Source organism: Crotalus tigris, unplaced genomic scaffold (assembly GCF_016545835.1).
Source record: "Crotalus tigris isolate CLP2741 ecotype Arizona unplaced genomic scaffold, ASM1654583v1 scf7180000017600.4437325, whole genome shotgun sequence".
Lineage (NCBI taxonomy): Eukaryota > Metazoa > Chordata > Lepidosauria > Squamata > Viperidae > Crotalus > Crotalus tigris.
Window position 1 is genome coordinate 3,790,843 of NW_024096504.1, and position 144,179 is coordinate 3,935,021.

General features: G+C 40.5%; 2 protein-coding genes and 1 long non-coding RNA gene across 16 annotated transcripts; 1 reads left to right on the forward strand and 2 right to left on the reverse strand.

The window, feature by feature from the left end:
• Nucleotides 1-9,670: 9,670 nt before the first annotated feature.
• On the reverse strand, nucleotides 9,671-67,655 carry NUDT13 (nudix hydrolase 13). 10 transcript variants are annotated; one of them, XM_039367613.1, is made up of 10 exons: nucleotides 33,581-33,678; nucleotides 33,090-33,217; nucleotides 32,463-32,565; nucleotides 30,881-31,020; nucleotides 29,432-29,539; nucleotides 27,721-27,827; nucleotides 24,607-24,732; nucleotides 13,559-13,670; nucleotides 11,852-12,006; nucleotides 10,201-11,280 (listed from the first exon to the last, which is right to left on the reverse strand). In XM_039367613.1, the coding sequence occupies exons 3-10, from the start codon at nucleotides 32,549-32,551 to the stop codon at nucleotides 11,092-11,094; spliced, it is 1,026 nt and encodes a 341-aa protein (XP_039223547.1). In that variant the 5' UTR covers nucleotides 32,552-32,565; nucleotides 33,090-33,217; nucleotides 33,581-33,678; the 3' UTR covers nucleotides 10,201-11,091. The 10 variants fall into 10 exon arrangements, with proteins under 10 accessions (XP_039223536.1, XP_039223607.1, XP_039223547.1 ...); XM_039367624.1 differs by having other exon boundaries at nucleotides 33,599-33,616; XM_039367602.1 differs by lacking the exon at nucleotides 33,090-33,217 and having other exon boundaries at nucleotides 9,671-11,280; nucleotides 11,951-12,006; nucleotides 33,581-34,249.
• Nucleotides 67,554-121,427, forward strand: P4HA1 (prolyl 4-hydroxylase subunit alpha 1). Of its 4 annotated transcripts, none has more exons than XM_039367544.1 (15): nucleotides 67,554-67,685; nucleotides 75,039-75,156; nucleotides 89,115-89,211; nucleotides 90,407-90,558; nucleotides 92,674-92,811; nucleotides 94,630-94,872; nucleotides 95,265-95,473; nucleotides 98,617-98,793; nucleotides 100,311-100,381; nucleotides 110,023-110,122; nucleotides 111,901-111,954; nucleotides 114,930-114,995; nucleotides 116,794-116,862; nucleotides 118,974-119,070; nucleotides 120,331-121,427. In XM_039367544.1, exons 2-15 carry the CDS (start codon nucleotides 75,066-75,068, stop codon nucleotides 120,399-120,401), a joined length of 1,635 nt encoding a protein of 544 aa, XP_039223478.1. In that variant the 5' UTR covers nucleotides 67,554-67,685; nucleotides 75,039-75,065; the 3' UTR covers nucleotides 120,402-121,427. The 4 variants fall into 4 exon arrangements, with proteins under 4 accessions (XP_039223478.1, XP_039223493.1, XP_039223487.1 ...); XM_039367559.1 differs by lacking the exon at nucleotides 111,901-111,954 and adding an exon at nucleotides 112,009-112,062; XM_039367553.1 differs by lacking the exon at nucleotides 100,311-100,381 and adding an exon at nucleotides 103,239-103,309.
• Nucleotides 89,220-111,894, reverse strand: LOC120319169. Of its 2 annotated transcripts, none has more exons than XR_005559694.1 (3): nucleotides 111,303-111,894; nucleotides 105,499-105,546; nucleotides 89,220-89,425 (listed from the first exon to the last, which is right to left on the reverse strand). It is a non-coding gene; the product is annotated as an uncharacterized LOC120319169 (long non-coding RNA). The 2 variants fall into 2 exon arrangements; XR_005559695.1 differs by lacking the exon at nucleotides 89,220-89,425 and adding an exon at nucleotides 92,199-92,232.
• Nucleotides 121,428-144,179: the final 22,752 nt, after the last annotated feature.

Consider the following 144,179-nt stretch of genomic DNA (forward strand, 5'->3'; position numbering starts at 1 on the left):
GAAGAGGAGAATCAGCACAGCTCACCGTTTCGGAAGTGAGAGTGAGCCGCAAATCCTCCGGCGGCTGCTCTGAACTCAGGAGCAGCAAAGGGATGCCTATGGACATCATTAGATGGCGTGCATGTGCAGAGATGCTGCTGCGCATGCGCAGAAGGCCGAGCCGCCAAACAGCTGACAAGCGGCAAGCCGGTGCACAGCTGAGGGGCGGTAGCCGGCAATTAGGCATAATAGTAAAGAGCGTCCCTGAGAAGCCTCCGAGGTGGATGAGGTTTCCCTGATTGCTGCCGAGTGCTGGTTGGGAGACGTGAGAGTGGGGTTGTAGGTTGTTAGGCAGAGCGGTAAGGGGTGTGTGGCTTAGGATTAATTGGTGAAGGGTGGAGTAGTAATTGGTGAAGGGTGGGGTAGTAATTACAAGAGTGTATTTAAACAGAACTGGGAGGCAGTTGCTCCCAGCACAAACTTGGTAAAGCATAGAACCTAATTGCTAAGGTCTGTGAGAACATCATCACTTTACCTCAAATGGACTGGAGTTTGTTGGATGAAGGTGTTCCTGTGTCTTCCTTTTCCTGCAAGGGTCCAGTAGGAAAGCTGACAGAAAGTTTGCGCTCTCCCATTTAAATTTTTTTTAGGTTCCCCTCATTTTCCTTTTTGTGTCTCACGTTCCATTGTGTTTTTGTGCCTAGCCTGATTTCTGTGTCCACCTTTGTGGGTTGTTGAACTGAAGGTGGGTGGCATAGGTTGCTTTTTGAAATATGGCAGAAGGCGTACAGGATATTGCTCCCGGTGAGGCTGACTATGATGATGTCCAAGAGGAGGAGGTAGGAACAGAACCTCAGGTTGCAGAACAACCATCAGTACGCCCTAAGGTGGTGGAGCCCAGCCCAGTAGACCCTCCAACTGATGTCCCAGGGTCCCAAGGAACGACAGTAGGTAGGAACGCCCTTGGCGGAGAATGGTGGTGTAGCCCTATAGTGATTGGGATGCCAGAAGGATATGGAATTGGACCAGGGGAAGATGGTCGAATGACTTCCCAGTGGCGGGAACGATGCCTGACAGATGAAGATGAGGAGGACTGGAGCTATGCCACGGCTCCTGGGCAAACCACCATGGACCTCTTGCATGAGCAGTTCGGAGAAGGAGGGTACCAAGATGCGCCCTCCTGGCAGCGGTGGATCCCAGGGCCAGAAACAATGTCATGGTCACAAGTCGGTTCCTCCTCCACCCAATCAGTCACAGGACGGTTTCGATTAGCAAGTCCAAAGTTGAAGCTTGATTCTAACCATGGAGGTGACTTATACCAGGGAAGGGTTGGTACTCAAAGTCCCAATTGACCATAGATAGATCACGGGGAGGAGGTCCCAGGAGACCTTCAGCAGTTCCATCTCAGGGAGTTAGGTTACATCCCGGAGTCCCACTCTCGAGGGGATCGGAGACTATTGTGTTTGGAGGAGGGGTTTTGGTAGGTCCTTCAACCGCACCTGGATGGGGTTCCGGACCATGGTCAAAGGACTCTGTCTGGGGTCCTCCACCTCTTAATGTGACATTTGATGGGAACCCAGATAGGCTGGCCCTTTTCTTAAGTCAACCATAGGCCACATGGATAGATACGGCCACCTTTATCCCTCTCAGTGGGCTATGGTAGGAGCAGTAACAGCAGACCTACAGGGGGAAGCTATGGAATGGGTGGCCGACCTACATAGTGATCATGCTCGGGAGCTAGCTAATGTTGGATCGTTCCTGGGGGCTCTCTGAACTCATTTTGAAGATGTTTCTATAATCCGGAGGGCAGAAGGGGAGGTGTTAGGTATAAAGCCACGGAGTATGTCAGGAAGTTCCGGTGAGTATGTCAGGAAGCTGCAGAGTATGTCAGGAAGTTCCGGTGAGTAGCCAGCAAATTACGGACCTGGCCTGAGCGCCTGTTGGTACACCAGTTCTGGGCGGGACTGGATAGAGATCTGCGACAGGCATGTGTATACCGGGGGATCCCAGGTAAATTACAGGAATGGTTCCAGGTAGTCACGGACTTGGACACGGGGTTGGAGGAGTTTCGTCCAAGAAGTGATAGGCCAGCTGGGACCACACAGGAATCCGGAACGACTCCGGCCTCTGGGTCCAGTGTCTACTCCACCTGGTGGATTACCTCGTCCAACTTTTCGCTGCTTTCAGTGCAACCTGCCAGGGCATCGAGCTGCAGAATGCCTCGAGCCACTTCCTAAGGGAAGGGTAGAAGGGCCGGAAAAAAGTACACCGAGGAAAATCCCGGAAAAAACGATGGCAGCACAACAACATATTGAGAGTCCAATGCCGCAAGGGGAGAAGTTGAATGCCGATGAAGGGACCAGCAGAGCGGGACCCCAACTGATCATATATAATGAGGATATAAGGACATCAGAAGATCCCATGGTAAGCGAACCCATTCATCCATTCACCCTCCCTGTCAAAATCACTAGCACATATTCAGGGCATCGAACACAGTGTAACGCCCTCCTTGATACTGGATGTACTAGATGTCTCATGTGAACATGTAGTATGGCAAACAAGCATTAGAATGAGGCCCTTACATACACCAGTATGATTTGAGCAAGTAGATGGGTCCTTACTGGGGGGAGGGGTGCCTGCCACCTACATCACTGAGCCTGTGAAATTAGAGTTAGGGGAACACTGGGAGATAATAGGGTTTGTAGTAGTTCCGTCCATGACGGAAAATGTGATCTTAGGTTTAGCCTGGTTGGACAAATGGGGCCCAACCATCTGGTGGGAAGGAGGGTATTGCAGAGTGCGTATTGGTGTGGGTCCTCAGCCATCTCCTCATGAGCAATTGAAAAGAGGAGAGGAGATTATAACTGACCAAGTAACTAGGGAGAAGGGAGAGGGTGATTTTCCATCAGAATATACCGACCTCGCAGATGTGTTTAATGAACGGGAATGCGATGTGCTCCTACCACATCGATCAACCAATTGTGCCATCAATATAATGGCAAGGACAACCCTCCCGAAGCCTCGTATGTATGCTATGACTCCTAATGAGATGGTGGAGTTAAGGAGGTATATTGACAAAAATCTAGCACGAGGTTTTATCCAACCTACCCGATCGTGGGTCACGGCTCCTGTTTTGTTTAAGGAGAAAAAAGATGGGGGTTACGTTTGTGTGTGGACTTTCGGGGTCTAAATGAAGTCTGTGTGGAAAAATTATATCCCCTTCTATTCATGAAAGACCTTTTGGCCCATTTAGCAAAAGGAAAAATCTTTACTAAATTGGATTTACAGGAGGCGTATTACCGGGTGTGTATAAAGGAAGGGGACAAGTGGAAGACTGCATTCAACAATCCATTGGGAAGCTATCAATATAGAGTAATGCCATTCGGGTTACAGGGGCTCCTGCTGTGTTTATGCAGCTTATAAATGAAGTGCTGCATGAACATTTGTATCAAGGGGTTCTTGTATACCTTGATGACATTCTCATATATTCAGCCAATAAGGAAGATCATGTGCAGTTAGTCCGCCAAGTGCTACGCAAACTCGTCGATGCACAATTATACATTAAGCTATCAAAGTGTGCATTTCATCAAAGTAAATTAGACTACCTAAGATACAGAATATCGGGAGAAGGGGTAGAGATGGATCCAACAAAAGTGCAGGCTGTCCTAGACTGGCAACCACCACGGACGCATCTTCAATTGCAAAATTTCCTCGGTTTTGCAAATTTTTACAGACAGTTTATTCCATCTTTTGCTAAAGTGGCATTGCCATTAACAGAATTACTGCGTACAAAAGCCACAGATAACAAGCCCCGTCCAAACCAACCATTACCCTGGTCACTCAAGTGCCAACAAGCATTTGAGGCTTTAAAAGTCTTGTTTTCAAGAGAACCAGTCTTACGACATCCCAATCCAGATGAACCTTTTGTGGTACAAACAGACGTGAGTGACCTGGCGGTAGGGGCAGTGCTCTTAGAAAAGAATGAACAAGGAAGATTACAACCTTGTGCGTTCACCTCTCGTAAATTAACCAACACTGAGTGAGGGTGGGCGATTTGGGAGAAGGAGGCATACGCAGTAAGGTGGGCATTAGCCACATGGCGTCATATTTTAGAAGGAGCAAAAGAAACTTTCGAGGTGTGGACTGACCACAAAAATTTGGAAGCACTACAAATGCCCAGACAACTCACTCCAAAACTCGTGAGATGGGTGCTATATTTTCAACGTTTCAAATTCCGACTAAAGTATGTTCCTGGAGGGAGGAATTTTCTTGTGGATGCGCTATCTAGAAAACCCTAGTACCATAGTAAGCGGGAGGAGGTAGTTCAAGCCCTCATACCTTCACCTGTGCAGTCCAGGGATAAAATTCTGGTGGTACGATCTGTGGAAGACATGGTACAAACTCTGCAAGGCGCCCTTACAGTTGATCCATGGTTAACGAGCCATCCCCATACTCTTACTATAAGAGACAGGTTAGCATGGAAGGGTGAGAAATTATATGTCCCACAATCCCTATGGGTGGAGATTCTCAGGCGAGGCCATGATGTAAAATCAGCTGGTCATTTTGGGTTTTTAAAAACCCTACACCTGTTCAAACGACAGTTTTGGTGGCCAGGTATGAAATCGGATGTAGAGAAATACGTTCGGGAACGTTCCATGTGTGCAACTACAAAACTCCGGGTGGGAAAACCATCAGGCCTGCTACAACAAGTGTCCGATCCTAACCATCCTTGGGAAGAGATTGGTATGGACTTTATAGTCGATTTACCAGCCAGCCACGGGAATACAGTAATATGGACGGTGATAGACCTGTTTCAAAACAGGCACATTTTATCCCCTGTAAAGGGTTACCATCAGCGAGACGTTTAGCAAAACTATTTGTAACACATGTCTATCGCCTACATGGAGTACCTCATCGCATCATATCAGATCGAGGAGTGCAATTCACCGCCCGATTCTGGAGGAATTTCATCACATCTATTGGTTCATCTCAGGGACTGAGTTCCGCATTCCACCCCAGCACGAACGGAGCAGCTGAACGGGCCAACGCGATGGTCGAACGATATCTTAGATGTTATATCAATTATCAGCAGACAAATTGGGCTGATCTTCTACCATTCGCTGAAGTGGCGTATAATAACACCCTCCATTGCAGCACAGGGTTTACTCCGTTTCAGTAGGTACACGGAATAGAGTTTGTCCCTATTCCCGAATTACCTCAGGGAGGTATTGGGTCACAACAACCGAACGATTGGATACTCCAGATTAAAAGCGTATGGAAATCAGTTAAAAAGGCACTACAGAAAGCGGAACAATCAGCAAAAAGACAAGCCGACAAGAAGAGAAGTCCACAAAAACCCTTTCAAGTCAGCGAAGAAACGTAACTGTCCACTAAATACTTAAAGTTACGCAGGCCGTGTAAGAAGCTAGGGCCAAAGTATATCGGGCCCTTTAAAATAGAACGGGTTATTAATCCAGTGATGGTGAAATTAAAATTACGCCGCAGCCTTGGTAAAGTGTACCTAGTCTTCCTCAGTGGGTTACTAAAACAGTAATGAAATCTTCATTTAAGCAGGTACAACAACCCCCTGGTCAAGTCGGGGGAGGTCATTACAAGATTGAGAAATTACTCGATTCATGGTATCAAAGGGGTCGGTTACAATACCTAGTACTGTGGAAGGGATACCCAATGTCTGAGGCATCATGGGTGAGGGAGGCAGACATTGATGCCCCTCGACTAGTACACAGATACCACCGTAAATATCCCCAAAAACCAGGGGGGGAGGAGAAATGTACCCACAACCCCGACCTAACTATATGTTTTGACTACTTCCAGGAGGACACCTGGTAGGAGGGCCGCCTGTCAAGCCTTCCCGGGCCCGACACACAAAAAGGGGGACAGCCTGATGACGGAAGAGGAGAACCAGCACAGCTCACCATTTTGGAAGTGAGAGTGAGCTGCAAATCCTCTGGCGGCTGCTCTGAACTCTGAAGCAGCAAAGGGACACCTCCGGACATCATTAGATGGCGCGCATGCGCAGAGATGCTGCCATGCACGCGCAGGCTGAGCCGCCAAAAAGCTGATGAGCGGCGAGCCACACCTGGGTAGAAGGCCAAGCTGCCAAACAGCTGATGAGCGGTGAGCCGGTGCACAGCTGAGGGGCGGTAGCCGGCAATTAGGCATAAGTCAAGGGCGTCCCTGAGAAGCCTCCGAGGTGGATGAGGTTTCCGATTGCTGCCGAGTGCTGGTTGGGAGATGCGGGGGTGGGGTTGTAGGTTGTTAGGCAGAGTAGTAAGGGGTGTGTGGCTTAGGATTAATTGGTGAAGGGTGGGGTAGTAATTGGCGAAGGGTGGGGTAGTAATTGGTGAAAGGTGTGGTAGTAATTACAAGAGTGTATTTAAACAGCTGGGAAGCAGTTGCTCCCAGCGCAAACTTTGTAAAGCATACAACCTGATTGCTAAGGTCTATGTGAATGTCATCGCTTTACCTCAAGTAGACTGGAGTTTGTTGGATGAAGGTGTTCCTGTGTCTTCCTTTTCCTGCAAGGGTCCGGTAGGAAAGCTGACGGGTTTATGTGGAGAACATGTACCCCCTGCCGCTCATGAAAGACCTGTTAGCCCATCTGGCAATGGGAAAGGTGTTCACCAAGCTGGATGTACGAGAGGCGTTATTACAGGGTCCGCATCAAACGGGGGGATGAGTGGAAGACAGCCTTCAACTGTCCACTTGGTAGCTACCATTCAAGGTGATGCCATTTGGGTTGCAGGGGGCCCCTGCGGTATTTATGCAGTTCACCGAGGTGCTGCGCGAACACCTGTACAGTGGTGTGCTAATATACCTGAACATCCTAATATACATTGTCTCCATGGAAGAACACATCTGATTGGTAAGACAGGTGCTGGAGAAACTGTTGAAAGCACACCTGTTTGTAAAAGTCTCTTAAGTGTGACTTCCACCAAACCCGGCTGGACTATCTGGGCTACAGGATATTGGGGGCAGGGGTGGAAATGGACCCTAACAAAGTCAGGGCTGTGGTGGAGTGGAAAGCGCCACGGACCTGCCGTCAACTGCAGTTTCCTGGGATTTACCAACTTTTATAGGCAGTTCATCCGTTCATTTGCAGTGGTAGCTCTACCCGACAGACCTGCTCCACATACAACAAACTGCGACAAAGCCACGGCTGGGTCAGCCACTAGCATGGACCCTGGCATGTCACAAGGCCTTTGAAGACCTAAAGGTCCTGTTTGCGAGGGAGCCGGTCTTGCTCCACCCAAATCCCGACATGCCATTCGTGGTACAGGACGATGCCAGCGACGTCGCAGTGGGAGCAGTGTTACTGCAAAAGAACAGCCAGGGGGGCATTATAGCCTTGTGCCTATACATCATGGAAACTGACAGAAACAGGGCACAGGCCATTTGGGAGGAGGCATTTGCTGTACGGTGGGCATTGTCCACATGGCGACACCTACTAGAGGGGGCGAAGGAACCGTTTGAGGTCTGGACAGACCATAAGAATCTCAAGGTGTTGCAGTTGCCGAGGCGCTTGTCCCCCAAACATATCTGCTGGGCACAATACTTCCAACGCTTCCATTTCCGGTTGAGGTATGTACTGAGGGGGAAGAACCTTCTCACCGATGCTCTATTGCGGATATCTCAATACGATAGTAAGCAGGAGGAGATGGTACAGGCAATCATGCCTCCCTACCAGCAAGCAGCAGCACGGGTGATACCACACAACCTGGCTGTTGACCTGGACCAGGAGCTGCACTCCACGATGACCCCTGGTTACAGGAACATCCAGGCCTACTGACCCGGAGGGATGATTTAGAGTGGAAAGGTAATCTGTATGTCCCTATACGACAGGGAGTGTTACAATGGTGCCACGATGTAAAGCTAGCAGGACATTTCAGGTTCCTTAAAACCCTACATCTGGTACGGTGTCAGTTCTGGTGGCCGCACGTGAAAGCAGATGTAGAAACTTACGTTCGGAGGTGCCATGTTTGTGCCACCACCAAGCCCCATACAGGGAAGCCTATAGGATTGTTACAATCAGTAGCGGACCCAACACGACCATGGGAGGACATCGCAATGGACTTTATTGTGGAGTTACCAAAGAGTCGTGGTTATACCGTGATCTGGACCATCATATACCTCTTCTCCAAGCAGGCCCACTTTGTCCCATGTAAGGGGTTGCCGTCCGCCTGCAGGCTGGCCAAACTCTTTATCACACAAGTGTATTGCTTGCACGGCGTGCCCTGATGCATCATCTCAGATTGGGGGGGTGTAATTCACGGCTCGATTCTGGAGGGAATTTATTCAGTGCATCGGATCATCTCAAGGTCTCAGTTCGGCGTATCACCTAGCACCAACGGAGCAGCAGAATACGCAAACACGATGGTGGAGCGCTACCTATGGAGCTACGTATCGTACCAGTAGACGGGCTGGATTGACCTACTGCCATTCGCAGAAGTGGCATACAACAATGCGGTGCACAGCAGCACCGTGTTTGCCCCCTTTCAGGTGGTGCACGGCCTGGATTTCATCCCAATCCCCAAGTACAACCAAGGGGACCTCTCCCCTGCCAGCCCCAGGATTGGATAACACACATCGGGGTGTGTGGGGCGTAATGTAAAATGGGCTTTGGTGAAAGCAAAGGAGAGCACTAAAGCACAGGCCAACAAGAAGCGAAGGCCCCAAAAGCCTCTTCGGGTGGGCGAACGGGTGTATCTGTTGATGAAATATCTATGACTGAGGGTACCCTGTAAAAAGCTAGGTCCCAAGTACCTAGGGCCATTCCAGGTCACACAGGTCATCAACCCAGTGACCATACAGTTACAGCTACCCCGGTTCTTGGGGAAGATACACCCGGTCTTTCACTGTAGCTTGTTGAAGCTGGTGGAGAGTTCCTCCTGTGAGCCCATGGGAGAGGCACCAGGGCCTGTCGAGGGGGACCAGTACAAGGTACAGGAGATTCTGGACTCCTGGATCCAACAGGGACAATTACAGTACCTAGTATTATGGATGAGGTATCCTATCACAGAGGCGTCCTGGGTAGGGGAATCAGACATCCATGCCGACTAATGTGGAGGTTCCATCGACAGTGCCCTAGTAAGCCAGGTGGGAGGTCAGCTGAACAGTCTGCAATAGTAAGTGCTTACATGTTTGTCCTTGTCTTCCAGGTGGAGCTCTGGTAGAGGGAGCCGCCTGTTGAGCCCCTGGACTTGACATTCAAGGGAGGGGGGGAAGCAGCAGCGCACAGACCACAACAGCTGCACCACTGGCGGAAGCATGTAACTGACACTTTTAGTAAATATTTTGTTTTGCTAAATTAGAAGCATCGCAATTTTACAAAACCATTACAAGAGCTGTGGTTGCGTAGTGGTTAGAATACAGTATTGTAGGCAAACACTGCCCAAAGCCTGGAGTTCGATCCTGATCTGCTCAAGGTTGACTCAGCCTTCCATCCTTCCAAGGTTGGTAAAATCAGGACCCAGATTTGTTGGGGGCAATATACTGACTTTGTAAACTGCCCAGAGAAAGCAGAATGGAGCGATATATAAATCTAAGCACTATTGCTATTTGAACCCCAAATATAAACATTCCAACTGAGATTTCTGCTTCTACAGTTCATATATTTCACAGAAAACAAAATAGTGAGACCAAAAAACAATAAAGCCTTCAGCCCTTAGAATACAGAAGGTCCTCAATTTATTATAATTGAAACCCAAATTACAAATTACTGTGCTGGTGATACCTGGGTCCTCATATGACCTGGCCCAATTTTACTTTTTTTTGTAGGAGTTGTTGAGTAAATCATCACAGCCATTAAATGAACACCGCTGCCATTGAGCAAATCCATTGTCTGCCATGGAAGTTTTTTGCAGGAAACTGGAAGTAAAATGCCAGTTTCTGGCAAAACGTATCACAAATCATGGTCATGTTACTTCAGAAAGCTGCAAATTGCCATAAATGCTAGTTGCCAAAAGCCCAAAATGTGATGTGACTGCAGGGATGGGGGCAGTGGTTGGAACTTTGAATCTGAGTCGTAAGTAACCCTGTGGCGGTCCATTGGAACTTCAGACAATTACTAAGCAACCAGTAGTAAGTAGTGAACTACTTGTATAAGAGAGTGTTAGGATCTATACTCCAAAACACATAAGCTCCAGTAAACTCCATATAATACACCAAATCAATATTCTGCCTGAATTCACACAACTTTAACCTGGTTACTGAACTAAATCATTTATTATTTTTATATAAAATAACCTACCCGAATGAGCTGCTTTTAGCCCCTGCCCACAAGTCAAACCAAAAACAAATTAAAGGTTAAAACTAAGCAGAATTAGCAGGTTAGCTGAAAGCAGTCTTTACATCTTTAGCTCACCCAGTCAAGTATGTTGGGTAAATTTAACACCCACCCCAATCCTCGGCTTGCTTTTTCCCTTTTTGCTTTTGTGTGTATAATTAGGAACTTTTCAAATATAAATGATAAGAATCCTTTAAGTTCACACAAATTCTCACAGGAAGAATGAGAGAACAGAACTTTGGTTGGGGAACATGTATATTTAGCAAACAATTGCATTATTTTTAGAGACAGGAGGCAATCTGTTTAAAAAGAGGGAAGAGAAGTCAAACGGATAGAGGAGAGTCAACCATGTAAGAGTACTAACTATAATGGCTATGTGGACCTGATGAATCCCAATAAGGACAAAATTGGTCACAGTCTCCTGGTGGTCAAGAATTTTAACTCTACTCCCAACTCCAACTGGTGGCATGGTCAGGATGCTTCCAACGACAAGCAAGTAATTCAAGGCCCAGATTTGCCCACAAATGGCTTTACTAAGAAATCCCAAGAATACTCCCAAATTTTATTAGTTTCCAACAGGAATAGAAGTTTAGATTGGTTTTGCTAATATTATTACTATATGGGAATATCAACTTCTTGTTCCAAACCAATTCAATGATTTCTACAGCAGTGAATTTTCAAGACAACATGTCAAAAGATCTAATATGGTTTACCAATACTTACTCCACAAAATATGGAGGACCACTGCAAAAAAGACATCAGTTATAAAGTTACCATCATCCTCCCCCCCTGCACATTTTTTAAAACTAAGGAGACGTTTTCTGCTTCACCCATTCTTGGATTAACCGTCGAGCTATAGCTTGTTTAGGTGGCACCCAAAAAGAGGTTCTTTCATCCGTTTCTTTAGAAGGCCATGATTCCTGTTCAAGTGCCTTCACCACTTCCTCGTGGCTGAACCATCTGGCAGATTCAAGCTCCTGAGTATTGATTGTACACTGCAAATGAAATAATTGAAAATCAAAGCATTTTTTTTAAATTGTCATCTTATAGTGAAGGTGTATTAGTGCATTAGCCATAGCTACAACTAAAACTGAGTAGCAACACAATGCTGCTTCAGTTCAAATCACTTCTTCATCATAGGTTCAGCAAGACTTTATTGCACCAAGCTACTTTCCCCACATGCAGTGAAAGAACAGCCTATAACTTGCTTTAGAAAAATACTGCAGAGGCTACAGAGTAAGATATGTACATTAAGTATCTTGTCAAGGAAATATTTGGCTCATGATATAATTTAATAGCTATCCATGACTATTACAATCATATGCTCACCAGGCAGCATGGCTAGAAAAGAATCAGTGATTATGTCAGTTAGTGTGGAACTCAGTGCCCTCAAAATGCATAGAATTATAACATTCAGAAATTCCAGAAAGTTATTGGAATAGTTGTCCAACATATTGTATCTGAAAGGCATCAAATTGGGGAAAGCTGAGTTCAAGAAAAGTTAGGTTCTCATTCATAAACTAAGTATCAAATAAAATCAGAGTAGGATTCTAGCAGCCTTCTTACATTGCTCTGTAGGGGATGCACTAATGCATGACAAGCTATCATGAGGATGCTATTTGGGAATGGCCAGTGCTGAGATGCAGAATACCAGAGAGATTTCACCTCTAAGCCTATTTCTTCAGCAACCTCACGTTGGACTGTCTCTTCTAGACTCTCACCTGAAGGCAGAAAACAAAATGAAGGATATCCTCATACCCAATATCTTTGTATCTTTCTTTAACATTGATAGCGTATATACAAAATCTCTTTCTAACATATGAAAATAGAGTATCAGGGTTTTTTTAAAAACTGGATTATGATATACTGATAGTAGAGTTGACATTTTTACCAAGTATTATCCATATGCCAACAGTCATCAAAATTTCATGAAAGCATGATCATGATGATACTTAAAGAGTTTATCTGCCACCAACTACCTTAAAAATACCAAAGTGCCATTACTTTGCTTTATTTCAGAAAATGTATTTCATTTTTTTTCTTTTTTTAATGCCATTTAGGCTAGCTTTTGCACGTCAGCAGAAAAGCCAACTAGAAAAATACTTAATGAACTGTTTACATGTAAGCCACACAGGGTTGTTTTAAAATAACTAGCTATACTGTATAAATGTTTTAAATTAAATTTCTAGAAATTTATCTAATAACACTGCCAGTTTTATGGCAGTTAAAAGCCAGTATTTTTTTTACAAAAATATTGCCTTTTATTTTTATAATTAATGTAAACTTGTCAATTATTGTCCTTTTCTGTTGTTCTAACAGAAGATGCTTGGTTTGAGTCATAAAAGAGGATTTCCTCAATTTACCAAACACATAATTCGAATTTTATATTCACAAACTTAAACAGATTAGGTAAAGATCTGGCAGATACTATGACACAGCATACTAAACTGATCAGGATTAAGTAATGGTTAGATTTTTACTTTAGCAAAATTCACTGTATTTGGTAAATTTATGAATCAATATTTTAAAGCAAAGTCAAAAAACAAATTAATTCAGCAACCAAGTTATACATGTTGCATAAATGCAGGCTGTATCAAAGAGTTGACAATTTAGATTACAGTATCTTTAAATTCATACAGACCTCACTCCATTGGCTAGTTATTTTTGGAGAATAATTCTGGTGTCTTGAAACATCAAAAAAGCTGGGTTCATACAATATACTATACCAGAAATCATGGTTTGCAAACCATAAATACTGGGCAGAGAAAACATACTAGGCCAAGACCAAACAAACCACATCATGCCTACTTCCTAGGCTAAATAATTATTAAAAATCAGTGGCTAAAATAAAACGTATCTCCCCAATCAAATGACCTGAAGATATATTGAGACAGACACAATCCATATAATGGGATTGAAATCCCATAATTCCTAGCCAATTTGATCTCAACCTGTGTTACAACTGCAAGCGGCAGGCCTATCAAATCTGAAGGGCATCAGATTGAAGTAGGCTAATCTAACACAAAAGTTCTAAATTTATTAAGATACTTGATGTGCTGACTTAATTTCCTCCTTTTCTTAGATTCATTTCAGAACAAACACAATACATCCATTAACTTGTTTGACCAAGTTTGAACAATATGACAATTACATGCAACATAATGAGCTAGTTAGTTAAGGCTCATATATCATCTCTGCTTTGAGTGGGTTACCGCTCTGAAGTTACATTTCAGAGGCTATCATTAAAACACGTACTGTGGACATGCTTCTTACCCACGTCACAGAAGCCAGCCAAAGCACTGTACATCCCTTTAGGAAATGATGCCTGCCGTACAAGAAGGCATCGACTCCCATCGGACACCAATGCGATAACCACTGGAGACATCTAAAAAGGCACAAACACATCAGGACAATGATTATATTAGCCAGCTACCACATGAAGTTGCAATTCAGACAAAAAATAACACAAGTGTGGAATATGGGATCAGCAAGAGACATTTCTAGAACAATATTCACTTATCTTGGAGCAAACTAACAACAGCCAGAACACGTAATCCTGCTATCAGGATCAACCTTAAAGCTGTTGCTAGCTAAAGCAAAAAAAAAGAGAAAAGACTGACGGCCAGAGTAGATGAGATAACTGTGTTAAGGTGCTGGCCTAGAAACCAGGAAAAGTCAAGAACGTTTCTCTAATAAGAAAAGAATTTAGTTCTACCTAGCCAAAATCCTCATATTTTTAATACATACTGAGAACAATACCTTGAGTTTGCTGCTTCAAATTTCACAGCATGAGCCTAACTGCCTAAAGAGCATTACTAAATTATTTCTGAATTTATCTTCAGGATGGACTTCTTTTCCTTCTGCAGGTTTTCTTTCATGGAGGTGCAAGCAAAAGCTGGGGAAATCAAACTATTTTGTTTTAAAATGGGGGACCTCCACACAAGGGCTTTGCGAATTTGAAACCAATTTGAATCTAATCTGGATCTAAAAGATAGCGCATTGCTAGCTAGCTTTGAAAGCTAAATGTTGAGGGGGGAGGGGATTACTGTAATTTACTTAAAATAAAAATACCTCTAATGTTCTACTTGTAAACCTGCTGCTCTATAGAACATGTAGACAGAAAATTTTCCTACTATTGGGAATCTTTACTTCAGGACACTATCAGCAACCTTCTCGCTGATACATTTTTTAACATCCTAGTCATCTAAATCCCCCCTTTATGGATTACTGCCTTGTCGTGGCGAAGGGGCTTGCGTAACTCAATGAAGCTATAAGCTATGCCATGCAGGGCCACCCAAGATGGACAGGGTATAGCAGAGAGTTCTGACAAAATGTGATCCACTGGAGAAGGAAATGGCAAACCACTCCAGTATCTTTGCCATGAAAACCCCATGGACAGTACTAAAAGGCTGTAAGGACCCACCCCACTTTGCATCTTAAGAAGACAGAACTCTTGGAATAATTCTTCCAACAGGAATCCTTTATGTTCTGTTTCCGTGAGTTTCTTGGATGTATATGCACAGGGTTGCAATACTGCATCATCATTTTCTTGTAATAGCACAGCCCCCACTGCCACATCACTTGCATCTGCCTGTATTACGAAGGGCTTGTCCATGTCTGGGTGCCTTAGTATTGGTTCGGCAGAAAAAAGTCTCTTTAGTCTCTCAAACGCTGCTTGGCACTCCATTGTCCATGTTAGTGGCTGGCTAGGTTTTACTGAGGATGCTCCCTTCGTTTTTAGTAAGTTAGTGAGGGGCAAGGCTATCTGGGCAAATGAGGGGATGAATTGGCGGTAAAAGTTTGCAAAGCCCAGGAAACTTTGTAGTTGCTTTCTTGTGCGGGGTGGCGCCCAATCTAATACTGCTTTGACCTTCTCTGGGTCCATTTCAATGCCCTGTGGGGATATGCGATAGCCTAGGTAGTCTATCCTTTCCTGGTGGAATTCGCATTTTGAGAGTTTGGCATATAGGTGGGCGGCTCGCAGCTTCTTTAAAACCGCTCTGACAAGGTTAACGTGTTCCTCTTTTGTTTCAGTAAAGATAAGAATGTCGTCCAAGTAAACAAGGACCCCCTTAAACAGGTGCTTCCTTAGAACGTCATTGATTATTGCATAAAGACTGCAGGGCCCCCTTGTAATCCAAATGGCAAGACTTTGAATTGATAGCACCCCATGGGGCAGTTAAATGCAGTCTTCCATTCGTCCCCTTCCTTGATTCTCACGCGATAGTAAGCTTCCCTTAGGTCTAGTTTAGAAAAAATTTTCCCTTTCGATAGGTGTGACAGCATGTCTTTCATGAGGGGCAGAGGGTATAGGTTGCTTTCACTGATTGTATTCAAGGCCCTATAATCCACGCATAAACGTAAGAGCCATCCTTCTTCTCTCTAAAAAGGACCGGGGCAGCCACTTTAGGCTTGGCTGGCTCAATGAAACCTCTCTCTAGGTTTTTTTTTATAAATCTTTCCATTTCCTCCTTCTCCTTTGGGCTCATGGAGTATAATCTGGGCTTCGGGAGTTTTGCCCCAGGCTTGAATTCAATGGTACAGTCTGTGGGTCGGTGGGGGGGAAGCTCATTCGCCCTCTCCTCACTGAAGACTTCAGCAAGGTCCCTATATTCCTCTGGTATTTCTGTTAATCTTTTTTCCTCTCCTATGGATGCTTTTTCTATTCTTGATTCTGGTAGCCTCCCTTGGTTTTAAGTCCATAGGGGTTCCATTTTTTCAACCATTCCATCCCTAGAATCATTGGGCATTCCATACCTGGGGTCACCACAAACGTTATGTCCCCTTCATGTTTGCCCAGGGAGAGGTGTATTGGTAGAGTGGCTAGGGTAGCTGCCCCCCCCCCCGCTATGGATCCATCTAACTGGCCAAATGAGATTGGTTGTTCCAGTCTCCTGGATGGGATGCCCAGATTCCCCACTAGTGTTGGGCTAATGAGGCAGCGGGTGCAGCCAGAGTCTATTAAGGCTTTCACCTTCACAGCTTCGGGCATGGGGGGGATTAATATAGTCACTGTTTTGAAGATGGGTGTGATGCATCCACTTACCAGGGGTTCGCCCTCCGAGCTGTCATCTGAGGCATCCACCGGCCCTGTGGTGTAGGCTGGAGTTCTTTCCCCTTGGTGAGCAGAGGTGGGGGTTTCTGCAATTTCCATCATTCTCATGGCCGTTTCTTTTGGCTTAGCTGAAGACTTTCCGGATTTGTTGATTGGGGATCTGTCTGGGTTGTGCTGGGGGGCCTTTGAGCGGCATTCTACAGCTCGATGCCCTTCTCTTCCGCACTTGAAACACCCCATTTGCTTCTTGGCTGTAGCCGATGATTTCACCGGTTCGTGTGTCAGCTCAGGCGGGGGGCGGCTCCATTGTTTTTCTCGGCGGTGCCTCTTCAATATGTCGATCTCTGCTTCCTCTGCCAAGACGTACCATTCCTCAAGTCGATGTGGGTCCCCTCGGGGCAGGCAAGCATCATATAGATCATAGTTTAGTCCGTCTTTGAAATGGCCAAGGAGGATGTCTTCTGGCCAATTCAGTTTGCTGGCAATGGCCCGGAATTCTTGTGTATACTCAGGCCACTGGGCGTTTGCCTTGCCTCATCGTTTTTATCCTTTCACGGGCTTTGCGATCAGCCAGGGGGTCTTCAAATCGTCTTCTCAAAGAGGACATGAACGGTTGAAGTTACTGAGTTCTTGGGCATTGGAGTCATGCAAGTTCCCACCCAATCTGCAGCCAGTCCATCCAGGGCAGATTGCACGATCCGGATGCGGGCTTTGTCGCTGGGAATGTCCTGCCCATATTCCTCCATGTAGCTGAGGACTTGGGTTAGGAAAAACCCCAAGCGTGTTGGCTCCCCTTTGAATTTCACCTCCAACGGTGGACGTCTTGGACTGGATCGGTGCCTCCGTTGTTGGTGGTAGTGTCTTCCGTCCAGATTGCCATCTGTGGTCCGGTAGGGGGTGGGGGCTACTGGATCAGTAGATGTCCCCGGGGTTGCAGGTTCCACGTCCCCCTCGGTGTCTCTCCCTTTGCGGCTCCAGGAGCTGGGGCGGCCGTAGGGCTCAGGATTCTCCTCTCCTAGGGAGCTGAGAGTTCTCTTCATCAGGTCAATAGCTTTCTCTAGGATCCAGTCTGAGTACGGTGCCCAGCTTCCTCCCTCTTCACTTGCGTGCAGGGATTTCTCCATCTCCTGCTTCCATTCTGATTGCTTGGTCCCCCATCTCAGGGTCACCTTTCTTGATTCCTTTCCCCACTTACTTTTCTTTCCAACGCCCATTGACCAGCGAGGCTTGTGGTCCCGTGTCTCCACCACTTCTTCTCCTGAGGAATCTGACCTCTCGGATCCCAACATCTGGCAAGGTTCCAACTGGGTCAGCGGCTCTCTTTCCAGGGAGTTTTCCCCCTCTCTTGCTCCATTGTCTGACATGGTAATTTTTTGCAAAATCCCCCGGCAAGGGTCTCCCTTCCAGGTGGATTAATTTTGCAAGTCCTGTCTAATGTAAGGACCCACCCCACTTTGCATCTTGAGAAGACAGAACTCTTGGAATAATTCTTCCAACAGGAATCCTTTATTAAGAAGAAGTGGTTGCAGGCGTGCTAGACAGGACTTGGGGTCCAAGCCCTCCCATTCAAGGTTTTAAGGGGTTCCCCAGTAGTCCCACCCAATCAACCCCCCTTCCAGTGATAGTTTCAGGCATCACAATTCCACCCCCTTTTTTCTTTCTTGCGTCTGGATGGAGACTTCAGATAAACTACATGAAAGGCAAATAACCTTCTTTGTTATGGTAAGGTTCTTTGGTGCTAACGCTTTGAGGTTACAATAACCACACATTCAGCATTCAGCTCCTTAGAAGTATACTGAAGGAAGTGAGGGCCATAAAGCCCCTTTGTTCTCCCTTCGCTCTCTGTATGGCAGAATCTAAGAAGGCAGAATTGGGAGTTTCTATATTTGATAATTAAGAATGAAATATAATTGGATTCTGACATCGGCAAAAGAATATGATGACGCTGGAAGCTGAGCCCCTCAGGTCGGAAGGTGTCCAATATGCTACTGGGGAAGAGCAGGGGGCTAGTACTAGTAATGCCAGAAAGAATGAAGCGACTGGGCCAAAGCCGAAAGGACGCTCAGCTGTGGATATATCTGGTGGTGAAAGGAAAGTCCAATGCTGTAAAGATTTTTTCTCCATAGTAACCTGGAATGTAAGATCCATGAATCAAGGCAAGCTAGACGTAGTCAAAAAAGAGATGACAAGACTGAACATCGATATCTTAGGAATCAGCGAACTAAAATGACAGGAATGGGTGAATTTAACTCAGATGACCATCAGGTATACTACTGTGGGCAAGAATCCCTCAGAAGAAATGGAGTAGCCTTCATAGTCAATAAAAGAATAGGAAAAGCAATACTGGGATACAATCCCCAAAATGACAGAATGATCTCAATTCGAATCCAAGGCAAACAATTCAATATCACAATAGTCCAAATCTATGCCCCAACCACTGGTGCTGAAGAGGATGAAATTGACCAGTTTTATGAAGCCCTACAGCACCTTATAGAATTAACACCAAAAAATTATGTCCTTATCATCATGGGGGATTGGAATGCTAAGGTAGGAAGCCAAAAGATAACCGGAATAACAGGCAAGTTTGGCCTTGGAGTACAAAATGAAGCAGGGCACAGGCTGATAGAATTTTGTCAAGAGAATACGATTGTCATAACAAACACTCTTTTCCAACAACCCAAGAGACGGCTCTACACATTGACATCACCAGACGGTCAACATAGAAATCAGATTGACTATGTGCTCTGCAGCCAAAGATGGAGAAGCTGTATACAGTCAGTAAAAACAAGACCAGGAGCTGACTGTGGCTCAGATCATGAGCTTCTCGTTGCAAAATTTAGGCTTAAATTGAAAAAAGTAGGGAAAAGCACTAGGCCCCTCAGGTATGAACTAAATCATATTCCTGATGAATATACAGTAGAGGTGACAAATAGATTTAAGGAACTGGATCTGATAGACAGAATGCCTGAAGAACTATGGATGGAAGTTCACAACATTGTACAAGAGGTAGCAACTAAAACCATCCCAAAGAAAAAGAAATGCAAGAAAGCAAAATGGCTGTCTGAGGAAGCTTTGCAAATAGCTGAGGAAAGAAGGGAAGCGAAAGGCAAAGGAGAAAGAGAAAGATACACCCAATTGAATGCAGAATTCCAGAGAGTAGCTAGAAGAGATAAGAATGCCTTCTTACATGAACAGTGCAAAGAAATAGAAGAAAACAACAGAATAGGGAGGACCAGAGATCTCTTCAAGAAAATTGGAGATATGAAGGGAACGTTTCATGCAAAGATGGGCATGATAAAGGACCAAAATGGCAGGGACCTAACAGAGGCAGAAGCGATATAAGAAGAGATGGCAAAACTACACAAAGACTATACAAGAATGACTTAACACCATATACCACAATGAGAGGGTCACTGACCTCGAACCAGACATCCTAGAATGTGAAGTGAAATGGGCCTTAGAAAATCTGAGCAACAACAAAGCTAGTGGAGGTGACAGTATTCCAGCTGAGCTATTCAAAATCTTAAAAGACGATGCAGTAAAGTGCTACACTCAATTTGCCAGCAAATTTGGAAAACTCAACAGTGGCCACAGGATTGGAAAAGGTCAGTTTACATTCCAATTCCAAAGAAAGGCAATGCTAAAGAATGTTCAAACTATCGCACCATTGCACTCATTGTAACTGCTAGTAAAGTTATGCTTAAATCCTACAAGCTAGACTCCAGCAGTATGTGGATCGAGAACTACCAGAAGTACAGGCAGGATTTCGAAGAGGCAGAGGAACTAGAGATCAAATTGCCAACATACGCTGGATCATGGAGAAAGCTAGGGAGTTCCAGAAAAACATCTACTTCTGCTTCATTGACTCTGCAAAAGCCTTTGATTGTGTGGATCACAACAAACTGTGGCAAGTTCTTAAAGAGATGGGAGTACCAGACCATCTCATTTGTCTCTTGAGAAACCTATATGCAGGTCAAGAAACAACAGTGAGAACTGGACACGGAACCACTGATTGGTTCAAAATTGGAAAAGGAGTCCGGCAAGGCTGTATACTGTTGCCCTGCCTATTTAACTTATATGCAGAGCACATCATGAGAAAGGCAGGGCTAGATGAAACAAAAGTTGGAATTAAGATTTCCGGGAGAAATATCAACAACCTAAGATATGCAGATGATACCACTCTAATGGCAGAAAGTGAAGAGGAACTAAAGAGCCTCTTGATGCGGGTGAAGAAGGAGAGTGCAAAAGTTGGCTTGAAACTCAACATTAAGAAAACCAAAATCATGGCATCCGGCCCTCTCAATTCCTGGCAAATAGATGGGGAAGAAATGGAGGTAGTGACAGATTTTATTTTTCTGGTCTCCAAGATCACCTCAGATGGGGACTGCAGCCAAGAAATTAAAAGACGCTTGCTCCTGGGGAGGAAAGCTATGGCAAATCTAGACAGCATACTAAAAAGCAGAGACATCACCCTGCCAACAAAAGTGCGTATAGTCCAGGCCATGGTTTTCCCAGTTGCCATGTATGGCTGTGAAAGTTGGACCATAAGAAAGGCTGAGCGCAAAAGAATTGAGGCCTTTGAACTATGGTGCTGGAGAAGACTCCTGCGAGTCCCTTGGACTGCAAGGCGTTCAAACCGGTCAGTCCTAGAAGAGATCAACCCCGACTGCTCTTTAGAAGGCCACATCCTGAAGTTGAAACTCAAGTACTTTGGCCACCTAATGAGAAGGAAGGACTCACTGGAGAAGGGCCTAATGCTGGGAAAGATTGAGGGCAATAGAAGAAGGGGACGACAGAGAATGAGATGGCTGGATGGAGTCACTGAAACAGTAGGTGTGAACTTAAATGGACTCCAGAAGATGGTAGAGGACAGGAAGACCTGGAGGAACATTGTCCATGGGGTCACGATGGGTCGGACACGACTTCGCAATTAACAACACAAGTCATCTAAAACATATATTCACTTCCTTTTAAAACCACAATATGGAATAAACTGGTTTTCAGCTATTGGGAAAGACACAAGGTTGCAGAAATACAACATGCTGTTCTTCCATCATAACAGTTGACAGGGATAATTAAACACACTGGCAGAAAGATAGTTTGGCAACCTGGCTGCTCCCTCTCTTATCAACTACTTGTGTGCATGGATTTTTTGTTTATTTTTCTCCTTATAAACAAGCCAAGGCACAGAATATGAACTAAGCGACTTCCGGTGGCGACGGCTGCGCCGATGGCGGCTTTTCTTAGCCGTCCGCCCTGGGATGCGTCAAAGCCTGCTGAGACAGCGAACAACAGCTGTCTCGCGGCTCGGAACCTTGCTCCCCGGGAGAAGGGGAGGAGGTGAGCTTTCCTCAGATAGTGGTAGAGCTCCCCGAGACCCCAAAGTTTTTTTTTTTTGGTGGTCGGAGGGTGAGAGCTCCCATGGAGTCTGAGGTATCCTCCACATTCCAGGATGCCTTTGCCCTGATTTGTTTTTCAGGGCAAAGCTAGATGCTGCTTTCACATCTGTGCTTAAAATGAATTCGTGAGTAAAATTTAAAGCAGACAGAGCTGACCAGGAGAGATTAAAATGGTGATTATTTTGAGACTTTAACTCTGGAAAAGAATTTATCTTCTCCTTTTTTCAAATTAAGAGTGGTGAAAAATGGTGCTGAGATGTTGATTCTTTGAGTGAAAGGACCGGAACTTCTATTTGGAACAATGTAACAGACTTTGTATTTACATAAAATGCAAGAATCTTCTTCTTTTTTTCTTTTTCTTTAGGGGGCTTTTGTCTTTTTTCCTCCCCTCTTTTTTTTTCTTCTCTTGATAATTGTTGATTTTATAAGATTTAGCAGACTTTCTAACAAGTGGTCTTAAAAATAAAATGGCTTCAAAGTGTCTCGGATCTTCTGTTGTTTCTAAAGCCTCGATCTCCTCTTCGGTAATGCAGACAGCTCAGCAAGTTAAGTTTAAGTAACCACCACCTTCTCCATCGTCATCAGCATGTACACTTAAAGATCTACAGGATGCCTTGGGAAATATGGCATGACAGATTAAAGAAGAGATGGAGGAATTTTTTGAAAAAAGAAACAGGGAAATGAGAGAGGACATAGTGTTTGCGTTTCAAAAGTTTGTAGGTCATATAGAGCGTTTGGATGATCGTATTGATGTTGTGGAAAATTTTGAAAAACTGGAAGATCGAATTGACAAAGTGGAAAATAACGTGGAAATAATACAGGATGAAATTACTATGTTACAATATAGAGACATGGAATTTGCTTTAAGAATAAGGGGATTGAAGGAAAACACGCAAGAGGATTTGAGACAAGTGGTGGTAAAAGATATAGCCTTCATTTTGGGGGCTGAGCCTGAAGAAATACTGAGAGAGACGGAAAACGTTTTTAGGGTTAATTCAAGGGTTGCAAGGCAGAGGAATTTGCCACGACATGTGGTTATTTATTTTTCTAGATCACTTCGTAATGAAATTTTACAGGTTTTTTTATAAGCAGAGATTTCAAATTGCAGCTCAAGATGTAATAATTTTAAAGGAAATACCTTCAAAAATTCTTAGAAAAAGAAAGGATTTTGCTTTTTTGGCTGACGAGCTTAAAAAAGGACAGGTCCGGTTTAGATGGGAGATACCGGTTGGAATAGTGGTGAATTATGCGGGGATACGTTATAGACTTAATACAATTTTAGAGGCGAAAGATTTTTACACTTCTGTTTTGAAGGTGGGCTCTCTATCATCTTCACGAGCTGAGATAATAGAAGAAAAGTTGGAAGTACAGCCGGTTGAAGGTGCTATGTTATTGGGTGTAGGAGACAAACAGGCTGAATTTCTGCAGCAATCTCTTGTGACAGAAGATTTTTCAAAGGAACTAAGAATGACTCGTGCAGCCTATAGATGTAAAGAAAAAGAACAGCAGAAGGCGGATGTTGGAATAAGGAAAAGGAAATGATGAACTTTTGTAGTAGTTTTTTTGAGATAGAAGATGTTTTAAAGGAATAGTGAATGATTTGAGTTATATGTAGATGTAAAGAAAAAGAACAATAAATGTTAGTATAGTTGATAGGTTTTGATTTAGTATGTTTTTAAAGGAATAGTGAATGACTTGTGTAGTATGTAGATATAAAGAAAAAGAATAGTAGAAGGTGCTGATTTAGTGGAAAAGTTTAAATATTTGGGAATTCATATTATAATTTTTAATCTAAAGTGTATAAAAATAATTATGAGATATTATGGGTAAAAGTGTAAAAGAATTTAAATTATAATGATGATCTCTGTTGGTGAGAATTTTAGTGATCAAGATATGGTTTGTTTGTTAAGTAGGAGGGTATTAATAACTTTATGTGGGGGTGGGAAAAAAGCAAAGAGCCAAGTTTATTGAATGTAAGTTTATTGGTTGGGTTATATTGGAGGGAAAATTTTGTGTTTATTGTGGATGAATGGTTATTTAAAAGAAATATACACCTCGGCGTGGAGAAGATGGATAAATTATATGCAGAGTAAATATGGGATTTAATGGATAAATTATGATTAGAGTTGATATGGGATTAAAAAGTATTATTTAGATTATGATTAATTTTTAGTTTTCAAATTGGAATTGTTTATATTGTTATTTTTGTTTTTTTTAAATTAATTTGTTTTGTATCTGAGTTAAAGCACATTATTGACTTTGTTATTTGTATAGTTGGATAAGTTTATTTAGAATTTGTTTGTTTATTTGTAACCCTGTAACCAGGTCTGGGAAATGAGGGGGGGAGGAAGGGAGGGAGTTGTTTTAGGGGGGGGGGATATTGTTAAAAACTTGTATAAAACATTTCAATAAAAAAAAAAGAATATGAACTAAGCTGTAAATGGTGTGTGTGTGTGTAGGGGGGGGGGGAAAGGATAGTTAACAATGTATTTTCTTTTCATTTTGGATGGAGTGGGTGACAAGATTTTTATTCTACTGGCACCCGAGAACTTCATGCGGTTATTTGCTCACTGGTAGGAGTACTGACTGACAGAGGGAATTTTCTGTATGTTCCCAGTGTTTAGAGGTCAACAGAAGAGACTCATTAGCTTCAAACTTGCTTTAGACAGATTGGGGAATATAGCCAGCCTTAATTTAAAGTAAACAAATAATGTTTTTCTTTCCTATTCTGCAAGAATCATCCCAAGGGTAAGTCATAATTAGTATTTTTAAAAAAATATCTTTACAAAAAGCTTTTGCAGCGTGGACAAATCTTGCTGGCTGCCTTTATGGCTTTAGAACATGTTCTTTTCCATTCAGAGACTTACCTGTGGATAATAGACGATTCCATTGTTATGACAAATTCGTTTGCTCCCAGCCAAATTCTTCACTGTGGGCTCTCCAGTTTTGCCACAATATTGGTTATTATTATGCCATTGAAGGAGTGCCTGAGACTACAAAAATCAATTTAGTGAGTCAGGATAGGAAAGGCTCTGATTGGCAAAAATATAGTACAGGGGGTCCTTGACTTTACAACCACAAATGAGCCCAAAATTTCTGTACTAAGCAAGACAGCGGTTGAGTTTTGTCCCATCTTACACCCTTTTTTGCCACAATTCTTAAATGAATCACTGTAGCTGTTAAGCTAGTAACACAATTGCTAAGTGAATCTGGCTTCCCCATTAACTTTGCTTGTCTGAAGGTTGCAAAACGTAATCACTGGGACATTGCAACCGCCATAAATACATGCCAGTTGCCAAACATCCAAATTGTGAACACATGGCCATGAAAAATACTGCAATAGTTGTGTCAAAAACTGTTGGCAATTTTTTTCAGTGCTCTTGTAATTTCGAATACTCACTAAACAAATAATTGTAAATTGAGGACTACCTGTAAGTAATTACTCTAGCTAGATTGTTTACATTGATTTTATTTGGAATTTATTTCAATTCTTGCTTCCCCTTTAAGATCTCCCCTTTCCCAATAAATTTACCTTTGTCTTTAGAAATCTGGCTTGACTTAATGAGGGAATTTCTCATTAAAACCTTCTTCTCAATGCAAGACTATATGACTACACAGCTACCGTATTTCTACGAAAGTAAGGCCTAACCCGAAAATAAGCCTAACTTGATTTTTGGGGGTGGGCCTAAGCCCTACCCCCAAAATAAGCCCTAGTTTTGGGGTGAGGCACACACTTAAAAATCAAGCTAGGGCGGGTTGAGGGTATGAATCTGCCCCATGTGACCCGCACCCACTTACCTTGCAGCCAGCCCCCCCCCCAGCCCACTTCTTCGATGGTGTCTTCTGCAGCCAGGCCTACATTTCTCAATCACAGGCCTTTCTGGAAGGCCGCTACAGCCCAAACCTGAGCTATTGATTCAATCCATAGCTCGGTTCTGCAAGACCTCTGCAGCTGAGGACCGAGCTATAGATTGAATCCATAGCTCGGTACTTGGCTGCAGAAGCCTTCCGGAAAGGCCTGACTGCAAAATGCAGGCCAGAATGCAGCTGCAGAACTTCAGTCCCAGAAGTGGATCTGCTGGGCAGGGCTGTCGGCGAGTAAGGCATCTCCCGAAAATAAGACCTGGTGCCTCTTTTGGAGGCAAAAAAAAAAAAAGACCAGATCTTATTTTCAGGAAAACACGGTAACTTCTGTATAGACCCAGCACAAGATATGTTAATTTTTGAGTGACAGAAAAGACTTTTTGTTTTTTCCAGGGCTGGGCTAAAGAGAGGAGTTCTGGGTATGAATGCTAAGAAATGTAGAACTGGGCAGATTTCAGAATTCTGGAGACTAGTCTAGCTCATTCATAGTAGTGTGTGATGACTAAAGTTTCCTTAAATGAGATTCCTTGCAAAAAGAGGCTTGCTAGAAAGACTTGTAATAAAAATAAATTATTCCATAAGAGATTCTTTTCAGTCTCTCCACACTTATTAGCGCTATAGAATTGTGAATATCCCATTACTGGATGCCATATCCACTCAGATAATATTCGAAGCATAATTATGGTTTGCAATAGTAGCAAGTATCTGTAGCTTGGGTGTAGGATGAGGGTGAAGGATCATTCTCTAAGCTTGTGGGTTGGTTTCTGAACATTTTGTTACTAGGCTGTGTAACATCTTCAGCAGAGTTTAGGGGATGTTAATCCATATTCTTCTGTTTATAAGGGCTTTGTGTGGTCAGTAGGTCTTGTGATGGGTCAGGTGTGGGTGTGTCAAATGTGGGTCTTGTGATGGGTCAGATGTCAGTCATCAGTGAGAGTCTTGTGGTTGGCTGTGTGATTGATTTGGATTCTGAGGGATTCGTAGGCTGGTTGCAGGTCAATGTGTCAGTTGACAATGTGTCCTACAACCCGCTAACCAGAGACAGCACAGACCCTCAACCAACCCACGCAAGGCCCCCTCAATCAGCACTTCACCTCCCAATGACTCTCACCTGATATAACCTACTCATCACAAGACTTTCACTGATGACTCACATTTGACCTATCACAAGATTTACTGACCACAGGAAGCCCTTATGAACAGAAGAACACTGATATCCCCTAAACTCCACTGAATATGTTATCTAGCCTGGTAACAAAACATTCTGAAACCAACCCACAAGCATGGAGAATGAACCTTCATCCTCATAATTTATTGCCAGGCCTTTCCTGGGATTGAACTGTGACTACAGCACAGTAATGTTACTTCCACTCAAAAAAAAAAAAAAAATGTGGCCAGTAACAGCTGTCACCATATCTGGGCCAGGCACACTGAAGTTGGAGAAGTGATATCCTATCTTGAATACCTGACCACATCAAAATGAAAGGTGTTGTTATATAATAAAAAGCTGGGTAACTGAGTTCCAGCACTATACTTAAGCCGTAATGAGATTTGCTTGGCTTTGGCTTTAAAGTCAGCCTCTTCAATTTGCAATTTATGGTTTATCACTTAGTGTGGTGTATGATGCTAGCCCCTATGTCCTATTTAACACACTATAATTAAACAAATAATAGCCAAATGCAAGGAATAAAGTTATTAAACAAACAATCACTTCTGATCTTCTTCCTTATGTTCGCTCCTTCTAATAAATCAATGGAACAATGCAGTAAATATCTCTGATTTGTCATAAATTTCACTGGGGTAAAATATGACAGATTCCAGATTCTTCAATCAATGAAAATTGATTTGCTCCAATCAAAAATTCTGGATAATATTGGCAAAATTGAGCTATTCTGATCAGAAGCCAAAAGGTCTACAGAAAGAAGGGCAGTTTACAGAATTGAGAAGGCAGAAAAATAAAAAGAGAGAGAAAGCATAAATTCAAGCAGTCAAAAATTGCCCACACCAGGAAGCTCAATTTCCTATTTTCCTCTGGAAATGCTTACAATTCTTTATCATCATTATATATGTTTGCATATGTCATTTGTGTTTACAGTATTTTATGCATAAAATCATACCGTGGAAATCAAAGATGCATCTTCGTCTTCTAATTGGAAGAAAGCTTTCTGTAATTTTCCAAAGGATCCATCAAGTTCAGACTCAACAGCAGATTTTGGCAAGGATCCTGGAATTCAATAAATCTGTGGGAATCAAACATCTTTATTATTACCCCCTCCCCCATGCCTTTTCCATGGATTAAACCAGAGTTATTGTAGAGTTAATACTATTGCTGATACAATTAACCAATAATTATACTGTAAGATTAAATAATCATTCCATAACATTATTCAGGTCAGTGATTCTATATAAAGCATAGGCTGTAGTATGAGCAACATTAATAGCTCTGGCAGTTATCTTCTTTATTACAGAAATGGAGATTAATGGCTCACATTAAATAGGCAGATACTCTTTGGAAAGAAAATACCCTTTCTTTCCCTATTTTCTGCTGTATATCCTGATATAACTCATGATTATCACCTTTAAAAACATAATACACTATCACTTTTAGAGGAAGACTATGGACAGGATCAGGATTTTAATTTCTAGGAAATTTGGAAAAACAAATAGTGTTGCTGTAGAAATAACATATGTGAAATAGTAAACCAAAAAACCTGATCTTCTGAATATTTACATATAAACTCAACATATACAAAATTCCATTCCATTTTTTGTAAAGAGTCCTGGGCAAGTATTGTATCCCATAAAGTCTTCCAGCACTTAAGGAATTCAGAAATACCTAATAATTTTTCATAAAATTTAGGTCCGGTTGTATTTGGCGAGAACACACAAATAATTAGACTGGAAATCAAGTTTGCAAATACCACCAAATTATTCAGGACACCTGAAAAATCTCTCTCCTAAGCAAATGAATGAGCATCAGCATTGCCCATGCAATTTAATGAATATAAGGTTAAAGATGATATATTGCATTCACCTTGAACTATTCTGTACACTTATGATCTTTTCATTTTACAAATGAGAGAAGATTGCTGAGGATTGCTGAATTTCAATTTTTTTAAAAAATAACTAAGCAAAGGCATGGTAGAGGATTACAAAAGTATAATGAGGGGTTTTTTTTTTTATCACTCTCCCAAAATACTCCAAAAATACAAAACAGTTTTCAAGATCCAATCTGGGTAGATCAGCAGGACCAGAGGTTTAGTCTTACAAGCTTTCAGACTCACGCAGGAGCCCATCCTCAGGGAACTTCTCTCTGTTGGAATGTGTGCATTGCATCGGATTTTTTGTGGTACTTTAACAGATGGCCATCAACATGCCAATCAACCAATAGAAAGCCACACCCAACCAGGCACATAAATATGACAATAGCCCAAAGAACACATTCCAGCAGAAAGAAGTTTCCTGAGGAATAGTCCCAGCACAAGTCCAAAAGCTCGGAGAACTAAATCTCTGGTCCCACTGACCAAGCTTGATTGGATCCTGCAACATTATTCTGGGACACATATATTTGCCTTCATTTGTAAAATAGTTTTCTTTCAAGAACCAAATATACAAGGTCCAGAATACCTCAAACTAGTTCCTATGCACAGGATTTGCCACTAGAAGCTGGGAATGGCACAATAAGGGTGGATCATACCAGAACCCTTTGGAATTAACTGTTCCCACATTGACAAATTTGCACATCCTTAGGATATGAGATTGTTTCACATGATTTATAGTGTAGCAATGAGGGTCAGGTTATTAGCATTTATGCATACAAATTCTAACCTAGGTCAAGAGCAAAATATGGGGTACATTCTTCCGAACAGCCCACCAGCATGGACTCCTCCATCGTCTTCTCACTCTTCTGAAACTTTTGCAAAAGTCTTTTTATTTCTGAAAAATATTAGAATAAGGAGATGCCTTAAAACAGTGGTTCTCAACCTTTTTAATGCCGCGACCCCCAACCGGTCGTAAGTCGAGGACTACTCAACCGGTCGTAAGTCGAAGACTACTCAACTGGGGCAGCACCGTTTGCAGAATGGGACTTTTGGTGGGCTCAGCAGGGCAGAGACAGCCTGGACAATTCCTATTGGCTTTTGAAAGCCAATAGAATTAGACTCTATTCAAGAGAGTCTATTCTATTAGCTTTCAAAAGCCAATAGAATAAAAGGGAGTAGCACAGCTAAGGAAAAGGGGAAAAAAATGGCAGACTGCGTTGTTTGGCGACCCCCGTGAAATGGTCGTTCGACCCCAAATGGGGTCCCGATCCACAGGTTGAGAACCACTGCCTTAAAAGATACAACCACCACCCACTGTAATGATTCATTAACATATTTACCATCTAGTATAGCAAGTCTAAAACAAATGCACAGATGCTCTATTATAAATCTGAATAGAAAGCAACATGATAATAAAGTGTTTCCCAAAGGAGTCTAACAATTGCAGCTTTACAAGAGCACCGAGACTTAATTTTCTATTCAAGATCTTCAACTCCCTTCCCTTTATCTCGTAAACTGCTATCATTATTCTGTTAAAGTATTGTGAGAGGTGGCTTTGTACCTTCTGTTGCTGTAAGTAGAAAGCAAGGACATCTTTGACATCTTGTAACATTAAGTCATGGATGCTCTTGTTTCCTACTTCAAGGCTTTTTTTCCCTCCTAAATAAATTGATTGCTTGATAGAAAAGAAACTTCTTAGCAGTAAGAGAGACTTTATGGTGGAACCAAATGAAATAGAGTGGTGATGGTCTCCACGTCATTAGATGTGGTCAAATAGAAGGTACAAAACCACCTCTCACAATACTTTAACAGAATAATAGAGCTGGAAGGGACCTTGGAGATCTTCTAATCCAACCCTCTGCTCAGGCAGGAAACCCTATACCATTTCAGACAAATAGTTGTCCAATCTCTTTCTTGAAAACCTCCAGTGTTGAAGCACCTACAACTTCTGGAGGCAAATTGTTCCACTGATTAATTGTTCTCTCAGGAAATTCCTCCTTAGTTCTAGGATGGATTTTTCCTTGATTAGTTTCCATCTATTGCTTCTTGTCCTGACTTCGGGTGCTTTGGAGAATAGGTTGAGCCCCCCCAATGCTCTTTTTAACTGTTCTGATTAGAGGATTGGCCTTGATCGCCTCAATGACCCTTTCCAAATCTATGATTCCTATAGATCAAGCTTAGGAATATCAGCATTGATCTAGTAGAATTATGTCTCAATAATGCAGAAGCTAAATACCTGCTGCCTTTAGCTTTGGGACTAGTAACGCTTTTCCTTTTTGCTGCACGAAGGGAGAGAAGTTGTAAAATAGGAAGAAAGTTCCAGAATTATAGGCCTGCCGACAAGCATCATCATCTTCTTTCAGCTTGAACATGTATCTGTAATTAGGAAAGGATTAGGAGCACCTCATCAATAGACAAAACAATAATCTTCCCTGCATTCACTCAGTGGAGCTACATAAAACAATCTGTTGGGTATGTTCAGAACTGTATCCTTGTTCTTACAGTTGCTGGCTAGGGCTGCCAAGTTCTCAGAGCAAGCTTTCCTTGCTGTTCTTTGTATTTTCTTGGAATCTGAGCAGCACGTTTTCCTAGTTTGCCAGATGGGAGTGTGAAGAAAATCATGCCAAAGCTCATCGGTCTCTTGGCTTGAAGACAGAGACAAGAATCCTGGACACTTTGTGAGAAGATGAGGCAGGACGGAAGCTCAAGAAGAAATACTGCAAACTATCTTTTGTAGTGTTTTTCTGGAGCAACAGCTGAGGTACATGGGACTCTCCTTGAAGACTATTCAGAAGCTCCAGTTCATCCAGAATGCAACAGGGTGGGTTATTATGCCGTTGTAATTCCACCATCTGCAAGCTACACTGGTTCTCTAGAGCAGGGGTCTCCAATCCCCAGTCCATGGATCGGTACAGGCCGCAGCATGCCAGCAACTGGTCCTCAGAAACAAGCAAAGCCCCATCCATGGGATGCAGGCAGCACACAAAACCACACACTCTCCGGTCCGTAGAAAAACCTTTCTCCATGGAACCGGTCCCTGATGTTGGGGACCTCTGCTCTAGAGGTTCTGGGTGCAATGCAAGGTGTTGGATCCATTTTAAAGCCCTAAATGCCATAGGTCCAGGTTACCTGAGAGACTGCCTGCTCCCAAGAATATTTGCTCATTCCTAGAGGGAAGGCATGCTCCAGATCCTCCTTTAAATATTGTGATTATATGGAACCTGGGAATGTGCTTTTCCAGGTTGTCCCTTAGGAATAGTCTCCACCCCTATATATGACCCAAATCTTAAAACTTTAAAAATTCCATTAAGATGTGGCTTTCCCCCCAGCATTTGGGTCCAAGTTAAGTGGAGTGTCCTTTTGGATGACTAATTACCACATCTGCTCATCATTTTATATTTTATATATTGTTCCTTTTTAATGCTATATAAGGGGCAAGGATTATTGCTTATTTCAGCTATACATCACCCAGAGTTACATTTGGCAGCTCTATAAATTCCATTAAATAATTAAACTTCAGCTTGCAAAGAGCTGCATAACATTGTGGACACACAAGAGGGCAGCATGGATTAAAAATTGGCAGAGTTCCTGCATATGGAAGGGAATGATTATATTCAATATGGCTTTATCTTCTGTAAATAAATGCAGGACTACAGTCCAAAGTATTTGACCACAATACAAATCTACTGCTATAGTCACAAACTTTGTAAAACTTCACTATAATGTCCTATAATTCTTAATTTATCTTATTAGCTAATATATTTTGAGAAAACTTAATAGAACCAGCCTATCTTCTCATGGACTAAGAACATACATACCTCATTCTCCTGACATAGGTTGAATAAATCCTATTACACAGAGCTGAAGTTCTTCTATATCCCACTTGACATGCCAAAGTTATAACCATCTTGCACGCTGCAACTGAAAAAAAACAAGAGTTATAAAAATAGCTGTAAATTACCAGTTTCCTAACCAGATTATGGAAGGAACAAGCCACCTCATTCATTCATTCATAAGCGGGGGGGGGGGGGGAGGACCCGAGAAATATCGTATTACATACTACTTGACACTAGAAGCAGCAGCTAGCAGTTACTTAGATACAGAAGCTCAAATGTTATTATTTATTATTTTATCTTTCACTGTTGTTTAGATTTTAGGTGTTTTTATTATTACCAGCTCCCCTAAAAACCCTTTAATGATTGAAATATAGTAAAAGAAAAACCCTAAATAAATAGAAGCCTTCCGAATGTCCTCTCTCTACCTCAATGCTGGCTGTGGAATTCTGGGAGTTGAAGTCCACATGCCTTAAAATTGTCAAGGTTGAGAAACATTGCTCTACCTGAACTTACTATCAGTAGTAGTGTCTGTGAGCAACTGCAGCTGCCTCTTCCTAGTTTTCTAACCGCAAGTGGCATTGCTTTCTATAAAACAACAAAAATACTCACCTCTACTGATTATACCAAACTATGAGACTACCGAAGCAACCCTCCTCCATTCTTATTAAGAATAAAATGGCAATAAATGTAATGCAGTATCTCCGTGTACGTCTTTAGGGTTTCAAAGTAAACAATACCTTTAAAAAGAAACCAAGTTTGTTAACCTTTGTCAGCTTTGTTTTTGTTTACGACACTAATGCTTTTAAGGGATTCTAGAATAGGCTATGGATATAAACCAACATCAGGAAAGGGAGGGAAAAATGCAGACGGGGATCTTTAAATTTGGAAGTAAAGGATTTTAAACTTCCCAACCACCTTCTAACCTTTAATCCGAGAAATGCTGAACAATGTGATTCTACTTTTAAAGACAGCAAAACACCGAAACGTACAATCAGGGCTGAATCAAAAGTTAAATATAGAGCCGAGAAGGTCAGATGTGACCATTCATTGGGCGTAGTGATTTTATATCAACGATAGTCAAACACAAGCCTCCCACTTACTAGCCTCGCAGATCTTACAATTTCGGCCAGCAGGAAGTATAGCATTGCAGTTCCGCCACGAAGGAGCAAGATTTCTGTTACCGCAAACTACGTTGACCATAATGCCTCGCCTTGGTAGACCCAAGGCACGTGAGCTTATGTGCGTTTTAAATGCTGGAGGTAGACAAGTTGCAATTTTTTTTTAAAGGGCTACTTAGCGTCCTGCTGATTTCCCCCTTAGGATAGGATTAAAACAGCGAAGGAGGAGTTGTTAAAATTGTAGGATTAACTCCGCAGATTCAGAAGTATTTTGCCCAAAATAAAATGCAAAAAAAAAAAAAAAAAAAGCGCTGATTTCTGTTAGCCGGTTTAAAAATAGGCTGCTCAAGAATAATAAAAAAGTGAACTAGCTGCAAACGGGGGTTAATGTATCTCCGTTTGGATCCAGTGCTACTCTCAACCACCCGAGGATGAATTGCCAAGAGGCAGTCAATGCAGACCAGTGTTTTAGAACCTTTTCAACTTGAAGTTATGTGGAATTCCCTAGCCAGCCCTTGACAGTAGATGGAATAGCTAACTCAATATAAAACAATATAGAACAGAATGGAATAGTATACTTTAATTTCAAATACAACCATCATTAAAAAAAGTAATAACATTAAAAGAAAAAGATTCCTAGCAAATTCTGTTATAAACAACCCCAAAAGTTTTAACCATATTGTTCAAAAGATTTCTTGTTCCTTCATTAAAAAAATAATAAAACCAAACTCCATATAATGTAATTTAAATATTGGCAGACAATATATTCAACAGTCCATAGCTGCAAATTTCTTCTACTGTTATCTGATCATTTTTAGCTAGTCCTTAGCCCCAAATCTGTAATTCTTCATGTCTTGATAGGTTCCAAATACCAAAATAATATGTACTAGAGTCACTGAGATTGTGGCAATTTACATATTTCATAGACAAAGGACATATATATCGTTAGCATGCAGCAAATGATACAAAGTTATAGTTACAAGTCTAACAATGTTGTCCCAATCTGTGACAATAACAGGACAAGACCAAACCATATTGGCTAGGGTCCTTGCTGCTCTCTGAGTTTGATTGTTTTCTTGCAGATGTTTCATTACCCAATTAGGTAACATTATCAATGCTAAAATAGTTCCTTACAAATAATGTGAAGTTGGCAGATTTATGAAACAGAATACACAGCCACAGAAACAAGAGCAACCAAGAAATATAGTCAGCTATGTGATAGTGGTATTCCCTATGAGTGCAGAGTAGAATAATACTTCTGCTTGGTTTTATGAATCTGTGACTTAATTTGGGGGACTGTTTATTGTTATGTAATTTTAACTGTTCCATAGACCAGGGCTTTTCAACCTTTTTATTGATTGTACCACTTTTAGGATATGGCAATATTCAAGTACCACCTAGCAAGGTGTCAAAAACTTGATGACCAAAAAAAAAAAAAAACCTGTTCAAAGTTGCAATTGCACTGAAATGACTTATGACCATTTTTCACACTTATGACCATTGCAGCATGCCCAGGGTCATGTGATTTATATTTGGATGCTTGGCAACTGATTCATATTTATAATGGTCACAGTGTTCCAGGGTTATGTGATCCCCTTCTGCAACCTTTTGACAAGCAAAGTCAATGGCAGAGCTGCTAAGGCGGGACTTCCTTTCTTCCCTCCCTTCCCTGCCTCCCTTTTTCTCATTCCCATCTCCTTCTGAAGGAAGAATTTGAACCCTCCCCCCCATATTTTCCCTCTTTCATATATTGATCAAACAAGGAAAGGCCTCCAGAGACAGAAAAGACAAGCTGCTGAGTGAACTAGCTTAAAAAGGCACATTCCCCTTTAAGAATTAGCTACTGGCTAGAAAGGAAAGTAAGGAGCACAGCTGGCACTTAAGGAAGAAAAAAAATGTAAATATTGGCTGCCAGCTAAAGGCAGCCTCCTCAAATGGCTCCATTCATAAGTAAAGGAATGCTACAGGCAAAATCCATTCAGGAGAAAAATACTTCAAAATCCCTTGCAGCAAAACCTACACCTAACAACAGCAGAGCAATAGAAGCTAACAGGAGACATCAGCCAAATAGAAATTGCCAAACACTCCTTAAGAACACAAAGCCCTCATTGCACAAATCCCAGAACTTCAAAGTCTCAAAAGCACATAAGAATCCTTCCACTCTCCATCTCCTTCCCTCCTCCATGCTTCACCTCCAGCCATTGCTGCCTTTTTTCATTCCTCTTGGAGGGCAACCCTTTCCCTGCTGCATTTCTTGCCTGTTTGCTGCTGCCAGCACAGGTGGCTGCCACAGCAGTTGTAGATCGGCTCATGGCCAGCCTGCTTGATCTCCTCTCCCTGCACCCACACCCTCCCGTGCAGCTAACTCTGCCTCCTCCCAAGGCTGCTGCTTTTTCTCTCTCTCCCTCTCCTGCCCAAACTGCCTCCTTTTATAGGCTCTCCTGTCTCCGCCCCCTCCTCCTTTCTCATGGGGGAGGATGAGCCAGAAGTGAGCCTGGGGCCTTTGCAGCTCCAGAGGACTCTCTCACTGCAAGTCCTTGCCTGTGCTGGCTCTTTCCCTCTCCCATTCTACTTGGCTAGGCAGGGCTGCGTACCACCTGCCACTCATTAATGTACCACAAGTGGTACGCATACCACCGGTTGAAAAGCCCTGCCATAGACTTTACACTGTTTTGATTAAAACTCATTGTTTTAATCACATAAAAAATTATTGTGCTACAACTCAAGTCTTGCAGCACACAAAAAATAGGATTAACAAAATAAAAAAAATTGAAAGGGATTTAAGAGACTGATGCATTACTTCTCTGTATATCAACTAAAACATAAAATATATGGATACTCATAAAAACTAGGTTACACCTGGAGTACTTATAAGTAATTTCCCCTGGTGCCTATAAAACTCTCTGCTGATGCCTATGATTCATTTTTATATTTAAATTACTTTTAGCTGGGTGGTGAAAGTAATGACCTATGGTCACCTAATGTCTTCATTTCACGAATATACTTTTAGTGAGTCTCAGTCCAAAAAACAAATTAAAATGGATTAAATCAATTAAAAAATGGTATCCATGCTTTGTAATGTTTTTTCCTGCTCCCTCCATTTCCATTGTTGAGAAGCCAGGATGCTTGAGAATGACTGCAGGAGAAGAAGAAATGGGAGTCTGGAATTGGGAATGGGAAAAGCTGAAGGAAGAGCTAAAATACTGGAATGATAAATGAATAGAATGGAATAACAGAGTTGGAAGCGACCTTGGAGGTCTTACAGTCCAACCCACTGCTGAAGCAGGAGACCCTATACCAGACATGTCAATATCACACAACATATTGGAGCGTTTTCGCCATTGCCAGTAATGGGGTGGGCGTGGTTTCCCGATGACACATCCGTCCCAAGGGCCGGCAGTTTTACACCCCTGCCCTATACCATTTTAGACAAATGGTTGTCCAGTCCCTTCTTAAAAGCCTCCAGTGTTGGAGCACCCACAATTTCTTTTTTTTTTTTGTAAAATTTTTTATTTTCAACTTTATGATACATGACCGTCTTACAAATACTTCAGATAAAAAATAAAAGAAATTGATACACACCACATTTGGTCTTGCCCGCCCATTTCCCCCCAAACCGCATCCCACCTCAAACCAACTTACTTCTTTCCCTCTTTTTCTTCACTCACCCCCTCTCCTCCTTCAGCTCAACCTTCCTACCTACTTCTCATCTTCTTCTCCTCCCTCTTGATGCGGTCCAGGGGAAATGCCCAAGCAGTTCCTCTCTCAAAATTAAAACATTAATATTATATACAATAAGCCTATTTCTACTTTATCTGAACTACTTAAACTTCAACCCATCCATCCCCCACCCCCCTCCCCCCACCCCCTTCCCCCGACTTCTCAGAGCAAAATACAGGATTATGCAAACATATTAAACATAATCTATTTAAGTTTACTAATTATACAATGAACAAAATCATAAAAAACCCTTAACTCTCTTCAAACTTTAACATCATAGGTTTATAAACAAAAACATTACTCATAGAATAAGTGAAACTTTGTAGTTCCACATTTCTTCTGAACATATTCTATCCATCTTCTCCATACATTAAAATATCTCTCTTGTGAATGGTCCTTTAAATAAGCAGAAATTTTAGCCATTTCTGCTAAATTAGAAACCTTAAATAGCCATTCTTCTAAAGAAGGCAGAGTATCCTTCTTCCAATATTGACCCACCAGTAATCTTGCTGCTGTTATTAAATTCAACATTAAGATAGTTTCTTTAACATTAAAGTCCACGAAAATTCCCAAAAGAAACAGTTGGGGAGTAAACTTAATCTTCCTTTTAAAAACCTTTTGAATGTTCCACCAAATCATAATCCAGAAGGCTTTAATAACTTTACAAGTCCACCAGACATGAAAATAGGTTGCATCCAAACAACCACATCTCCAACATTTAGGTTGCAGGTTTGGGTACATACAGGACAACTTTATAAAACATCTATAAAACATTTTGTAAAAATTTTCCCTCAAATTCTGGGCCTGCGTAAATTTAACATTTCTAGTCCAAATTACCTCCCATAAGTCCAACGAGATCGGTTCTTGAATATTCTGGGCCCATTTATCATACAATCTTTAACTAACTCTATTTCTGAATCCAATTTTATTAACTCATTATAAATTCTTTTAATATGGGCCCATTTCTGATCCTTGATCTGAATTACCAAATTTTCATCTACTAAAGTAATTCCCACTTTCTTATCCAAAGTCCATCTCTGCACAATTTGCAAATATTGAAACACGATTGTAAAATGTTTTCTTGCCTTAACACATCAGAAGACTTTAATTGCCAATCAGTACCCAACCAACTAAGTAACTCTTTATACGAAATGTTATCAAAATTCACCCCCTTGGAAACCCCCTGGATCCCCCAAATAGGTATTTTATAATTTAACTTATAATAATATTTTTTCCAAACTCGGAGTAAAGCATATCTTAAAATATGTGACTTAAAGACCAAATCTACTTTCTTATCAAAAATTAAATATGCATGCCAACCATGTAATAAATCCCACCCTTCAAGAACAAGAATATCTCTATTTGTTAAATTGAGCCAGTCACTTACTAAAGTTAAAGTGGCCACATCATAATATAATTTCAAGTTTGGTGCTTTAAGTCCACCTCTTTCTCGAGCATCTTGTAAAATCTTAAACTTTACCCTTGATTTCTTCCCGCCCCAAATAAATTTATTAATACCCTTGTGCCACTCATCCAAATTAGCATCCTTCTTTAAAATGGGTATCATCTGAAACAAAAAAGAAACTTTGGTAGAACATTCATCTTCACTACTGAAATTCTCCCCAATAACGATAGTTGTAGCTTTTGCCAATCATTTAAATCTTTTTGAACTTTAACCCATAAGTGCTCATAATTATTCTTATACAATTTTCTATTAGATGTTGTAATATAAACTCCTAAATACTTAACCTTATTAACTATTTCATAACCGGTTGTTTCAGCTATAAAATCTTTTCCCTTCCTAGACATATTTTTCAATAATATTTTAGTTTTATTCTTATTTACCTTAAAACCAGAGACCTGTCCATACTGTGCTAAAATTTCAACCAAATCTTTGACCGAATCTGTTGGATGGGATAATATTACAACCAAATCATCAGCAAAAGCTCTCAGCCTATAATCAGTCTTACTTATTTTTATTCCTTTTAATCTAGATGAGTCTCGAATTTTAATAAGTAAAATCTCCAGTGTTAATACAAATAGCAAGGGGGATAAAGGACAACCCTGTCTTGTACCTTTTTCTATTTTAAATACGTCTGTTAATCCCCCATTAATTATAATTTGTGCTGATTGTTGTTGATAAATGGCCTTGAGAGCAGACAAGAATTTATCTCCAAAATTCATTTCCTCTACAACTTTCAATAGAAAATTCCAATCTAATTGATCAAAAGCTTTCTCAGCATCTATAAATATTAAAGCAGCAGGGATTTGGTTGTTCTTATCCAAATACTCTATTAAATTAACAATTTGTCTTACATTGTTTTTCATATATCTCCCCATTATAAATCCAGATTGGTCAGTATGAATCAATTGTTTCAAAACCTGCATTAATCTATTTGCCAGTATCTTTGCAAAAATCTTATAATCTGTATTTAAAAGAGATATAGGCCTATAATTTCTAGGTTGAGACAGATCCTGGTCATCCTTTGGAATTAATGATATGAAGGCCGTTCTCCAAGAGCACCCACAATTTCTGAAGGCACGTTTTTTCCAGGGGTTGATTGTTCTTATTATCAGGAAATTTCTCCTTAGTTTTAGATTGCTTCTCTCTTTGTTCAGTTTCCATCCATTGCTTCTTGTCCTGCCTTCAGGTGCTTTGGAAAATAGATTGACCCCTTCTTCTTTGTGGCAGCCCCTCAAATATTGGGACACTGCTATCCTGTTACCCCTAGCCCATCTTTTCATTAGACTAGACATACGCAGTTCCTGCAACAGTTTTTTTTTAAACAAAATTTTATTAAATTTATATAAGTGAGGAAAAATAGGAACAATACAGGTACGGTAAAAGGAGGGGTAAAAGGAAAGGGGGAAGGGAAGGAAATAAGGAATTAGGGTAAAATAAGGATAGGAACAATCACATATTTCAACAAACAAGCAACCGTCTGGATCATAATAATGTAAATATAATATTCAACCATTTTTTTATTGAAAAGTTTTATACAAATTTTTAATACAATACAATATCCCCCCCTACCTCCCCCACCCTAACCCTCCCCCCTTACTTCCCAGAGCTGATTACAGGGTTAAAAAATAAACAGACAAATTCTAACTAAGCTTATCCAACTATACAAATAATAAAATCCCTAAAATACTTTAACTCGAATACAAAAGAAATATTTCAAAAACATAAATAACAATATAAATAATTCCCACTTTAAGCTTTAAGTTATTCAAAAACTAAATAGTACTTTCTAATCCCATGTTTATTCTGTACAAGATTTATCCATCTTCTCCACACTGAGATGTATCGTTCTTGTGAATGATCCTTCAAATAAGCAGAAATTTTAGCCATTTCTGCTAAATTAGAAACTTTAAGCAGCCATTCTTCTATAGTAGGCAAAGGATCTTTCTTCCAATATTGTCCAACCAATAACCTTGCTGCCATAATAAGATTCAACATTAAAATAGTTTCTTTAACATCACAATCTATAATAATACCTAACAAGAATAATTGTGGTGAAAATTTTATCTTTCTATTAAAAATCTTCTGAATGTTCCACCAGATCTTAATCCAAAAGGCTTTTATGTTTTTACAAGTCCACCAAATATGGTAATAAGTTGCATCCAAGCATCCACATCTCCAACACTTAGGCTGTAAATTAGGATACATGCGAGACAACTTCTGTGGATCCAAATGCCACTCATTAAACATTTTATAAAAATTTTCTCGTAAATTTTGAGCCTGAGTAAACTTTACATTCCCCACCCAAATTGCCTCCCATGTCTCTATTAAAATTGGCTCTTGAAAATTTTGAGCCCATTTTATCATACAATCTTTAACTAGTTCCATCTCTAAATCCAATTCCACTAAAACATTATAAACTCTCTTTATATGAGCTCGATTTTGATCTCTAATTTGTTTTATCAAATTCTCATCTTCCAAAGTAAAACCAACCTTTTGATCTAAACTCCATCTATCTAACAATTGCCTATACTGAAACCAAGAGTAAACAATATTTTCTTGCCTTAATTCATCTAACGATTTTAATTGCCAATCCTTCCCTTCCAATTTAAACAATTGATTATAAGAAATCCTATCCAACTTCACACCTCTCCATATGCCCTCTACTGCGTGTCCAGGAATCCCCCAAATTGGTATTTTATAATTTAATCTATAATAATATTTCTTCCAGACACGCAATAGAGCGGTTCTTAAAATATGGGACTTAAAAGCCCTATCTACTTTCTTATTGTAAATTAAATAAGCATGCCATCCATATAATAAATCCCATCCCTCCAAAGAAAGTATATTTTGATTTGTTAAATTAATCCAATCACTAATCAATGTTAAAGCCGCAGCATCATAATACAATTTCAAATTAGGCATCTTAAGTCCTCCTCTTTCACGTACATCTTGCATAATCTTAAGCTTAACTCTTGGTTTTTTCCCTGCCCAAATAAATTTATTAATACCCTTCTGCCATTCATCTAGATTAGCATCTTTTTTCAATATAGGTATCATTTGAAACAAAAAAAGAAATTTTGGTAGAACATTCATTTTAACAGCAGAAATTCTCCCTAACAAAGATAATTGTAATTTTTTCCAATCATTTAAATCCTTCTGCACTTTAATCCATAATGTCTCATAATTGTTTCTATACAATTTTGCATTAGAAGCAGTTATATACACCCCCAAATATTTAACCTTTTTTACAATTTCAAAACCAGTCAAACTAACTAACATTTCCTTTTCCTTAATAGTCAAATTTTTAGATAATATTTTAGTCTTATTATTATTAACCTTAAAACCAGAAACTTGCCCATACTGAGTTATAATTTGTAGCAAATCTAAAACCGAATTAATTGGTTGAGATAAAGTAATTACGAAATCGTCGGCAAAAGCTCTTAACCTATAATCCTTCTTATTTATCATTATTTCCTTTATTGTAGTTGAATCACGAATTTTTATTAACAAGATTTCTAATGTTAAAACAAACAATAAAGGAGATAACGGACATCCCCTGTCTTGTACCTTTTCCGATTTGAAAAACCTCTGTTAATCCTCCATTAATTATAATTTGAGCCGATTGTTGTTGATAAATGCCCCTAAGGGCTTGTGAAAATTTATCCCCAAAATTCATCTCCTCTACTACTCTTAACAAAAATTGCCAATTTAACTGATCAAAAGCTTTTTCAGCATCTAAAAAAATCAAAGCAGCAGGAATCTGGTTATGTTTATCCAAATATTCAATTAAATTAACAATTTGTCTAACATTATTTTTCATATATCTTCCAGTTATAAAACCAGATTGATCAGTATGAATCACTTGTTTTAAAACAATCATCAATCTATTCGCCAATATTTTAGAAAAATTTTTATAATCTATATTCAAAAGAAATATAGGTCTATAATTTTTTGGTTGAGTAAGATCTTGATCTTCTTTTGGAATCAGTGATATAAATGCCCTTTTCCAAGATGGACGTATCTGTGCACCCAATAATATACTATTGAAAAGTTTCTTTAATGGTTCTAACATCTCCTCAGATAATGTTTTGTAGTAGATTGCAGTCAATCCATCTGTACCAGGTGCTTTGCCAACTTTTAATTGTTTAATAGCCATAATAATTTCCTCTGAAGTAATTAAACCATTAATCTCATTTCGTTAATCATTTGTAATCTTAGGAAAATGAGCTTCTTGTAAATACTTATCTATATCCAAACTCTGTATCTTTTCACCAGTATATAATTTTGTATAAAAATCTAAAAAAATTTTTTTAATCAATTCTTGCTGAGAAACAACTTTACCTTTATAATTTATTCTATCTATAATCCTAAACCTCTGTTTCTTCCATAATTGATAAGCCAACCATCTACCAGGCTTATTTGCATCACAGAAAGTATTATGTTTCATATAACGTACGTTGGTTGCAACCTGATCATCCATTAACATATTAAATTGTTCTTTAAGCATATTTATAGAGGCCTTCAAATTGTTATCCAAAGGATTCAAAATTAATGCTCTTTCTTTCAATTTAATCTCTTTTTCCAGCTCTTTACGTTTCTGCAATTGTTTACGCCTGTAGGCATTATTCATTTGAATCAAAATTCCTTGCATATAAGCTTTGCTAGCATCCCACACCATCGCCATTGAAATACCCTTATACATATTTAAAGTAAAAAATTCTTTCAAGTATTCTCTACACTTCTGTGAATTTACCTCGTATCTAAATAAATTCTCATTCAACCTCCAAGATCTTCTATTCCCCTTCTCTGCAAATAATTCCAACCATACAGGACTATGATCCGTCAATGTCCTAGGAAAATTTTTAAATATTCTTAACACTAAAATATAAATCAGTAGTAATTTAAAAAAATCAATTCTTGAAAATGATTGATGCCTGTCAGAAAAAAAGGTAAAGTCCCTCTCTTCCACATTTCGTTCCCGCCAAATGTCTCTCAGTTCCAAGTCATCTTTCAAATCAAAAAAAGTCTTGGGTAATTTAGCTTGATTGGAGAGCATGGAAGATCCTTTCTTGTCCTTATTTGTTTCTAAAACAACATTCCAATCTCCCATCAAAATGACAGATTTATAATCCAATGAAATTAATTTTTGATGTAATGATTTATAAACTGTTTTTGTTGTTGATTAGGAGCATACAAACCCACTATAAGAAGTTTCTTGCCATACAACTGCAACTCAATAAAGACATATCTTCCTTGAGAATCAGAGTCTATTAATTTAGCTGATAGGTTTTTCTTAACATAAATAACAACACCCCCTTTTTTCCCCGGAGCGGAGGATATAAAATGTAAACCCAACCGAGAATTAAACAAATACTTTTGGTCCTTTAAGGCAATATGAGTTTCCTGCAAACATACAACATCATTATTATATTGCTATAAATAATGAAATACTTTCCTTCTTTTCTGTGGAGAATTCAAGCCATTAACATTCCAAGTCAGGAACTTTGCCATCCCTTCTGGCCTGAAGCCTGGAAAAGACTGCATGAAGATCTGCTGTTGAAGATCTCTTTGGTCTTGCTCCACTCACAGGCTCAAAAGTAGTGGATTCTTGTGTTGATACTTTTGCCTCCATCTTCTATTGCTCTTTCTCCTTGCATCTATGAGCTGCTCATGTTACTCTCTGTTCCTTTGAAGTTTTTTTTATCACAAAAGGCTGCTGTAAAAATTCAGCCTGTATTTCTCCAACCCCCAATGATATGACACCTTCAACTGGCTGTTCTCCCAACTTCACCTCTGCAGTTTTAGATCGTGAGCTTGCTCCCAGGACAGAAATATAAAACTCTTTCGCCTTTGAGATTGTATTGAGTCTGTAGCGTTTCTCCGCATAGCTCACCACTATTCCAATCGGGATTTCCCATCTAAACGAAAGCTGACGTTTTTAAAGCTCATCAGCCAAAAAGGCAAAATCCTTCCTTCTTCTTAAAATTTTTGGAGGAATTTCTTTTAAAATTATAACATCTTGATCAGCAATCTGAAACCTCTGCTTATAAAATGCTTGTATTATTTCATTGCGTAAAGATCTCCTTGCAAAATAAATCACCACATCTCTCGATAAATTTCTTTGCTTTGTGATCCATGAATTAACTCTGAATATTTTTTCTATATTTCTTAATATTTCTTCAGGTTCACACCCCAAAATCAAAGCTATATCCTTTGCCACCAGCTCTCTCAAATTTTCTTGCATATTTTCCTTCAAGCCTCTGACTCTTAAAAGCAAATTCCATTTCTCTATATTGAGGCATGATAATTTCATCCTGTGACATTTCCACCTTATTTTCCACTTTACCAACCTGATCATCCAACTCTTCAACTTTCTCCACAACATCGTCAATACGGTCGTCCAGCCTCTCAACATGGGAGGCAAGTCCTTGCAAAGCAAGTACTATATCCTCCCTCATTACTCTATTTCTATCTTCTAAATCTCCTCTAATCTGACAAACTGCTTTCCCCAAAGCATCTTGTAAATCTTTTATCATAAGTGCTGGTGGCGGTGGAGAAGGTGGTGGTGACCTAGGCTTAGCTTGTTGAACAATCTATATAACCAGAGAAGAGATCGAGGCTTTAGGCACAGCAGAAGTTGCGAGACGCTTCGAAGCCATTTTAGTTTTAAAAAAAAAGAAACTACTTCTTAGTATCTCAAAAAACAAAAGGGGGGAAAGCCCCCAATTTACAAAAAAAGAAATCTAAGAATAAAAATTGTCCTTTAAATCAATAACCAAAGTCCACTACGTTATTCATACTTTGTATCCAAATGTAGCCAAGTGTAGCCAAGTGAAAGTTATTTCTCTCCTTTTACTCACAAAAAAAAGAAACATCCCATCGCCATTTTAACTTCTTTTATAGTTGAAAGGAGAAGATTAATTCTTTCCCAGAGTTAAAGTTCCAAAATAAACACAATTATGAATTCTCCTGGTCAGCTCTGTCTGCTTTAAATTTTACTTACAAGTTTACTTTAAACGCAGATGTGGAAGCAGCGTCTTGCTTTGTCCAAAAAAAAAAAAAAGAACAAAGACATCTGAGATGTGGAGAAGCCTCGGACTCCGTGGGAGCTCACCCTCCGACCCCCAAAAAATTATTTTAAGGGTCTTGGGGAGCTCTACCACTATCCAAGGAAAGGTCACCTCCTCCTCTATACCCAGGGAGAGAGGTTCCGAAACGCGGATCAGCTGTTGTCTGCTGTCTCTATGATTTTGACACCTTCTCAGATGGACGGCTAAAAGATAGCCGCCATCGGCGTGGCCAGCGCCACCATTTTTTTTTTTTATTGAAAAGTTTTATAAATTTTACAGAAAATAAAAGACAATACAAAAACAAAAAACAACATATACAAATAAAAAACAAACATTACCCAACAAAACCCCCCTTCCCCCACCCCTACCCAACCCCCCCCTTCCCCCCCCAGGGCCTCCCAGAGCAGAATATAGGCTTAATTAGAAAAAAAAGTTAAAAAAATTTATATTTATAAAAAAAGAGAATATAAAATAGAATATATATATATATATATATATAAAGTTAAAAATTATGAAAAAACTATATAGTATTTTTTTATATCAAATTTAAATTGTATGAATTTTATCCATTTATCCCAAACAGCAAGAAATTTCTCTTGCGTTTGCCCCTTTAAGAAAGCCGAAATCTTTGCCATTTCCGCCAAATGAGACACTTTAAGAAACCATTCCTGCAATGTAGGCAAAGATTCCTTCTTCCAATATTGTCCTACTAACAGCCTCGCAGCTGTAATCAAATTTAACATCAATATAACCTCCTTTGTATCACAATCAATAACTATACCTAACAAAAATAATTGTGGAGTAAATTTTACCCTCCTTTTAAAAATTCTCTGGATATTCCACCATATCTTAATCCAGAATGCTTTTATCTCTCTACACGACCACCAAATATGATAATAAGTAGCGTCCATACAACCACATCTCCAACATTTAGGTTGTAAGTCAGGGTACATAAAAGACATTTTTTGTGGATCAAGGTGCCATCTATAAAACATTTTATAAAAATTCTCCCTTAAGTTCTGTGCTTGTGTAAATTTGACATTTCTCACCCAAATAGTTTCCCAGGTGTCCAATGGAACTGGCTCGCCAAAATTCTGCGCCCATCTAATCATACAATCTTTAATTAGTTCCGTTTCTGAATCCAATTCAACTAAAACCCCATAAATTCTCTTAATGTGGGTTTGTCTTTGATCCTTCACTTGCTTAATAAGATTTTCATCTTCTCTAAAAAAACCCACCTTACAGTCCATCTTCCATCTATCTGATAATTGCCTATATTGGAACCAAGAATAAATAATATTTTCTTGTGCTAACTCTTCCCGTGATTTTAACTGCCAGTTTTGTCCATCCCATTTAAGTAACTGTCTATAAGACACCATATCCATCTTAACCCCTCTTTTTATTCCTTCTATTGCATGCCAAGGTATAGCCCATAATGGTACTTTAAAATCACTTTTATAATATTTTCTCCAAATCCTAAGTAAAGAAGTTCTTAAGATATGAGATTTAAAAGCCCAATCCATTTTTTATTAAATATTAAATAGGCATGCCACCCAAAAAGTAGATTCCATCCCTCTAAGTGGAGTATATCAGAATTTGTCAAATTTACCCAATCACTAACTAATGTTAAAACCACCGCATCATAATATAATTTCAAATTCAGCACCTTGAGTCCTCCCCTCTCACGGAAATTTTGCATAATTTTAAACTTAACCCTTGGCTTTTTCCCTGCCCAAATAAATTTATTAAGGCCTTTCTGCCACTCAGTTAAATTGATCTCATTCTTCAAAATCGGTATCATTTGGAACAAAAAAAGAAACTTGGGTAGAATATTCATTTTTATCACTGCAATTCTTCCCATGAGGGATAATTGCAACTTTTCCCAATTCTTCAAGTCTCTCTGTACCCTAACCCACAACCTTTCATAATTATTTTTAAACAATTTTGCATTAGAAACAGATAACATCACTCCCAAATATTTTACCTTATTAACAATTTCAAAGCCCGTCAAATTAACCAAAGTCTGCTTCTCCCGACTAGTCATATTTTTAGGTAGAATTTTAGTCTTATTAACATTAATCTTAAAACCCGAAACCAAGCCATAATTATGAATCAACTGTAATAATTTTACTACAGAATAAGTAGGTTGCGACAAAGTGATGACCAAGTCATCCGCAAAAGCTCTTAACTTATACTCTTTTTTATTAACTTCTATTCCTTTAATTTCCTGCGACTCTCGAATTTTGATCAACAATATTTCCAGTGTTAAGACAAACAGCAACGGTGATAGTGGGCAACCCTGTCTAGTACCTTTCTCTATTGTAAAAACCTCTGACAAACCACCATTAATGATAAGTTGTGCCGTTTGTTTTTGATATATTACCATAAGAGCTTGCAATATCTTTTCACCAAAATTCATCTCTTCCATTACTCTTAACATAAAATGCCAATTCAATTGATCAAAGGCTTTTTCAGCATCTAAAAATATCAACCCTGCAGGAACTTGGTTATTTTTATCTAAATATTCTAATAAGTTAATAATTTGTCTGACATTATTTTTCATGTACCTTCCAGCTATAAACCCAGATTGATCTTTATGCACAAGGTGGTGCACCACCCTCATAAGCCTATTTACTAAGATTTTTACAAATATCTTATAATCCACATTTAAAAGAGATATAGGCCTATAATTCTTTGGTAAAGTAAGATCTTGATCTTCCTTTGGAATCAATGATATAAAAGCAGTACGCCATGAGGGAGGAATCTCTTGACCCTGTAAAATGCCATTAAAAAGATCACCTAATGGTTGAGTCATCTCCTCCAATAAGGCTTTATAATAAACAGCTGTTAACCCATCCGTACCCGGTGCTTTCCCTGGTTTCAATTGTTGAATTGCTAGCGAAATTTCCTCCTTGGTAATTAAACCATTAACTTCATGTTTCTGATCCTCTGTCAATTTAGGGAAACTAACCTCGCTTAAGTATTTATTTATCTCTAAAATTTGCACATTGGTAGATTTATATAATTTTTGATAATAATCCAAAAAAGATTTCTTAATCAGTTCCTTCTGAGAAACTAATTTACCCTTATAATTTATTTTATCTATTGTTCTCTGTCTCTGTTTCTTTCTCAATTGATAAGCCAACCATCTCCCTGGCTTATTAGCATTACAAAATGTGTTTTGTTTCATAAACAATAAATTGGTTGCAGCTTGATCTGCTAACAACATATTAAATTGTGTTCTTAACAACTTTAAGGATTCTTTAATACTTTCATCAGAAGGATTTAAAATCAAAGACTTTTCTTTTAATTTAATTTCATCTTCCAATTCTTTACGTTTCTGAATCTGTTTTTGCTTATGACAGTTATTCATTTTTATCAAAATCCCACGCATAAATGCTTTCCCTGCATCCCATACCATTGACATTGAAGTCCCCTTATACATATTCAAAACAAAGTAATCCTTTAAACACTCCTTTAGTTTCTGAACATTTTTTTCTTGTCTAAATAAATTCTCATTCACCCTCCAGGATCTTCTCTCCTCTTTTTCTTGAGTCAACTCCATCCAAACTGGACTATGATCCGTCAAAGACCTAGGGAAAATCTTGACATTCTTTACTCTATTATATAAGTCCGTTGTAATCAAGAAGAAGTCAATTCTTGAGAAGGATTGGTGTCTATCTGAAAAGAAGGTAAAGTCTTTCTCCTCTTGATTACATTCCCGCCAATAGTCCCGTAATTCCCAGTCCTCTTTCATATCAAAAAAGGCTTTAGGTAATTTTGCCTGCTTAAGAAGAGGAGAGGAACCTTTTTTGTCCCTTTGTACATCTAAGACACCGTTCCAATCCCCCATTAGTACCACGGATCTATAGTCCAGCAGATTTATTTTTTCATGTAAGAGTCTGTAAAATTGTTCCTGTTGTTGATTTGGTGCATATAGTCCCACTATAAGTACTTTCTTACCATATAAGCCCAATTCAACCATCACATATCTCCCTTGGGGGTCAGACTCCACCAGACAAACTGGTAGATTTTGCTTAACATAGATAACAACTCCCCCCTTCTTCCCGGGAGCAGAAGATACGAAGTGAGATCCCAAACGGGCATTAACTAAATATTTCTGATCCTTAAGTAAAATATGAGTTTCCTGTAAGCAAATAAGCCACCATTTTTAACAAAGCTTAAACTGTAACATATTAAAAACAATTAGTAAACAAATACATTGATCTATTAAGTAAACACTATTAATAAAATCTCAAAAAAAATAAATCCTAACAATCAAAAGTAACAAATGAAAGTCAGTAAATCAGGAAAAGTAATTGTATCATCAAAATGTTAGTTAGAACTCAATTAAAAATCAGTCAACTATTCTAAAATATTGAATCCTTCAAATTCTAACGTGTCTCTAACCATTGATAAAATTTTTCCCAAGTTCTAAAATAAATTTGAGTCATCTTTTTCTTTCATTTCTAATGTTAGTCTATCCATTTCTGCACACTCTAAAATTTTGGTAATAATAATCTGGTCAGATGGTAGATTCTCATTTTTCCAAAATTGGGCAAATACTATCCTTGCAGCAGTTAAAACATGCAATATCAAGTAATCATTCTCTTTGCCATAATTAGGTCTTAATATTCCTAACAAAAACAATTCTGATTTAAATTCTATTTGTAGTTTCATCATCTTTTCCAACATCTATAGATCTTAGACCAATATTTCTTAGCGATAGGGGATGTTGACCAGGCATGGTAATAAGTGCCTGGCTGTTGTTTACATTTCCAGCAAATATCCGAGACATTTTAAAACATTTTCGCTAAGCGAACTGGTGTCATGCCATCTATACAACATCTTATATACATTTTCTTTATACTGAAACAGTTTTTCACGTTTTAGCTTCAGCCCTAAAAAAAAGTGTGTGTGTGTGTGTGTGTGTGTGTGTGTGAAAGGGAGGGAGGGAGGAAGGGAGGAAGGAACGGATCCTGAGCAAGAAAGAAGTAAGTGACACGATAGGTTATGTTAGAGAATTTTAATTTCTCTGTTGGTAAAAATAAATCAGAAGCTCTCACAATTGACTGCATTTAGCTGATTCAAATAACCTCTTTATATTCATATCAAAATATTTACAATACCATACATTCTTCTTTACAGCAACATAGCACAATGAAGACTTCTTACAGAGAGATACAGAGACAGACCTGAGACTGAATAAAAAAATCCAGCTCCTAACTCAATACCTTTTTTGCACAGACTCAGTAGCACTTTTTTCACATTGGCTGACTGAGTTACCACATGACTCTTCCTGCTCATGAATATTCCAACACTCCTCCCTTCATGACAGGAAGAGACATCAGACCTATTGACTTAATACATTCTCCATAGTGAACACCACCCAATGGTTTAGTCATCATGTCTGCCAAATTATTCTCAGAAGAACAATGATGTAAACTAATCAATTTTTCTTTTACAGCTTCCCTGACATTACAATACTTAATGTCTACATGTTTACTTCTGTTCTTCACCCTGTCACCAGTTGCCATTTTTATACAGGCAGCATTGTCTTCAAATACCTTTACAGATTCTTTTACATTAATATTTAAATCTTGCAACAACTGTATATACCATGTTATTTCAGAACACAATTCAGATAAAGCAATAAACTCTGCTTCCGCTGTTGAAATAGCAACAGTTGTTTGTTTTCTGGACTTCCATCCAATCAGAGTCCCTCCAAACAATATTATAATCCCAGAATTTGATTTCCTTGTGTTTATGTCATTTGCATAGTCACTATCGACATAACACTTTAATTTCAATTCCTCAGTAATCTGTATTTGAAGACCCAAATTTATGGTTCCCTTAAATATCTGAGAACCCTTTTTACACCCATCCAATGTAACTTTGTAGGTGCAGCAGTAAAACGACTCAAAATGCCTACTGCGCAAGCTATGTCTGGTCTGGACCACTGTAATAGATATAACAAACTCCCTATTGCTGAGTGATATATCTCTTGATCACAGGTTTCACATTTGTCTGCACTTAAATTATTATAAAAATCCGTACTCATGGGTGTGGGAGCAGTATTGCTATCTTTCATATTATATTTTTCCAATAACTGCTCAATTTTTCTCCTTTGACTGAGAATATAACCACCTTTTTCATTTTTCCGTATCTCTACACCGAGATAATTTTTTATTTCTCCCAAATTCTTTAATTCGAATTTCTTTCCTAATTTATTAGCAAATTCTTTGACTTGTGTTGCATCCTTTGCGATGAAGCAAAGATCATCCACAAATGATTACAGTAGACAATTCCCTCCTTGTAACTGTCCAGTATATATACAATTATCAGCTTTGCAACTCTTAAATTCAAGACCCTTTAAAGCAATATCTAAACAGATATTCCAGTTTCTGGCAGACTGCTTCAGCCCATAAATAGTCTTGTTTAATTTATACACCATGTTAGGCTTTGCAATTTCATACCCTGGTGCTTGGATCATATAAATTTCTTCCTCTAACTCAGCACTGAGGAATGCAGTTGTGATATCAAAGTGCCAGATTTTATGCTTATATGCCGCTGCCAACTCCAGTGCTAATCTTATACTCTCACTTTTCATAGTTGGAGCAAATACTTCATCGTAGTGCACATTCTTTAATTGTGAAAAACCTTGTGCCACTAACCTGGCCTTATACTGTATATCATTATTTGGCAATACCTTTTTCTTATATACCCACTTACAACTCACAGCTTTGGTTCCCTATGGCAAAGTCACTGATTTAAATACTTCATGGTCTCCCATGGATTTCATCTCTATATCCATGGCCATCTTCCATCTTTCTTGTTCAGCTTTTGGTAATGCCAACACTTCTTTATAACTTCTTGGCTCATACCAAACATTGCAAACCTTTACCTTGCTGGCAGAATACCTGTCAGGCGGAATTCCTTTGTTACATCGCTCTGACCTATGTGATATTAACTGCTCCTGTGTCTCAAGTCTTTCTGGCTTCATGTCTTGTTCAGCCTCTCCTCCCTGAACATTGACATCTTCAATAATCATTTTTCCATCATTAGATGAGTTATTGTTGTTAAATAGATCACCGTCATTAAGTGAGACATACCCAGAATTTGCATTAATTCTGTCCCAATTTTGTTCTGCAAAATTAGCAGACCTTGAAATTACAATTCTTTTACTTCCATCGCTAAAGCGTTATCCTTTTGACCCTGGCTCATAGCCCACAAACCTGACCTTTCTTGCCTTTTGCTGTTCCTTTCTTCTGATTGCCTTTGGAATATGTACCCATGCAGTACTTCCAAAAATTCTCAAATGTGCCAGAGATGGCTTTCTCCCATATAGAATGGCATATGGAGTATTATTAATGGAGGAACTCCACAGTCTGTTAACTATATAATTGGCAGTCAATATGGCTTCTCCCCAATATGACCTGCTCATACCAGAATCCTCTAATAATGAATCTTTCATTGTTTGCAAAACACCATTCCTTCTTTCAGCTACACCATTTTCTGCTGCTGTGTAAGGATTTGTATGTCTGTGTCTTATCCCCAACTGCCCCAACCACTGTTGGAATTTAGTTGACATAAATTCAGTACCTCTGTCAGTTTGCAACTAACACGCTTGTTGTCTGTACCTTCTCTCTACAAAACCTACCCACTGTTTGAATTGTTGTAGCACCTCTGTCTTACCCTTGAGCAAGTAGCAAAACACATACCTGCTGTAATCATCAACAATTACCAGTGCATACTTTGCTCCTCCCAAACTGGCTTGCATAGGTCCCACCAGATCTGCATGGACCAGCTCTAGAACTCTTTTTGTTTGTCTTGTGCTACATTTACTAACTGGGAATGCCTTTGACTTTGATGCTTTGCATACTGCACAGTCCAAATATGTTTTGCATCCCTTCATATTTAGCCCTTCTGCAAACTCTTGCATTTGCTGCAAAACCTTAAAGCTTGCATGGCCAAGTCTTCTATGTAGAAGATGAACGCACGAATCGTGCTCTGCAACATTCTTAAATATATGGGAACATTGAACCTTTTGTCCCTGCAATACATATAGATTATCTTACTTTATGCCTTCTGCACAAATATTCCAATTCCTTTTTATGAGACACTTCCATTTACAAAAAATGATCTCAAAACTTTGTTTGTCTAAATTAGACACACTTAACAAATTATGTTCCATCTCAGGTATACAAAGCACATTGGTAAACTTTGATTCCAAATATGGAATTTTTACATTGCTTCTTCCGATGACTTTTGCTTTCTGGCCATTTGCCAAAACCACAGCTTCTTGTGCTACTGGAACAAACCTTCAAAATAATTCAGAGTCATTAACAATTGTTTGACTTGCCCCACTATCTATTAGCCACTTGTCTCTGTTGTTGCTACAGCAAACTTTTGCAACACCAAAATGTTCCTTTTGCAAATCAGTCTTCTTTGCTTGCACAAATGTCCTTCGCTGCAAATTGTCCTCTGCAAACAGTTATTTTTCATATGTGTGCTTGCACCGCAAACGTAGCAATTTTTCTCTTGCTGAGCCTTCTGCTTGCACAATCTTTCCTTTGTTGCAACTTGGTCCCATCTGCTGCTTGTTCCTTCTCCGGAGACTTGCAGTCTGGACCCCCTCCTCAGGAATTTCACCTCCTCGTGGCTGCTCCTAAAATGGCGCTTTTCTTCTTCATTAAGCAAACATGCCTTTAAAGCCTCAAAATTTAAGTCTTGCTCTTCTTTACACTCAAATATCGCAGAAACTGTGTCCCAGATTTTATCTAAACTGTTCAACACCAATAAAACCTTCTGGGACTCAGAGAATTTAATCCCATGTTGTTCTAAGTCCAAAAATAAACTTTGCATTTTATTTAAATGCTGTTCCACAGATTTGCCTGGTTGCAAACAGGCCCTGTAAAGTTTTCTTGACAATTGCACTATATTGCATGCAGAAACATTCATGTGCACAGCTCTCAACTTCAACCAAATCTCCTTTGCATTCTTTAAATTTGCAACATTTAGAAATTGTTCATCATCTAAATTCAAGATGAGATAAGCCATTGCTCGATGATGACTTTTCTGATCAGCAGCTGCAAACACGTGGTGGATTTTCTACGATATACCACAGCTTTTTTGCTTTCAACAAACATTCCATTTTTGCAGCCCACACAATGTAATTCTTCTGACCCAAATGAGGCACAGAGCTTTTCTTAAATTCCATTGCAGCCATTCTGCTAATTCTGCCTTGTTCTTATACTTTCTAAACACAGGCAATTTCTTCCAGCTTTAAATTACAATGCAGTCCCTAGTAAGCTCTGGGCCCATAACCTGTTAGAGAATTTTAATTTCTCTGTTGGTAAAAATAAATCAGAAGCTCTCACAATTGACTGCATTTAGCTGATTCAAATAACCTCTTTATATTCATATCAAAATATTTATAATACCATACATTCTTCTTTACAGCAACATAGCACAACGAAGACTTCTTACAGAGAGATACAGAGACAGACCTGAGACTAAATAAAAAAAATGCAGCTCCTAACTCAATACCTTTTTTGCACAGACTCAGTAGCACTTTTCTCATATTGGCTGACTGAGTTACCACATGACTCTTCCTGCTCATGAATATTCCAACAGGTTACTATTGTATAAAGCAGTGGTTCTCAACCTTTTTAATGCCATGACCCCCAACCGGTCGTAAGTCGAGGACTACCCAACTGGTCGTAAGTCGAGGACTACCAACCGGTCATAAGTCGAGGACTTTCCCTTCCCGGGAGCGCCACGCATGCGTGGTGCCGCCCCCTGCGCCGGCTGAGGCCTAGCTGGCAAGCGGCAGAGATGGCGCAGGCCAATCAGCTGGCCCAGCCGAAGGGAGGTAAGGCACCCGCCGGGCCCCATGCACACCAGCAACCCTCCTTGCGCCCGCCAGCCTCCAACCTCCCACCCCTGGCCCTCTTTTACTTACATTTTTAGTAGTTGTTCAGCAGGGAGGGGTGGAAACTTCCATACAGCTTGCCTTCGCTGCAGACAACTTGTGGCACCGTTTGCAGAATGGGACTTTTGGCGAGCTCAGCAGGGCAGAGACAGCCTGGACAATTCCTATTGGCTTTTGAAAGCCAATAGAATTAGACTCTATTCAAGAGAGTCTATTCTATTGGCTTTCAAAAGCCAATAGAATAAAAGGGAGTAGCACAGCTAAGGAATAGGGGGAAAAATGGCAGACAGCCTTGTTTGGCGACCCCTGTGAAATGGTCATTCGACCCCAAATGGGGTCCCGACCCACAGGTTGAGAACCACTGGTATAAAGCATCAGGAATTAAAGAGAGAATTTGGGATAATTTATCTTTTTGTTTTTGAAAAATTTATTGATTTAATTAATATTACATTTATATCTTTGAAAAGCAACGTGGTGGCTGAGTTACCATAATTCAATTACATACAAATATAATTAATACAAATCTTAAACTATTACAGTAAATATTTCCTTTCTTTTCCCCTTAATATATACTGTCTCATATTTAAATTAATTCACTTCTTATTCTATCCATCAAATAAAAAATAACTTTCTTACATTTATTAATAGTTTTTGGTTTATATATATCTTAATTGTTTTAACATTCAACCTTTGAGACAATCAGTGTCCTAGTGAGTTTTTCCCAATTTTAATTTTCCATTAATATTTAAAATTAATGTTTAATATTCATCATTTCCAAGGTTTAAATGTTCCCAATTCCCTTCATCACAATTCCTCATAAAATCTGGTATTCAGGGTACACGTCTATTTAGGTTTTTATCATCTACATCAACAAGTTAATAATACAATAAAATATTCTTATTTTCTAATATTTTCCAAATATCTTAAATTTAGTAACCACAATTTCTTTTATTTCAACATTTAATATTTCCTCTCTCTTCCTCTTTGTATCTACTATCTCATATTTAAAGCTAATAATTTTCATTCTTACCGCTGCATCAAGACATATTTATTACATTCATCAATAAGTTTTTAGTTTATATATATCTTAATCACCTTTACATGACCTTTATGAACAAATCAATATTCAAATTTAACTATTAATATTTATGCTTCTAAATTTTAAATGACCAGAGTTTTCTTTATCTCCATTCATAGTAATATCTTGTATTCAAAATACACATCTTATCTATTTGGGTATATTCTATTTTGATTCTCATAAATAAGTCAAAACCCCATTCTTCTTCAGTCTTATTCTAGCTTTCTTTCTTTGCCAAATCATCTTCCATATCCGTGCTTTTGAGTCATCAAACAAATCTCCTTGTATTGTTATATATATTATTTGCTGTTGAAAAAGCCATCCGGTTGCCATTTTTTTTTAAAAGGGCTAGCAGGTCTAGCAGATCTCTTTATTTTTCCATCTCGACGTAGTTGTCCTGAAGTGTTTATCTTCTCTTCCATCTGTTTTTCTTCTTGAACTTCAGAATTCCTTCTGATTTATATAGGAAGTTTTTTCCTTTTTCCATGTTGTCAGTTTCTTTTCTGGATATTCCACTATCTGTGTTTCTTGAGCAGTTAAATCTTCTGTCATAATATTTAACTGTTCCACTTTTTCTGTTACATTCTATATAGCTGATTTTTTAGTTGTAGTCAAAGTTTCAGTTTGCATATCCAGGCTGCTTTATTGTTCTTTTCTGTAAGCTTTTATTTCGTCACCAGCTCTAAGGAGGGTTTGAGAAATTGCTTTCAGCATAGAAAGGATTTGTTCCTGATCCTCAATAGGAAAAGTCTGTTCCTGATCTTCTTCCATAATGATGTATTAGACTAGGAGCTTTACAATCAGAAAGAAGGTCTTTTTTTTCCCCTTTTCCACTGACTAGGGAGCACAGCCGAGCTTCTCACAGCTGGTGTTTCAAAGTTACATAAGTCTTATCTATTTTCTGGGCTGTCAGCCAAGTCACTCTTAGACAATAACAAGTTGAAGTATCAGGTTTAGCCACAAGATGTCGCCCCTACCATTTGAAGTTTTCCTTTAAATCCCAAAGTTATTTCAATCTTTTTAGTTTTCAGTTTTAAGGAAAAACCCAGATCTTCAGTAAAAATAGAAAATAAAGAATAGAAAATAGAAAATCTTTTAGTCCACAAACTTTAGGAAATAAAATTCTGATTGGGATCCAATTATTTTTTCAACGTTTTAAGCTCCCCTGGATAATCGGTTGCCACTTTTCTAGAGGGGGGGGCTAAAATCCCCCTCCCTCTCCACAGGGGAAAAAATACTTTAGCAGCTTATATAGGTAAAAAAAAGGTAGTTAGGATTTAAGAGAGGTAGATCTCACCCAATCTCTTCCACACTCCTTTAAAGTTGCCTGGTGGTAAGAGTGACTTCGGCTGTTTGCAGCCTAATGACGGGCCATATTGCTATGGCTGGTCTTTTGTCCGCCAGTTTGGAGGGTTGTGCCAGCTCTAGCAGGAGGGTTATCACTCTCCCACGATCCAGCGAGGGCACCTCCTAACTGGTCACCTCTATGGGGCGACTTTCGACCCTTTCAGGGTCCCCAAGCAATGTGAAACTGGATGAGGAAGATGGAGGTCATCTTCTAAGCATCCATGGCGGCCGTGTCGGCAAACCAGAAGTCCTGGGATAATTTATCCTCCACATCCATCAGCATCATAAGCATCCCCTATGTCAGCTATGTTTTAGAGAGATTCCATGTTAATCAGGAACATCTTCATAGAATTATGTGGCTTCAAGAAAAACAGAGTTTATTTAACAGAATGTTTTAAAGGCAAGGTTTTCCATGTTTACAACTTTCCTGGCTCCCACACAAATTAAGCTACTCCATACCTTCCAACCAATGAATGTAAGAACACAGTTAATTTTAGTTGACACTGTTTATATGTATTGGAATTGTGGGTTAATAATCCAGTTAATAGAAGTTACATACCTATTAACCTTCAGCAGTGTTGATCTTAACCAATGAATAGTCAATTCAACTTGCAAACAATCATAAGCAAGTACAAGAACAAAAGTAAAGTACTTGTACATAGGTTTTGTCGGACAATCATGCTAAGAATAACATTTATATGCTCAAGTGCTCTGGTTAGGAGTGTCCATTCAGAGCCAGGGAAAGGTGGGGAGGTTAAAAAAAAGAACCAACAAATGCTATGTGATCAAAGCCCATCTCTTTTTTTATGTGTGTCAATAACATTTTATTGTGTGCTACAATAAAGGGGGGCCACACAATACATTTGTGTGGCCCCCCTCTTGACCTTTATACAAAAATAAATAGGATGTTTTCAAAATATATTGGGACGATGTCATTCCTTTATTTGTCTTATCCTCCAGGAGAGTAATAAAGATTGTCAAGCATTTCATTAGAAGTCATATCTTCATAGCAACAAAATCAAATAAGCCATTGAGGCGATATATGACACACATATTAAACTAAGGTAGAATGCTGCAATAGTTTCTTACAAGCTAACAAGAGAAACTGAGAAAAACACCCACATTAATCTCTGTCTTGTTAATGCGAGGGGAAGCTAGAATAATTTCTATTATAACTGTTATAAAAATTTCCAGTTTGGTTAGCAGAATAATATTTCCACTGATCAACACATGCATATTCTAGAACAGCTAACTTGAAAAGATACTTGCTTTTCTCTGGAAAGCTGCCAGAGAAATGCATTTTACAAGCCATAATACCAGAATTCAGTCATTCATTAATTAATCAGCTGCACACTAAAAAGAAGAAAAGCTTTATACAAAAAGAAAAATCTAAACAAATGTAAATTACTGAGCTCATAGAATACATCCATACATTTTTCTTTTACTTTGAGAGTGCCTAAATATGTAAGTAGTTAAGTGGTTAAATCAGTTGATTTACCATAAGGAAAAGCACCATCAGCATTAGAATATTTATAATATTTATAATTTATAATATTTATAATCTTTTTTATTTTGCATTATTATTTTATCTCTAAATGAGGGGATCTCAACTGGAATCATAAGCAATTCAAAGGAGAACCACAAATTGCTTAAAAACATGGTCATCTTTGCGAAATGCAGAATGGAAAAACCCATTTCTGTCCTTCTTCCTTCCAAAGCCCCAGTTGTGGTTTTGCAAACTCTGAGAACTGCATGAAATATGGGTGAATATTTAATAATTAAAGTTGGAAATATATTTATTTTGCTCAACTCTAACCCTCACTAAATAATTTTGTTTAATAATTATTTAATAATTGAACAATTTAATTTTATTCATGGACGAGTCACAAAAATAAAAATTTGAGAATCTTGTTTCTAAATGTTTAAGAGACTTGTACCAATTAAAGAATTATCTTTCCCTAATGATGAAATTGCCGTAGTAGTGCAGTGGTTAGAATGCAGTACTGCAGGCTACTTTTTTTTTTTTTTGGGTAGGGTACATTGTGTTTATTTTTGCTTTTAAATCCTTCACAAATATAGTTTATTCAGGTATAGAATTTTTCTTATTTAAACTAAAGATAGAGACTTCCACGTTGGACAATACAGAGTCCTTGACTTACGGCCACAGCTGAGCCCCAAATTTCTGCTGCTGAGACATTTGTGAAGTGAGTTTTTGCTCCATTTTACGACTTTGCTTGCCACCGTTGTTAAGTGAATCACTGCAGTTGTTAAATTAGTCACACGGTTAAGTGAATCCGGCTGGCCCATTGACTTTGCTGCTCAAGAGGTCGCAAAAAGGGGACACGGCAACTGTCATAAATACGAGTCCAGTTGCCAAGTGTCTGAATTGTGATCCCATGATCACATGGTCGTAAGTGTGAAAAATGGTCATAAGTCTTTTTTTTTCAGGGCCGTTGTAAATTGGAATAGTCACTAAATGAGCTGTTGTAATTTGAGGACTTCCTGTACTTTTTTTATATATATATAATTTTATTTGTGTTTTTTCTATACATACAATAATAATTTTTCAACCAGCGTGCTGTCTGGGTTTAAATACACTAATACATATTTAATTCCTAATCCTTTGTTCTGTCTTGGGCTCACATGATCACCTGTTGCAACTTTCTGACATGCAGTGTCAATGGGGAAGCCAGATTCACTTAACAACTGTGCTACTAATTTAACAACTGTTAAGAAAGGTTGTAAAATGGGGCAAAATTTGCTTAGCAACTGTCCTGCTTAGCAACAGAAATTTTGGGCTCAATTGTGGTTGTAAGTTGAGAACTATCTGTATTGGCTAAGCATAATTTCTTCAGATCAGGTATTATTTTGGACCTTAAACAAATCATTTTAAAGTTCTTTAAACAAAGCACTGGCATATTCCATTTGCCAGTTTATAATTACAGTATAGCCAGTGTCAATTAGGGATTCAATGGTACATTTACCTTCTTATGAAATATGATATATCTATATACTGAATACAACGCTTTGTATTTATGAGACTTTGTATTTATGACGCCGGTTGATGTGATAATATTAGGGAATGACCTTGGAAGATGGAATGGTGGGGATGAAAAGATGCTGCCTAGGGAATATCAGATAAGAGAGAACATAGCCCATAGCTATATAATGGGCAGAGAAAGTGGCTCAGAAGGGATTCCCCCCCCCCCAGGTTATCAGGCTACAAAGGGGACAGTTATGTATTTTCAGACTTGCAAGTTTCTATTAATGTAGCCTTATAATAGAGTAGAATTAGCTCGCCTGGTTATGTTTCCTGTCTGGTCTACTTGGGAAGGTAACCAGTTCTTTCTATCTGTATACAAGAAATGCAAATGTGACATAAGGAATCTTTATAATTATGAGAAAATAAGTTGAACAGAATGGGACTTCTGTCTTTTAGATTGCAAGTCAGTGAGTTTCTTGTGCTTTTGTTCCAATTGTGTCTTCATATTAATGGCCCCATTGAGAGAAGGCTGTTCAATTTTGATATAGATGGCTTCTTTCAAGCTAGTGGTCCTCTCTGTCCAAAATGTGGACTATGTTGTCTTCAAAAGAGTAGCATTTGTAAATTTGCAAATGCTACTCTTTTGAAGACAACATAGTCCACATTTTGGACAGAGAGGACCACTAGCTTGAAAGAAGCCATCTATGTCAAAATTGAACAGCCTTCTCTCAACGGGGCCATTAATATGAAGACACAATTGGAACAACAATTGCAAATTTAGAGGTTTTGTTCCAAAGACTTCAACCTGCCAAGAATGGCAAAGCTTCTAACCTGGAATGTTAATGGTCTCAATTCATCACAGAAAAGAAAGAAAGTCTTTCATTATTTGAAACAATACAGAAATGATATTATTTGTTTACAAGAGACTCATATTATTTCTAAAGATCAAAAATATTTGTTTAACCCCTGGCTGGGGGTACGTTTCATAGCACCTGCTTTGCAGAAAAAAGGAGGTGTAGTTATTTATGTGAGAAAGGAGCTTTCACCGAAACTAATTGATTCTGATCTACAAGGAAGATATGTCATTATTGATTTACTAATAAATGATAAGAGAACTCTTCTTGTTGGATTATACGCTCCCAATCAACAACAAAAATATTTTTACAAGATGATTCACCAGAAATTAATTTCTTTGGATTACAAGTCAGTTATTATGATGGGAGATTGGAATGGTGTTCTAGATTCAAGTAAAGATAAGAAGGGTTCTTCTAAAGTCTCTAATCATGCAAGACTTCCTAAAGCTTTTTTTGATTTAAAGGATGATTTGGAACTTAGAGACATTTGGAGAGAACGGAACATTGAGGAAAAAGATTTTACCTTTTTCTCAGATAGGCACCAATCTTATTCTAAAATTGACTTCTTTTTAGTTACTAATGATTTCTTTTCTAGGGTGAAGAATACCAAGATATTTCCTAGAATAATTTCAGATCATAGTCCTGTATGGTTGGAAATTTCGCTGGAAGAAGGGACTAGAGGGTCTTGGAGGTTGAACGAGAATTTATTTAGATATGAAGAGAATATACAGAGATGTAGAGGTTATTTAAAGGAATTTTTTGCTTGGAATATGAATAAGGGTACCTCGATGCCAATGGTATAGGATTCTAGTAAAGCATATATGAGAGGGATTTTGATTTCTATGAATAATGCTCATAGACGTAAACAGACTCAGAAACGTAAAGAGTTGGAAGATGAAATTAAATGTAAGGAAAAGATTTTAATATCAAACCCAATGGATAATAACTTAAAGGTTTCTATAACTCTGCTTAAGGAGCAATTTAATATGTTAATAGCGGATCAGATGACAACTAATTTGAGGTATATGAAACATAATACATTTTGTAATGCAAATAAACCTGGTAGATGGTTGGCCTATCAATTACGTAAGAAACAGAAATCGAGGACTATAGATAAAATAATTTATAAAGGTAAAGAAGTGTATCAACAAAATTTGATTAAAAAGACTTTTTTAGATTTTTATTCAAAGTTATATGCTAGTGAAACTATACAAATTTCAGATATAGAAAAATATTTACAGGAAGCACATTTTCCTAGACTTACGATTGACCAACGTGATGAGATTAATGGTTTAATTACTACTGAAGAGATTATTTCCGCAATTAAACAATTGAAGGTTGGCAAGACTCCAGGTACTGACGGACTAACAGCAATTTATTATAAGATGCTATCTGAAGAAATGATAGAACCATTAAAGGAACTTTTTAATCACATTTTGTCGGGAGCAGAACTACCTCCTTCTTGGAGAAGGGCCTTCATATCATTGATTCCAAAGGAAGACCAGGATCTGTCTCAACCTAGAAATTATAGGCTTATATCTCTTTTAAATACAGATTATAAGATTTTTGCAAAGATACTGGCAAATAGATTAATGCAGGTTTTGAAACAATTGATTCATACTGACCAATCTGGATTTATAATGGGAAGATATATGAAAAATAATGTAAGACAAATTGTTAATTTAATAGAATATTTGGATAAGAACAACCAAATCCCTGCTGCTTTAATATTTATAGATGCTGAGAAAGCTTTTGATCAATTAGACTGGAAATTTTTATTGAAAGTCGTAGAAATGAACTTTGGAGACAAATTTTTGTGTGCTCTCAAGGCCACATATCAGCAACAATCGGCACAAATTATAATTAATGGGGGATTAACAGATGTATTTAAAATAGAAAAAGGTATGAGACAAGGTTGTCCCTTATCCCCCTTGCTATTTGTATTAACAATGGAGATTTTACTTATTAAAATTTGAGATTCGTCTAGATTAAAAGGAATTAAAATGAGTAAGATTGATTATAGGCTGAGAGCTTTTGCTGATGATTTGGTTGTGACGTTATCCCATTCAACAGATTCGGTCAGAGATTTGGTTGAAATTTTAGCACAGTATGGACAGGTCTCTGGTTTTAAGGTGAATAAGAATAAAACTAAAATATTATTGAAAAATATGTCTATGAAGGAAAAAGATATTATAGTTGAAGCAACAGGTTATGAAATAGTTAACAAGGTTAAGTATCTAGGAATATATATTACAACATCTAATGGAAAATTGTATAAGAATAATTATGAACGTTTATGGGTAAAAGTACAAAAAGATTTAAATGATTGGCAAAAATTACAACTATCATTACTGGGGAGAATTTCAGTAGTAAAGATGAATGTTCTACCAAAGTTTCTTTTTTTGTTTCAGATGATACCTATTTTAAAAAAGGACGCTAATTTGGATGAGTGGCAGAAGGGTATCAATAAATTTATCTGGGGTGGGAAGAAATCAAGGGTAAAGTTTAAGATTTTACAAGACGCTCGAGAAAGAGGTGGACTTAAAGCACCTAATTTGAAATTATATTATGATGCGGCCATTTTAACTTTAGTAAGTGACTGGCTTAATTTAACAAATAAAAATATTCTTGCTCTTGAAAGTTGGGATTTATTATATGGTTGGCATGCATATTTAATTTTTGATAAGAAAGTAGATCGGGTTTTTAAATCACACATTTTAAGAAATGCTTTACTTCGAGTTTGGAAGAAGTATTATTATAAGTTAAATTATAAAATACCTATTTGGGGGATTCCTGGACAAGCAATTCAGGGGGTTTCTAAGGGGGTGAATTTTGATAATATTTCGTATAAAAAATTACTTATTTGGTCGGGTATTGATTGGCAACTAAAATCTTCAGATGTGCTAAGGCAAGAAAATATTTTACAATCATGGTTTCAATATTTGCAAATAGTGGAGAAGTGGACCTTAGATAAGAAAGTGGGAATTACTTTAGCAGATGAAAATTTGGTAATTCAGATTAAAGATCAGAAATATGCTCATATTAAAAGAATTTATAATGAGTTAATAAAATTGGATTCGGAAACAGAGTTAGTAAAAGATTGTATGATTAAATGGGCCCAGAATATTCAGGAACTGATTTTATTGGATTTATGGGAGGTAATTTGGATTAGAAATGTTAAATTTACGCAGGCTCAAAATTTGAGGGAAAATTTTTATAAAATGTTTTATAGATGGCATCTGGATCCTAAAAAGTTGTCTTGTATGTACCCGAACCCGCAACCTAAATGTTGGAGATGTGGTTGCTTGGATGCAACCTATTTTCATGTATGGTGGACTTGTAAAAATATTAAAGCCTTTTGGATTATGATTTGGTGGAACATTCAAAAGGTTTTTAAAAGGAAGATTAAGTTTACTCCCCAGTTATTTCTTTTGGGTATTTTTGTGGATTTTGATGCTAAAGAAACTATCTTAATGTTGAATTTAATAACAGCAGCGAGATTATTGGTGGGTCAATATTGGAAGAAGGACTCTCTGCCTTCTTTAGAAGAATGGGTATTTAAGGTTTCTAATTTAGCAGAAATGGCTAAAATTTCTGCTTATTTAAAAGACCATTCACAAGAGAGATATGTTATTGTATGGAGAAGATGGATAGAATATGTTCAGAAGAAATATGGAACTACAAAGTTTCATTTATTTTATGAGTAATGGATTTGTTTATAAAATTATGATGTTAAAGTTTCAAGAGAGTTAAGGGTTAGTATGATTTTGGTTATTGTATAATTAGTAAACTTAAATAGATTATGTTTAATATGTTTGTATAACCCTGTACTTGGCTCTGGGAAGTCGGGGGGGGGGAGGGGGACGGGGGGAGGGGGGGAGGGGGACGGGGGAGGATGGGTTGAAGGTTAAATAGCTCAGATAAGTAGAAATAGTTTTATTGTATATAATATTGATGTTTTAATTTGGAGAGAGGAATTGCTCGGACATTTCCCCTGGACTGCATCCGGAGTGAGAAGACAGGAGGAAGGGGAGAAGTAAGTAGGAAGTTGAGGAGAAGGAGGAGAGGGGGAGAGTGAGGAAGAAGAGGGAAAGAGGGAAGTGAGAGAAGAGGTTAGAGGGTGGATGCGGTTTGGGGGGAAATGGGTGAGCAATACCGAAAGTTGTGTGTATAAATTTATTTTACTCTTTATCTGAAGTATTTTTTATGAATGTAATGTAAAATTCAAAATAACATTTTTTTTTAAAAAAAGAGTAGCATTTGTCTTTTAAATGCAGATGGACTTCTGCATTCTGCATTAATTTTGGTTATTGGAAGCTGGTTATGAAGCATGCAAATGCTAATCATATGACCATGGGACACTGTAATTAATGGTCTTAAATGGTCTTACGAAGCACCCAAATGGTAATCAAGGGACTGTAAGATGCTGTGACAACCCTGGCAGCTTGAAGATGGATGTTGTCAGGAGCAAATAACCAGAAGCATTCATTGAGTTCAGAAGATTTTATTGTTGCTACCTGTACAGAAAAATGTAATCAATGAATGGTCAGTGCCAAATTGGTGCTAGATAAGGGTCAAGGGAATTCATGCAGGCTGGATTTGGATCACGTGTGGCAATGCAATGATTCAAAACTGCTGACACGGTTTACTCCACCTTCCAGCTCTGCCTGCCCTTCTTCTACAACTGTATTTCAACTCCCAGAATTCACCAGGCAAAAATTCTACCCATCTTTAAAACACCAAGGTTGAGAAACACTTAATGGTCTTTTGTTGATTAAGATTGAATGCAGCGGCTTTCTAATTTGTTTATGCATAACAGATGAGATATAGGAAAAAAAGATCTTTAATTAAAATGTTAAAGGAGGTGAATATTTTTAAAATTGTTTGTACTTGTCTTAATACAAGCAGGTCATTTTTTTATATATCTTTACTTTTTTAAAAAAACATTTTTCTCTTTCTTCCCCTTTTTTCCTTGACACTTTTTAATTTTTCAACTGTTATCTTTTTCTTAGTTTGTACAGTATTAGTTCTTTTAATCTTTGTATTTTTAAACTTTAATGTAAACATTTTAAAAAATATTGTTCTCATGAATGGTTTAATTTTAATGGGTTTTTAAAACACATTGCAGACGGCTGGACCTTCCCAAACTTGAGAACTTTGAGACCGTTGGACTTCAACTCCCAGAATTCCCCAGACATGTATCTCTGGCTGAGAAATTCTGGGAGTTAAAGTCCACTCGTTTCAAAGTTGCCAAGTTTGAGAATCATTTGGACCACTACATGATGCTGGGATACCTTCTCACTAGTAACTTCCCAACTATAAGACACATCTACTGAGAATCCCACCCCAGCCTAACCTCCTTTTAACATCCCCCTTCTCCCGCTACTCGCCTCGCACGTTTCTTCAAGACTAGAGAGGCGTTGCTCGCGCTTGCGCAGTTCCAGGGCCGCTCGCAGAGCTGTGTGTGTGTGTGTGTGTGACCAACCTCACGTAGCGCTCTCGCCGCTCCGTTCGCCGCCGCGTTCCGTGGAACGTCCCCGGAGGCTGGTTGGGCGGGGCCAATCGAGAGAAGCATTCCGAAAGGGGCCTGCTTGGGAGCGATCGGCGACAGACCGAGAAAGCGGCTCTTCTCCCAGGTAGGTGGCCGCGCTGGCGGGCTCTTTCTCCCCCGACTCCGCTTTTATTCCCGCTGGATCAAAGCGGCAGGCTCCATCTTCCGTTCGCTTCTTCCCAATAGGGCGAAAGCTCCTCGTCTGTTCCCTTTTGCTTCCCTGCTTGGGGCGGGGAGGGAGTCAAGTTAGATGCGGAACAAGCGCACGTCTGAATGCTGCCTCCGCTAGGAACTTCCCTCTGGGACGCTGACTCGAGCGCTAAGCCTCCCTGTCTTTTTTTCTGGAGCCTTGTCACGGAAGATCCCCCTGGTTGCTTAGCCCTCCTTTGCTCCGATGACCTCGGGCGCTTTCGCTTCTCTTTTCTTTGCAAAAGGCGCGCTGAGCTCCCTTAATGGGAAGTGCCGGGGATCTGGAGCACCTGGAGTTGATTGATGGATTGATTGGAAAGCCACCGTATCCTCTAGACCCCACAGATTTTGTTAGATTTGCTAGATACGTTTTGCTCCATGAACCCAAGGTTGAGCCAAGGCTGCAGCCGAGGAGCGTGCGAGCCCTCGAGCGATCATTGCCTGGGAATAACTCCCCGACGTGTCCACTCTTGTCAAGAGCAAGCAGAGATTTCTTTTCTCCCTTTATGCTCCGAAGGGCGAAGACATCTGTGGCTGACGTGGACGCGGACCCTTTATAGTTTATAGATTCCAACTGTGGTTCAGCCTTCCTTCGAAGGCGGCAATTTAGAGAGCTCTTCGCTGTTCCGAAAAATTTAACGATTAAGTGCCCCGCGGGAAGAAATCTGATTCTTCCTAGAGTCCTAGACTCTTCAAATCTAAAAAATTCACTGGGGAAGAGAGGTGGATTATCCCGTATTTAAGATTATTGGCATTGCCCTCATTTCAGAAAGGATGCAAGGCTGGGGGAAAGAAAAAAAAAACACTTTGAAAAAAAATCCTCTAGCTTAACTAGATCTCAAGGCTTTGCTTTTGAGGTTAGCCAGTGTAGTAATTTGATTCCTTTTAAAAAAAAAAGTTTAAATGCACCTTCTACAAAAGGCATTGGATTGGTATTTGCAGAAATTCTTAGTTCCTATGCTGAAATCTTTTCCCTGCAGAGTACTGAAAATAAATTTTCTTGCTAATGAGAATGAAGGGTGGAATAGGTGGGTAGAAGAGCTAATAAAAAAGAATAGTTTATATAGTAATTTAATCTTTTTATGTACTCTTTTAGACTTGGCTAAGAAAGAATTTTGAAGCCAAGTGTCCATTACAGGATGTGACTTGGAAGACGTGGCAGTAGCATTTTTTCATCAACCTTTTGCTCACATTAAAAACTTCTGGCCTTGTTACTATTTGCTTACTAAATATGAATAATATGCGCTTTCAGATCAGTGAAAAATCTACGCTTTCAAAAATGTGTAATTATGTAGCATTTGTTTTCTTAAATCAAGTCCCTTTGGGTAAATTTAGATAAATCCATTTAAAAATTTGATAAAATCATTTCTTAAAATTCTTTGTAGTATTTGATTTTCCTCCAAATGTTTCACAATAATTTTCTGAGGAAGTTGTATTGCCTCATACTTGAATGATACCAAACTAGGTAACTAAGTAATATTTTTGAGTTACTAAGTTCTGCCTGCTTTTTTCAAGAGGATAGAAAAATGATAGAGCTTTGTCCCATAAAAATTTGTACGGACACATTAACATTGGTTGATTTCTTCACAAATTCCATTAATTCTCAGATTGATTTGAACCTGAAATGGGCACATAACAGATATTTTTTCTTGTATAAAAGTATCTGAAGATGCTATGTAACTAAGTCATGCAGGACTCAATGTAATATTAGTGTTCTTTATCATCCTGATGATCATATTATCCAGAGTGTCCATAGGATTTGGTCAAAAGGTGGCTTTCCCATATGTTGGGACTTTCAACTCCCAAACTTCATTGCCATATGGATTGGTCATGTTTGGTGGCAATTTTGAGAACTGTAGGCTTAATGCAAGAGAGATAGTTTGGTGTAGTGGTTAAGGCATAAAGCTAGAAACCTGGAGACTGTAAGTTCTAATACTGTACTGCTTTGGGCACAAGACCCACTGGAAGGAGACAATAGTGAATCACTTCTGAAAAACCTTGCCAAGAAAACTACAGGGACTTGTCTAGGCAGTGTCCAAGAATTACACATGATTGAATGGAAAGGGAGGGGAGCCTTAATACATCTAAAAGGCAACAATATTGAGATGCTACAATTCACATTTATTTAGGCACTTCATATAAGTGGATTGCATTCTAAACCACTTTGTGTTCTATGTAAGAAAATGTTGAGATTATAAAAACCATTTCGGACTATAGAAGAAGAGCAATAAATACATTAGAACAGGGGTCTCTAATTCCTGGGCCATGGCCAAATACCAGGCCGTGGCCTGTTTGGAACTGGGCAGTGCAAGCCATGGGCGAGCGTGCAATGAGCATGAGGCACTTGCGCACACCCACTGCTTACACGGAACTATCCCCTCTTCCTTGCTCTGCTGCTGCTGCTATCCGTCCAGAAAGGTTGGGGACCGCTGCATTAGAATACTCTAGTTCAGTGGCTCCCAACCTTTTTTATACCGGCACCCCTAGAACACTTCTGATATATTCTCACACCCCTTACAAAAGTTTGAAATAACAGCAACAAATTATGCATATACACTACAATTTCGAAAACCCAAGTTTTTGCACCACCTGGAATATCATCTCACACCCCCAGGGGGTGCGAGTACCCTTGGTTGGGAACCCCTGCTCTAGTTAGATACTTATTGTCCATTCACACACTATTCTACTGGAAGAAATAAAAGCAGGCAAGTGGAGAAGACACCAATGTCTTTTCCAGCTAGACTGCTTCTCAGCCCTTTCAAATGTTTTGGGGGCCTTATTGGAACGCCTTGATGGTCAGCCATCTTTTGATGTGGTTTCATTTTGCCTTCATTAATTTTGTCCTTTTTTCATGTTTTCTAATGAATTCAAATCCATACAGCCAGGATGTTTATTCAGTGTAATAAAGAATCAGGATTTTTATTTATCAAATGGTTTGATTTAGCTGGAAGATGGAGGCAGAAATAAAGAGCCAACCCAAATGCCATATTACAAATAGCATTTGCTCCATCTAGAAAGGCTTAATGCATAATTGCAAAGTTATTTTGAAAAGGTAAAATCTCCTCTGACTCTAAATGGATTCCTGGCAATTTCATAGATAATATCCACATTATTTTGTTGGCGGTAATCCAGATATCGTTTGCCAATTTTTCCAGGATGTTTTTCAACTTCCCAGACTTGGTCCACATATCTAAAAGTCACCAAAGTTGAGAAACATTGATTTAAGATCTATTAAAATAAATAAGTTGTACTACAGCTAGTTCTCGGCTTACAACTGTTCGTTTAGTGACCAAAGTTACAACAGCACTGAAAAAAGTGACTTATGACTGTTTTTCACATGACTGTTGCAATACCCCATGGTCATGTGATCAGAATTCAGACGCTTGGCAACTGACATGTATTTATGACGATTGCAGAGTCGCAGAGTGATGCGATCACCTTTTGCGACCTTCTGATCAGCAAAGCCAATGGGGAAGCCAGAATCACTTAACAACTGCAGTGATTCACTTAACAAAAAAGGCAAAATGGGGCAAAACCCACTTAACAATTTTCTCACCTAGCCACAAAAAAATTGGGCTCAATTGTGATTGTAAGTCGAGAACTATCCTGTATTGCAAATACATACTGTACTTTCTTTGATATATAGGGATCTCAGAGTATGGACAATCATTTAAATATGAGCCAGTAGTGTGCTGCAGCTACGAAAAAAGCCAACACAGTGCTAGGCTGCATTAACAGAGGGATAGAATTAAGATCAAGTGAAGTATTAATACCACTTTACAATGCCTTGGTAAGGCCACACTTGGAATAATGCATCCAGTTTTGGTCACCACGATGTAAAAAAGATGTTGCGACTCTAGAAAGAGTACAAAAACAACAAAGATGATTAGGGGACTGGAGGCTAAAACATACAAGGAACGGTTGCTGGAATTGGATATGTCTAGTTTAATGAAGAGAAGGACGAGGGGGGACATGATAGCAGTGTTCCAATATCTCAGGGGCTGCTACAAAGAAGAGGGAGTCAAGCTATTTTCCAAAGTGCCTGAAGGCAGGACAAGAAGCAATGGATGGAAACTAATCAAGAAGAGAAGAAACCTAGAACTAAGGAGAAACTTCCTGACAGAACAATTAATCAGTGGAACAACCTGCCTCCAGAAGCAGTGAATGCTCCAACACTGGAAGTTTTTAAGAAGAGACTGGACAGCCATTTGTCCGAAATGGTATAGGGTTTCATGCCTGAGGAGGGGGTGGGACTTGATGACCTCCAAGGTCCCTTCCAACTTCTTCTTCTTCTTCTTCTTCTTCTTCTTCTTCTTCTTCTTCTTCTTCTTCTTCTTTCTTCTTCTTCTTCTTCTTCTTCTTCTTCTTCTTCTTCTTCTTCTTCTTCTTCTTCTTCTTCTTCTTCTTCTTCTTCTTCTTCTTCTTCTTCTTCTTCTTCTTCTTCTTCTTCTTCTTCTTCTTCTTCTTCTTCTTCTTCTTCTTCTTCTTCTTATTATTATTATTATTATTATTATTATTATTATTATTTATACAGATGGATTCTGTTTACAATATAACAAGGTTTGAGGTTGATGGGCTGGAGCCATAGATAAGTAGATGAGTATTTTCTATTCCATTAAAGTATCCTGCCCCTTCAATTACTCCTTGAAGTTATTTATCCCTAAGCATGGTTTGTTAAAATCACCAACTTCCAAATGCTTCAGGATTTTGTTCTACATAGAAAATACTATTAAGTATTAATACCGTTAAGATGGTTAGTAATGTTATATAAATCCAAGTGCTATTGCTACAGTAAATAAAATGAGTTGAGGTATAATTCCTGTGGTGGCATATTATTTTGCTATTGTAGCCTCCAGTCCATTCCGTAAAAATAATCCCAAACTGAGAACAATTTTTTTTTGATTTGCACTGTTTTCAGCATCCTATTATTTTTTCATGATGTATTAAAATTCTTATTTTTTTTTCAAATGTCAACATTTAGTTAATGCAAATTTATGAATTATATGTTTAAATGGCTATACATTGTTTTTCTGATTGATCCCTAATGCTTTCACACAGTTTGTCTCACCTAAACCTCAGTAAACGGAATCATGGATATTATACTTCTATTTCATGAATATAGGTATTCCAGAAGGAAAACCTCTTTTTTAACAGGACAACTTTCCCAGACTTTGCACAGTTAATAGCTGCATCATTTCTAAATTCCAGAGTAGAAAGACAAAAGTCAGAAATGCTTTTGTAAGAGCTTTGTTGAAAGAATGAAAAATGTCTGAAATAATGGGCTTATGATGAGAGAGGCAGCTAGAGAAAGAGAGGGAGCAATATTCAAACGAGAACTTTGAAGGCTGAAGTGGAGAAGGGTTCCATGTGAACAGCAGTTGAACATGGGTCAGTCGGTCCTGAGAGATAGGCGAGTGCCGTTCCGAAGGGACGGGCGATGGCCTCCGTTGCCCTCGGCCAATTGAAAGGGAGTCGGGTTCAGATCCCCGAATCCGGAGTGGTGGAGATGGGCGCCGTGAGGCGTCCAGTGCGGTAACGCAACCGATCCCGGAGAAGCCGGCGGGAGCCCCGGGGAGACTTCTCTTTTCTTTGTGAAGGGCAGGGCGCCCTGGAATGGGTTCGCCCCGAGAGGGGCCCGCGCCTTGGAAAGTGTCGCAGTTCCGGCGGCGTCCGGTGAGCTCTCGCTGGCCCTTGAAAATCTGGGGGAGAGGGTGTAAATCTCGCGCCGGGCTGTAAAGTGAACAGCCTCTGGCATGTTAGAACAAGGTAGGTAAGGGAAGTCGGCAAGTCGGATCCGTAACTTCGGGATAAGGTTTGGCTCTGAGGGCTGGGCCGGTCGGGCTGGGCCGCGAAGCGGGGCTGGGCGCGCGCCGCAGCTGAGAGAGGCGCCTGTGCTTCTCCGCCCCCCCGCCCCCTCCGGGGGGCTGGGAGGGGTTGGGGACACGGCGGCGATTCCGGAGGCGAGCTGGGCCCTTCCCGTGGATCGCCCCAGCTGCGGCGGGCGGTGGCCGTCCTGCCCCCCTCGTGGGGCCGGCGGCTGCTCATCGTCCCACCTTGGCCAGCGCCTAGCAGCTGACTTAGAACTGGCGCAGACCAGGGGAATCCGACTGTTTAATTAAAACAAAGCATCGCGAAGGCCCGCGGCTTAAATAAGACTTAAATGGCTCTGGAGATAAAACATTATTCTTCTGTAATGACCATGGTATGATTTGATAGGACTGCAGCTGGAATAACCATTAGTAGAAAAATGGCTTTTATAGAAAGTACACAATGTGAGAAAATAAGCAGGTCCTTACCCTGACTTCAAGGTCAAGTTTACAGTATTTGATAGATAGCTGATTACAAGGTTGATTACATTTTAATAGCATTATATCAGTTTTATTACAGAGGAATAACGAAATAAATTGAGTTGCTAACATGTATCTCCAGAAATGTTTAGCTGTAGCTTTCATAGATTCATCTGGTAACTTATTTACTGCATAATTCTGGACCAGGTAAATTACAGTGTTACGCAGAGGTAATAGGATGGCATATTTAGGAATTGATTTTTATCTTCGACTGTATTCTGGATTACAGAAATACAGCTTGAATTTGGATTTCAAAATACTTACTTTCACCCATGTGATTTATAGGTAGTGCTTGACTTACAACTGTTCATTTAGTGACCATTTAAAGGTAAAACAGCACTGAAAAAAAGTGACTTATAACCATTTTTCACACTTAACGATCATTGCAGCATCTCCATGGTCACGTGATCAAAATTTGGCTGCTTGGCAACTGGCATGTATTTATGATGGTTGCAGTGTCACAGGGTCATGTGATCACCTTTTGTGACCTTCTGACATGCAAAGTCAATGGGGATTCATCTAACAGGCATGGTTGCTAATTGTTGCTAAGGCCAGATTTACTTAACAATCAATTTAACAACTACTGTGATTCACTTAACAACTGGGGCAAAATTCACTTAACTGTCTTGCTTAGCAGCAATAATTTAGAGCTCGATGGTCATAAGTTGAGAACTTCTGTACTAATCTTAAACACCAAAGTATTCTGAAAAGAGCCTTTATATTCTCCTCTTTAATTGAAGGAGGAGCTAGAAGCCGTGCCAGTACAAATATTGAAATATTGCTCAGGACAAATATTGTGATATATGCATTTTGCAGAATGAAAATAAATCTACAGGGAAAATAGTTTGGATAATTGAGAAATGAACCTTTCTTTATAATTTCATTAAAAATTATATTTGTAGGTGTGTCAAGGCAAACCAGTAGTGAAAATGATGGTGGTCTCAAGAGAGTGGTGTCTTGTCGTCCTCTGGATTCTACTGCCTTCTTCTCATGCTCATACAGATTTCTTCACTTCAATTGGTAAGTGATGCTTTTAAGCACTTCTGATTGATTCAGGAATAACAGCACCAAAAGTGTAGTAAATTAATTGCTTGGATTATTAGTTATCCATCCACTATCTGCTGATCAGTCACAAAATTTAAGTGTTATAGAAAAATACCAATAATAAAATGCCATAGTTTAAGCTCTTAAGAAGCAGTCAAAATACATTTGTAAATACTATTACCAGTTTACATGAATTATGTTGGTTATATTTTAGTATTGCTTTTTCTTGGTAAAGGGAGAACTACCTAAGAATTATAACATCCATGTCCCAAAGATGCTTTCTCACAAGGCAACTGGACTTCCTTGGGTTTTTTTTTTTTTTTTGAAGATGCTTCTCATTCAAGAAACTTCTTGGATGAGAAGCAAAACATCTTCAAAGAAAAACAAAGTCCAATTGCCTTGTGAAAAAGCACCTTTGGGATAACTATGACCTGGATGACTGAGAATCTCCATAGACATAACACCTATGTGTTAAGATCAGTTGGTGGACTTCCGGTGGTCAGCATCGATGATGGTGGCTACATTGTAGCCGTCCTCCTGGGACGGCGTCAGAACCGCGGAGCACAGCGGATACCAGCTGTCCCGCGGCTCGAAATCCCCCTCCCGGGCGAAGGGAGGGGGTAGAGAAGTACACGAATAGAGGTAGAGCCTCTTAAACCCCCCAGGACTTTTCTTTTTGGGGGGTGAAAAGAGGCTCCCTCGGAGTTCGTATTGCCTCCGCCTCCCAGCTGTTTTTGTTTCTTCGGAAACAAAGTGAAACGCCGCTACCATCTCCGTGCCTATATTGATCGGGTGAGTGATTTTTAAAGCGGACAGAGCCGGATAAAGGATTTTACTTATTGAGTTTTATTTGCTTTTTAGTCTATGTTGATTTCTTTTTCTTTTGTTCTTTGTCGGTCTGGAGAGTGAAAGTAAAATGGCGATTTGAAAGTGCTTTTTTTTTTTCTTTTCGGAAAGAAGCGAGTTAAACGGAATGTAATGGACTATATAGTTCTTTCTCTTTTAAACTTTCTAAACCTTTTTGTGAAAGTGGTTTTGTGGTTTTAAAGTTTCTTTTGGACTCTCCTTTGTTCTTTTTTAATTTTTGAGGATTTTAGTATTTTTTTTTTAAGAAGGAAGAAAGAGGGAACAAGATCCTTTTAAAAAATGGCTTCAAAGAGGCAAGCAGTTTCTACAGTTCCTAAGGTGGCTTCTTCTCCTGCAATCTTACCAGTACAACAACCTAAAGCTACACCACCATCTTCTCCTCCTTTGCCAGTATTATCTGTACAAGACATGAAAGATATAATGGGAAATGCTGTATCCCAAATCAGAGAGGAAATGAAGGAGCTTCTAGATCAGAACAAATCTGAAATTAGAGGGGAAATGAAGGAGCTTTTAGATCAGAACAAAACTCAAATTAGAGGAGAAATGAAGAACCTTTTAGAGCAGAATAACACTATTTTGAGGCAAGATATAGTTACGGCTCTATCAGGATTGGCCTCTGTGGTTGAGAAGCTTGATTCTAGAGTGGAAGAGGTCGCAGACAAAGTTGATATCCTGGAAGATAAATTTGAAGGTATGGAAAAAAAGATGGAAATCTCACAAGATGATATTGCTATGTCTCAGTACAGGGAAATGGAATACGCCCTAAGAATCAGGGGTTTGAAAGAGGATATGAATCAAGATTTGATAGAGATTGTGGTTAATGACCTTGCCGTCATTTTGAATAGGGAGAAAGATGGATTACGTAGAGAAGTGGAAAAAATTTACAGAGTTAACTCCTGGGTCGCAAAACAGAAGAACTTACCAAGAGATGTGGTGATTTATTTTGCAAAGAGATCTCTGCGCAATGAAATCATACAAGCTTTTTATAATAAGAGGTTCCAGATCGCTGCTCAAGATGTTATCATTTTAAAGGAGATCCCATCTAAAATTTTAAGAAATAGAAAAGACTTTGTTTTTTTAGCTAATGAACTTAAAACAAGAATGATGCCATTCAGATGGGAGATTCCGATGGGTATTGTTTTGAGCCATGCGGGGACGCGTTATAGACTTAACACAGTTACTAAAGCAAAGGAGTTTTATACTTCGGTCCTGGGAGCAGGCTCATCGTCATCCATGATGCAGAAAGTTCTGGATGCTAAAGAGGCGGAACAGCAGTCTGAAGGATTAGGTGTGATGGTTGCTGGAAAGTTACAGACGGAATGGTTGCGACAAACAGAGATCAAAGAGCAAAGAATGACCCGTGCAGCACATAGACGCAAGGAAAAGGAACAACAAAAGAAAGAAGTTAAAGAATCTCTCCAAGAAAGTGCTTCGTTGCCGGTGGGAGGAGCAAGACCGAAGAGTTCTGCAACACATTCTTCAATGGCAGACCTTCAGGCAGTCTTCTCCAGGCTTCTGGTTAAGGGAGATGGTAAAGCTCCTGGCTTGGAATGCTAACGGCCTCAATTCCCCGCAAAAGAGAAAGAAAATCTTTCACTACTTAAAGCAACATAATAATGATATTATTTGTTTGCAGGAAACACATATTTTACTTAAAGATCAAAAATATTTAGTCAATTCTCGTTTGGGATCTCATTTTGTATCTTCTGCTCCGGGGAAAAAAGGGGGTGTAGTCATTTATGTTAAGCAAAACTTATCAGCCTGCTTGGTAGAATCTGATCCTCAAGGGAGATATGTTATGATTGAAGTTGGTTTATATGGTAAGAAAATACTTATAGTGGGACTGTATGCACCAAACCAACAACAGGAACAATTTTATACATTGTTGCATCAGAAATTAACTTTGTTGGATTATAGATCTGTGATATTAATGGGAGACTGGAATGGTGTGTTAGATATACAAAAAGACAAAAAAGGATCTTCCACTTTTTTTAAACAGGCTAAACTACCCAAAGCTTTTTTTGACTTGAAAGAGGACTGGGAGCTGCGAGATTACTGGCGTGAACGTAACCAGGAGGAGAGAGACTTTACTTTTTTTTCAGATAGACATCAATACTTTTCAAGAATTGACTTTTTTTTGATTACAACTGATTTATATGTTAGGGTAAAGAATGTAAAAATTTTTCCTAGGACGTTGATGGATCACAGTCCAGTTTGCATGGAGTTGGTTGATGAAAAAGAGGAGAGGAGATCGTGGAGGGTGAATGAGAATTTATTTAGACAAGAAAAGAATATTCAAAAATTAAAGGAACATCTAAAGGACTATTTTGTTTTAAATATGCATAAAGGAACTTCAATGTCAATGGTATGGGATGCAGGTAAAGCCTTCATGCGTGGGATTTTGATACAAATGAATAGTGCTCAGAGACAAAAGCAGATTCAGAAATGTAAGGATTTGGAAGACGAGATTAAACTAAAAGAAAAATCTCTGATTCTAAATCCCACAGATGAAAAGGTTAAAGAATCTATAAAATTGCTCAAAACACAATTTAATATGTTGATGGCTGATCAAACCGCAACTAACTTATTGTATATGAAACAAAATACATTTTGTAATGCCAACAAACCAGGGAGATGGTTGGCTTACCAATTGAGAAAGAAACAGAGACAGAGAATTATAGATAAAATAAATTATAATGGTAAATTGGTGTATCAGAAGGAGTTGATTAAGAAATCTTTTTTAGATTATTATCAAAAACTATATAAGAGTACTAATGTACAAACTTTAGATATAAATAATTATTTAAGTGAAGCCAACTTCCCCAAATTAACAGAAGATCAGAAACAAGAAATTAATGGTTTAATTACTAGTGAGGAAATTGTGACAGTGATTAAGGAATTAAAATTAGGTAAAGCACCGGGTACGGATGGCCTGACATCTATTTATTATAAAACTTTGCTAGAAGAGATGATTCAACCTTTATGTGAGCTTTTTAATAATATATTACAGGGTTTAGAGACTCCTCCGTCATGGGGCAGAGCCTTTATATCTTTAATTCCAAAAGAAGATCAAGATCTTACTTTACCAAAGAATTATAGACCTATATCTCTTTTAAATGTAGATTATAAGATTTTTGCAAAAATCTTAGCCAATAGGCTCATGAGGGTTTTGCACCAGCTTATACATAAGGACCAAACGGGTTTTATAACTGGTAGGTATATGAAGAATAACGTTAGACAAATTATTAACTTACTAGAATATTTAGATAAGAATAACCAAGTTTCTGCAGGACTGATATTTTTAGATGCTGAAAAAGCTTTTGACCAATTGAATTGGCAGTTTATGTTAAGATTAATCGAGGATATGAATTTTGGAGAAAAAATTTTACAAGCTCTTGGTGCTATATATCAAAAACAAACGGCACAACTTATAGTCAATGGGGGTTTGTCAGAGGTTTTTACAATAGAAAAAGGGACAAGACAGGGATGTCCATTGTCACCACTACTGTTTGTTTTAACTTTGGAAATTCTGCTGATTAAAATTCGAGAATCTCAGGAAATAAAAGGAATAGAAGTTAATAAAAAAGAATATAAACTAAGAGCTTTTGCAGATGACTTGGTGGTTACCTTGTCTCAACCTACCTATTCTGTGGTAGAGTTGTTACAATTGATTTACCAATATGGACAGGTTTCGGGATTTAAAATTAATAATAATAAGACTAAAATATTACCCAAAAATATGACTAATTTGGATAAGACTTTGGTTAACTTGACAGACTTTGGTTAACTTGACAGACTTTGAAGTTGTTGATAAGATAAAATATTTGGGGGTCACTTTATCTGTTTCTAATGTAAAATTGTATAAAAATAATTATGAAAGGTTGTGGGTCAGGGTACAAAGAGATTTGAAAAATTGGGAGAAGTTGCAATTATCCCTTATGGGAAGAATTGTGGTGATTAAAATGAATGTCCTGCCAAAGTTTCTCTTTTTATTTCAAATGATACCTATCTTAAAGAATGAGGTTAATTTAAATGAATGGCAGAAAGGTATCAATAAATTTATTTGGGCAGGGAAAAAACCAAGAGTAAAGCTTAAAATTATGCAAGATATTCGTGAGAGAGGTGGACTCAAGGTACCGAATTTGAAATTGTATTATGATGCTGTGGCTTTAACATTACTTAGTGACTGGGTTAATTTAACAAATGTAGAAATACTCCACTTGGAGGGTTGGGATTTACTTTTTGGATGGCATGCCTATTTAATTTTTAATAAAAAAGTTGACCGGGTTTTTAAATCTCATATTATAAGGATTTCTTTACTTCGGGTTTGGAGGAAATATTATAAAAGTGATTTTAAAATACCATTATGGGCTATACCTTGGCATGCGATAGAGGGGATAAGGAGAGGAGTTAAGATGGATAGTGTTTCTTATGCACAATTGCTTAGATGGGATGGTAAAAATTGGCAGTTAAAATCTTTGGATGATTTAGCACATGAAAATATTAATTATTCATGGTTTCAGTATAGACAAATAGTGGATAGATGGAAGATAGATCGTGGTTTACTTAGAGAAGATGAAAATCTTTTTAAACAAGTAAAAGATCAAAGGCGAACTCATATTAAGAGAATCTATGGGGTGCTAGTAGAACTGGATTCAGAACCAGAACTAATTAAAGAATGTATGATTAAATGGGCACAAAATTTTGGTGAACCAGTTCTACTAGATACCTGGGAAACCATCTGGGTGAGGAATGTTAAATTTACACAAGCCCAGAACTTAAGGGAGAATTTTTACAAAATGTTTTATAGATGGCACCTTGATCCACAAAAAATGTCTCGTATGTATCCTGACTTACAGCCTAAATGTTGGAGATGTGGTTGTTTGGATGCTACTTATTATCATATTTGGTGGTCGTGTAAAAATATAAAAGCTTTTTGGATTAAGATATGGTGGAATATTCAAAGAATTTTTAGAAGGAGGGTAAAATTTACCCCACAATTGTTTTTGTTGGGTATCGTTACTGATTGTGATGTTAAGGAGGTTATACTGATGTTAAATTTAATTACAGCCGCAAGGTTGTTAGTAGGGCAATACTGGAAGAAGGAATCTTTGCCTACCTTGCAAGAATGGTTTTTTAAAGTTTCTTATTTGGCGGAAATGGCAAAGATTTCGGCTTTTTTAAAGGATCAATTGCAAGAGAAGTTTTTTGCGGTATGGGAAAAATGGATAGATTTTATACAACATAAGTTGGATATAAAAATATTACTTAGTTTTTCAATAACTTATATATAAATCTTAATATTTTATAGATTGTATTTTTTTTCTTCTCTTTTCTTATATTTCTTATTTTTATTTTATCTTATTTTACTTCTTTTTTATATATACATCTTTTCTTCTTTCTTTTCTCTTTTATTCTTTTTCTTTTTAAGCATTTTTCTTTTTTAATATTTATGCTTTTTTTACATATATATTATTGTTAATTATCTTATAAGTTTATGCAATGTATTTAGATATATTTATGGTTTATACTTTTTTAATTTCTTTTAAAGATTTTTAGAAATTTTAATTAAGCCTATATTCAGCTCTGGGAAGGTTGGGGGGGATGGAGTGGGAGGGTTGGGGTGGTTGGGTAGGGTTGTTTTTTGTTTTTTATTTTTTTCTTTTCCCTATTTGTAAAAATTTTAAAAATTTTCAATAAAAAAAAAAGATCAGTTGGTGACATTTCTGAATTGGTTAAATACTGTATATGGTGGTGTCTTTGCAGTGTCCAGCAAAATGATTTGGTCATATAATCTGACTGTTATAAATATATGCAGGAAGCATTTTGTTTATAACTAATTTTATTTCAATCCACTATCAGTAAATTATAAAAATAATCTTAATTTTTTCTTCCTGTTTGTACATGTCACAATTCTGCTTCCATGGCATTTCTGCCATCCACTCTACTTATAGAAAAAAAATTAATATTTTCTCCAGCATTGGAGATGGGTAATCCACCAATGGGTTGAGATTGTATTCCTGCCCAATCAGATCAGTCAGCCAAAGTTGCCACGCCCGTCCTGGACCACGAGATCCCCAGTCTTGACTGATCTCGCCCAGCATCCAGACGTGCAACTTTGGCTCTTAGGCAGGTACAGTTTCTCTCCATTGGTGGATTATTCCCAGTAGCTGAGAGTTGGTAGCAAGGATTAGATTCTGTTTAATCGGCCCCCTACTAAATTTCTAAATTTTAAGATTTCAGGGAGCCTAAAATTCACAGCCCCACAGGGGAAATCTCCCTTGATAGAGAGGAAGAAATCCCCTTCCTCTCTATCTTACCTATCTTACCTCCATCTTACTCCTCTCCCCTTACCTAGCTCCCTTCCCTTCACTTCCCTTACCATTCAGCCGGATCAGCTGAGCAGCGCGGACGGAGCTTGCGGCTGCAGCTCCACAGCAGAAGTAAGCTTGGGAGCTGTTTGTGAGGGGGGGAGGCGCTCACGGGGAGAGAGAGAGCAACACGCAGGGAAGCTCAGGCCCTAGCGCAGAACAGCTGACAGAGGGGAAACGGGAGATTTTGCCTCCCGTCTTCACCGGAGAGCTCCGACAGTTTAAACGGACTGCCATTGTCAGAGCTGCTTAGCGCACGCGCGTCTCTTTGTTTCCAGCGCACGTGGCATCGTCCAGCAAGAAGGAGCTACTGCGCATGCGCGGCAGCCATTTTTGCGCATGCGCGACAGCCTCCTGGATGCCTTGAAGCAGGCAACCACTGCACATGCGCGACAGCCTGTTTTGCGCATGCGTGGCCATAATAGTTCACACCAGCCACAAATTAGAGCTTTTTAAGCGAAGAGGTTTTCCCGGCAGGATCAGCTGTTTGGGGGGGGGATTTCCCCGTCACTTGGAGAGAAATCGGACCAGAGAAAGTATTAAGGTAGATAGAAAGATAGCATCTTCTCTTCCAGGATTTGGTGTTCCTCCAACTACAATCAATTAAAACAAATTAATTGCTAATAATTAAATTAATTAATTAATAATTTTAAAAAAATAAATATTATCTGGCTCCACTCGGACCTCAGGTAATCCCATCAGTGGACCTGTATGTATCTGGGTTATTATTGCTTTGATTCCAGGCACCCCCAATCGTGTGCCTGTCCTTATCTGCAGCAGACCGGGCTGGGTTCCAGGCATCCCCATTAGTGTGCCTGTCCTTACCCGTGCACAGCCATTAATTCGGGCCTAGACACAGAGGCTATACCTGGGTTCCAGGTGCCCCCTGTAGTGCATCTGTCCTTACTCAGCGTATATACTCTCCTATTACCGGGGTTCCCCTCTTGTGACCCTGCACTATTGGAGAATGGAGAAAGCTCTCATGCCCTCTACAGGAGCCCTGCCTTCCATGTCAGGAGCACCCGGTTCAGAGAGCTCCGACAATACAACGGCCTCTAAGGCCAGATCTACAAAAAAGTTGTCCAGGAAGGCAGATAAACAAGCAAACAGGAGACACCAAGCCCTAGAAAAAGAATTTGCCAGGGCTCAAAAAAGGGCCAGAAGAATCAGAACAGGAACTTAGCCCCTGAGTTACCTCTGGGGGCCTCATCTTCCCCTCTGGGAGTCTGGTCAACAGGGGAATCATCCCAGTCCCCAGCAAGATGCGGGACAGGTGAGTTCTCATCCCTATCCCAATCTTCTTCGCCACGGAGGTCACAGGGAGCTCCAGAGGCCACATTCACACCCACGACAGCGGGGACACAAATGAACCCGGCCCCTCTTATTCCATCGGAGGACCGGCTAGCGGCCTTAATAGCGCAAGCGGTAGACCGTGCCCTCGAGGCCAGAGCCCAGGGCATCAAGCCCGCAGCGGCCAGACACAGATCCGGCCATCAGAAGGAAACGGAGGACCAACAGGACCCCTCCTCCCCTTCTGGGTCATCCCTTTCCGATGATCTTACTTTGACCAACCAGGCACATCGCAGGAGGTTCAAATGTCTGAGGACGAAGACAACCTGCCTGAGGTGCCTTCTTTCAACGGTCTCTTTAACCCTTCTGTTTTTGTCACCCTACTGCGTAAGGCCGAATCCACAGCTCATCTCGGGCAGGGAACTCCAGCAGAACCAGCCCTTCCCGACGCGGAGGCCGACCCCAGGTTCGCTGAAAAGGTAACCACTCAACACCGCATTCCTTGTCCGGCCCTGTTCCTAAACGTGGTCCGGAAACAATGGACCTCACCAGCCTCCCTTCCTCTTCCGGGTAACATTGATAAGAGACTATAGAATGTAGCCAAGGAACTGGAGGAGGCGTTGGAGGTACCGATGGTAGATGAGCCCTAGTATCGGACACCGCCATATCGAGAGACTTCTCAGAGGCCCTTAAGGCTGAGGACCGCAAATGCGAGTCCACCTATCTGAGAATGCACCAAGCAACAGCATGGGCTACTAGAGCTGCTACCTCTGCTTCCTTTTTCAGCAGAGCCACACTCTGCTGGCTACGTGAATTGCAAGGCTGAGTCCCTGTAGAGGACATCCGTACCCAACAGGAACTCAGCAAAATGGTAGCAGCTATGGAGTATGCGTCAGACGCAACACTCCAAGCGGCCAGATTCTCAGCCAGAGCAATAGCGTCCAACATTACGGGCAGACGCCTGCTTTGGTTAAAACACTGGCAAGCGGATGCCAAATCCAAATGGAAACTGGCATCTGCCCCGTACCAGGGAGCCAAATTATTTGGCCAGGCACTAACGCCTTATCTAACGGAAAATAAGGACAAGCGCAAGGTCCTTAAACACATTCTCAAGAGACAGGAGAGACGATCAGGTTACTTCGGAAGAAAACAATCCTTTCGCGCAGAAAGCAGGTTCACCTACTCCCAACCAGCACAGCCCTTTCAGGCTAGACAGGATAGGCAGGAGAGACAAACAGAAAGGCAAAACCCAAGGCCTAGGCAGCAAGCGCAGGGAAGGCGGCCCTTTCGGGGGAACAACCATCCTTTTTGTCGCTCCAGATGACTCCACCTCAGCCCTTCCCATAGGGGGCAGGCTCACCCAGTTTGCCCACCAGTGGGAAGAAACCACCACGGACGTATGGGTCAGAAACATCATACGCCACGGGCTCTACCTGGAATTCCTCTCCAAACCACCAAACCGTTTCCTCCCCTGTCCTTGTCCCCGAAACCAAAAAAAGAAGAAACTCATGAACGAAGCCGTTCAACATCTACTAAGTATCCGAGCCATAGAACCGGTACCACTGCACCAGAGAGGTCAGGGATTTTACTCCATACTGTTTGTGGTTCCCAAACCATCAGGAGGATGGAGAGCTATTCTAGATCTCAAAGGCCTAAATTTCCATCTGGCATATCGCAAATTCAAGATGGAAACGTTGCGCTCCATACTAGGAAGCGTAAGAAAAGGGGACCTCCTGACGTCTATCGACCTCACGGAGGCGTACTTACATATCCCCATCTCTCTGACCCACTGCCAGTTCTTACGGTTCGCTTACGGGGGATGTCACTTCCAATACAGGGCTCTCCCATTCGGCCTATCAGCCCCCAGGGTGTTCACCAAGATACTGGCGGTCCTGGAAGCTCATCTAAGGACCATACCAGTCAGAATTCAGTGCTACCTGGATGATATATTAATCCAGTCATCGTCCACCCGCTCCGCCCAGGCGGACCTCAAACTAGTAGTGAGATTGCTACAGGATCACAGCTTCTTGGTGAACTTCCTCAAGAGCCAACTAGTTCTGTCAACGAGAATATTACATCTCGGGGCCATCATAGACACAGTGGAGTGCAAGGTATACCTCTCCCAGGAACGCCGCAATAGCATAAGGGAGGTAATAACACAGCTATGCCGACGTCAGTCGGTAACGCTGGTCAGCCTCTCTCAACTGTTAGGAAAAATAATTTCGATCATAGCAATCGTCCCATGGGCCAGACTGCATTTGCGGGAGTTACAAAGGTTCATGCTTCCGTTCCAGAGGTAGGAACTCAGTGCATCCCAAAGAACGGTAGGGTTACCATAACGGGTACGGCGTTCCCTCAGATGGTGGCTATCGCCAGCCCTATTCAGAGGCTCCCACTTCAGGGAGCCGGACAGAATAGTACTCACGACCGACGCAAGCCTGTTCGGTTGGGGAGCTCACTTCGGGACCAGGTGGCCGCAGGGTCGCTGGTCCACAGTGGACCTCCGTCACAACATAAACTGGCTCGAACTTCAAGCCATCCATCTGGCACTACAACACTTCCACAGCATGCTAACACGACGCCACGTACTAGTCCTAACAGACAACGTGACAGCCAAAGCCCACATAAATCGGCAAGGGGGAACACATTTCCGCTCCCTATGGTCCGAGGCCCTTCTACTGGGGACTTGGGCAGAACAAAACCTGGCCTCACTAAAGCCCGACCATATATCGGGAAACAAACACCCAGGCAGATCTATTGAGCAGGTCAACAGTAGATCACGCGGAATGGTGCCTCCACCCGAGGATCTTCAAGGAGATCTTCCACTGCTTCGGCCGTCCTCAGGTAGACCTATTCGCCTCCCCATCCAATGCCCAGCTGATTCGCTTCTTCTCCCGATTCCCATCCGCGGGAGCAGACGGATGTGTTACGGAGTCCATGGCCGAGGGGCCTCCTATACGCCTTTCCCCCCCTGCCTCTCCTCCCGGCCGTAATACGCAAACTTCTCCAGGAACGAGCCGAGATAATCCTGGTGGCCCCATATTGGCCCAGGAGACCTTGGTTTGCAGACTTGAGAAGCCTCTCTCGCACGAATCCCTGGCGAATTCCCCCAGAGAAAGTCTCACTCAGCCAGTGGATGATCTTCCACCCAGAGCCACAATGGCTACTACTAGCCGTTTGGCACTTGAACGGTCAATCTTAAAAAGGGGACTTTGTTCACAGGGAGTAATCAGGGTGATCCAGGCCTCCAGACGCCCTTCCACGAACTGTATTTACGAAACCACGTGGAAAAGCTTTCAGGCATGGTGCTCCGAACGGAGCCTGTCCCTCAGAGAGCTCACAATTCCCAACATTCTGGAATTACTACTAGGCAGCCTGGAGAGAGGCCTAGCAACAAACACACTGCGTAGGCAGATCGCCGCCCTCTCAACAATACTGTCGGGCAACGCGGGTGAACCCCTGGGTCAACATCCCCTACTCCGCTCCTTCCTCAAAGGGGCTGCGAACATTAGGCCACATACCGTACACAGGTACCCCTCGTGGGAGCTACCATGAGTACTGCGAGCTCTCACCAGAGCACTGTTCGAACCACTCAAAACATGTGACATCCGCTACCTAACCCACAAGATAGCATTCTTGGTAGCAATTACGTCGGGTCGTCGTATATCCGAGTTAGCCTCACTCTCAACAAGGAAAGACCTGTGTTGCTTTCACAGGGACAGGGTAGTTTTGCGACTAGACCCTTCCTTCATCCCAAAGGTCAACTCCCTTTTTCACAGGTCACAAGAAATAGTCCTACCGGATATTTGTCCAAATCCAACTCATGCCCTAGAATGACAATGGCATACATTAGACGTCCGCAGGGCGTTAAGGTACTACATTTCACGGACAGCGGAATTCCGCTGTTCAGAGGCTCTCTTTATATCCTTTCACTCCTCCTCTAGGGGCCGGAAGGTCTCTTCCTCCACCATTGGCAGGTGGATCAGGACATGCATCGCTGGGGCATACCAGGCGGAGGCTTTGCCGGTCCCCAGACATGTCACGGCTCACTCCACAAGGAGTGCTGCCACCTCGGCAGCACGGGCCACGCAAGTTTCCATTGAGGAGGTTTGCAAGGTGGCCACTTGGGCTTCGCCTTCCCCATTCATTCGCCACTACAAAATCGACAAATACTCCTCTGCAGAGGCCTCCTTCGGTAGGAGGGTTCTTCAGCAGGTTCTAAACCAAAGTTCCACAAAGGACCAGTCTATTCCCCATCCCGAGGGACAATAGGCTTTGGTATGTCCCATTGGTGGATTATCCAACTCCAGTGCTGGAGAAGGGGCGTTGTCTTACCTGAACACCTTTTCTCAGCACGGAGATGGATAATCCACACCCATCCTTGTAGACCATGATGGTTGGGGGTAAATAGTTTGAGCCAAAACGTCTTGCTGTCAGTCAATGGCTTCGCTCGTGTCAAGACTGGGGATCTCGTGGTCCAGGACGGGTGTGGCAACTTTGGCTGACTGATCTGATTGGGCAGGAATACAGTCTCAACCCATTGGTGGATTATCCATCTCCGTGCTGAGAAAAGGCATTCAGGTAAGACAACGCCCCATCTCAACATTTACTTTAGATATATTATTTACATTAGAACGATTAAAGTGAGTATACTTTATCACAGTTCAATAAATATACATGTCAGTTGCCTGTCATTTGAACTTATAAAAACAATCAACATAATTCATCTATCTTCAATTCTGATAGCAGATGTTAAATTAGATGTGTGGCTGGTGGCTTTATGTAGAGTAGATTTGTGCTTTCTTGGTCTACTTGCTGGCTTTGCAGACTTAATATCTTAACTTGAATGATGCAAGGGGGTAAAAATAAGTTTCTAGCTATGTGCTTACTAATCTGTATGAAATTCTAAAACCATGTTTCATTGACATGTCCATGAAATGACAATTTGAACTTCAAAAAGCAAACATAATAAGAGCTGCAAAACTATAAGTTTTATCTACTATAAAACTGCCACCAAGAAACTGGTTTGTGCATTCAAAATCTGGGACAGTATACCGGGATAATTTAATTTCAGCAGATCAGTATGAAATTATTTTTGCAGTATTTTTGCAGTATTTGCCAGACATGGGTGGTAAAATAGATTGCTGCCTTGCGCCTTGCATTTAGCTGTAATTTATTCTGGAGTCTTCCTACCTAACAAATTGGGAAAGATTAATGCTTCCTTAGTGAAGAGAAAAATGCTCATTATAATTTTTTTCCCAAAAAACAGAGAAAGTAACTGCAAATTTACATATTTGGGTTTGTTGGCTTTTAAAACTGTAAAGGTTTTGTAATTTTTGTTCTAAAACTGTTAGAATTTCATAGCAAATTTCACGAACGTACTGGTTATATTGATCTATCTTTTAGGTCATATGACAGATCTGATTCACACAGAAAAGGATCTGGTGATATCACTGAAAGACTATATCAAGGCAGAAGAAAACAAGTTGGACCAATTAAGACAGTATGTAATTCTTTTATTGCCAATATTTAGCACTGTTCTACCATACAAAATGAAAAAAAAACCACCTTATGTTAATTAATTCATGGCTTTTTTGAGAGAAAAACTATATCTACCATTATTTGAGGGTAAGATTCTTATTGAAAATCTTCATCTATAGTGAATAATGGCATTTCCGTAAGTCCGCCTGAGGTTTATTCCTTCATTTGTTTTCTATCTGTTAAACAAAAAAAATGTACTATTAAAATCAATTAGGTAAGTTCAGTCTCTGTCAGCTCAACTTACATCATAGTTTCCCAAAAGTTGCTTTTTCCAAAAGGCAACAGGACTTTCTTGGTTTTTTTTTTTTGAAAATGTTTCACTTCTCATCCAAGAAGCTTCTTTGGTTCATGGATTCAGTTCTTGGATGAGAAGTGAAAGGTTTTCAAAGAAAAAAAACAAAGAAAGTTCAGTTCCCTTTTTGGAAAAAGCACTTTTAGGACAACCATGACCTGGATGATTGAGAATCTTTCTACCTCATAGTGCATAAAATAGAGATTTTCATATAAGCTACCTTGAACTCATGGAGAAAAGATAGGATATATAGTATAAAATGAATATGTCTCAGAGCCAGTTTGGTCTAGAAAGGTATTTTATGCTAGAAAGCGGGAGACCATGAGCTCAAGTCTCCGCTTAGCTATGAAAATCAGCTAAATCAGGGGTCCCCAACCCCCAGGCCACAGATGATCAGTATCAGTCCACAACCTGTTGGGAACCAGGTCGCACAAGTGGCAGGCGAGTGAGCAAAGCTTCATCTGTACATGCCTGTAATCTAGGTTACACGTGCAAAACCATTCCCCGCTGCCGGTCCACAGAAGATAATTTTTCTTCTGAAGCTGGTCCCTGGAACCAGAAAGTTTGGGGACTACTGAGCTAAATGACCTTGGGCCAGTCACACACACTCAGCCCAACTCACTTCACGGGGGGGGGGGTGTTGTGGGAAAAATAGGAGGAAGCTGTGTTTGATATGTTTGCTACCTTGTATATTTGTATAAATGTTAAAGGTTGGATAATAAAATGTAAAATAAATATAAACAAGATTAATTTTATTAAGAGCAAACTGAAAAATGTATATGCATGTGTTTGTATGTGTGTAAGTGTTCACGTTATCTGTAGCATTGGCTCAGCAATTTATGAAGCTTTTATTTCCTGTACTTAGGTGGGCTGAGAGGTTGGATAAGCTGACCGATATGGCAACAAAAGACCCAGAGGGATTTTTGGGACACCCGGTGAATGCATTCAAATTGATGAAGCGACTAAACACCGAGTGGAATGAGCTTGAGAATTTGGTCTTGAAGGACATGTCTGCTGGTAGGGCTTTCAAAATCCTTTGAAGCAATCAATCGTTAAAATACACTGAGTAACCAAGGAAGTCTGGATTTCAATTCATGCCAGTTCATGGGAAGAGTCTCAAGTATGCTTAACTATAAAAATGAATTTGGTATTATATCCTCCAGACTAAGCAGTGCAACTATCTACAGTTGTGTATATTGCCCAAATTCCAGAGTAAAGGATACTTCTGGTTGGAAGTGACCAGAGGATATAACTATAAATAAATTTAAAACACACCAAGGTAGTGTTTACTAATTAGATCTGAATGGAAGCCTCTCTCTTCCCGAGTTCAGTTTTATTCTTCATAATAAAGCAAATGACAATGGTTGGTTTCTTTAGTGATGAGATTGGGGTTACAGCAAGAATAATACTGCAAATTATTGATGAATGCCATCGTCAATCATCTATTTTATTCCTTGGAATTAATCGCATTGGCTTCTTAGCATTCAGATGTTCAAGATAAAAGGAACAACTCAGTTCAGGTAGTCCTCAACTTACAACCATAATTGGGACCAGAATTTCCATACCAAGCAAGGGAGTTGTTTATCTGAGTCACGTCTGATTTTACAACTTTTTTGCCGCAGTTGTTAAGCAAATTGCCCCAGTTGTTAAGTGAAACATGCCGATTGCCAAGTGACTGAATTTTTATTACTTGACCCAGGCTTAAGTTTTTTCAGTGCTGTTGTAACTTTAAATGGTCGCTAAACAAATGATCGTAAGTTGAAGACTACCTATATTTTCTTTGCTTTTAGGCTTGCCTACAAATCTAAACTTTCTTCTAGTTGGAATGACTCCTTCCATTCCTCTGAACAAATGCCTCCTTATTGTTCTGCATTAACTGCATTGAATTTAATTTTAGAATTGAATTATAGTTTTATAAGTAATTACATTCTAATAAAGAAAGTAAAATTGATGGAAAAGAATGTTTGTAGCTCAGAGTTGAACTGTGGGGTCTTTGGTGCTCTCTGAGCTTGGTTGTTTTCTTGCAGATGTTTCATTACCAAACTAGATAACATCATCAGTGCTAGAAGGGAATGGGTTTTGCTCTCATCTTATATACTAGTGCAGTGGTAGCGAACCTATGGCACACATGCCAGAGGTGGCACTCAGAGCCCTCTTTGTGGGCATGCACACTGTCGCCCCAGCCCTGCCTCCCCCCGCAGGGCCCTCCTCCCCAGCAGCCCCCCCGGAAGAGAGTCGTGCCCGGGCATGGCCCGCGTGGAGCAGCCCAGCCAAGGGCATGGCAGCCAGGCAGCGGGGACAAGACTCCGCCCTCAAGGATTATGTAAAATACACTGTTTTCTGGGAACCATGGAAAAGTGCTTCCAATTCTTGCAGAATTGCTTCTTAAAACTGCTGAAACATCCCCACCCCCACAAAAGGATCACATTGATATGGGAGGGGGGAGCTTTTTTTGTTTTTGAAAGCTTATCAAAGAGAGATCCAACCTAGAATTAAGGAGAAATTTCCTTAATCAGTGAGAACAATTAACAGTTAATCAGTGGAATAGCTTGCCTCCAAAAGTTGTGGGTTCTCCATCACTGGAAGTTTTCAAGAAAAAACTGGACAGCCATTTCTCCAGAATAATAGAGGGGTTGGACTAGAAGACCTCCAATGTCCCTTTCAACTTTGTCATTCTGCTCTGTTCTGTCCCTGAAAGAATCAATTTTGCACATCCCTATAAATTTATAATATTCCTCTGTATTCCAGAAGTAGTGAAATAAATTGTTACTGAACTAGAGCAATATTTTTAGCCTTATTGCAGCTATGTAAAGTATACATTTGACCCGTACCCCATTTTGTGTATAAACTAGTATTGCTTCCAGTATCAAAAAGAACGATTTATAACAAGAAGGCTGCAGCCATTGCCATTATCCTCCCCCTTCTTAAAAAAATATATCTGGGATTGGATCCAAGTTTAATCATGCCTAAAGCATCCGTGAGCCATCATCAGTCTGAAAGCAGCCAAGAGGAGGAAGAGGAGGATAAATTATGGACAAGGGGGGGGAGGCAGGTGGGTGAGAGATTGGGTGGAATTGTGATCACTGCAGAGTAGTATTGACAGTACTACAAGAACCTCTTTATTATTTTTAGGGTTTATTTCCAACATGACGGTTCAACGGCTGTTTTTCCCTGATGATGAAGATCAGACTGGTGCCGGCAAAGCTCTCTTGAGACTCCAAGATACATATAATTTAGATACTGACACAATATCAAGGGGAAATCTTCCAGGTATATAAGATGCCAGCATTTTAGGGAAGCAACTTTGTTTTATTTCAGAGGGACAGTGCACATTTATATGTGATTTCTAGTGATAGGGAAGATCAAAACAGTCTTATATTTTATTCTTCCTCTCTTCTTCTAGGATGCTCTGATTTTAAATACACTTCTGTATATGTGTGCGTGTGTATCAAATTTTTCAGTACAGTAAATGTAAAAAAGTAAGAAGGGAAGAAAGCAGTAATAAAAAAAGTTAAAAGACGTACAATTATGCTTTCTGCATTAAAAAAATCAGTTTTACTTAGAAACAATAACTACAGATAACACATGGCAGTGTTTATGCCTGGGACCAAAGGGATCTCCCACGTAAACTTATTCTGTAACTAAGTAAAACTTTGGGTGTCCTAATGTGTAAAAAAATAAAATACATTTGGGTTATTATCATAGGTATCATTGGGGGGGGGTTGTTTAGTATTATTTCTGATTTTGTCCCTTGTGATTAAAAAAAAGGTTTTGTTCTGTGCATCTTTGTTTGGTTTTTTTTTAACCTTAGTCTTGTTACTATCAATAATGAAAGCTGGGAATTGTATATTATTACTCTTTTTTTCAGATCAGTGTATAAGGCAATACTTCTATGCATGGGTCATTTTAAGAGATTGAATCTCTTAAAGCTTTTTTCAAGATTTCTTATGTTTCAGCATACTTTTTGCCTTAAGGAAATACCATTTTTGGAAAAGGTCTAGGATTATTGTTTTTTGGGGGGGGGGGGGAAGATGGCTGAAACTAACAGAGGAAAGCACACACATTGAGTTATATTGGTCTCAGGATTATTGTCCCACTAGATCCATAACATTCAGGATCAAGTGCAAATGATGGCCCTATGATTTGAAACTTGCAGTGACTTTTTTCATATTTGCTTTGACAGGCTTTGCTTCCCTTTGATCTTCTGGATTTTTTTTTTAGAGGCCAGTTGTTCTTGTATGATGAAAGGCAAATCTAGCCTGTGAATTAAAAATTCAGTGTGAGAAGTCTCCCCCTCCCTTTCCCCAAAACATTAGGTGGACTCTGCCACTATTTTATTGGCAATACTACAGCTTAGGAAATAGAAAGAAAGCCATAGAACACTGTGAAGAAGTCTTCTGATAATCTAAAAACTTAACAAATTAAATATTCAGTAATAGAAGTACCACTGAATTATATTTATGAATATCATGTTAGAAAAATACAATTATTAACATAAATGTAAAACCGTATGTAATATAATATCTGAAGATACAGGTCATCCTCGACTTAGAGCCGGTTCACTTAGTGACCATTCAAAGTTACGACGACAGTGAAAAAAGTAACTTATAACTGTTTTTCACACTTATGACCGTTCCAATATCCATGTAGTCACGTGATCAGAAACTTAACAACTGACTCATTTATGACGGTTGCAGTGTCCCAGGGTCATGTGGTCACTTTTTGTGACCTGACAAATTCAATTGGGAAGCCAGATTCACAACTGCAGTGATTCACTTAATGACTGTGGCACGAAAGGTCACAAAATGGGGCAAAATTCACTTAACAAATGTTTCACTTTGCAGCAAAAATGTTGGGATCAACTGTGATCATAAAGTAATGGACATCTTATATCCAGCTTATTGCAATCATTTCAAAACGAAAACAAATCAGTAGAGAATATGGTTAAATAACTCTAGCAGTTTATCTAGTTTTATCAATGAGGAAGTAAGAATTAAACGGTATGGCTGCAGACAACGAAACATGAATGCAAAATCGCATGATTTCAAGAGCTTTGTAACAGCTGTTGCTGGTTCTTATTCCCACTAGGAGTGAAAGATAAAGTATTTCTAACTGCTGAAGACTGCTTTGTGTTGGGAAAGATTGCATATACTGAAGCAGACTACTACCATACTGAGTTGTGGATGGAGCAAGCTCTGAAACAGTTGGAAGAGGGAGAGGTTTCTTCTTCGATCAACAAAGTTTCTGTTCTAGATTACTTGAGTTATGCTGTGTACCAGCAGGGGGATTTGGACAAAGCAATGATGCTCACCAAACGGTTACTTCAATTGGGTAGGATAATCTTTTTTTGTATTCAGCATGTTTGCACTGCTTAACTTTTGTCCCCACAGACATTTTCCACTTGGATGTACAGGCTTTTCAAGCTAATTAATGCAGTGAACTGAAGGACAAAATGCTGCTGGGAATCCCTGTAACTACAAATGTGTTTAGGAAGCATTAATTTTTTCCCCATCGCTTTACATGCCATTTGCTTCTGTGACTGGGGTATTTATATATGAAAATAGAGATACATTCCAGCGGACATAGGTGGATTAGATGCTGACATATACAGATTTCATTAGATCTTAACTCAATGACCACTAAGCTCAAACAAAAGGACAAAATCCCTTAAAAATAGCTTTCTTCCATGGAGTTAACCAGACCTCTACCTGGTTTTCCAACAGATCCTGAGCACCAGAGAGCAAATGGAAATTTGAAATACTTCGAATACATCATGGTTAAAGAAAAAGAAAAAGAAGCCAACAAGTCTGTGACTGACACAGATGAGCAGCCTGGAAAAAAAGTGAAGACTCAGAAAAGAGGGCCTTCCAAAGATTATCTGCCTGAGAGACAGAAGTATGAAAAACTGTGCCGTGGTGAAGGTCTGAAAATGGTAAGTTCTCCCTTGTGTGTCAATGGAGATTCTCAGTAATCCAGGTCATGGTTATCCCAAAAGTGCTTTTTCAAAAGGACCTTTCAGCAACTCTAAGAAAGTTCTACACCCATTTGCACTATTCAGATGACCCTCTAAGTCATTGGTTCTCAACCTTCCTAATGCCGCAACCCTTTAATACAGTTCCTCATGTTGTGGTGACCCCCAACCCCCCATCCAGCTGGCCGGGGGGGGGGGAATCAAAAACTTGACCAAAAAAAATGGGAAAGTATAGGTAGTCCTTGACTTACAACAATTCGCTTAGTGACTGTTTGAAGTTAAAACAGCACTGAAAAAGCAAATTATGATAATTTTTCACACTTATGTTTTTTTTCTTTTCTTTTTTCTTCTTCTTCTTCTTGTTTCTTTTCTTTTTCTCTTTCTGTTTTTTAAATATTGGTGTTAAAAAGTATTTTATGATTTGTTTAATTATTGTAACCAAATTTGTATATGGTCTATTTGTGTTTAAAATTTTTTCTTTTAAATTTTAATTAAGCCTGTATTCAGCTCTGGGAAGGTTGGGGGAGGGTTGGGGTGGGTTGGGAGGGTTGGGGTGGGTTGGGAGGGTTTGGGGAAGGGAACTTTTTTGTAAAATTTTAAAAAATTTTCAATAAAAAAAAAAAGAAATTTCCCAGCTAGCAAAATCTATGCTAACTGGATTCTGAAGACACAATTTTTCACACTTATGATTGTTGCAGCATCCCCAGGGTCATGTGATTTACATTCGGATGCTTGACAACTGATTCATACTTATGACGTTCACAGTGTCCCAGAGTCACATGATCAGTGGCCAGGGGGCGTGGCCAGCTGATCAGGTTGCAGTGCCTGTGGGGGGGGGAAAATCTGTGGGTCTTTGGGATGAGACTGGGGTGGGTGCCTGCCTTCCTTCCCTCCCTTCTCTCCCCTTGTCCCTTCCTACTTCCTTTCCTTCACCTCCCTCTTAGTCTCTTCCTCCTTCCCTCCCTCTCCCCTTGTCCCTTCCTTCCTTCTTTTCTTCCTTTCCTTCACCTCCCTTAGTCTCTTCCTCCTTCCTCCCTCTCCCATTGTCCCTTCCTTCTTTCCTTCCTTTCCTTCACCTCCTTCTTAGTCTCTTCCTCCTTCCCTCCCTCTCTCCCATTCCTTCTTAGTCTCTTCCTCCTTCCCTCCCTCTTTCCCATTGTCCCTTCCTTCCTTCCCACCTCCCTTAGTCTCTTCCTCCTTCCCTCCCTCTTTCCCATTGTCCCTTCCTTCTTTCCTTTCCTTCACCTCCTTCTTAGTCTCTTCCTCCTTCCCTCCCTCTCTCCCATTGTCCCTTCCTTCTTTCCTTCCTTTCCTTCACCTCCCTTAGTCTCTTCCTCCTTCCCTTCCTCTTTCCCATTGTCCCTTCCTTCTTTCCTTCCTTTCCTTCCCCTCCCTCTTTGTCCCTTCCTTCCTTCCCTCCCTTCCATTGTTCCTTCCTTCCCTCGCTCATTGTCCCTTACTTCCCTCCCTCTTTGTCCCTTCCTTCCTCCCCCCCTCCGTGCCCAGGAAGGGACAAGGGGAGGGGGACAGGTTGCCAGAGGCAGAGGAGAGTTCCACCCAGCTCACTTGCTCAGCTTTGCCAGAAAACATGCCGCTTGCTAAGTTAGCAGAAGCCCCAGGATCAGCACCGAGCTACAGCTGATTCACGCTTCTGCTAAATTAGCAAGCGGCATGTTTTCTAGCAAAGCTCGAGCAGGTTTGCTGGGCAGGAGCCAAGGAGAGCTGCTACAGCTGACCTGCTTCTTGGCTGCTCTGCAGAAGTGCGGATCAGCTGTAGAGGTTTGCCCTGATCCTGGACAAGAGGGAAGGAAGGAAGGAAGGACAGAAGGGACAAGGGGAAAGAGGGAGGGAAGGAGGGACAAACAGGGAGGCGAAGGGAAGGAAGGAAGGAAGGAAGGAAGGAAGGAAGGAAGGAAGGAAGGAAGGAGGGGAGAGAGGGAGGGAAGGAGGAACAAAGAGGGAGGCGAAGGAAAGGAAGGAAGGGACAATGGGAGAGGGAGGGAAGGAGGAAGAGACCAAGAGGGAGGGAAGGAAAGGAAGTTCCAGCCAGCAGAGGCTTGGCAGCCCGGCTGCCGAGGAACAGAAGAGCACAAAGCCAAAGAGAAGAAGGTGGCGGTTTCCTCCCAAAGGAGGCTCCTTTTCTCCACCCCTTCCCTGGGTTTGTGGGGAATTTCTTGTCACCAATGCTGACATGTGCTCCTTCAAGCCCGCTGCAAGCTTTCTCGCCCCCTTTGCTTCTCCCCCCCGCTTTCGTGAGGATTGTGGCGCCCTTGGGAAACCACAAGAGAGGAGCTTAGGAGAAGAGGAGGTGTCCCTTCCTCCTTCCCTCCCTCTCTCCCTGTCAAGCCTCGGCGGTCTTGACATGAACGGGCGGAGGAGGAGTCGGGTGGGATGGCAAAGGAGATTGGCAGCCGTCGCCAGACCTCCCGGCTGACAAGCGCAAGTTCGGGGGTCGCCAGCTGACGGGCGCAGGAGTTGGGTGCTGCGGCGGCCTCCCCTTCGCTGACCTGCGTGCACGAGAAGAAGTCAATCCGGTTGCTGCACAATGAGTCTCTGGGGAGGGCAGGGCCTTGCTCTGCGCCTGCGCTCTTCATGCGCCCCCTGCAGGGCACATTTGGTAGAGTTCGTGCAGACTGCCGCCAAGCAGCATATTTTCCACAAACAAGTGAGATGGAGCGGAGGGGGGAGAGGGAGAGAAGGCAGTTGACAAGCCCTGCCTAAGACCATCGGAAATATGTGTTTTCCGATGGTCTTAGGTGACCCCTATGAAAGGCTCGTGCGACCCCCAAAAGGGTCGCGACCCACAGGTTGAGAACCACTGCTCTAAGTGGTCTCAACAACTCTCAGAAAGAGTACTAAGGACCAGATGACTGCAAGGAATATAAAGCCTTCCATTCTCCACTATTCAGTCCGAACTAAAAGAGCTTCTTGGATGAGAAGCAAAATATCTTAAAGAAAAAAAGAAGAAAAAGTCCAGTTGCCTTTTGAAAAAGCACCTTTGGGTTCTCCTTTGTGTGCAATACCATCATTACAGAATACTTGTTGATGAAAAAAAAATAATGCATTGGACTACTAATGCCTGATAATTTATTTCAAACTTTTAGACTCCTAGAAGAGAAAAGAAGCTGTTTTGCCGTTATTACAATGGGAATGGGAACCCAAATTACATCCTAGGACCTGTCAGACAAGAAGATGAATGGGATCGCCCTCGGATTGTTCGCTTTCTTGACATCATCTCTAATGAAGAAATAGAAAAAGTCAAAGAACTTTCAAAACCAAGGGTAAAGAATCTGAATTGTCCACATTCTTTGAACAAGGGTAACAGTGAATAATTTCCTCAAGCCAACATTTGCTTCTTGATTACAGCTTGCTTGGACCTTGCTAAATATCCTCTTGCAGTCCTTAATGGCATCTTCATTTTATTTCTGAAATAGCAGAGGAGCTTTTGTTTATCTGGTTAGGCCTAAGTAGACAAACAGTTCTGATCTAATGTTCTTTGAACCATTGTTGCTTCTCCAACAGTTATGTTGGATAAAATGTAGGCATGCCCTGTTTTGGAAGATTGTTGTGAAAGACAGTAATGAGAAGCATAAGAATTCTTTACTGCAGGTGAACTGGCAGTTGGTACCATTCATACTATTTTTGATTTTTGTTACACTTTCTCTTTGTCGAGACAAATTTTAATAGTAGAGTCAGATATAATTCTAATGACAGATAATTATGTCCTTGATTCTTCTTGTACAATATAATAGTGTAGAGTTTTATTTCTGTGGGACTAAAGCAAGTTACTAGAATGTTATATCTAATTGGTCCATACTGTAGTAAGGAATTTTTAAAAGAGATTCTGGTTTACTAAACGTTTAAGGAAGCTTGAATTTAAGGTTCTGAATTGGAAAGTTGAGATTAATTTTTTTGTTCTTATCACCTATATAAAATAGAAATTGTTTTATAACTGAATCATGCCACTACAAGTAGCCCTCAACTTACAACAGTTGTTTAGTGACCGTTGAAAGTTACAACAGTACTGATAAAGTAAAGGACCGTTTGTCACACTTTGGACCATTGCAGCATCCCCATGGTCATGTGATAAAAATTTGAACGCTTGGCAACTGATTCATATTTATGACGGTTGTACTGTCCCAGGGTCATGTGATCACCTTTTGTGACCTTCTGACAAGCAAAGTCAATGGGGAAGCCAGATTCATTTAACAACTGCAGTGATTCACTTAACAACTGTGGCAAGAAAAGTTGAAAAACGGGGCAAAATTCACTTAACAAATGTCTTGCTTAGTAGCAGAAATTTTGGACTCCGTTGTGCACATAAGTTGAGAGTTACCTGTAAACAGTTTTGTCCCTGTGCTGGCTTGGGCAATGCCACTCTGAGGGTTTGAAGTGCTTTAATCTGTATGATTTTCCCCAGTAATCTCTACTTTTATTTTAGGATCACCAGGAAGGTAAGTAATGTGTACAGTACTTGCCCTCTTAACACTTTCCCAGTTCAGAATGATAGTGTAGAACTTGCTGCTTCAAAAGAAGCCTCAATTGCTTTCTTCTAGTACACAACAAAAATGTAGCATTGCCTTGGCAAAAATTTCAGTATTGTGCTTAAAATTACTATTTTTGTCATTCTTACTTGTTTTGTATTCCATGTTTCTTGTTTGGTGGTGGTGGTTTTTGTTCCTTAATGGACAAGAACCCTACTGAAATTGGGGTTTTGTCCCTGGATTCTGAATGGTCAGATAAATGTGATGCAATATATATATTGTAATGCGATTATTCTGATTGGTTCGCTTCACAGCTGAGGCGAGCCACCATTTCAAACCCCATAACGGGAGTCTTGGAGACTGCACATTACAGAATTAGCAAAAGGTAAGACTTTACTTGCCATACCTTCGGTCCCTGTGACAAGACCTTCTGCAGTTCTCATTGATGTAGAAAATGGCCAGAAAGAAAGAAAAAATGGTTCAAAACTTTTCTAGTCGTTTGTGCTATTCACAGAGACTGTAACACTTTGTTACTGCTGAGTTTCTCAGACACTTCTTGTAGCCAGAGGTTTTGTCTTTATTTGCTTATTCAGAGTATAAATTGATGTCAGATAGATAGATAGATAGACCTTTATTGTTATTTTTTACTGTGGGCATAATGGCACACATTAAAAATGAAATTTAGTTGCTTACTCTCAAAGTGTTACACATACATAACACACATTTAAACATACTATATACCAGGGCTTTTCAATCTTTTTACCGATTGTACCACTTTTAGGATATGGCAGTATTCAAGTACCACCTAGCAAGGTGTCAAAAACTTGATGACCAAAAAAAAAAAAAACCTGTTCAAAGTTGCAATTGCACTGAAATGACTTATGATCATTTTTCACACTTATGACTATTGCAGCATGCCCAGGGCCATGTGATTTATATTTGGATGCTTGGCAACTGATTCATATTTATAATGGTCACAGTGTTCCAGGATCATGTGATCCCCTTCTGCAACTTTTTGACAAGCAAAGTCAATGGTAGAGCTGCTGGTGGCCAAGTGCTAAGGCAGGACTTCCTTTCCTCCCTCCCTTCCCTGCCTCCCTTTTTCTCATTCCCATCTCCTTCTGAAGGAAGAATTTGAACCCCACTCCCATATTTTCCCTCTTCCATATATTGATCAAACAAGGAAAGGCCTCCAGAGACAGAAAGGCAGGCTGCTGAGTGAACTAGCTTAAAAAGGCACATTCCCCTTTAAGAATTAGCTACTGGCTAGAAAGGAAAGTAAGGAGCACAGCTGGCACTTAAGGAAGAAAAAAAATGTAAGTACTGGCTGCCGGCTAAGGCAGCCTCCCCAAATGGGAATGCTACAGGCAAAATCCATTCAGGAGAAAAATATTTCAAAATCCCTTGCAGCAAAACCTACAGCTAACAACAGCAGAGCAATAGAAACTAACAGGAGACATCAGCCATCAGCCAAATAGAAATTGCCAAACACTCCTTAAGAACACAAAGCCCTCATTGTACAAATCCCAGAACTTCAAAGTCTCAAAAGCACATAAGAATCCTTCCACTCTCCATCTCCTTCCCTCCTCCATGCCTCACCTCCAGCCATTGCTGCCTTTTTCCATTCCTTTTGGAGGGTGACCCCTCCCCTGCTTCATTTCTTGCCTGTTTGCTGCTGCCAGCACAGGTGGTGCCACAGCAATTGTAGATCGGCTCATGGCCAGCCTGCTTGATCTCCTCTCCCCCTACCATCCCCTCCCCCTCCTTCTTCCCTTTCGGTGCAGCTGACTCTGCCTTCTCCCAAGGCTGCTGCTTTTTCTCTCTCTCCCTCTCCTGCCCAAACTGCATCCTTTTATAGGCTCTCCTGTCTCCGCCTCCCTCCTCCTTTCTCATGGGGGAGGGTGAGCCAGAAGTGAGCCTGGGGCCTTTGCAGCTCCAGAGGACTCTCTCACTGCAAGTCCTTGCCTGTGCTGGCTCTTTCCCTCCCCCATTCTACTTGGCTAGGCAGGGCTGCATACCACCTGCCACTCATTAATGTACCACAAGTGGTACGTGTACCACCGGTTGAAAAGCCCTGCTATATACAATATATGTTTAGACCTACACCCTAACATATTAGTAATATATAAATATTAATCACTATCTATCTTGAATATATAATGGGAGGAGGAAACTTTAGAGTTCACAAGGTTAATACTGTATGGAACAAAACTGACTGAATCTGGATGTTCTGCTTTGGATGCTTAAGTGTACTGAGAGTTATTTGCTTCCTGTATACAAAAACCAATGAGATGCTTGTCTTAACAAGGCTACAAATTGATTATATTGAAATATGCACTGCTTCTATATATATCTAGTGTAACACCAACAGCCCTATGGTTAAATTCTGCTTGATTTTATTGGAACCATATGTGCTGTTGAGTTTAGTATAGTTTTACGTATGTTTCAGTCTCAAATTACCCTATTTGCTTTCACGAATTCCTCTTAATACCACTGCTATTTATTAATTGTTCCGTATCTGGTTATTGAAAATGGGGAGTCCCCATACACAATTTAAATAATTTAAAATTTTTAAAATAACTGTATTTCACTCCTGTGTGGAATTGGAATTGAGAATTTCCAATTTCTCTGGCTAAAATCCAGTTCTTATAGTGGTTCCTATCAAACGTTTTTGTAGACGAGAAATGAAATGTGTTTTGTTCAGAAACTTTGTTGATGTTAATTTATTCCATTCATTTATTTCACATTAATGCATATCCCGCTTTTTTTTAATCTCACTTTTTTCTTAGTGGCGATAGAACATTTACAAACATTTATAGTGTATCTTATAAATACAGCAGTCTCTCAATTATTGGAACACCCTAACTTTGATAAAGTTTTAAGTATGTAACCTATTAACACATATTTTTTCAAAGAAAGAATAACTGGAAGCAGTAGAGAGGAGGAAGAGTCTTTAACTTCTGGGTTCCTGGGAAGTTCTCTGTGAAACTTGGCAGATACAAGTGGCTTGCATAAGCTTTCCATTTGGGGAAGAAAAAGTGAAAGGACAATCTAACCAAATTTGATTAAAATAATTGAATTAAATTGACTACAGCAGATACTGCAATCCTTTAAGCGTTCCTGCTGATCTGAGCATTACATTCCATCTTGACCAATCAGAACCCTACCAATTGCCTGTGGCTTGGCCCAGACGCTTGCTTCTAGAGTAAGCCCGTGTCCTTTCTCTTTTTTATTTTTTGTAGCTGAGCCGAGCTACTGTGCATGATCCTCAGACTGGGAAACTGACCACAGCACATTACAGAGTCTCTAAGAGGTAAGAGGAGATGGGTACGTGTGAACTACAATGGGATTTGTCAATTGGTGGTTGGTGTCAAAAGTTGAGACTGGGATCCTTTGTCTGAATAGTAGACACAGTCTTAAAACAGATTGCTAACACTTATGGCATTGAAAGTTTGGAGTGTTTTAGATATAAGTGTTAACCCAAATTATGTTGTCAAAGCATGTCCCTCACATTCTTTCATTGAAATTAGTGATGCTTTAATGATATTTAAACCATTTTGGTGCATTCAATGTATTACTTCTTTGCACAATCCTAATGAAACTAGCACATTGAGTTATTTCATCTTAAATACAATCTGTGTGAATTTCCTAACCTGAAGAGGCTACATTCTACCATCTGTTTGCTTTTTAGAATGGCTCTCTATATCTATCTTAATTTTAAGACGACTTAAGAAGCATATGACAAACAGGAAGCCATATATGATAATGATAGCTTGAAATTCCTAGTTCAGCATCTGTTTTTAAATAGAGAGCGCACAAAATATACCTGATCCTCAGCTAGCTTTTTGAAGAATACAGTCGCAGAATATTTGCAAGAAAGTATTTTAATAAGCCACTGAATGTGGAACATGATTTTTTTTACTGCTTCATGGGTTTTGTATTGTTGTTTCAATGTGATCTTTTTTTGTCATTTTGTGAAATACTACATACATTGAGAAAACTTACATGTATATGTTCAAAGCTAAAATTTTCCAAAACAGAAGCTGTATTGGTAAAACTAACACGGATGTCAGAATAATTCCTTGATTTTTTTTTTAAAAAAGCATCCACTAGGACAGTGGTGTCCAACCTTTCCAGCTTGGTGGCCCAGCCTGGGGTGGAGGAAGGGTGTGTGAATGGCAATGGAGCTTCACCCGCAAACAGAGTGCTTGTGCCCACACACAAAGCTCCACTTGCATTTTTGCACGAAGCTCCACTTGCGCGACGAGAGGGCGCTTGAGCGGAGGGTGCTTGTGCTCGCTCGCAAAGCTCCATTCGCACAAATGGATGGCGCTTCGCAAGAGCCCTCCGATCATGCAAGTGGAGCTTCACACGTGTATGCTTGTCCACAGCCCCATTTCGAACAGGCCACGGCCCGGTACTAGAAACCAAAATAACTCCCCCTTGTATTTTTGAAGAGAAGCCCATTTTCTTTGCCCAGGCATTCCAGTAACTTTTTCCTAGTTAACACTTTTCATATTACAGTATGCCCTTGCAATGACAGGATTACTGTTCCTTCTGAAGTATGCGGCAGGTAGTTTGTATAAACTGGCCCAGGATTCTGAGCCAAGTCAAGTGCTGTACTAAAATAACTTGGTCAATCTAGCCCAACCCTCTGCAAGATACTATTAAGAGTACATCCTTCTAAGAAATCCAGTTTTATCTCTGTTGAAATTCCTACTTCTCTTTAAGTAAAACTTTTTTTTTCATCACAGGAGAGAATACTGTTTAAATCAGTGGTTCTCAACCTGTGGGTTGGGACCCCATTTGGGGTCAAACGACCATTTCATGGGGGTCGCCAAACAAGGCTGTCTGCCATTTTTCCCCCTTTTCTTTGGCCACGCCCCTAGCACCCGCTGATGTATAAGTGGTTGGGGGTCACCACAACATGGGGAACTGTATTATGGGGTCACAGCATTAGAAAGGTTGAGAACCACTGGTTTAAATAATACTACTGAAGTATTTTATAAAATCCTTTCTTACAAATAGAGATTTAGAAGCTCTGAACAGAATTGTGGAATGTTGAAAAGAGTAAAAATTAACACTGATTATTGCAGTGACTGAGAAAGGTATACATGCCTGATGAATGTTAGTTTATTTGAAATTGGAAAAGCTTCTATAATGCTTGAATTGATTAATTAATTAATTAATTTAATTTAATGGCCACCCATCTTACCACAGGTAACTCTGGGCAGCTTACAGTCATAAAATTCTATATACATTAAAACATAGATTAAAATCAATTACTAAAATCTAAAATCTAATTATACTGGGGGGGCAGGGGCAGAATTGGAGGAGGTGGGATCTATTGTTACTTGATCAACCACCTCCACTGTTATAACTACCTTGTTTTTTGAATTAAAAAGTTTTCAGATGTATTGTAATATTCATATTCATAACACCACAATAGTATTTAGCTAACATTACTTTTTGAAGAGATACAAACAATACAAATAATTTTACCTTTGAATACTTTGAACTGAAATGAAATGTGTTGAGAATTCAAATTTCCTGAAAAAGAAACAGATATAAAATAAAAGTCCAAATAAGAGAGGCGTTTAAGACTGAATGTAAGATTCAGTACTGGAAAATATAGAGTACATTTTACAATAATAGAAAGATGGGAAGGAAGGTGATGTATACTACCACAGAAAAGCAATGCAATAAATTTACATATTAACTAATTCTTTGCTTTCTTTTTGGCCAAAGGATATTTAAGGTGATCTGCAACAGAACCTTGTAATTTCAGGTGCAATGTAGGTCAAAGCAGTACTGAGTAACTGGAGCCAACAATCTAGTAATAGGGAGGTTTCCTGTTTAACAGCTTAATCAGGAATGTGTTGAAGCACATCCAGATATTCACTGACTGAAGCAGGATTGAAATCAAAACTGCTTCCAAATGTACACAAGGAGCATGTGAAGGTTCATATGGGATAAATCACCTTGTGGTGGGGTGGCAAACAAATTTAATAAACAAACAAATAAAAATGGCACTTTAAGATATGATCCAGTTATTTAGCACTTTGTGACTATAAAAACAGAACTGTAAAGTGAGTCTAAAACAATGTTTATCAATCTTGGCAGCTTTAAAATGAGTGGACTTCAACTCCCAGAATTCACCAGCCAGCAAGGCTCACTGGGGAATTCTGGGAATTGAAGTCCACTCATCTTAAAGCTGCCAAGAATGGAAAATATTGGTCTAAAAGCTGGTTAGTAGCCAAAGAAATTTCAGAATGATTTAGAAAGCTTTGACTTATTTGACTCTGCTTGACTTATTGCTGCGTTCCGTTGTGTCAGGGCCATACATTGAATTACACTCTTGTACAGATATACTGGGAGCAAATCCTATCTAAATCAATCAGATTGACTTCTGAGAATAAACTGTAGATGGACAAATTGTAGGTTGCTGATGCCGAACAGTACAGAATTACTCTTTTGATAAGCTATCTTATTTTGTTCTCTGTAAGAAGAAGTGTGAGAAAACATTGATTTTGTTTTAGTTTAGTTGCCAGGAGATACTGAACTGTCACCATGAAATATCAACCAGGAATCCCAGCTATAGAGCACATAGTTCATTGGTTAAATATGGAACCTACTACATATTAATTACTTTTAACACTTTCGTTGCTATAAACTTAATTTCCCTCTCTAGGAGATAACTCTTCCTGATAATGCTTGATGTAATTTCAGTTTGTTTTGAGGCAGGAAATCCTTTTTTTTGTCTGCTTTGTTTCATATACTAACTATATTACAACACTAACAGTATGTCAGCAATATACTAACAAGTGCATTAACCTAGGTTTTTTTTTAAATCATTCTATATCTGGCAAATGTTCAGCTGTATTTCCTCCATACTCTTGAAGATTCTGTAATTTCTGTTGGTTCATGATCTGCTGCTCTTGATTAGCGATTTGTTGTGTTCCTATAGAAAGGAAGATTAGCAAATCTGCTGGAGTAAATACATAACTCCATTCTTCCAATCCAGTAGAATGTGCTGAATTTCTCCAATGCTTCAATAGTCATTGATGGTTTGTGAAAGTAATCCTGGGTTCTCTTGCAACTTTGGATCATTCACTCTTTTTTGAAATGTGCACCCCAGAATATAGGTAGTCCTCGACTTACAACAGTTCATTTAGTTTGAAGTTACAACAGCACTGAAAAATGTGACTTATGACCATTTTTCACACATGTCCATTGCAGAATCCCCATGGTCACATAATTTACAGTTGAATTCTTTTTTTTAAACAAGTTTTATTAAATTTTTCAGTTTTTACATCCAAGTAATTAGGAAGCAGCATGGTGATAGGGTAATCAATAATCCAATAACAAAATCATTCATATATCTGTCAGGTTATGTTGTTAAAATTCCCTCTCTATTTCCCTTAATTATTGTATCATATTCAAATTAATACATTTCTAGATAAAGCTCAATCAGTCAATACATTTATCAATAACATTTTACTTATACATATCCAAATCCTGTTTTAAAATTTTACTTAATTTCAGTTACCATATTCCAATTTAACCTTTAATAACCATAATATTTAAACTTCAGGTAAGCCTAATTTCCCTCGTTTCATTACAAGGTAATTATCGTATCCTGTAATTATTCTTACTTTATTTCACAAATATATTCTATTTTTCATCCTGATAGTTCCTCTTTACTAGTAAAATATCTTTCATTGTCACAAATCCATTTCCATATTACCATTCCAAACTATAATCTAACAATTAATTTTCATTTCCATTGTAAATCTAAATCCTAAATATTACATCAATCAATGTCTCTAAAACTCTCCTTTACCCATTAAGTAAAATTTTAAGTCCCGTTTTTAAATCTAACTCAGGCTTTCTTTTTGTGCCAAGCAGGCTTCCATGCTTGGGCCTTTAAGTCCTCAGATGCATCTCCCTTCATTCCTACACATGTTGTTTGAATCAAGGGAGAACATCCAGTTGTCAATTTTTCAAAGGAACTGGCCCCTTTGTAGTTATTAGGTTGTTGCCATGTTTGGTTTGGGATGTTAATCATCAGTTCAGTCTGGTCTTCTTCTTGTTCCAATTCCATCTGACTAGAATAAAGGGTCATGTCTGGTATTGTTACTGTTAGTTTGTCTGAGTTGTCTAGGTTCTCAATATATTGTGTTTGTTGATCAGTTCCTGCTGCTGTTGAAGTTACAGGTATTTTAGTTAAAGTCAGTGTTTGATTCTCAAAGTTCTCAATAGATTGTAGATATTGTTGTGCACCATCCTCTTTGATGTTAAGTTGTTCCTCTTCTATTGTTTTTTGGTTTATAAATTGATCATTGGAGTCTGGGGTTCAATTTGTAGTTTCTGGGTAGCATCTTTGGCTTTCACTCTGGCATTCATTAGCTCAGTGGCTTCAAGATTTTTTTCAAGTATGAGTTTATAATTAAGTTGTGGGTAAAGTTCCTCCATTTCCATAGTGATTAGAGATAGTCTTTTAGTGGAGGCTATGTTTACTAAAAATCAGCCAATGTTCACCTAAAAGTTATTTTCACCACGCAACTGTTTCCACTTCTTATCTTTTCCTTAGATAATGTGAAGAACAAATCAAGAGAGTCAGCAGGCCTCACAGTCAAAGAAATTCAATTGCTATACTAGGCCTAGCCACAAGATGTCCCCAGTAGACCATGAAATCTTTTTTCCAGATGTCAGTTAAGCTTTTATCCAGTTAAAAAGCAAAAAAAGAGATATTTTTCACACTTAGTAGATAGATAAAATGCTGAGTCTCTATAATAGGAATTTTTTGGGACCCCCCAAAAATAAAAATCCAGTTATTTAATTATTAAGATTAGATATTCTTTTTGTTGTTGTTGTTGTTCCAAAGGTTAGATTCCCAAGGTATGCAAACGCCGCTGTATTAAGAGCGGGGAAGAAGTTTCAGGAGGCTTTCACAGGAAAGTAGTTAAGGTAAAAGAAAGGCAGAAAAGGGTCTCCCATGCTTTTCCATGGTGCTTCGTTGTGCTTAATAGTACTTCTGGCTTTCGGCTGGTACAGCTAGGTGATCGTCCATGTTAATGGCCGATCTTTTCTTCGTCGATTCAAAGGAGCTGCCTCGGATCAAAAGGAAGGGCTACTGCCCTTCCACGATCAAACGAGGGTCCTCCTCAACGGTAGTTATCCCTCCAAGGCAACTTTCGACCCTTTCCAGGGTCTCTCGACGAAGGGAAACCGGACGGCGGAGAGAGGGCTCTCCCCGCGCGTCCACTAGCCTTCATTTGAATTCTTGACAACTGACTCACATTTATGATACAGTGTCCCAGAGTCATGTGAGTGCCTTTTGCGACCTTCTGACAAGCAAAGGCAATGGGGAAGCCAGATTCACTTAACAACCATGTCACTAACAACTGCAGTGATTCACTTAACAACAGGGGCAAGAAAGGTCATAAAACAGGGTAAAAATCACTTAACAAGTGTCTCATTTAACAATAGAAATTATGGGCTCAGTTGTGGTTGTAAGTTGAGAACTACCTTTATGATGCACCAAAGAAGAGGGGGGAAAAAGATTGCTTCATAGCATTCTGACAATTGTGAGAAGAATTGTATAAGTAATGTTTTGTTTCCTCTTTCCATTATAGTTAATGATGAAAAAATTATGTTGCTCTAAAGCAATGGTCCAGCATTTTTTCTGATGCATACAATCTATGTGAGCCTGGGTTCACTCATTTACTCCACTCATGTTATACCAGAAATCCTATGTAGAAAATAATACGTTGCTCACAGAATATACTATTTGAAGTTTCACTCAGCAGATTTTTTTTAAATTAATCCTGGATGTACTCTAGCTAAACAAGTCGGAATTACATTTCATGCGAAATAGTGTGTAGATTTAAAAATATTTCTTGTAAATTACATTGAGGTTAGGTTTTATAGACTACTTTGCACAATTAAAATTAGTTTCTGATTGGTCATAAAAATTAATACTGAGATCTTGTTCATGAATAATACTCTTAATTTCATTTTTAGTGCCTGGCTATCTGGATATGAAAACCCTGTAGTGGCACGTATAAATCAGAGGATACAGGATCTAACAGGGTTGGATGTTTCCACAGCAGAGGAGCTCCAGGTGAGTTTATAAAAAAAGAAAAATATGTGACAGAACAGGCATTCATTCATTCATTCAGAAATTTATTTGCCACTCATGTCTCAAATGACTCTGGGTGGCTTATAGCATCATAACATTAAAAACATTAAAATTATCAGATGTAAAATAAACAAAATAGATAAATTTTCACTGTACGTTGAATGAAATTGAAAGCATATAGAACAAAAGCTTCCCTATTAAGGGTTCTAGTACTTTTAACTTTGCATCTGCAAGGGCCGCTGAATTAATATGTTCAAATTGTTGCATTAAATGTTATTTGCAGGTCTGCAGTGCTGCTGAATAGTTCCTGCTTTAGTTTTTGCAATTGCCTATACAGGTCGTCCTCGACTTACAACCATTCGTTTAGTGACTATTTGAAGTTACAACAGCATTGAAAAAAGGGACTTATGACCACTTTTCACACTTATGACCATTGCAGAATCCCCATAGTCACATGATCAAAATTCAGATTCTTGCAACTAACTCAAAATGGTTGTGGATCTATGACAATTCACCATGGCCAACTCACCATGGCCAGCTCGCCATGGCGAGTGACAATTCGCTGTGGGACAAGAATTACACTAATATCAAAGAAATGGTGGAATAGAATCATTAAGGAAAGGATGCAAAAGGAGGGACAGAATGAAATGTGAATGACTAAATATTTTTTATTTATTTTGAATAATTGAATTGAATTGTTAAATTGTCCAGCGGCGCGTTGTCTTGCGGCAAGTTAGCCCGCAGCAAATTGGCCATAGCGAGTTGGCCATGACAAGGTGGCCGCAGCGAGTGGGCTGTGGTGAGTTGTCCCATTCTGATGATTACAGTGTCCCAGGGTTATGTGATCTTATCTTTTGTGACCTTCTGACAAGCAATGTCAGTGGGGAAGCCGGATTCACTTAACCACCATATCACTAACAAATGCAGTGATTCACTTAACTATGGAAGAAAAGTCATAAAATGGGCAAAACTCACCTACTGTGTTTCCCCAAAGGCAAGGCCTATACCAACAGTAGGCCCTACCTTGATTTTGGGGGGTGGGCCTAATATAAGCTCTACCTCAAAAATAAGCCCTAGTTTTGTGGCGAGGCACACACCTAAAAATCAAGCTAGGGCAGGGATGGGGGTGAGGAGCTGCCCCACCCACCCAGCATTCACTTACCTTGCAGCCAGGCCTTTCCTTGCCAGCCCATTTCTTTTTCTGAGGCCTCTTCTGCAGCCAGGCCTGCATTTCTCAGTCACAGGGCTTTCCGGAAGGCCTGTGCAGCCAAGAACTGAGCTACGGATTCAATCCGTAGCTCGGTTCTGCAAGACCTCAGCAGCCGAGCACCAAGCTATGAATTGAATCCATAGCTCGGTACTTGGCTGCTTAGGTCTTCTGGAAAGCCCTGACTGCAAAATGCAGGCCTGAATGCAGCTATAGAACCTCAGCCCCAGAAGAAGTAGACCTGCTGGGTGGGGCTGTCAGTGCTGGAGGTGAGGTAAGGCCTACCCTGAAAATAAGACCTGGTGCCTCGTTTGGAGGCAAAAAAACAACAACCTGGTCTTATTTTCTGCGAAACACGGTAACAACGGAAATTTTGGGCTCAGTTGTGGTCGTAAGTCAAAGATTACCTATACGTCCCTTTAGGGAGACTTGCTACTCTAAAGATTTAAGTTGTTCTATTGTCTTGTAGTCAGATTTCACCTTAGAAGTGAAGCAAGTGTCTGAGGTCACATCTTAAATCTTTCACTGAGTGTTTGTCCTTCTTTTACTATAGGTAGCCAATTATGGAGTAGGAGGCCAGTACGAGCCTCATTTTGATTTCGGAAGGGTAAGTCTTTCTTCGCCTTCGAGCTTCATATGTGCTGTGTTTCTTTTTTTCCAGGTAGCAAATTATGGAATGGGAGGACAGTATGAGCCCCACTATGACTTTGCTCGGGCAAGTAAAATGATGGGTGAAAGAAAAGTTTGCGGAGCTTAGGTTTTTGGGATGTTATTGGAAGTGTCTTATATCTGTATTACATTTGGGCTTTTGAGTGGTCTAATCCATCTGACTGGATAAAGCTTCCTAAATTGCCATTTGAACAGTAAAAAGATAGTCAGTTGCAATAAACTATTAAGAAAAGAGTTAAAAGCAGTGGTGGGATTCAGCCAGTTCGCACCACTTCGGCAGAACCGGTAGCTAATTTTTTACTGCCCAGGCCCAGAATGGACTTCCGGAAGCGGCATCCATACATATTTGAATCCTACCACTGGTTAAAAGTGTCACTTCATAGAAAGTGCTTTACAGAAAAAGATTGCTGACTCATTGGGAATAGTGATAAAGCAACTTTATATTATATCAGTGGCATATAGACAAAGCAATGGTCAGCTTTTGTTTTTAGCTATATTAATTTTACCAAATTTAGCTCATTAAATGTACTCCTGGTTTAAAGTGTTGCGCTGATTAAAAAAAAAAGATGATTTTGAAATTCAGTATATCAGCATTTTAATGCCTGTTTATATATTTTTTTCTTAATGAACTATCTTTTAATCCAAAAATGGGATAAATTTAGATGGTGATTTACGAAGCATTGGTGTAAAGTAACATTTTCAATTAACATTTTTCTTGAACCAACCTTTCAGGTAGTAATTTAAAAATTCTTGCCTTAACACAAGATCAAACTTCAATTCACTTTGTTGCTTAAAATCATCTGATGTGCTTCTCAAATCAACCGTATATTAACATGTCTTCATGCATAGCTTTAATTTCTGTCCTAATATTTTTGCAGTGCGCCTATGAACTTCTGAAGTGTGTTGTAAATTCTACTTTGCTACATAATGCCCAATGTATTTCAATTTAATATTTTATTTATTTAATGAAATCTTTATTTTAGCCACTAACGGGCCTTGTCAGGGCTACTTACAATAAAATAGTGATTTATAAGAAAGAAAACAATGAAATGTAAAATCAGTGTTAAACAGGCAGAAGATAAATGAAATACAGTAGTAGCAGAAACATCAGGGATTAAAAGATATCCCAGCTTCTACAACTTCTGAAAAAAATTAAGATTAAAAAAATAACTAATACAATGTCTAAGCTTGATTTGAAAAATATTAAGAGCGCAGGTGTCAAACAAACCTCCCTGGAATGAGTGGGTAATGCAGATAGTCCTTGACTTATGGCTACAGTTGAGCCCAAAATTTCTATTGCTAAACATGACAGTTGTTAAGTGAGTTTACCTCACTTTATGACCTTTCTTGCTACAATGAAGTGAATCACTGCAGCTGTTAAGTTAGTAATAGGGTTGCTAAATTAATCTAGCTTCCCCATTGGGGAAGGTCAGAAGGTCACAAAAGGTGATCACATGACCCCGGGACACTGCAACTGTCATAAACACATGTCAGTTGCCAAGCATCTGAATATTGATCATGTGACCATGGGGATTCTGTAACAGTTGTAGATGTAAAAAAATAGTCTTAAATCATTTTTTCAGTGCCATTGTAAATTTGAAGGGTCACTAAACGATTGCTTGTAAATCAAGGACTACCTGTAATAAGCCACCATTCAAATGTTTTTCTACCCCTGGAGGAGGGCTTTTAAAGAAGATCTTTCCTAGAAAAAGCAGGTCTTTTGTATGCATAGAAAACAGTTTCTTGCAGGTGAGGTTGTTCCTAGCCATTTAAAGTTAAAATCTTTAAGTTGGGCAAAGGGCAGGAAGCTATTGCAGTACTTAATCATATGGAGGAAACACTGCAATTTTTAAACTATTTTAAACATCTGCATATGAAAGTAATTAAGTTTACCAGCATGAAAAGGTTTATCTTGTAATTCTAGGATGAAAGACATTCTGTTTGCATTGGCACAGCTTGCTTAAGCTGACAAGTATAATTTAGCTGTTTGGTTGACTTGAGTTGTAGTTAGTGGACAGCATACAATCCTCTGTTGTCTGGATTTTTTAAAAATATTTTTAGATGTAGGAGAGTTTGTTTTGTAGGAAATGTAGCACCCTGGAAACTGTGTAAAGAAATTTGCATATGTCTGCCCTGTTTATTGATGATTGTTTCTTTATGGAACTTTTTGAATAACCCGTGTTCTTTAGAGAAGAATTTGTTCAGTAATGCCTGTGGTATTGGAATCATAAGTAGACTTTATATCACCAGTAATCTTTCAAGTTTGACTATACATTCAGTCAAATTTGGCAAATACAATAGAACTGGTTTTTAAAATGTCAACAAAAGATTAAAGACAATTGCATAATTAATTCTCCAAAACATATCAGGTTTTGTAAAATAGCAAAAAAGTAGGATACAACATCTGGTAGAAGATTGTCCATGATATGTTACAGGCATTCATAAAGTGGTGGCTCAAAATGGCTAGAATTTTAGGAGGTTGCCAAAAAAAGTGAACCATTTCAGTGACTTGATACAAAGACAGCAAGAATGCATAGGATGTTACTACATAGCTCATTTTTTGGAATGGGTTTCAAAAAAATTGCTGATCAATTTCATGAACATAGGCTCTCTTATCCATTCCAAAAAGAAGAGAGTTTTCAACAAGTAAGTGGTGCAGATTTCCTTTGTATATAATGTAAAAGAATAACAAATTTGTGCTTTGTGTCTTAAGTATTTTGTGGGCTAACTATGTAATCCAACTATTCAAAAGAGTTATTACCTGATTAAAACAATGTTAGCTTCAAGGAGAAAAAGTCCTGCTACAGTTTTTCTTGCCTTTCAGATCTTCCAAGAAGAATTATATTTAAAAAATGTTTCCTCGGTGTGCCATTGTTGTTTTATTCATAATACCATCTATGTCTTTGAACACAGAAAGATGAACCAGACGCCTTTAAAGAACTGGGTACAGGCAATAGAATTGCTACGTGGCTATTCTATGTAAGTAAGATAAGTTATTAGGATGTCCAGACTTAAAATGCAATGAAAGAATTTGTCTCAGTGAGAGAGAAAACATCAATTGCTGAAGAAGACAGAACTTTTTGTATTTTTCCTATTTATGTTATGGCACTGTAGAAGGACAAGTGTTTGGTATTAGACACAGCAGTTTGGGAGAAACATTCTGTATTGTACATCATGAGTTATGTTTTTATAGGTGAATGGAATGAACCAATTTTTCACAAAACAGTGTCCTTAGCTAGATATTCTTTATCATAAATATCCAGTAAGAACATAATAGGCGTGCTTGATCAAATCAGAGGTTGGCCCATCCAATGCTGTGTGTACCAGACTCTGCTGATGGACTTATCCTGAGTCAGAGGATTGGCACATTAAGTTTAAGATTGTCACCTCTAAATGATAGCACTTCTCTGAAGTCTGTCAAGCAGACAACCCAGTTTCCATAGTACTACAGTACTTCAGCTGTAACTTTTAATTGAAGATTTAGAACTTTCTACATGCAAAACATTTAGTTTACCTTTGTGCTGCCAATTAAGCCATTATTCCGTTATCATGGTGCCCAGCCAAATGCTTCTGAGAAATTCATCAAGGAGCCATGAGCAAAAAATTTCCTCTTCCTCCTGTATTTTTTTCCTTCAAGTAAATATTGAAAATCATAAAATTTGCTTGCTGTCCATCTCACTTTGAGGTGACTGGGCAGCTAACCACAACGGAAGCCAGTAAAACCAAGAAGAATAAATAGTTTTTTTCATAATAGTAAAGATTAAATTAAAAAGATGGGAAGGAAGGAAGGAAGCAAGATGCCCGGAGGAGGGAAGGTGGGGGTCTTCTCTTAATCCATCAGCCACTATCAGTATGATACACTCCCGTTGGGGCCCCAAGCCAATTGGCAGAGCCAGGCCTTCAAGTCCTTATGGAAGGTCAGAAGCATGAAAGTGGATCTCAGCTTGTGGGGGCAAGATGTTCCAAACGGCAGGTGCTGATATTGGAGGTATTCATAAGAAGGGGTCATACACACTTGTTTTAATCTGTTCTAAAGTCCCCATTGTTCAGCTTCATTGGAAGATCTCAGTTCTAAATTTGAGAAAATGGGAAAAAATGTCTCTTGATTGACTTTCTTTATAATTGTCATCTCGCCTTCTGTTCACCTATGCTCACTTTTTATTTTTTTTATTTATTACATTTATTGGCCACCCGTCTTACCACATTGTAACTTTGGACAAAGTTTTTCTTCGTTATGATATTTTTTCAGATAATTAAGTACCTTGTTTATTTTCTGCCTCTTTTCTAGGGCTAGAATATTTTTATGGCAATTACAAAAAGCAAAAAATATACCAAATCAGGTTATATTGTAAGCTTTATGAAGACATTGTAATGTTGGTGGTTTTATTTTCTCATTCTTGTCCTCCTGATTTTCCCAACATGAAACTTGCCTTTTTCAGAGTAAATATCTATAAGGCATCTTTTTTCTTTCAGTTTTCCACCACAATCCCAAAAGCTTTTCCCTTGTCCATAATCTAACAATATAGTTTCATCAGCATTCATGTGATCAGCATATATGTACCTCTGTGTTACTAAACTATATTTACTATTTTCCCAGATAAATAATTATTGGAGCCTTTTGCCTCTTTGAATATTGCTCTCTTTGAATTAGCATAAATAATTGGGTGGCATCAAAATTTTACCTTTTTATCAGTTTATTAATGGAATCTGTGGGATTACTTTTCAATTATGGTTCAAAGAGAGTTGGGAATGGATAGTCACTTTTTCTCCTTTTCAGATGAGTGATGTGGCGGCAGGAGGAGCAACTGTATTCCCTGAAGTCGGAGCCAGTGTTTGGCCAAAGAAGGTAAGTAAGGTGACCATCTCCGACCATTCTATCCATGTACCTCATAAAGGTTCTGGTATCTTTTTGTTTTTGCTGGCAGAAAGATAAGAGTTGGATTTTGAAAGTAACACTTTTAGAGGAAAGATAGGACAGGTCCAGGTCATCCATCCATTCAGATATGTGAACAACCAGTTCTCTGTGTGGATGCCGCTTCCGGAAGTTCATTTTGGTCCTGGGCAACAAAAAATTAGCTACTGGTTCTGCCGAACTGGTGCAAACTGTCTGAATCCCACCACTGCATCCATGCCATTTTGTTTTCTGACCATACATTGGCCCAAAGGATTCTTTATGTCTTCTTCTGATGCCATGTGAAGCTGTATCAACTCTTTTGGTTGCCAGATTAGGAAGCAGTTGCAACAGCTGCTTAATTCACCTTGAGAGTTGGCAGTCTGTAGAACCAGTCATGACCTATTTGTTTCAGTCTGGTGCTCACTGGAGGATCTGATGTAACTTTGTATGGTCACTAAGATACCAGCTGTAAGTCAAGGACTACCTGTACATAGGAACAGTTATGCCGCATGTCTTCTTTTCTTTCTTCTCTTGTAGGCCTTGAAGCAATAGTCCTGGACTTATGAAATAACGCTTTATTGTTATATCTAAGTTTGAACACAACATTTAAACACTGGCAACAAGCTTAGCTTCCCCATCAGAGGCAAACAGCAGTTTGTAGTCCTAGTTTGTTGCTCATTCCTGTTATGTTTTACAATAAATTAGAAGAGTAAATAATCTTAATAAGTCCAAGAATTTTTATATTAAATGATTTGGGGCTGCCCTCATTTTTAATGAAACTGAAATATTGCCAGCTGTTTAAACTTGGATGAAAGGAGTGTAGATAGGATGTGCAAAATGTTTTGTTTTGAACCATTTCCAAAGGTGAAATTCCATCGACCTCTTATTTTGAATTGTTTTGAGCATTTTGTAACTTGAGATGGATAATTTTGTGAAAATTCACCCTTGAAATCATTTGAAATGATTTCTCCCCTAATGACCATTTGTTCAGTGACCGTTTAAAGTTAGGGCAGTGCTGAAGGAATAGTAGTTACGTGTGGTTGCTGGAAGAATGCCCTTGCAGTCATATAATCAAAATTCAGATCGCTTGGCAGGCCATCCACATTCATATCTGCAGGGATGCTTCAATTCTCCCCACCCGCTTGTCTCCCCCTTATCTCTGCCCCCTTGACTGCCGTGCACTCCGCTGCCTCTCCTGGGCCTAAGCCCCATGCTCCACTTCCAAAGCCTCAAGAATAAGCTACACACTATTTGGGCAAGGTCGGAAATGTCCTTGGAAAGAAGACCTGGCACAGCCAGCAACTGCCAGGGCCAGGATAGGTGCGCCTCTTCGGCAGCGGGAGGAAGAAGACAGTGAAGATCACCTGGAGCGGTTATGGTGGTGCAGAGGCAGTGGAGTTTAGGGTGGCCAAAAGGACAGAGATGGAGGAGGGAGATAAACTGGGTTGGAGGAATTGAAATGTGGCAGACTCTTACCATATTGAGGCTCACAGCTGGGAGGGACCAAGCCAGGAATGGGATTCCTCATAGAGGAAAAATACAGTATTTGTAGCTCAGGGATGAAATGAGAGGTCCTTGGTCCTCTGACCTTGGTTGTTTTCTTGTAGATGTTTCATTACCAAACTAGATAACATCATCAGTGCTGGTTGGGAATGGGGTTTGCTCTCATTTTATATACCATTTCTGGTAGCTTGTCCTGGCAGGATGAGTGAAAGTGGTCTTGGTGGATTTTCAGCTAATTCTGGGTGGTTAACAACAGCAATAGGGAGTGTCAGGATTGCCATTGCTAAGCAACTCTGTCAGATGATGTTGTATCTCATCACTTAGTGATGGAAATTCCAGTCCCAATTATTGTTGTTATCTAAGGACTACCTGTATTTTGCCCACCCCCTGAAATGTAGCATTTGAGGAATACTAGAAACCAAGGCAGTGGGTGATGGAGAGTGCTTTGCCGCATCCTTTCAGGCATTTGGAGGATATTTACTTTCTATATGCCCTCTTTAGTATTGCATTTTTCAAAAGTTAACCCCCAAATAAGTTACTGTTACTTTATGTTTTACTAGGGGACAGCGGTATTTTGGTACAATCTTTTTCCAAGTGGTGAAGGAGACTACAGCACCCGGCACGCTGCATGTCCAGTATTAGTTGGTAACAAATGGGGTATGTATGAAATTTGAAAGATAAGATTTTAATAGTCCCCTTTTAAATTCTGTATGGAACATCCTTGAAATGTCCCAAGTAGAAGGACATATTAAACTTTTTGTGTGAAGAGTGTGGAATCAGAATGGAAACACACTTGCATGTTTTTGTTTTTATTTTACTTTCTCACATTGCGAACAGTGAAGAGAAGTTGTTTAATTCACACCTTGCGACACAGGTTATGTGGAAATGGATTGGGGGTGGAGAGTGACTTAATGATTTCTCAGATGCTAAGTGCCTCTTAGCCCTAGTACTGATCTATGTGATGTTCGGGAATCCCCCATCCAAAACCAGAACCTGTTTTTAACTTGAAAAATGGTTTGACACTTAGGTATTGTGAGGGAATGTGCATCTGGAATAGCAGTGACGAGAATTTCCCAGAGAAAGGTCTGGATTAAGAGACAGTGCAGTCCTAAGCTGGTGGAAGAAGGAGGAAGAGGTTCAGAATGGCCATAACCTAGAATCTCTTAGGATAGCAAAAAGATTCTGTCTATTAGTTGTAAGCAAATAGTTGTAAGCAAATAAAGGATTGGACTTGATTGGATCTTGCTGTGTTGTCTTTGGGCTCGAGCCTGACAGATATGGTTCAAGCATAGCATTCTAATTCTCCTCATCCCAATAATTACAGGTAGTCCTCAACTGCTCACCATTCATTTAGTGACTGCTTGAAATTACAGTGGCACTGAAAAAAAGTGACTTATGACTATTTTTCACACAACTGTTACAGGATCCCTATGGTCATAGTTAGCAACTGACTCATATTTATGATAGTTGCAGTGGTCCCAGGATCACATGACCACCTTTTGTGACCGTCTGATAAGCAAAGTCAATTGGAAAACCAGATTCACTTTAAACCATATTACTAAATTAACAAATACAGTGATTCGCTTAACAGCTGTGTCAAGAAAGGTCATGTGAGGCAAAACTCACATAATAACTGTCTTGCTTAACAATGGAAATTTTGGGCTCAGTTGTGGTCATAAGTCGAGGACTACCTATATGATACCGTTTATGTGGCACACAAAACCACGCACTCTCCAGTCCATGAAAAAACCTTTCTCCAGGGAATCGGTCCCTGGTGCCCAAAAGATTGTGGACCTTTGCTGTAGGGAAAAACTGGAGGAACAAATGTTATGTATACTGTCTTGACCTTTCTGAAGGGAAGACAGGATGAAAATTTGATGAGCTAACAAATACTTCCTTTTTTTCTCTTTTTTATAGTCTCCAATAAATGGATCCATGAGCGTGGGCAAGAGTTTCGAAGACGGTGTGCCTTATCAGAGTTTGAATGATACCAGTCCCCTTTTATTTTTTAGGGCAAATTATTTTTCCCTTCCTCATTGCCTTGATTAACACTGATAGTTTACACTAATATCCCACTCCAACTTTTGTTTCCAGTGCCAATCACTCTTTTTAATATATATATATATATATATATATATATATATATATATATATATATATGTATATATATATATATGTGTGTGTGTGTGTGTATGTATATGTGTATATATATATATATATATATATATATATATATATATATATTTGCAGATATACCCATTTAAATGTTTTTATTGAGTGATATGCTTCATTTCTAATGATTGTAAGATGCCACCAAGTTTGTGAAGGAAGCAGAATGGATATATAAGCTTTTCATCATCTGACAACTGCTTTGCTTGGATGGTAAGATATTATATATCACTTCTACTTGTTTCTTTAGTTTTGAATGCCTGAACACTTCTGTAAAAACCAGCCGTGCTTCTGGGCCTTCACTGCAAATTGTCTGTTTTTGCCTGGTTTTACCAAGTGCCAAAAAACTTCAGAAACAAATTCTTCCTCCCAGTATAGTTTTCTTCTTCTTCTTATGCCTCACAAATAAATTGAGTTAATTCCAAGAAATGAGCCAGTAACTGTCCATATATAAAAGGCTTGAACAGAACTGCAGTTGTGCTTTGTCTGCATATGCCGGAGGACCCCTTTTGAAGGAAAGTTGTAGAAAATTTTTGTGTGTGTGTCTAAGTGCGGCTCATCTTTTTAAATGTCATTGTGATTCAAGATTGTAATTTAAAATGTATTGCTGCTTTTTATTCTGTAAGGAATAACAATTTTACCCCGTGAAGGCATGGAGACAAGATCAGTTCTGACATAACATAGAGCACTGTGCCTTATCTACCAAATTTGAATTTGTATGAAACCATATGTATAAGAAAATGCATACTTCCCCTACCAACAATACCAAACCTTGTTTTCCAATGGAGGGGCTTTGTGAAAAAAAAAAAGACAATATATTTATAATACTAAATCTTTTGAAAGTTCTTTGTGGTCTGGAGAATGATTTATGTTGTGAGCCTCAGGTGCACTTTGTCTCTGATACAAACTTTTTAACCAAGTCTCTGTTCATAAAGGATGGCGTCTGAAATATTAAATACAGATAATTCTGAAAAAGCTTACAATAGCACTTAGATTTATATACCGTTTCATAGTGCCAGCAACCGGTCTGCACAAACAACCAAAGCACCATCCACAGGATGTAGGCAGCACACAAAACCACGCACCCTCTGGTCCGTGGAAAAACCTCTCCACGGAACTGGTCCCTGGTGCCCAAAAGGTTGGGGACCTCTGGTCTATGGGTAGTCCTCAACTTACAACCACAATTAGGACCAGAATTTCTTATTGCTCAGCAAGGTGATTGTTAAGTAAGTTACACCTGATTTTATGATTTGTGTAATAGTTGTTAAGCGAATCCTGCAATTATAAAGCAAATCTGGCGTTCCTAATTGATCTTGCTTTTTGGAAGCTGGCTGAGAAGATCCCAAATGGCAACCATGTGATCCTGGGACACTGAAACCATCATATAAATACATGCTGGTTTCTCCAGCACTGGAGATGGATAATCCACTAATGGGTTGAGACTGTATTCCTGCCCAATCAGAGCAGTCAGCCAAAATTGCCACGCCCGTCCTGGACCACGAGATCCCCAGTCTTGACTGATCTCGGTCATCATCCAGATGTGCAACTTTGGCTCTTAGGCAAGTACAGTTTCTCTCCATTGGTGGATTATTCCCAGTAGCTGAGAGTTGGTAGCAAGGATTAGATTCTGTTTAATTGGCCCCTATTAAATTTCTAAATTTTAAAATTTCAAGGGAGCCTAAAATTCACAACCCCACGGGGGAAATCTCCCTTGATAGAGAGGAAGGAATTCCCTTCCTCTCTATCTTACCTATCTTACCTCTACCTTACTCCTCTCCCCTTACCTAGCTCCCTTCACTTCCCTTACCGTTCAGTCGGATCAGCTGAGCAGCACGGACGGAGCTTGCGGCTGCAGCTCCACAGTAGAAGCAAGCTTGGGAGTTGTTTGTGAGAGGGGGGGAGCGCACGTGGGGAGAGAGAGCAACGTGCAGGGAAAGCTCAGGCCCTAGCGCGGAACAGCTGACAGAGGGAAAACGGGAAAATTTGCCTCCCGTCTTCACCGGAGAGCTACGACAGTTTAAACGGACCGCCATTGTTGGAGCTGCTCAGCGCACGCGCGTCTCTTTGTTCTAGTGCACGTGGCATCACACAGCAAGAAGGAGCTACTGCGCATGCATGGCGGCCATTTTCGCACATGCGCGACGGCCTCCTGGGTGCCTTTTGAAGCAGGCAACTACAGTGCATGCGTGACAGCCTGTTTGCGCACGCGTGGCCATAATAGTTCACATTGGCCACAAATTAGAGCCTTTTAAGCGGAGAGGGTTTCCCGTCAGCATCAGCTGTTTGGAGGGGGATTTCCCCGTCACTCAGAGAAAGGAGAAATCCGACCAGAGAAAGCTTAAGAAGAATAGGCAAGATAACAGAGAATTAAGGTAAATAGAAAAATAGCATCTTCTCTTCCAGGACTTGGTGTCCCTCCAACTACAATCAATTAAAACAAAAATAATTGCTAATAATTTAATTAGTTCAATTAATTAAAAAAAATCAAATATTATCTGGCTCCACCCGGACCTCAGGTAACCCCATCAGTGGACCTGTATGTATCTGGGTTATTATTGCTTGGATTCCAGGCACCCCCAATCGTGTGCCTGTCCTTATCTGCAGCAGACCGGGCCGGGTTCCAGGCATCCCCATTAGTGTGCCTGTCCTTATCCATGCACAGCCATCAATTTGGGCCTAGACACAGAGGCTGTACCTGGGTTCCAGGTGCCCCCTGTAGTGCGCCTGTCCTTACTCAGCGTGTATACTCTCCTATTACCGGGGTTCCCCTCTCGTGACCCTGCGCTATTGGAGAATGGAGGAAGCTCTCATGCCCTCTACAGGAGCCCTTCCTTCCACGTCAGTAGCACCTGGTTCAGAGAGCTCCGACAATACAACGGCCTCTAAGGCCAGATCTACAAAAAAGTTGTCCAGGAAGGCAGACAAACAAGCAAACAGGAGACACCAAGCCCTAGAAAAAGAATTTGCCAGGGCTCAAAAAAGGGCCAGAATAGAGAAGAATCAGAACGGGAACCTAGCCCCTGAGTTACCTCTGGGGGCCTCATCTTCCCCTCTGGGAGTCTGGTCAACAGGGGAATCATCCCAGTCCCCAGCAAAATGCGTGACGGAGTCCTCATCCCTATCCCAATCTTCGCCACGGAGGTCACAGGGAGCTCCAGAGGCCACATTCACACCCGCGACAGCGGGAACACAAATGAACTCGGTCCCTCTTATTCCATCGGAGGACTGGCTAGCGGCCTTAATAGCGCAAGCGGTAGACCGTGCCCTCGAGGCCAGAGCCCAGGGCATCAAGCCGGCAGCGGCCAGACACAGATCCGGCCATCAGAAGGAAACAGGACCAACAGGACCCCTCCTCCCCTTCTGGGTCATCCCTTTCTGATGACTCTTACCTTGACCAACCAGGCACATCGCAGGAGGTTCAAATGTCCAAGGACGAAGACAACCTGCCTGAGGTGCCTTCTTTCAACGGTCTCTTTAACCCTTCTGTTTTTGTCACCCTACTGCGTAAAGCCGAATCCACAGCTCATCTCGGGCAGGGAACTCCAGCAGAACCAGCCCTTCCCGACGCGGAGGCAGACCCCAGGTTTGCCGAAAAGATAACCACTCAACACCGCATTCCTTGTCCGGCCCTCTTCCTAAACGCGGTTCGGAAACAATGGACCTCACCAGCCTCCCTTCCTCTTCCGGGTAACACCGATAAGAGGCTATACAACGTAGCCAAGGAACTGGAGGAGGCGTTGGAGGTACCGATGGTAGACGAAACCGTAGGGCCCCTAGTATCGGACACTGCCATATTGGGAGACTTCAGAGGCCCTTAAAGCCGAGGACCGCAAATGCGAGTCCACCTACCGGAGAACGCACCAAGCAACAGCATGGGCTACTAGAGCCGCTACCTCTGCTTCTTTTTTCAGCAGAGCCACACTCTGCTGGCTACGTGAATTGCAAGGCCGAGTCTCTGTAGAGGACATCCGTACCCAACAGGAATTCAGCAAAATGGTAGCAGCCACGGAGTATGCATCAGACGCAACACTCCAAGCGGCCAGGTTCTCAGCCAGAGTAATAGCGTCCAACATTACGGGCAGACACCTGCTTTGGTTAAAACACTGGCAGGCCGATGCCAAATCCAAATGGAAACTGGCATCTGCCCCGTACCAGGGAGCCAAATTATTTGGCGAGGCACTAACGCCTTATTTAACGGAAAATAAGGACAAATGCAAGGTCCTTAAACACATTCTCAAGAGACAGGAGAGACGATCAGGTTACTTCGGAAGGAAACATTCCTTTCACACAGAAAACAGGTTCACCTACTCCCAGACAGCACAGCCCTTTCAGGCTAGACAGGATAGGCAGGAGAGACAAACGGAAAGGCAAAACCCAAGGCCTAGGCAGCAAGCGCAGGGAAGGCGGCCCTTTCGGGGGAACAACCGCCCTTTTCGTCACTCCAGATGACTCCACCTCAGCCCTTCCCATAGGGGGCAGGCTCGCCCAATTTGCCCACCAGTGGGAAGAAACCACCACGGACGTATGGGTCAGAAACACCATATGCCACGGGCTCTACCTGGAATTCCTCTCCAAACCACCAAACCGTTTCCTCCCCTGTCCTTGTCCCTGAAACCAAAAAAAGAAGAAACTCATGAACGAAGCCATTCAACATCTACTAAGTATCCGAGCCATAGAACCAGTACCACTGGACCAGAGAGGTCAGGGATTTTACTCCATAATGTTTGTGGTCCCCAAACCATCAGGAAGATGGAGAGCTATTCTAGATATCAAAGGCCTAAATTTCCATCTGGCATATCGCAAATTCAAGATGCAAACGTTGCGCTCCATACTAGGAAGCGTAAGAAAAGGGGACCTCCTGACGTCTATCGACCTCACGGAGGCGTACTTACATATCCCCATCTCTCTGACCCACTGCCGGTTCTTACGGTTCGCTTACGGGGGACGTCACTTCCAATACAGGGCTCTCCCATTCGGCCTATCATCAGCCCCCAGGGTGTTGACCAAGATACTGGCGGTCCTGGCAGCTCATCTAAGGACCATACCAGTCAGAGTTCAGTGCTACCTGGACGATATATTAATCCAGTCATCATCCGCCCGCTCCGCCCAGGCGGACCTCAAACTAGTAGTGAGATTGCTACAGGATCACAGCTTCTTGGTGAACTTCCTCAAGAGCCACCTGGTTCCGTCAATGAGAATATTACATCTCGGGGCCATCATAGACACAGTGGAGTGCAAGGTATACCTCTCCCAGGAACGCCGCAACAGCATAACGGAGGCAATAACACAGCTACGCCGACGTCAGTCGGTAACGCTGGTCAGCCTCTCCCAACTGTTAGGGAAAATGATCTCGACCATAGCAATCGTCCCATGGGCCAGACTGCATTCACGGGAGTTACAATTGTTCATGCTTCCGTTCCAGAGGCAGGAGCTCAGTGCATCCCAAAGGATAGGGTTATCACAACGGGTACGGTGTTCCCTCAGATGGTGGCTATCGCCAGCCCTATTCAGAGGCTCCCACTTCAGGGAGCCGGACAGAGTAGTACTCATGACCGACGCAAGCCTGTTCGGTTGGGGAGCTCACCTCGGGACTAGGTGGACGCAGGGCTGCTGGTCCACAGTGGACCTCCATCACAACATAAACTGGCTCAAATTTCGAGCCATCCATCTGGCACTATGACACTTCCACAGCATGCTAACACGGCGCCACGTACTAGTCCTAACAGACAACGTGACAGCCAAAGCCCACATAAATCGGCAAGGGGGAACGCACTCCCGCTCCCTATGGTCCAAAGCACTCCTACTGGAGACTTCGGCAGAACAAACCTGGCCTCAATAAAGGCTGACCATATATCAGGGGAAACAAACACCCAGGTCAACAGTAGATCACGCAGAATGGTGCCTCCACCCGAGGATCTTCAAGGAGATCTGCCACCGCTTCGGCCGTCCTCAGGTAGACCTATTCGCTTCCCCGTCCAATGCCCAGCTGATTTGCTTCTTCTCCCGATTCCCATCCGTGGGAGCGGAGCAGACGGATGTGTTACGGAGTCCATGGCCAAGGGGCCTCCTATACGTTTCCCCCCCCTGCCTCTCCTCCCGGCCGTAATACGCAAACTTCTCCAGGAACGAGCCGAGATAATCCTGGTAGCCCCATATTGGCCCAGGAGACCTTGGTTCGCAGACTTGAGAAGCCTTTCTAGCACAAATCCCTAGCGAATCCCCCCAGAGAAAGTCTCACTCAGCCAGGGGATGATCTTCCACCCAGAGCCACAATGGCTACAACTAGCCGTTTGGCACTTGAACGGTCAATCTTAAAAAGGGGACTTTGTTCACAGGGAGTAATCAGGGTGATCCAGGCCTCCAGACGCCCTTCCACGAACTGTATTTACGAAACCATGTGGAAAAGCTTTCAGGCATGGTGCTCCGAACGGAGCCTGTCCCTCAGAGAGCTCACAATTCCCAACATTCTGGAATTACTACTAGGCGGCTTGGAGAGAGGCCTAGCGACAAATACACTGCGTAGGCAGATCGCCGCCCTCTCAACAATACTGTCGGGCAACGCGGGTGAACCCCTGGGCCAACATCCCCTACTCCGCTCCTTCGTCAAAGGGGCTGCGAACATTAGGCCACCTACCGTACACAGGTACCCTTCGTGGGAGCTACCACGTGTACTGCAAGCTCTCACCAGAGCACCGTTCGAACCACTCAAAACGTGACATCCGCTACCTAACCCTCAAGATAGCATTCTTGGTAGCAATTACGTCGGCTCGTCGTATATCCGAGTTAGCCTCACTCTCAACAAGGAAAGACCTGTGTTGCTTTCACAGGGACAGGATAGTCTTGTGACTAGACCCTTCCTTCATCCCAAAGGTCAACTCCCTTTTTCACAGGTCACAAGAAATAGTCCTTCTGGATTTTTGTCCAAATCCAACTCATGCCCTAGAATGACAATGGCATACATTAGACGTCCGCAGGGCGCTAAGGTACTACATTTCACGGACAGCGGAATTCCGCTGTTCAGAGGCTCTCTTTATATCCTTTCACTCCTCCTCTAGGGGCTGGAAGGTCTCTTCCTCCACCATTGGTAAGTGGATCAGGGCATGCATCACTGGGGCATACCAGGCGGAGGCTTTGCCGGTCCCCAGACATGTCACAGCTCACTCCACAAGGAGTGCTGCCACCTCGGCAGCATGGGGAGGTTTGCAAGGCGTCCACTTGGGCTTCGCCTTCCCCATTTATTTGCCACTACAAAATCGACAAATACTCCTCTGCAGAGGCCTCCTTCGGTAGGAGGGTTCTTCAGCAGGTTCTAAACCAAAGTTCCACAAAGGACCAGTCTATTCCCCATCCCGAGGGACAATAGGCTTTGGTATGTCCCATTGGTGGATTATCCATCTCCAGTGCTGGAGAAGGGACGTTGTCTTACCTGAACGCCTTTTCTCAGCACGGAGATGGATAATCCACACCCACCCTTGTAGACCATGATGGTTAGGGGTAAATAGTTTGAGCCAAAACGTCTTGCTGTCTGTCAGTGCCTTCGCTCGTGTCAAGACTGGGGATTTCGTGGTCCAGAACGGGCGTGGCAACTTTGGCTGAGTGATCTGATTGGGCAGGAATACAGTCTCAACCCATTGGTGGATTATCCATCTCCGTGCTGAGAAAAGGCGTTCAGGTAAGACAACGCCCCTTCCCAGTCCCTGAATTTTGATCGCATGACCATGGGGATGCTCCATTGGTCATAAGTGCAAGGACCAAGTTATAAGTCATATTTTTCAATGCCATTGTAATTTCAAATAGTCACTAAATTAATAGTTGTGAGTTGAGGGTTACTTATACTGCTTTACAAATGTTTCTGTCTTCATCTTTATGTCTTTGGGAGGATATGGAAAATATTTAATGTCCAGAACAACACAAATCACTTTTTTTCCCTACAAGATGAATTGCTGCAAACCTGGTGAACTACCCAGAACATCGTCAAATTGGAGAAAAGAGAGAATGGAATATTTCCAAGTTATTCCAAGCATGGGGTATTTTGTCTGTGCCTAATTTTAAGCAACAAGCATGTGAAAGATTGTATTCAAATCAGCAAATGAAGCTATATTTATTTGTTATGTATATGTAGGGGTATGGGTCTATACATATGTTGTACATAGTATGTTTAGGTGTGTGTCATGTATGTGTTTTCACTTTGAGAGCAGGCAACTAAATTTCATTTTTGATGCGTGCCGTTGTGCCCACAGTAAAAAAAATGACAACAAAGGTTATCTTATCTATAACATAAGATATACCTGAAAATGAAGTGGCAATTACTTTGGTAATGGACCTAATAAGCTGAATTAAACTATTGGACCAACACAATTCATTCTCTGCACTGACTTGAAGCAGACCTCCAAGTCTAATGATTTTTTTTTTTCTGACCCAACTTGATTAAGCTATATTCACCTTAACAATTGTCTAAATAGAACCATAGAATCACAGGGCTGGAAGGGACCTTGGAAGTCTAGTCCAACACTCTGCCCAAGGCAGGAGTCCTGATATACCTTCCCGGACAAATGATTATGCAATCTTTTCTTGAAAACCTCCTCGATGGAGAACCCATAACTGCGGAAGGCAAGCTATTCCATTGATTAATCGTTCTTACTGTAAGGAATTTCCTCCTTATTTCCGGGTTAAATCTCCCTCTGACAAGCTTCCACCCATTGATTCTTGTCCTGCCCTCAGGCACGATGGATAATAAATTTACTCCCTGTTCCCTATGAGAGCCCTTCAAGTATTGGAAGACAAGTATTGCAAGACTGCTGTTATGTCTCCCCGAGCCTCTCTTCATTAGGCTAAATATACCTAGTTCCCTTAGTCATTCATCATATGATTTAGCCTCCAGACCCCTTATCATCTTTGTTGCTCTTTGAACTCTTTCTAGGGCCTCAGCATTCCAAGTGTGGTCTCACCAGTGCAATATAAAGCGGTACTATCACTCCCCATGATCTTGATACTGTCCCTCTGTTGATGTAACCTAGAGCTTTTTCGGGTGCTGCAGCACACTGCTAACTCGTATTTAAGTGATTGTCCACTTAAGATCCAAGATCCCTGTCACAGTCAACTGCCATTGAGCCAGATACCTCCTATTCTATACCTATGTGTTTGGTTTTTTGTGCCTAAGGCTTTTCTCACCATTGATCTGCATCTTGTTGAATAGGGCCCAATGCTCTTTAGATTGTCTAAATTGAAAATAATAAACAACTTTCCTCATCGTATAACTTGCCACAATATATTTGAACAAGGATACAAAGAACAATTAAATGCTAAGGCAAGTATTTCTGATCTCCAGCTGGGCTGGAGCAACAGGAAGTGCACAATCAACTCAGTTTTACACATAACAACTCGACAACATCACTCTCTATAGAGAAATTCATTCTTAAATAGAAGAAATGGATTCAATTTAGGCATATCTTAAAAGCTACAGCAGTTTGAAATGCAGCTGAAGCACTTAAGCTTGTTTTAGTAATTTTGCTCTTAGTGACTATTCCAGATTTAAAGCATGTTGTTTTATGGATTTATTGCCAAAATGTATTTTTACAAGTGTTGCAAGGGTAATGGTTGTACTTTTCTCTTAGAAAATGCTGCAAATGATTATTTACTTTGATCAGGATGCTAACCTCATATTTGGGGAAAATATGGATAGAAAGAGGGCCAAGTCCATTAGAGCTGCCCCTTGAGGCTTTGCATTATGCTTAAACTGTGGGGAAATATCATGTTAAGCAGTTTTCTTTCTATAACTTAACTCTGAAAAGGACTGCAAATTGGCAAATTTCATCTTGATTAAAGTGCATCGGTGCACATTCTCTTGCAAGATACAATTCAAAAGGAGTCTTTTTTACTCCTTTCAACAGCAGAAAATCAGCACTGGAAATAATCCTCTGCTGTCAATCACCTAGATTAGAACTCCATTCCTGAGCTTATTTTAACCAGCAGGTCAGAAAGACATTCATACCCTCCAGTGAAGAGTTGGAATGCTCTTTGATTTACTTTCACACAGTTCCATCCTGTGAATTGAAATAGAAAGTCTTTCTTCTATAGAACTTAATTTAAGACTTAAATTCTTCTACAGAATTTAAGATTACAGAAATGGGGTGAGGAGAGGTCAGTCTTCATTTAAGAGGTGATGATGGGACACATCACTCTTAAATAGTGAGGTGAAACTTGATAATGTAAGTTGAACCATTGTCCCCTGAAATAAATTAATATTTTATTTCAAGTGTCTGTTCAAAACAGGTAAATGGTTGACTGTTTCGAGTTCATCTGTGGCTTGGTTTTTCGAAATATTGTTTCTGAAACATAAATTCCAGTTGAAAATCTATGTACTTTCAGTCGGTGTACTTTCTGCAAAAATCAAATAGGAAAAAAAATGGTTTTTGAAACACTGGATCAGATTTTACAAACTTTCCTGAAGCAAACTCAAGTAAGAAAGAATTCATCTGTCTGAACTTAAAATAGTAACTATGTGATAGCGCCATGGAAACATCTAAGCATCAGAACATCTAAGAACCAGAAAATAGCCACTTAATAGCCCATAAAAATTAAATATCTAAATATTTGGAAATTAAGGTTGATTTTTCTTTTTTGCGTAAAAAAATAAAACCTCTCTTACTGAGGAACAATAGTTTACTGCTTTTCAGATAATTCCCAATTATTGAAAAAAAGTTTTAAGCCTATTGTGAAAATCCTATTTCTCACCTTGATATCCTGTAGAGGATATAAATATTTTTGATATTGAAATTTATCTGGCAAGGGAAAAAAGCTAGAATCAGAGTGAACATGTTACAAAAAGCAAAAGAAAATGAAGGCTTTGGGCTACCAGACTGGGTCTTGTACTATCAAGTAGCCGTGCTAACATGGTAAAAAGAATGGATAACTCTTAGAAATAAAAGACTATTATACCTAGAAGGACATGACTTACAACTTGGGTGGCATGCTTTCCTATGGTATGGGAAGAACAAAATTCACAAATACTTTCAAAACTACTATGTAAGAAATGCACTGCTTTTGATATGGAAAAAGATAAAATCAAGAACTTACATGAAAATACCAGGATAGATTTCAACATTGAAGGCGTTCATACACCCAAACTTAATTAATTATGAGAAACTTGTGACTTATAATTTGAATACTGATGGGAAACTACAAACTAAACAAGAATGGGAAGAACAGGACATTGAGCTATCGTGGCCACATCTGCAAATGCAAATGAGATATGAGAAAGATGCAAACATATATGATTTTTACAAAGACCAGACAGTGTTAGACCAGATACTATTGTCATCAGATGACCAATTGAATAAGAAACTCTATAGCTTTTTGTTAAATTTAAAAATGGAACTTAAAGAAACAATGATAACTTGGGCAAAAAACTTTGGGAGAGTTAGAAAAATGGCAAAACTTATGGGAAAGAAACTACAAAATAACAAGGGCAGCTACTTATAAAGAAAATGTATATAAAATGTTCTATAGATGTCATCTACCACCTGCAAGACTAGCAAAAATGTTTTAAAATATGTCTAGCAATTGTTGGAAATGCAGACAAAATCCAGGCACGTATTATTATTATCATGGTTCCGACAGATGAAACTCTTCAAAGAACTTCAAGGCATTGTTTACCTTAAAGAATCTTTATTCAAGTAGCATAGCAACGGCACGTACATAGGCCAAGCCAAAATCTGAATTCCCCTCCCCTGAGCACATAGTATCAAAGCATAATTCCCTCCTCTAATTAACAGTCATAAATCACATTCTCCAATTAGTTTGAAATGCCGGCTTTCCCTCCAGTTCTTCAATGCACCATTTCTTATTGTCTCTTATTTCAAAAAACCTTGGTTCTCACCCTTATACAGTATTGTTATGTCCACCTAAACTCCCATGCACATTCCTCCTCCTCTCCCCCAGTATCATTTAATTGTAACTCTAACAGTAAAACATAAAGTAAAGGAAAATGGCTGCATCTACATATGTTGTCAAAGCAAGAACCTCCGATGTTAGCAGCATTGACATCTGGCCCCCTTTACAAAAAGGACAGATCCTGTAGTATAAACAAAAGCATATGTTAGGGACTGTCTCTCAGTTTGTTAGGGTGTTTCCTATAGAATCTTTTGATGAGTCTGTTGGCTTTCACATCGCTAGCTTTCACCCAAGTGGCTTCAGACAGTGAGTATCCCTTCCATTGTACTAGGTACTGCAATTTCCCTTTAAAGATTCTAGAATCAAGAATGCACTTTACTTCATAGTGAGTCTGACCTGCTACCACGAGGGGTCCAGGTGTCTTCTTAGGGGGAAGTCTTAAAGTGGAGCCCCAAAAAGGTTTCAACAAGCTGCAATGGAAGACAGGATATACTCTCCCTAAAAGCCTAGGGAGTTTTAATTCTACTGTGACCGGGTTAATGATCTTTACGATGGGGAAAGGCCTCAAGTATTTCGGTCCTAATTTCTTGCTGGTAATTTGAGGCATAAATATTTAGTCGACAGATAAATCTTTCCCCCAATTTGGAATACTCTTTGAGGAGCCCTCTTTTTATCTGCCTGATTTTATAGGTCTTGGAAGTCTTTTTTAAAGCAGTTTTCGTGGCTCTCCAAATTTCTTCCCGCCCCCTCACCCATTGAGTAAGTGTCTGAGAAGCAGAGGGTGCTTGAGGGTATTCAGGTATTGGGCTGAACTTTTTTCCTGTGGCTACTCTGAAAAGTGTGAAGCAGTGCTGCTGTGAACAGAGTTATTGTAAGCCACCTCTGCAAAAGGGAGGAGGTTGGTCCAGTTGGTTTGTTGTTAGGAAATAAAACATCTGAGATATTGCTCCACCATTTTGTTAGCGGCTTCCATGGCCCCATTAGTAGATGGGTGAAAAGCAGTCTGGATAGAGCATCAGCTAGGAAGTTTTTCCCTCCCAGAAAGTACTTTAGAGTGAAGTTAAAATGATTAAGGTATTGTGCCCAGCGCACCTGTTTCAGGGACAATTTGCAGGGAGTTTTCAGTGCTTCTAGATTTTTGTGATCTGTCCATACTTCAGAAGGCACCTTGCTCCCTTCTAGATAGTGTCTCCAGTTAATAGAGCCCATCTTATTGCAAAAGCCTCCTTTTCTCAGATTGCCCACCTCCTTTCACTCTCAGTAAATTTTTTCGAGGTCTAGACACAGGCTTGCAAGGCCCCACTTTGGTTCTTTTGCAGTAACACAGCTCCGATGGCCACGTTGCTGGTGTCGGCTTGAATTACAAAGGGCTCCCCTGGGCAAGGGTGCTTTAGAACTGGCTCAGCAGCAAATAGTCTTTTTAAATTCTCAAAAGCTGTTTGACAGCCCATCGTCCATGCTAGTTGTTGGCCTGGTCGCGGTTTCCCTCCCCCTTTGCCTGTTTTGAGTAGTTCTGTAAGGGATAGGACAATCTCGGCAAAGGAGGGGATGAATTGACGGTAGAAGTTGGCAAAACCTAGGAAGCTCTGGAGCTGTTTGCGAGTCTTTGTGGGCTGCCATTCAATTACATCTTTCACTTTGGCTGGGTCCATTTCAATGCCCTCATTGGAAATTCTATAGCTAAGATAATCTAATTGGGTCTGGTGAAATTCACATTTTGACAGTTTGACATAAAGCTTGGCATTTAATAGTTCCTTTAACATTTCTCTCACCAGCTTTATATGATCAGTCATATTCGTTCTGTATATCAGGATGTCATCAAGATACACCAGAACCCCTTTGTATAAATGATCATATAGGACCTCATTAATCAACTGCATGAATATGGCTGGGACCCCCTGTAGCCCAAATGGCATGATTTTGAACTGATAGCTTCCCATGGGGCAGTTGAAGGCAGTCTTCTACTCATCTCCCTCCTTTATCCTCACCCAATAATATGCTCTCTCAAGTCTAACTTAGTGTAGATACTCCCCTTAGCCAGGTGGGTTAGTAAGTCCTTTAGGAGGGGGAGGGGGTATTTATTTTCCACACTCATCGCATTCAGACCCTTGTAATCCATGCAGAGATGAAGAGACCCATCTTTTTTTTCTTTAAACAACACAGGGGTTCCCACAGCAGACTTGGCACGTTCAATGAACCCCCTCTCTAGGTTTTTGTCCACATATTGCTGCATCTCCTCCATTTCGAGGGGGGACATAGTGTACATTCTCAGTCATGGGAGTTTGGCTCCCAGCAAAAGTTCGATGGAGCAATCATTGGGTCGGTGGGGAGGCAGGGTCTCGCATTCCTTCTCACTAAATGCCTCTGCCATGTCCTGGTACTTGCTGGGGATGAGTGGCTCGCCTGGTGGCAGTGAGGCAGCCATGTGTACTCGCTTGTTGGGTGGGCTAATGTTTCCTGTAACGTTCATTGAATCAATGGGGGGCTTGGACCCTATAGGTAGTCTCACAGTCCTCATTCCCTTCTCCCACCAAATAAATGGCTTCCATTTGTCCAACCAGGCTAATCCTAGAATCACCACCTCAGTCATTTTTGGATCCACCAGGAAGCGAATGAATTCCCAGTGTTCACCTATTTCTAAGCATAGGGGCTCAGTTAATTGCGTGAATAAAATCCCTCCCAACAGGGAGCTATCAGCTTGCTCAAACCTCATGGGTTTGGAGAGCAGCTTTGCTCGTATGCCCATTTTCATGGCAAATGGCAAGCTAATGACGCACTGGGAGCATCCAGAATTGACTAGCACTTTTAAATCTACCTGTGCCCCTGTCTTAGGGATTACGAGTTTGGCAGGTAGAGAGAAAGGTGGGACGTGTCTCTCTGTTGCTGTCAAAAGAGGGTAGAGCTGCTGCAAACTCAGGGGCTGCGACCACCCCAATTGCTGTTGCCTTGGCAGAGACTGCTGACCTCCCACCTGTGGGGGCTGCCATATATCCCATTGCTGCAGGAGCCCAGGCTGGGTGATTTATAGGCTGGGGATTGGCTGTCCTGGTGACTTCCCAGGCCCTCATCTCGTCGGTGGCAGTCGGTGCTTCTGGAGGGATGGCGACTGGAGTTGTTTCTTTCTGTGGGGCTGGAGCCCTGGTAGGGGGCTTCAAGGGCAAGAAGGCTGCCTGATCTGCAAAGGAGGGGCTGGGGGTTTGTCTCGGCAGGAGTTGGTGTCTGCCTGGTCAATCAACCTGATCACTGGCATGTGGGGAATGGAAGGTTGCTCTCTGCTTCTCATCTCTAGCTCCTCAACCTTTTCCACCAACTTCTTCACTGACTGACTATGAGCTGCGGATAGATATTTCCACTCACCCGAGTCCTCAGCAGCAGATGATTTTGTAGTTCTCCACCTGTCTGGGGAACGCAACATGCAGGAATCCCTTTGTGGTAGCTCAACCTCATCTGCCTTTGGAGTGCTTGAGGGTGGCAGGGCCGTCTCGAGGTGTCTGGAGTCTCCGCTGGGCTGGGCCCATTCCGACGACCAGATCAACTGTCCTTGCAGCTTTGGTTTTGCCCCCAGCTTGGAGGCCTGGAAAAGCTCCTTCTCTACTAGCATGCTGGCTGTCACTCCCCCCACTGGGGTAGCAGCTGCTGCCAGGGTGCTTGCTTCAGGCATTTTCTCTTTCTCCATGCTGAAATCTTTCCCGAATCTTTGTCAGCTTGACCCTCAATACTAGGGACAGCGACTGGGGCTTGGGACCCCTAGATAGTTAGGAAAGTTGGAGATTTTAGCTTAATGTCATGGTTCCGACAGATAAAACTCTTCAAAGAACTTTGAGGCATTGTTTATCTTAAAGAATCTTTATTCAAGTAGCATAGCACTGGCATGTACATAGGCCAAGCCAAAATCTGAATTCCCCTCCCCTGAGCACATAGTATCAAAGCACAATTCCCTCCTCTAAGTAACAGTCATAAATCACATTCTCCAATTAGTTTGAAATGCCAGCTTTCTCGCCAGTTCTTCAACCTGCCATTTCTTATTGTCTCTTATTTCAAAAAACCTTGGTTCCCACCCTTATGCAGTATTATTATGTCTAACTAAACTCCCATGCACATCCCTCCTCCCCCTCCCAGTATCATCTAATTCTAACTCTAAGAGTAAAACATAAAGTAAAGGAAAATGGCTGCATCTCCATATGTTGTCAAAGCAAGAACATCCGATGTTAGCAGCATTGACAATTATCTTTGGTAGACATGTCCTAAGCAAAGAACTATTGGTCAAAAATACATAGGTGGCTAGAAAAGATGATAGGAGCACATGTAACTATAAACCAGAATTATTTCTTTTAGGTATAATCTCAGAAAATTATGATAAAAAATGTGTATACTTAATGTTACATATATTAGCAGCGATAATTACATTTGCTCAATACTGGAAAAACAAAGAAATACCATCTGAAGAAGACATAATTAAAATTTTGCACTGTGCAGAAATTGAAAAAGAAGGGGAAGCAAGATTCAGAATACTTTCAAACATGGGAAATTTTTTTATAAATGGTTAGAAAAATAGAATAAAAGGTAAGAATGGAAAATGTACTACTATTAATGTCAAACATATAAACTCAGACGTGTTGCTTTCTAAATACTAAAGATTGTTTTTGTAAAAAAAAATAAATTATACATAAAAAATAAAAAATACCATTTTAATCTTTAAAAAAGAGGTTATAAATAAAAATATATTGGGAAGAATGTTGCTTGATGTATTGTGCCATGACCTTTTTATTCATATTTCATTTATAGGATCCAACTGGCATTTGGTGTCTTAAACATAAGTTGTGCAGATTTATGTAATTCCCCTTCCAGCTTCCAAAGATAGTTATCCTGGAATAGTTTTACTGCTGGAAGGAGTATAACCATATTCCTAATCCTAACCTTAACCAAGGGAGGAAGAAGTATGCAGGGAAAATAGTTATTGCCTTTAGCTACTTACCACAATTTCCTTTTGGTTTTTGGCACACAAAAAGGGAAATCCTATTTCATGAATAAGACTTTTCAGAGTAAGGTCACAAACAGTATTACAACTTCATTCATGACTCAGTTTTCTTGTTTTGTTTGCAAAAGAGGATCCTAACTAGTAGGAAACAACTGCATTGGAATAAATAGAATTTCATGGAATTTGAATAGATAGTAATTCTAGTACTTTATTGCCCTGTGACTTATATTTCAAAACTGACCTGCCTCAACAAGTTTACAGCCTGGAACAGAAATCATCATCTTGTGGAAAACGAAAGGACTTTTACGAATTCCAAAGGGTGTAACTGTTGAGTCCTCAGCTTAATGGCAATAAATCACAGAGCATCTCGTAGTGTCAAGAAGCCTTTATTGTTGTTTCTTCAGCTCCGTTTCAGCTCTGAGGCACGCAGGCCTCTCTGCCTCTCCTAAGAACACTTCCCCGGACCAAATGGCAACATTTGGCGCGCTCCGTGCCTCGCGCATGCGTGCGAAGCCGGCGCCAGCCAGTCTGGTCCCGGGCAGCTTACAACTGCCTGGGACCGTTGCAACGTCCCGAGCCTGCCTTTGCAGGCTCAGGACACAACACCCCTCCCCCCCGGCTAAGACTAATAAACTATATGAATAGTTACATGCGACCTCAACACGAGCGTGGTGTGCCAACCCATGCTCCAATGGTACTGGGCTATTATTCTGGGGATTAATACCCAATGCCCGTATTTCCATTGTTCCCAACAACAGACACCCTCTCACTGTTTCTGCTTTGCCAGCAGAGTTACAAAGTCTTCAAGGTATTTAGGAGATCTCTTAACTCTCTGTGATCTCTTTAGACCCTGATAATCCCCAATTTCATTTTGCCCAGAGAATGACATGAAGTTGCCCCTTTTTTTGCACCCTGGTGGTCCCCATGGACCGTGCCCCGATGCCTGGTCTGCTTGCTTGCCCACCGGGCTCGTCAGACCTAGACTTTGTTCTCCCAATAACCTGGTTGACCTGCCTAGTTGCAGGCTCTCTGGCCCCTTTATACAACTGCCACTGTTAGGCAACTCTGTAGTGCCTCCCAGGCCCACACTGGACCTATCAAGGAGCTGCATTCCTTCGCTCCCCAGTCCCATAACGGGACTGTCTGGGGCTTCAGTGTCTCCCCCAAACTCAGTTGCCCCCCCATCTGTGCCGGAGGTGTCAGAATTGGGATGTGCCTCTCCGGCCACCTCCCTGTGTGAATACCTCCTTCTGAAAACAGTAGCAGTGCTGGTGTAAGGACCCACCCCACTTTGCATCTTAAGAAGACAGAATTCTTGGAATAATTCTTCCAACAGGCATCCTTTATTAAGAGAAAATGGTTGCAGGCATTCTAGACAGGACTTGGGGTCCAAGCTCTCCCATTCAAGGTTTTAAGGGGTTCCCCAGTAGCCCCACCCAATCACCCCCCTCTTCCAGCGACAGTCTCAGGCATTACATTCCCACCCCCTTTTCCTTACTGCCGGCTGGATGGAGACTTCAAAGAAAACTACATGAAAGGTAATAGCCCCATTCTTATGGTTAGCTCTTTTGGCAATACACACAACCAGTTCTTTTGAAGTGTACCGAAGGAAGTGAGGGCCATAAAGCCCCTTTGTTCACCCCCTTCCCTTCATCATATGGCAGAATCCATAGAAGGCAGAAATGGGGTTTTTTATAATTGATAACTAGAGATGAAATATAATTGGATTCTGACATCCTGCCCCCTCAAAAAAAAAAAGACAGATCCACCTGAAAGAAAACAAAACAGGTATAAAAGTTAGTCAGACTTGTTAAGGTATTCTGTGTGAAACTTCTTTAATAGCTTCAGGGCTCTGACATGACGTTTATGGATCCACTCGTTTTGTGAGGGAGGGAGGTGTTTCCAGGCAACTAGGTACTGAGTCGCATCATGATATCTCCTAGAGTCAAGGATTTCCTTTATTTCGAAGTGTTGTTCGCCCTCTACCATGATTGGAGGTGGGGGGGGATTTTTGGCCATAGAGGTGACTGACGCTCTCTTTTCAGCAAGCTGCAATGAAAAATTGGGTGTATTTGCCTGAGATTTTTGGGTAATTCTAATTCTACTGTTACTGGGTTTATGATTCTTTTAATTGGAAAAGGCCCTATATATTTTGGTCCAAGTTTTTTACAGGGCTGTAGGGACTTTAGGTATTTTGTAGATAAGTACATCATTTCTCCTATAATGAATGGTGTAGGCTCAACCCTTTTTTTATCGGCTTGTGCTTTGTATGCCTGCTTAGCTTCATCTAGTGCTTTTCTGACTATTGGCCAGGTGTTTTGTAATTGTTCCATCCATTCTTTCAGTGATGGAATCGCCGGTTCCTGTGGGGTTAATTCTGGCATGGGGTTGAAACTTTGACCGGTGGCTATTTGAAAAGGAGTGTAACCTGTGCTGGAGTGGACTGCATTATTGTAAGCAACTTCTGCGAAAGGGAGTAGGTCCATCCAATTTGTTTGTTGAAAATTAATAAAACATCTTAAATATTGTTCAAGTGCTGAATGACAACGTTCTCTTTGTCCATCCCCTTGTGGATGATGGCTAGATGTCAGTCCCTGAGTGGTCCCTAAGAGGGATAAAAATTCTTTCCAAAATGCAGACGTAAATTGCACTCCCCTATCAGAGATGATGCGTTGGGGTGCCCCATGCAATCTGTAAATGTGCTGGATGAAAAGTTTTGCTAAGGCCTTTGCAGTGGGAATCTTTTGGCAAGGGATAAAGTGCACCTGTTTGGAAAACAAGTCTCCTCGATGGGATGCCCAGATTCCCCACTAGTGTTGGGCTAATGAGGCAGCGGGTGCAGCCAGAGTCTATTAAGGCTTTCACCTTCACGGCTTTGGGCATGGGGGGAATTAATATAGTCACTGTCTTGAGGATGGGTGCGATGTGTCCACTTACCAGGGATTCGCCCTCCGAGCTGTCATCTGAGGCGTCCACCGGCCCTGCGGTGTAGACTGGAGTTCTTTCCCCCTGATGAGCAGAGGTGGGGGGTTCCGCAATTTCCATCATTCTCATGGCAGTTTCTTTTGGCTTAGCTGAAGACTTTCCGGATTTGCTGATTGGGGATCTGTCTGGGTTGTGCTGGGGGGCTTTGGAGCGGCATTCTACAGCTCGATGCCCTTCTCTTCCGCACTTGAAACACCCCATTTGCCTCTTGGCTGTAGCCTATGGTTTCACTGGTTCGTGTGTCAACTCAGGCGGGGAGCGGCTCCATTGTTTTCCTCGGTGGTGTCTTTTCAATATGTCGATCTCTGCCAAGATGTACCATTCCTCAAGTTGGTGTGGGTCCCCTCGGGGCAGGCAAGCATCATAGAGGTCATAATTTAGTCCGTCTTTGAAATGGCTAAGGAGGATGTCTTCTGGCCAGTTCAGTTTGTTGACAATGGCCTGGAATTCTTGTGTATATTCAGCCACTGGGCGTTTGCCTTGCCTCATCGTTTTTATCCTTTCACGAGCTTTGCGATCAGCCAGGGGGTCTTCAAATCGTCTTCTCAGAGAGGACATGAAACGGTTGAAGTCGCTGAGTTCTGGGGCATTGGAGTCATGCAAGTTCACCACCCAGTCTTCAGCCGATCCATCCAGGGCAGATTGCATGATCCGGATGTGGGCTTTGTCACTGGGGATGTCCCGCCCCTATTCCTCCATGTAGCTGAGGACTTGGGTTAGGAAAAACCCCAAGTGTGTTGGCTCCCCTTTGAATTTCACCTCCAACGGCGGACGTCTTGGAATGGATCAGTGCCTCCGTTGTTGGTGGTAGTGTCCTCCGTCCAGATCGCCATCTGTGGTTCGGTAGGGGGTGCAGACTACTGGATCAGCAGATGTCCCCGGGGTTGCAGGTTCCACTTCCCCCTCAGTGTCTCTCCCTTTGTGGCTCCAGGAGCTGAGGTGGCCATAGGGCTCAGGATTCTCCTCTCCTAGGGAGCTGAGAGTTCTCTTCATCAGGTCAATAGCTTTCTCTAGGATCCAGTCCGAGTACGGTGCCCAGCTTTCTCCCTCTTCACTTGCATGCAGGGATTTCTCCATCTCCTGCTTCCATTCTGGTTGCTTGGCCCCCCCGTCTCAGGGTCACCTTTCTTGATTCCTTTCCCCACTCACTTTTCTTTCCAACGCTCATTGACCAGCGAGGCTTGTGGTCCCATGTCTCCACCACTTCTTCTCCTGAGGAATCTGACCTCTCGGATCCCAACATCTGGCAAGGTTCCAATTGGGTCAGCGGCTCTCTTTTCGGGGAGTTTTCCCCCTTTCTTGCTCCATTGTCTGACATGGTAAATTTTTGCAAAATCCCCCGGCAAAGGTCTCCCTTCTAGGTGGATTAATTTTGCAAGTCCTGTCTAATGTAAGGACCCACCCCACTTTGCTTCTTAAGAAGACAGAACTCTTGGAATAATTCTTCCAACAGGCATCCTTTATTAAGAGAAAATGGTTGCAGGCGTTCTAAACAGGACTTGGGGTCCAAGCTCTCCCATTCAAGGTTTTAAGGGGTTCCCCAGTAGCCCCACCCAATCACCCCCCTCTTCCAGCGACAGTCTCAGGTATTACATTCCCACCCCCTTTTCCTTACTGCCAGCTGGATGGAGATTTCAAAGAAAACTACATGAAAGGTAATAGCCGCATTCTTATGGTTAGCTCTTTTGGCAATACACACAATCAGTTCCTTTGAAGTGTACCGAAGGAAGTGAGGGCCATAAAGCCCCTTTGTTAACCCCCTTCCCTTCATCGTATGGCAGAATCCATAGAAGGCAGAAATGGGGTTTTTTATAATTGATAACTAGAGATGAAATATAGTTGGATTCTGAAAACTGGGCCAACTATACTGGTTGTGCGCCAGCTGTCTTGCAATGTTTGAGTTATTAGGATGCTCCCGGTTATTCTCCCTGACTGGAGTGCTGAATTGTATTGGTGAATGTCCCCTGGGTGACTCCGTGGCTGGAATAGGCACTGGTGCCTGTGTGTTTCCTAGTTCCCATGGATTCCTGTTTGGAACACTTGTGGAATCCTGGAATAGGCCATCTGTGGCCTCTCTGTTGGGGCCCGACTGCTGCCAACACCCATCCCTTTGCCCATGGAGGTCCCCCTCTCCCCCCCCGGAAAAGGCCCAGGAGTTTCTGAGGGTGAGTCCAGTCTTGTACGCAGCTGGTTGATATGCCACTGAAGGACACGACCGTCATCCAACGAGACCTCGTACGACAAGGGACTGGTAACCTTGCATACTACAGCAGGAACCCACAAGTGACTGGGCCCGTAATTACGGGTCCATACCAGGGCACCCATTTGCAGATACCTTGGTGCCCTGGTTTGTGTAGCCTTAGGAGGCAGTCTGTCCGGGTGCAGCCGGTCAAGTTTAGTAGTCAGTTTGCGCCCCCAGCGAAGTTCAGCTGGGCTTTTCCCAGTAGAAGTTGAAGGTGTGGTGCGATATGGAAGAAGAAAGTCTGCCAACCTGTGGTGCCAGTCTCCATAGGTCAGTTTCTTTAAAGCATCCTTGGTGATGCAGACCATCCGTTCAGCCATACCGTTGGTGGAAGGGTGGAATGGTGCAGAGGTGGCATGATGAATCATGTTGGCCTGTAAGAAAGCTTGGAATTCAGAAGAGGTGAATTGAGGGCCACTGTCAGACACCAACACATCCGGAAGCCCATGTGCAGCAAAAATCCCCCTCAGTACTTGAATGGTCTTGGCAGTGGTGGTTGAAGAGACAGGTACAACCTCAAGCCACTTTGAATAGCTATCAACCAGGACCAAGAAGAATTGACCCTGAAAGGGCCCAGCGTAATCGATATGCACCCTAGACCAAGGTGACTGTGTTTCCTCCCAGCTATGCCCAGGAGTCTGGGGCATTTCTGGGTGTGAGCGCTGACAAAGGTGGCATGCGTGCACCTTAGCCTCAATTTCCTTGTCTAACCCAGGCCACCACAAATGGCTGCGCGCAAGCGCCTTCATTCTTACAATGCCAGGATGGCCCTCATGAAGGGAACCTAAGACTCTAGACCTCATTGAGGTAGGAATAACAACTCTGCTGCCCCACAGAGGACAACCCTGAAAAGTGGATAACTCATGTTTCTTAAGCCAGAAACTCTGAAACTCAGTACCTGGACAACTCTCTGGCCATCCAGACATAACCCAGGATAAGACACAAGAGAGTGTGAAATCTGTGGCTGATTCAGCAGCCACATCCCTGGCATTTAAAGGTGACTCAGGCAGTGCCTGAATGGAAAGGATGTTGATGGCAGGGGCAGGATCAGCCTCCACTACCTGTAAGGGTAATCTACTGAGGCCATCAGCATGGCCCATTTCTTTACCAGGTTTGTGAATTAAGGAAAAGTCATAGGCTGATAGAAAGATGGACCATCTCAACATCCTAGGGGAGATGATATGGGGGGTTTGTTTGTTTGTGGTAAACAACCCCAACAAAGGCTTATGGTCAGTGTAAACCATGAAATGCCTGCCATATAAAAAATCATGGAATTTTTTAATTCCAGCAACAACAGCTAAGGCCTCCCTGTCTATCTGGGCGTAGTTTCGCTCAGCAGAAGACAAGGTTCTGGAGTAATACGCAACAGGAACCTGAGTTCCATCCGGTCTAAGGTGGCTAAGTACTGCTCTCACCCCATAAGGGGAGGCATCACAAGCGATGCACACAGGGAGAGTTTCATTAAAATGTGCAAGCACATTATTGGATGTGAGTAAGGCC

Bases quoted from the DNA above. Each gene is read 5' to 3' on its own strand.
- NUDT13 (XM_039367583.1), bottom strand. From the start codon at position 33,680: ATGGTCAACGTAGTTTGCGGTAACAGAAATCTTGCTCCTTCGTGGCGG. The intron at 13,671-24,606 runs GTAAGTCTCTGA...GTGCCTTTTTAG, and splicing joins GAATCGTCTATTATCCACAG to ATGTCTCCAGTGGTTATCGC. The intron at 11,281-11,851 runs GTAAGAAGGCTG...TTTCATTTGCAG, and splicing joins TGCATCCCCTACAGAGCAAT to TGTACAATCAATACTCAGGA.
- P4HA1 (XM_039367544.1), top strand. From the start codon at position 75,066: ATGATGGTGGTCTCAAGAGAGTGGTGTCTTGTCGTCCTCTGGATTCTA. The intron at 75,157-89,114 runs GTAAGTGATGCT...TCTATCTTTTAG, and splicing joins AGATTTCTTCACTTCAATTG to GTCATATGACAGATCTGATT. The intron at 119,071-120,330 runs GTATGTATGAAA...TCTTTTTTATAG, and splicing joins ATTAGTTGGTAACAAATGGG to TCTCCAATAAATGGATCCAT.